A 129,959-nucleotide genomic window follows, 5' to 3' on the forward strand; every position below is an offset into this window, starting at 1 on the left:
AAATTTGAATTTAATTTGAAACAAAAATCTGGAATTAAGAATCTACTGATGACCATGAAACCATTGTCGATTGTGGGAAAAATCCAACTGGTTCACTAATGTCCTTTAGCGAAGGAAATCTGCTGTCCTTACCCAGTCTGGCCTACACGTGACAGCAATGTGGTTGAGTCTCAACTGCCCTCGGGCAACTAGGGATGGACAACAATTGCTGGCCAGCCAGCGATGCCCATGTCCCACAAATGAACATTTAAAAAAAGCTGCAGAAAACATCTCCTGGAACACTTGCAGATAACACATCAGTTCCTAGCTAAGTTGCTTCTGTCTATTTACAGATATTTATGACAAGAACAGAGAAAATTACAGCACAGGAACAGGCCCTTCGGCCCTCCAAGCCTGCACCAACCATATTGCCCATCTGAATTAAAACTCCCGACCGTTCCGGGAACCATATCCCTCCATTCCCATCCCATTCATGTATTTGTCAAGGCCACAATGCAGCAATATATGACAATACCCTCGGTCCTATCAGTTGAATTAATGTTACAGCTGAGCTCAGCATTTCAGAGCATTGGAAGTATATTTGGTCAAAAAATGGCCTTTTGTAGATGTGCTACACTGTGGCTTACTCAGCACACTGTGTGATGTGTTACTCACAAGGCCATGTGCAGTCTGATGCAATAAACCGTAAGTGACTAACTTGAGCTGTAAAATAGGGAACTGAACACCAGTAAATTAGGAAATTCTTAGAGTTACTCGCAAGTCGTGTTCAGGTGCAGTTTTGAGGTTACCGTGACCGAAAGCATGACTTCCTCAAAAAGCTGCATCTGTCGTCTATTACGAGTCAGCTTTTGTCTGTCTGGGAATGTTTTGATTAATCAAGTTAAAGATCACTGAGTTGGTGACAGGATCTGCTGCATGTAGATGCACGTAAGGCAAATGGAGGGCTGGGGTGTGCCCTGCATGTGCAGCAACCAATACCAAGTAGCAAAGTCATCCTGGCTGAAGAGATTGTTTACATTAGGGATGGGATAGGATTTCAGAGAGCAATGGGGTGACATGAGAGTGATGGGATGGGATGGGATGGGGGAACAGCTTGGGATAAGATTGGTGTAGAATCCTACAGTGCAGAAAGAGGCCACTCAGCCCATCGAGTTTGCACTGACTCTCTGACAGAGCATCTTACTCTGGCCTTATCCCTGTAACCCCAAGTATTTACCATGCTAAATCTTCTAACCTACACATCTTGGGACACTAAGGGGCAATTTAGTATGGCCAATCTTTGTAACTTGCGCATCTTTTGGACTGTGGGAGGAAACTGGAGCACTCAGAGGAAACCCATGCAGACATGGGGAGAATGGGCAAACTCCACACAAATCCAAGGCTGGAATTGAAACGGGTCCCTGTGAGGCAGTAGTGTCAGTTCGTGAAAGTGGATTACTTGGGATTGGAATTCCCTGGGGTGGGGGGTGATTTGATTTATTGTCACATGTATTAGTATACAGTGAAAAGTATTGTTTCTTGCATGCTATACAGACAAAGCACACCTTATATAGAGGAGAATGCAGTGTTACAGTCATAGCTAGGGTGTAGAGAAAGATCAACTCAATGCAAGGTAGGACCATTCAAAAGTCTGACAGCAGCAGGGAAGAAGCTGTTCTTGAGTTGGTTGGTACGTGATCTCAGACTTCTGACGGAAGAAGGTTGAAGAGAGAATGTCCGGGGTGTGTGGGGACATTGATTATGCTGGCTGCTTTTCTGAGGTAGTGGGAAGTGTAAACAGTGTCAATGGATGGGAGGCTGGTTTGAGTGATGAACTGGGCTTCATTCGCGATCCTTTGTAGTTTCTTGTGGTCTTGGACAGACTAGGAGTCATATAAAGCTCTGATACAACCAGAAAGAATGGCATGGTAGCACAGTGGTTAGCACTGCTGCTTCACAACACCAGGATCCTGGGTTCAATTCCTGTCTTGGGTCGCTGTCTGGGTGGACTTTGCAAGTTCTACATGGGTTTCCTCTGGATACTCTGGTTTCTTCCCACATTCTGAAAGATGTGCTGGTTAGATACGTTGACCTGCATAGGTGGCAAACAGGGAAATTTCACAGTAACCTCAGTGTTAATATAAACCATACTTGTGACTAATAAACTTTAAAAAGTTTATGGTGCATCTGTAAAAGTTGGTGAGAGTCATAGCAGACATGCCAGATTACCTTAGACTTCTGAGAAAGTGAAGATAAGGCAGATATTATGACAGAATTGGTGAAGCTGTTCTTCATGCTAGAAATGAGGATCCACTGGATTTGAAAATTTTAGTAAACCTGTCAGGTGAATTTAGAAAAGACATCAGCGTTGATTCCATATATGAAAGTGATAATAGTCTATACACTCCAGAGTTCCTACTCAATCCAAATACAACTGGCATGCCACCATACAGTTCAGAGTCAAGGGCAGAACAATTAGAAAGTTCTAACAAGACTAGGCAGGGTAGATGCAGGGAGGATGTTCCCAATGGTGGGGGAGCCCAGAACTAGGGGTCACAATCTGAGGATTCAGGGTAGACCATTTAGGACGGAGATGAGGAGGCATTTCTTCAAACAGCGGTGAGCCTGTGGAATTCATTATCACAGGAAGTAGTTGATGCCAAAACATTGAATGTATTCAAGAGGTGGCTGGATATAGCACTTGGGGCAAATGGGATCAAAGGTTATGGGGAGAAAGCAGGATTAGACTGTTGAGTTGGATGATCAGCTGTGATTGTAACGAATTGTGGAACAGGCTTGAAGGGCCAAATGGCCTCCTCCTTTTCCTATCTTCTTTGTTTCTATGTTTAATTAAAATGCTGTGAAACAACTTGAAACTTAAACATGGACTTGGTCATGGAACAAGATTTTCCTTTGATGATCGATACAGAAATTAAAATAGCACTTTTCAAAGAGAACGGGTGTTTAATCCTCTCATAATATTGAGTCCATCAGCTGCAAACCTTTCCTTCTAACTCAAAAGTAAAGCATTTGCAATCAGATTTTCATGTGTTGTAATTGTAAATAAGTCACAAGGCCAGATTCTTGACAAAATTTGTACTAAATTCCTTGGTCTGTTTTCAAGATGAACAGCTTCATGTTGCTTTCTCGGGTGAGAAATTTTGATTCTGTTAAGTTTTCAATGAAATATTTGCTAGAAATCTGTATGTAAAGTGGTTCTGTTCAAATAAAGATTGCAATTTGACCACAAGTGTTTTGTGGGTCTCTGCTGGTAAAAATATATTTATTAAACTGTGATCCTTACAATGGTTTAGTTTCTGTCACACCAACGTACAGATTTAATAAAGCAACCTTTTTTCGTAATGAAATTTCCCCTTCTATTAAAAAACACGCAACACACAAATATGTACACATACATACATTCACAAACACACACACACAGACATACATAGATTTTTCAGAATTCTGAACTGAACTGAGAGTTGTGTGGCTTAGTTTGCAGTCTACTCCAGTGATAATAAATATTTATACCTATATAGTTCTTTACCATGTCTCTTGAGAAATAATTCCAATAACTCAAGAACAGATTCTTTCCTGCTGTCATCAGACTTTTGAATAGTCCTATCATATAGTAAGCTAATCTTTCTCTTCATCTTATTGGTAACTAACGTTATATTCTGCATCCCCTCCTTTCTTTCTTCCCTATGTACTCCATGAATAGTATGTTTTGTCTGTATAGCACACAAGAAACAATACTTTTCACTTTATCCCAATACATGCGACAATAAATCAATTCAATTTACTTCATTGGAGTTCATGTGAACAACTTTCTTGTTTAAAATGCAGTGACTTTAGAAGGAGTAATCTGACAGGGAAGTACTCAATGAATGGTAGGACACTAGGAAGTTCTGTGGAATGAAGGGACCTTGGCATGTTTGTCCACAGATCTCTGAAGGTGGAAGGGCATGTGAGTAGGGTGGTGATAAAGGCATATTGGACACTGGCCTTTATCAATCGAGGCATAGATTACAAAGGCAGGGAAGTCATGTTGAAGTTGTATAGAACTTTGGTGAGGCCACAGCTGGTGTACTGTGTGCAGTTCTGGTCGCCACTTGCACTGGAGCGTGTGTAGAGGAGATTTATCAGGATGCTGCCTGGATGGAACATTTAAGCTCTTAAGAGTGGCTGGGTAGGCTTGGGTTGTTTTTATTGGAACAGAGGAGAGTGAGGGGTGATCTGATCGAGGTGTACAAGATTATGAGGGCAGAGTGGATAAGGAATAGCTATTGCTTTTAACTGAAGAGTCAGTCACAAGGGGTCATCGGTTCAAAATGAGGGGCAGGAAGTTTAGCGGGGGATATGAAGAAAAACTTTTTTGTCTAGAGCGTGGTGAGGGTCTAGAATGTGCTGCCTGGGAGGGTGATGGAGGCAGGTTGCCTCACATCCTTTAAAAAGTATGTGGACGAGCACTCGGCACATCATAACATTCAGGGCTATGGGCCAAGTGCTGGCAGATGGGATTAGGTGGGAGTTTAGGTGTTTCTAATGTCAGTGCAGACTCAATGGGCCAAAGGGCCTCTTCTGCACTATGTGATTCTATGACTTGCTACTTAGGCAAATGAAGCAGCTAATTCACACACGAGCAGCAGTGAAGCTTATACTGGAGGGACTTTTTGTTCATCTTGAAAAAGGTTGCAAGAACATAGGCCATATGACCACTCGAGCCTCCTCTGCCTTCAGGGTCTTATGCCTCAAGTCATATTGTTGGGTATCACAGGATCTTTAATGGCCTTCCGAAATTGAGAAAATCTCAAGTTGCTTCTGAAGGGCAGTGTCTGCGACCGTAGATATTTGTTCGGATCCTGGAAGGTATATTAAACTCCAGCCTTTTGATGAAACAAGATACTTCTATCTGAGAGAAATTGAGAGAAACTGGCATCTGACAAGGAACAGCACCAGTGTCCTAGAGTACCTCTCTGATTACAGTGGGACTGATTAGAACAGGTAGTGCAAGCTCAGGCTGCGTGGCTGGCATTTTAGTTTACAAGATTTTTGAAAAAACAAAATTAAACTTTCCTTTCCAGTAATAGCAATCAGCTATTACTGAAAAGAAATTAGCAAGGGAGGATCATTATTATGTGCAATTGCAGTGCATGGCGTGCCATTCTGGACACGATACACTTCAGGAAACATGTCAAGACTTTGAAGGGATACAGAGGGGTTTATAGAAATGAGAGCAGAGGTAAGGGGCTTCAGTAATGTGGAGAGGATATTATAGGATTTTTCTCCCTTACAGCAGAAAAGTTTCAAGGGAAAAAATTAAATGTAACAAAAATTACAAAAGATTTCATAAGGCAAGTAGGGAGAAACTGTTTCCTTTGGCAAGGGGGTTGAAAACCAATTGATGGAAGAACTAGAAAGGAAATGAAGAGAAATAATTTCATACAGCGACTGTTATATTCTGGAATGGACAATCGGAAAAGCCAGTGGGTGCGGGTGGGGGTGGGGGGGCGTTATCAGATTCTATGGAAACTTTCAAAAGCCAATTGGACACCTTAGGGTGACAGAGGGGCACAGTGGTTAGCACTGCAGCCTCACAGTGCCAGGGACCCGGGTTTGATTCCCACCTTGGGTCACTGTCTGTGCGGGGTCTGCATGTTCTCCCTGTGTCTGCGTGGGTTTCCTCCAAACCCTCTGGTTTCCTCCCGCAGTCCGAAAGGTGTGCTGGTTAGGTGCACTGGTGGTGCTAAATTCTCCCTCAGTGTACCCGAACAAGCGCCAGAGTGTGGCGGCTAGGGGATTTTCACAGTAACTTCATTGCAGTGTTAAGGTGAGCCTACTTGTGACACTAATAAATAAACTTTAAGAAATCTGCTTGAAGATGACAAATTTACAGGATTATGGGGAGAAGGCAGTGAGTGGTACACAACTGGATTGCTCTTTACGGAGTTAGCACAAACACAATGCCTTCCCTTCTCTGCTGTACAAGTCAATGATTCTATGAATGGAAAATAAAGCTGCTAAGGAACAGTCAGAAACACCGAGTCAAAATCGTCTCCATAACAGCACTGTGGGAGTACCTACACCACACGGACTGCAGTGGTTCAAGAAGGCTACTCACCTCCAACTTCTTGAGGGCAATTAGGAACGGGCATTAAATGTTGGTCCAGCTGTGATGACTTCAGCCAGGGTAATGAGGTTGGTTTGCTAGAGTATGAACTACCTGATGAGTCTTAATTTTATTCAAAAGAGATACCTGATGAGTCTTAATTGATGGTTAAATCAGGGAGCCTCATGCTCCCTATTTAAAGCAGGTCTGTCAGGCTCCCAGCCTGCATTCAGCAGGGAGCAACTGGAGAGCTGGCTGTGTATGGTGCAAATAAAGTAACTTGGTGACGGGACTTTCGCCTCCATGGAGTTATTACACCAGTGACATCTACATCCCATGAATGAATGAAAATACCTTCTAGAGGGATCATTCAACTGGCTGCCACCACTTTTGGCGTGAATCCTGGATAGATGCATAAACAGGCTTCCTGCCATTTTCCGCCAAAGTCACAGCAGCTGGTTGTTGAATACACGCCGTGCAGAAATTACGATATTTGCGGCAGTGGACATCAGAGATATCAGAGTGAGGTTGCTCATAGCAACAGATTCAATGCAGATCTCGAACCTTCTGAGCTGCAAACATTGTGTGCTGCTCACATACAACATCCCTGGAGCTGTGCAGAGATAATCTTAACAGTTTCTATTAAATATTGGTAAGAAGGGTGAGGGGTTGGTCCTTCAATTGTTCAACTTCTCTGGAGTACGCAGAAACGTGGCCTGTAATGGGAACAAATTTAGGCATTTAAAATCAGATCTATTAACATGCCCTGAACATGGTTAATTCCAGCTACTGCTCATTTTTCAGTGTTCTGATATTTTTAGGACAGGGGTGTGAGACATAGTTCCAAATAACCCCTACTTCAGATTCTCTGCTATCACTCTAAATGAACTAACACACCACAACAGGTGCACCACAGAAAGCATTCTTTCTGGTTGTTTCACAACTTGATATGGCTCCTGCTTTGCCCAAGATTGCAAGAAACTACAAAGGGTCATGAATGAAGGCCAGTCCATCATGCAAACCAGCCTCTCATCTATTGACTGTCTACACTTCTTGCTGCCTTGGAAAAGCAGCTACCATAATTAAGGGCCCCATGCACCCCAGACATTCTCTCTTCCATCTTTTTCCGTCAGGAAAAAGATACAAAATTTCAGGTCACGTACCAACTGACTCAAGAGCAGATTCTTCCCTGCTGCTGTCAGACCTTCAAATGGACTTACCTTGCACTAAGTTGATCTTTCTCTACTCCTTAGCTATGACTGTAACTCTACATGTTGCACTCTCTCCTTTCCTTCTCTATGAATGGTTTGCTTTGTCTGTATAGCGCGCAAGAAACAATACTTTTGACTGTATGATAATACATGTGACAATAATAAATCAAAATCAGCTTGCACTATATAGTTCCTCTAATATAAGGAAACCTTCCATGACATTTCACAGGTGTGCAATCCAATGAAAATTGACCCTGAGCAATGTAAAAGCAGGGGACTTAAAGCTGAGTGAAGGAGATAAGAGATTTGGAGAGGTGTAGGAAGGGATTGGGATTGAAATCACGGCCCATCTCTCAATTCAAGGATGACGTCTACTCGGTATCATGTGTGTTCTACCATGGGCGTTCGTGTGACTGAACAGACTGATTCTCGACCCTGCAAATCTTTGGGTACATGGAGCAGGATGTCCCATGAACTGGTGAGATCTGGAACACAGAATTTACTTTCTTTTCTGCTGCCGTTCTGCCTCATCATTAAGACCTCAAGACTCAAAGCGTGATACAGATTGATGGACAAGTTGTTGCCATTCTGAATAATTGAGCAAGCTCTCCCTGGTCATCAGTGTCAGTACTACCGCACTTCAAGGAGAGCTTTAGAGCATCCTTGAAATGTTTTCTTTGACCCCACCCTGGAATATAGGTAACTTGAGAGTTTAAAAAAAAAAGGACCTGGTCAGAGAGACCTTTTGGCTGCCCAATCCATCAATGTTGACTTTGAAGTTTTGCCCATCAGCGATGAGATGAAGGAAATGGAAAATGCATAAGAAAGGAGCAGGCACACGGTTTCAGTCATAATAACTAGAAGCAGGAGTCGACCATCTGGCCCCTCGAGCCTGCTCTGCCATTCAATAAGATCGTGGCTGATCTTTTCGTGGACTCAGCTTCACTTACCTGCCCGCACACCATAACCCTTAATTCCTTTTCTGTTCAAAAATGTATCTATCCTTGCCTTAAAAACATTCAATGAGGTAGCCTCAACTGCTTCACTGGGCAGGGAATTCCACAGATTCACAACCCTTTGAATGAAGAAGTTCCTCAATTCAGTCCTAAATCTGCTTCCCCTTATTTGAGGCCAAGCCCCCAGCTCTAATTTCACCTGCCAGTGGAAACAAATTCCCTGCTTCGATCTTATTTATTCCCTTCATAACCTTATATGTTTCTATAAGATTTCCTCTCATTCTTCTGAATTCCGATGAGTATAGCCCCAGTCTACTCAGTCTCTCCTCATAAGCCGACCCTCTCAACTCCAGATCAACCTAGTGAATCTGCTCTGCACCCCCTCCAGGGCCAGTATATCCCAGCCTATTCTGAGTTTGCGCTAGCTGATAACATGTTCCATCTCTCCCTCACGCATTATTGAATTCATTCCCTACAGATCCTTCATGCTCCTTCTTTGTTTGAGGTAAAGTTGACAAACCTCCAGAATTGGCCTGGAGTCTTCAAGAACTCAATTTTTGGCCACTGCAGTGAGCAACACTCAGGATTGAAATCCTAAGCTCACCATAAGGATTAGACATCGTTTTCATTTTCTTTGAAGGCTTTGTTGTCATAAATACAAGCTGGTGTTGTCATACAAGTGCTTGGGAGTTGGGAAGAAATGGCAGGTGGGGCGTGGGGAGGTGTAAAACTATGCGATGAAACTTACAGGAATACATCCAAACAGAAGATGGCAACATAAGGCTGAGACTGAAGCCGTACCTAGGACCCACATCATTGCATTTTATTAAATAAGGGCTTTTGGGAAGCGAAGTTATGTATTTGTTCTCAGCTTGGTTCTTGAGTAGGCGACAACAAAACTTTGACAGAAGGCGAACAATCCTCCTTTACAGGGACCACGGACTCTGAGCTCAGCTGTTGGCTGGCCAAAGTGACCCAAAGTCACGGGCTTCCTTTGTACTTTCCATTCCCGGTGGAGAAATTGCTAGTCTCTGATGAGGAAAATCATGGGCTGGCACAGAGGGATTTTTCCTCATGATATCCCAGAACAGATCTCATTTCATAGTGAGGTAGCTCAAGACGTAAAAAAAAAACAAGGTTTTTCATGAGGCCAGCAACGTGACACAAATAATTAAGCAGTTTTACCCATTAACGGAGAATTTGATGCATTTTTGAAGGAGCTGACAAATGGAGATTTTCGTTTCTGCAATCAGCAGATGCCTTGTTCCCGTATCTCTTCATCCTCCTTTTCCTTCAATCATCCATCTAACCCATTCTTAAATGTTGATGTGCGCTCTGCTCCAATCCCGAACAAGTGAATCCCACAGCCTCACAACCCTCTGCGTAAGAACATTTTTCTTGCTATCACTCCATTTAACCTTATAGCTGTTCCCCTTTGCTCCATTCACTGAAAACAGCTCGTTCCTATCCACCCCATCCTATAACTTTATTATTTTAAGTATCATTTTAAAAATCCCTTCTAATTTCCTCTAACAAAGTCAGTCCAAATTTTATAAGTCGTTCTTCGCCGTTGTATTCCCTCTGACCTGACAGCTTCCTCGTGAATTGTTGATACACTCTCTTATTGATTCAAAAATCTTTCCTACTGTGATGTGGAGATGACGGCGTTGGACTGGGGTGAGCACAGTAAGAAGTCTCACAACACCAAGTTAAAGTCCAACAGGTTTATTTGGAATCACGAGCTTTCGGAGTGCTGCTCCTTCATCGAGTGAGGACCCACCTGATGAAAGAGCAGCATTCCGAAAGCTCGTGATTCCAAATAAGCCTGTTGGATTTTAACCTGGTGTTGTGAGACTTCTGTTTCCTTACTATAGAAAACAAAATTGTGCACAGTACGCCAACTGCAGTCCAACTGTAATCTATAATTTTATTCATTATTACATCTCTATGGTAAGTTCTACAGCTCCCAGCACAAAGGCCAGTGTTCCAGTATCTTTCATTATGGCTTCAATCATTTGAATTACTGCTTTCTGTATCTTGTAAATTGGAAACCACACAAAATCTCCATATGTCTACTCCTTCAAAAACATATCTCATTCTCCTTTAATGAATAATGCTGCTTAATTATTTGTGCCATGTTACTGGCCTCTTGAAAAACCTGTCTTTTCAAAAGTCTTACATACATTGATAATAGAGTGAGATCTGATCTGGGATATCATGGGGAGAATCCCTCTATGTCTGTCTCTCTGCTCTTTCAGTTTTGCCGAACTTAAATCTCCATTCCGTATTTAATTTCTTCTTTGCTATGTATTATCCTATGTCCTTTATGGAGTTTGGGGAGTGGGTGGGGGGTTGACCTATATTTTACAATGATGTCATGGTCCCTTCAAGAGCTAGTTTCTCTGAAAGGAAATTTCTTGTAAAAATATAGCAGCTTGCTTCCAACAACTGATCATGTGACCAGGCTGCCTAGGAGATAACAGTAGGGGGAAAAAGAGCCAATCAGAAGTTAATTGTAGGGATGGGGAGGTCCCTAGATGCCATTTAGTGTTCAAGCAGTTTGGCTTTGGTTTAGAACTAAGTGACTGGAGGAAAATTTTCTTTCATGCAGGATTCAGTTGAAATTCTGTGTGTTGGCTAACAGGGCTTTAAAAAAGAGTTAACTTAAGGACTTTCTAGAAAAGCCAAGCTGAGAAGAAAGAGAGAGGGTAAGGTCATAAATAAAGACTTCAGAGTTAAACAATATTGCAGCCAGGACATTTCTGACTGAAGTGAGTACGCTTAAGATGTTAGCAACGCCTGTGCTGAATGGGGAGGATATAACTACGGAGAGGTTTGAAAAGATATCTTGCCGGAGGTAAGTGGAAAGCCTGGGAAATCTCAATTCATATATGAAGGTTCGAAACAGTATTCAGGCCAAGTAGTTAATCTTCCAATTTTTGACTTGGGTTTTGGGGGACCAAAAAGGCATAGGAGGAAATTTGAGTTAAGACATTTGAAGTGTACGTAACTGTGTTCACTGTAATTTTAATATCTTGTAATATAAATACAATAAACTGAGTAATATGAAGTGCAGCTGTTAGTATTCATGTTGATTTTTGTGTAATAAAATGATTATTTTTTAAACTGTGAACCATGAGGTGGCATGGTGGCACAATGGTGAGCAGTGGATAACACTGCTGCCTCATAGCTGGGTTCGATTCCCAGCTTGGGTCATTGTCTGTGTGGAGTCTGCACATTCTCCCCATGTCTGCGTGGGTTTCCTGCAGGTGCTCCAATTTCCTCCCACAGTCCAAAAGAAGTGCTGGTTAGGTGTACTGGCTGTGCTAAATTCTCCCTCAGTGTACCCAAACAGGCACTGGAGTTTGAAGACTCAGGGATTTTCACAGTAACTTCATTGCAGTGTTAATGTAAGCCTACTTGTGACATTAATAAATGAATGTTTAAACTTTTTGTGTAACATTCATCTTTTCTAAGTACCTAGGTTTTGGATTCTGAAAAAAAGTGCCACTGGTCTCACTAAAATTATAACCATTCGCATTCTCCTTCGAACCAAATGCTTTTAAAACTTGCATTTTGCGACATCTGCTGAAAGGTTCTTGATTACATCTTCATCTCTCTGACTGCACTCTTGGTAATGTACTGGATTAAGGCTTTGAACTTTCAGGTATGTTAAACATACTTACTTTCCACAGAAGTCCCAGTGGGTGGCCCTATAGGTGAGACGTAGGTTCGAATGTTCCTGAAGCCAATTTTGTATCATCTCTGGATGCCTGGGGTCCACCTCGAGGAAAACCTTGCTGGAGCAAAGAAGAATCTTGCTGAGATATAGGAACAGAAGCAGCCCATTTAGCTCCTCAAATCTGTTGCGCCATCCAATCAGAACATGACTGATTTGCAACCTATCTCCATGGCCAGAATTTTGAGCATGGTCAGAAAGGACAATGCAGATACCCGTCTAAATGCTGGGAACCAGAGGAGAGGTAAATGGCGGGGTCAGGAGGTGTGGAGGGTAGAATAGGGTGGGGAAGGCCTGATTGCAAAGGGGGAGATCTGGAGATCACTGGGTCTGAGGGGGAGGGCGCTGTCAGTCAGAATGGGACTTCTGATAGAGGTACTTCCTCCTCCCACTTGTCGCATAAGATCAAACATTGTTCAATTTTGAGTTTCGCCCACCCCCTCTATCATTTGTCCTCTACAATAGAAATTGAGGCTGGGTGGGAAAAGGCCCATAAGGGCCTTAATTGGGACATGAGTAGCGTCCGGTCTGAGACCCTGCCTGCTCGGCCTAACACAGTAAGAAGTCTCACAACATCAGGTTAAAGTCCAATGGGTTTATTTAGTAGTAATCACCACTAGCTTTCAGAGCGCTGCTCCTTCGTCAGGTGAGTGGGGAGTGGAGATGAAGCATATTAATACAAACACTTTCAGCCTCCAGTTTGGTATTAGGAACAGTGACTCCCCACTCACCCGACGAAGGAGCAGCGCTCCGAAAGCTAGTGGCATTTATTACCAAATAAACCTGTTGGACTTTAACCTGCTGTTGTGAGACTTCTTACTGTGTTTACCCCAGTCCAACACCGGCAACTCCACATCATGCTCGGCCTAAAACAGTGATGAGGTCAAGTTAGGCGGGATTTTGAAAGGAATTCCATCCACGCAAACTTACGCTCCCCCCTGCACCTCCCAACGCGCTCAAATCCACTGGCTGCACATGGATAGGGAGGAATCAATAAAATATATGGACAATGGGTAGAGAACGAGTGGAGAAGGAGGGTATTATGGTCAACAATCCTGAACACCATGGAAAAGCCCAGGAAAATGAAGAGGAATAATTCATCATTATCACAGAGGACACAAACAACATTTTTTTCCTCTGAGATTGCTCTTCCCTTGTAACAGTTTATTTTTCATGAACTTTACAATGCTGAAAGACCAGCACGAACTGCACTGGATTCACACAGTCCTAATCAGCCGTGCAATTCTTATCATCTGAATTAACTCATTCTCCATCTGCTTTGATTTAATTTATTATTAGCTTACAGTGAGAAGTATTGTTTCTTGTGCACTATACAGTCAAAGCATACCATTCATAGAGAAGGAAAGGAGTGACCGCAAATGTAGTGTTACAGTCGTAGCTAGGTGTGGAGAAAGATCAACTTAATGCAAGGTAGGTCCACTCAAAAGACTGATGGCAGCAGAGATGAAGCTGTTTGAGTCGGTTAGTTCGTGACCTCAGATTTTTGTATCTTTTTCCTGACGTAAGAAGGTAGAAGAGAGAATGTCCGGGGTGCATGTGGTCCTTAATTATGCTGGCTGCTTTCCAGGGCAAAGGGCAGTGTAGACAGAGTAAATGAATGGGAGGCTGGTTCGTCTCAAAGACCTGTTGGCTAGATGCATTGGCCACGCTAAATTCTCCCTCAGTGCACCCGAATAGGCGCCTGAGTGTGGCGGCTAGGGCATTTTCACAGTAACTTCATTGCAATAAAGAACAGTACAGCACAGGAAACAGGCCCTTCGGCCCTCCAAGCCTGCACCGCTCAATTGGTCCAACTAGACCATTCGTTTGTATCCCTCCCAATGTTAATGTAAGCCAACTTGTGACACTCATAAAGAAACTTTAAACTTTAAAAACTAATTTGCATGATGGATTGGGCTACATTCACGATCTTTTGTACGTTAATACTTTGAAGTAATAACCTCAATCTAAGAATAACGATCTCCCCTGTGATTTACGCTGTGCATTTAGAATACTGGCAGTTAATTTCTGGGCTCCAGTGATCATGAGTCACAGTGGATTGACAGTTTGTGGCGCTAGTCTACACTGACAGGATAGAGAGACGGTTGCACAGCAGTAAGAAGTTTCATGTTGCTTTCACACACGCTGCAGAAAGAATGGGCCTTCACGGTTGTGAAGGAGCTGCTTTTGCACTCAACAGAAATCCCTCATCAAAGCATAACATTACCAGGCAGTCAGCGTTATACACTAATAAATCTTGGAGAGCTATAGATTTAGGAAGCACGATTTATTTGTTTTAAGTGGAAATTTCTGTAACATGACAGTTCGTGGACCTGAATGTCCATAAATTTTCTGCTTGGCTTGCTTTCATAAAAGAAACATTTGGCACAGTAGAAACAAAAACTAAAGAAACATGTCCAAAATCAAGCAAAACGCCCATGAATTTTAGCAAGTAAATTCATGTATCTTAAAGTGTAGGGTGAGATTCTCCAGTCTCCAGGCTGCATGTTTCCTGCTGGCAGGAGGTGGCGCGTTGTTTGCTCGCAGCGGAAATCTTTGGTCCTGCCTCTATCAATGGGAATTCCCATTGACACTACCCCATGCCGGCGGGAAACTTGCGGGCAGGGATGTCCTGCCAGCGGGAAAATCCATTGAATCTGCATCGACTGTCTGACAGGCTATCGAACTCAGGCCTTTTCCCCCACCCTATCCATGTAACCCCATACATTTTCCATGGCTAATCCAACTAACCTACACATCTTGGGACAATAGCGGATAAATTAGCATGACTAACTAATCCACCATATCTGCACATCTTTGGACTGTGGAAGGAAACCGGAGCACCTGGAGGAAACCCACACAGATAACGGGGAGAATGTGCAAACTCCACACAGACAGCGACCCAAGGCCGGAATTGAACCAGGTCCCTGGTGCTGTGAGGCAGCAATGCTAAGCACTCTGTCACCATGCAGCTCTAATAGAATGAGATGCCTATGGTAACTGGCGGACTGTGGCTAATTAACTACCTATGTACCTTTGTATATCACAGGGTCCTGACATATGTTAACATGGCAGTGAGCTGAATCAGTGAGCTCTGGTCTCTAGTGTCAAGACCCCCAGCTAAATGACAGGCTGTGGGCTGAGAAAATGGCAGCATGTTCAGCTTGGCAAGTTTTCACAATGCCTTTCCTCTGATGCTTCTCCTCCCCTCAGTGGGGATGGGGGGTGGGTGGGGAGGCAGTTAAAATTTCAAACCATACCTCATTTTTTAACAGGCTTCATTATTGCACAGTGGTTAGCACTGCTGCCTCATAACCCCAGAGACCCGGGTTGGATTTCCGGCTTGGGTCACTGTCTGTGTGGAGTTTGCACATTCTCCCCATGTCTGCACGCATTTCCTTTGGGTGCTTAGGTTCCTCCCACAGTCCGAAAGACGTGCGGGTTAGGTGGATTGGCCATGCTAAATTGCCCCTTAGTGTCAGGGGGACTAGCTAGGATAAATGCATGCAATAGAGCCTGGGTGGGATTGTGGTCAGCACAGTTTTGATGGGCCGAATGAGCTTCTTCTGCACTCTGGAGATTCTATGATGCATAAGCCTTTTTCTAGAAAATCTTGAGCAATTATGTTAGCTTTACATTTGTCTGATTTCCAACTCCACCACAAATTTCTGCTGAAAGAACTTATGGTTTACCATTTGAAAAATGTTATTGACTTCCTGTTTGTCCATGTTCCCAGGCATACTATTTAAAATTCTGCTCTCCAATTTCCAAACAACTAGACAGTCCTCAGACCCGCATGCAGCCAGTGCAACAATTCAGTTTAACTTTATTTTTTCTTGAGTTTACTACCAGTAGATTGTTTCAAAGAGAAATAAAGCCTGCTGCTGGGAACGTCTCTGGGTAAACAATCCAGCAGTCTTTTTTTCTGAAGGGCTCAGCGAGGCCAAACCTGTAGTTAAATGGAAAGTTTGTGAAAACCGTGTGGCGGTGGTATGTGGAGGGATCGGTCATCCAAATGTCAGCAATTTGACTGACACCAAGCTTAGGAAATTTGGGGAATTACCTGGGACTTTCCATGAACACACTCAGAGCTAATCAAGCTGTTACTGAAACACTTTCTTGTCCTTAAAATGAGCTAATGATCAAGAAGTTGGGAGGGAAACTGGCTAGGAACTCTCTGAGATTTAGCATCAGGTGTCCTACCAATGGGACTGGGAGGGAGGGGGAGAAAAGGAGCCGAGTGTTGTTGCTCACCAGTGATGTACCCCCTGAATCTAGGTGTAGCATGAGGTGGCACGGTGGGACAGTGGTTAGCACTGCTGCCTCACAGCTCCAGCGACCTGAGTTTGATTCCCGGTTTGGGTCACTGTCCGTGCAGAGTTTGCACCTTTTCCCCGTGACTGTGTGGGTTCCTCCGGTTTCCTCCCACTGTCCAAAGATGTGCAGATTAGGTTGATTAGCCATGCTAAAATGCCCCATAGTGTCCCGGGACACGTAGGTTAGAGGGATTAGTGGAGCAAATGTGTGGGGTTACGGGGTTAGGGCTTGGGTGGAATTGTTGTGGGTGCAGACTCAATGGGCCAAATGGCCTCCTTCTGCATTGTAGGGATTCTATGATTGCAATGTTTATTTATTAGTCACAAGTCGGCTTATATTCACACCGCAATGAAGTTATTGTGAAAATCCCCTAGACACCACACTCTGGAATTTAGCATGGCCAATTCACCTAACCTACACATCTTTGGACTGCGGGAGGAAACTGGGGCACTCAGGAGAAACCCACGCTGACACGGGGAGAACATACAGCCTCCACACAGACAATGACCTAAGCTGGGAATTGAACTGGGTCCCTGGTGCTGTGAGGCAGCAGTTGCTAACCACTGTGCCGTTGTGCAGCCCCCAAAATAATGACTTTATGTCATGGGTAAATGCTATTTTAATTAAGTTTATTTATTTGTGTCACAAGTGGTTAACACATTCACACTGCAATGAAGTTACTGTGAAAATCCCCTAGTCACCACACTCCGGCACCTGTTCGGATAAACTGAGGGAGAATTCAGCATGGCCAATGCACCTAATCAGCACATCTTTTGGACTGCGAGAGGAAACCCACAGCAAACCCACACAGACACAGAGAGAATGTGCTGACTGCACAGACAGTGACCCAAGCTGCGAATCAAACTCAGATCCCTGGCACTGTGAGGCAGTAGTGCTAACCGCTGTGCCACCGTGCCACTCTGTGCAAATCATATATGACAGAGGAGGAGGTAATTCAGCCGTTCGTGTCAATGCTGGTTTGTTCAAAGCTAATCCCACCTCCCTTCCCTTTTTCTTAATCCTGTACATTTTCCCTAGCAAGTATAAATCCAATTCCATTTTGAAAATCATTATTGAATCAACTGCCATCATGCTTTCAGATAGTGTATTCCATAATCACAACACCGTGCTGTGTCAAAAAAAACTTTCATCTTCAGCTAATGTTTTGAGTCCTCTCTGACGAAGGGCCATCCAGACTTGAAACATTGGCTCCATTCTCTCTCCACATATGCTGTCAGACCTGCTGAGATTTTCCAGCATTTTCTGTTTTCGTTTCAGATTCCAACATCTGCGGTAATTTGCTTTTATCTTTTCATCTTGCCTCTGGTTTGCCAGCTATCTTGTATCTGTGTTCTCTGGGTTACTGTCTCCCGTCAATGGAAATGGTTTCTCTGTATTTACCCTACTGAAACCCCTCATAATTTTGAACATTTCTATAAATTTGTCCTTTACCTTCTCATGGTAGAACAGAATGATGCACCGCTGCGGGACCATTTAACCAGTCAAGGCTGTTCTCGTTCTTTGAAAGAAGTGAGCAAGCTAGTCCCACTCACCAGCTCTTCCTCCAAAATCCTGCAAATGTTTCCGTTCCAAGCATTCAACTAATTTTCTCTTTTGAAAGTTACTATTGATTCAGATTCCAACTCTTATCTCACTTCTGATTCACTTGGCGCTGACATTAAATGTGTGTTTTGGTTACTGATCCCTCCCGTCCATGACCACAAGAAACCACAAAGAGTTGCAAATGTAGCCCAGTCCATCACGCAAACCAGCCTCCCATGCATTGACTCTGTCTACACTTCCCATTGCCTCGACAAAGCAGCCAGCATAATCAAGGCCCCACGCACACCGGACATACTCTCTTCCACCTTCTTCCCTCAGAAAAAAGATACAAAAGCCTGAGGTCACGTAACAACCAACTCAAGAACAGCTTCTTCCCTGCTGCCATCAAGCTTTTGAATGGATCTACCCTGCATTACAGTAATACTACGTTCTGCACACTCTCCTTCTCCCCGATGTACTCCACAAACAGTATACTTTGTCTGTATAGAGCACAAAAAACAGTACTTTTCACTGTATCCTAATACACGTGACAATAATAAATCAAATCATCTTCTGGTGGACCAGAAGGTCCCGCCAATGGGGTGGGCTGGAAAATTCTGATCATCGTTGCAGCCACCTCTGCTAAACTCTAGTATCAAATGGCAGAATCACAACGCACTTCAAAACACTGGGAGATGGGTAGCACAGTGGTTAGCACTGCTGTTTCACAGCTCCAGGGACCTGGGTCGATTCCCGGCTCGGGTCACTGTCTGTGTGGAGTTTGCACATTCTCTTCATGTCTGCATGGGTTTCCTCCGGGTGCTCCAGTTTCCTCCCAAAGTCCAAAGATTAGGTTGACTGGCCATGCTAACATTGCCCCTAAGTGTCCTGAGATGCGTAGGTTAGAGGGATTAGCAGGTAAAATATTTAGGGATGTGGGGATAGGGCCTGGGTGGGATTGTGGTGAGTGCAGACTCGATGGGCCAAAGGGCCTCTTTCTGCACTGTAGGGTTCTATGATTCTATGATTTTCCTTGGGGTCATGACATGGTTAGCATTGCATTTGGAAATTGTGGAAGATCGAAATACAGTAAAATGGTGTCTCGTTGCAACACTGTTGTCTTAACACTTGTTCATTTCACAAGCATATTGACGTCACCTTTAGAAATACTACCGTTTTCCACCTCCATCCCCGCGACCTCCAATTTATGGAATGTGGGAAAGTTAGATTCTGTTTTGGTCAGAATTCTGTCTTCTGTAGAATTGGACAAATCTGCTGGTTTGGATGAGAAAAAAGGATGGAATGCAAGTAAAAGAACAAACTTGCTTTTACATAGTGTGAGGAAGACCAGTTTACAAACCAGAGTAACATCAGCTTATTCTGTAGAAAACATTACTTCTACTTTAACTTTACATGGCTTTATGCATGACTGTAAACAGAATAAGCAAATTATCTCACATCATCATTGCAAAGGCAGGTGGATTGACCTGAAAAGGTGCCGAACTCTGGGAACTAGGGGAATTTCATTGCAGTGTTCATGTAAGCCTTACTTGTGGATGAAACGTTACCTGCCTCCTCTTGTAATATGCTCCAAAACTCTACCCCTTTGGACAAACTATTGTTCATCTATCTCATATCTCCCCTTGTGCCTCAGTGTCAAAATTTTTTTAGATCTTCATAGAAGCCCTACAGTGCAGAAAGAGGCCATTTGGCCCATCGAGTCTGCACCAACCACAATCCCACCCAGGCCCTATTCCTGTAACCCCATATATTTACCCTGCTAATTCCTTGACACTAGGGGCAATTTAGCATGGCCAATCAACCTAATCTGCACAGCTTTGAACTGTGGGAGGAAACCGGAGCACCTGGAGGAAACCCAAGCAGACACGGGGGGAACATGCTGAGGGAGGCTGAGGAAAAGACTTCATACAGACAATGACATGAAAGCCTTGTGACATTCCTTGAAGGCTGCCTTTTGACAAAGCTTTAGTCCTCTGTTCTAAGTTCTCCTTATGTGGTCTTGATGTCAAATTTTGTTTGCTGGCACTTCTGTAAAATGTCTTATGACGTTTACCACATTAAAAGGGCTCTGTATAAATGCAGGTTAGTGCTGTTCACTTTCCTCTCTGCTGCACTCATGAAACATGGTCTCCTTTGTTGGAGGCGAAGTATTCTGCAATCAAACTCACTAGCCAACATGGTCAGTACCATTCAACTGTAAGGTTCACAACAAAAAGCTTTTGAGAAATTTTGTCTGGCAAGCGATGGTGCATGTACCAGAGGCAACTGGAACAGGATTGGCAGTGTTTGATCCAAAAATAATGTAATTGCAGCTATCTCAGGATGATATTCTTAATTCCCTGCATATTCAGCATGATAAAAATCAGCACATCCTGTACCTTATCAAATGTTTATTTAAATAAATGTTTAACAACCATTGAGTATTCAGAAGTGGAAGCTGATGTGAAACATCAATGTAGATTTCCTGGTAAGAAACTGGACTATTAAAAATGACTGTTCTTGAAAATTAAAAAGCTAATTCCCATTTGGCAAGGGCTGGCGGTGTTATTTATTTATTTATTTAACTGGCGTGCTAAATGTTACCTTCCTCTTTTACGTATCTGTCTTCCCCCAATCTTGGTGTCATCAGTAAATTTCGACACTCTACACTCGGTTCCCTCCTCCAGATCATCTATATAAATGGTAAAAAGCTGAGGCCCCAGCACCGACCCCTGGGGCACTCCACTAGTCACCATCCGCCAATCCGAATAGCACCCGTTGACCCCCACTCTCTGCCTCCTATTTGACAACCAATCCTCTATCCACGCTAACACCCTACCTCCAACTCCATGTCCCTCGACCTTCTGCAATAACCTCTTGTGAGGCACTTTGTCAAACGCCTTCTGAAAATCTAGAAACACCACATCCACCGGCTCTCCTCTATCCACCGCCCTAGACACATCCTCATAGAACTCCAGTAAATTTGTCAAACACGACTTCCCTTTAATGAAACCATGCTGCGTCTGCTCTATCAAGCAATTCCCTTCAAGATGCCTCGCAATTTCCTCCTTAATGACAGATTCTAACATTTTACCTACCACAGACGTTAAACTAACCGGCCTATAATTCCCCGCCTTTTTCCTGGCACCCTTCTTAAACAACGGCGTAACATTAGCCGTTTTCCAATCATCCGGCACTTCCCCGGAATCCAGCGACGTCTGGAAAATAACCACCAAGGCATCCACTATCACCTCCGCCATTTCTTTCAGAACCCTCGGATGCATTCCATCCAGTCCTGGGGACTTGTCCACAATCAGCCCCTCCAGTCTATCGAGCACCGCCTCTCTAGTAACAGTAATGTCATTAAGACCCTCCAGTCCTACCACCTTTCCATCGCTAACACCCGGCAAATTATTCATGTCCTCCTCCGTGAAGACAGAAACAAAAAAGTTATTCAATACCTTAGCCATATCCCCATCCCCAACCACTAGGTCCCCTTTCTCATCCTCTAAAGGACCAACATTCACCCTAGCCAGCCTCTTCCTTCTTATATATTTATAAAAACTCTTGCTATCCTTCTGGCAAGTGTGAGGTGGTCCACTTTGGTAGGAAGAATGGTAGGAAGGACTATTACTTACTGGGCGAAAAACTGCAGCAGGCGACGGTGCAGAGGGACCTCGGGGTCCTTGTGCATGAGTCGCAAAAACCCAGCTTGCAGGTGCAGCAGGTGGTCAGGAAGGCGAATGGGATGCTGGCCTTCATAGTGAGGGGGATTGAATATAAAAGTAGGGAGGTCTTGCTGCAGCTGTATAGGGCATTGGTGAGGCTGCAGCTGGAGTACTGTGTGCAGTTTTGGGCGCCGCACCTGCGCAAAGATATTTTGGCCTTGGAGGGAGTGCAGAGGAGGTTTACTAGGCTGATACCGGAGTTGAGGGGGTTGAGCTATGAGGAGAGGCTGAATAAACTGGGCTTGTACTCGTTAGAGTTTAGAAGAATGAGGGGAGATCTCATTGAGACGTATAAGATGATGAATGGGATGGATAGGATAGAGGTGGAAAGACTCTTCCCGCTCAAAAAAGACAGTAGGACTAGGGGGCACAGCCTCAAGATAAAAGGGGGGCGGTTTAGAACGGAGTTGAGGAGGAACTTCTTCACTCAAAGGGTGGTGAATCTCTGGAATTCTCTGCCCGTTGAAGTGGTGGAGGCTGCCTCGCTAAATATTTTTAAGACGCGGGTTGATGGGTTTTTGATAGGAGAGGGGATTAAGGGTTATGAGGAGAGGGCGGGAAAGTGGAACTGAGCAGCGACAGATCAGCCATGATCTTATTGAATGGCGGGGCAGGCTCGAAGGGCTGGATGGCCTACTCCTGCTCCTATTTCTTATGTTCTTATGTATCTGTCTTCCAAAGTTTACTGGGTATACATCCATACGCAATTATAAATTTAGAAATATTTGTCTCAGGAAAAACAAATGACAATATGGGGGAAACGATGGCTCAGTGGTATTATCACTAGATTATTAATCCAGAAACTCAGCCAATCTTTTGGAGGACGTGGGTTTGAATCCTGCCATGGCAAATGGTGTAATTTGAATTCAATAAAAAAAGTTTAGAATTAAGGATCTACTTATAACCATGTCAGTTGTTGGAAAAAACCCAGCTGGTTCACTACAGGGTTGGCACAGTGGCACAGTGGTTAGCACTACTCATGGACCCAGGTTCGATTCCTGCTTGGGTCACTGTCTGTGTGAACTTTGCACATTCTCCCCGTATCTACGTGGGTTTCCTCCGGGTGCTCCAATATCCTCCCATAGTCTGAGAGACGCTGCTTCACAGCACCAGGGACCTAGGTTCAATTCCCGCTTGAGTCATTGCCTGTGTGGAGTTTGCAAGATCTCTCCGTGTCTGTGTGGGTTTCCTCCGGGTGCTCTGCTGTCCTCCCATAGTCCGAAAGACATGCTGGTTAGGTGCCTTGACCTGAACAGGCACTGGACTGTGGCAACTAGGGGAATTTCACAGTAATTTCATTGCAGTGTTACTTGTGACTAGTAAATTAACTTTACTGTCGTTTAGGGTAAGAAAGTTGCTGTCCTTACCCACTCTGGCCTACATGTGATCCCAGAGCCACCGCAATGTGGTTGACTCTCAACTGCCCTCCGGCAACCAGGGATGGGCAATAATGTTGGCCAGCTAGTGATGCCCATTCCCATGAATGCATAAAAAAAATTCTAGCAATGCTGTACTCATGGGAGAGATCCTGAATGAATACTTTGCGTCGGTATTCACAAAGGAGAGGGGTTCGGTGTCGTGCAGTGTCTTGGAGGGAGCTGTAGATCAGTGGCAGGAAATATCCATTACGAGGGAGGAAGTGCTAAGGCTTTTAGGTAGCGTAAAGACGGATAAAGCTCCAGGGCCTGATGGTATTTATCCCAGGCTGCTTAGGGAGGTGAAAGATGAAATTGCTGGGCCTCTGGCGCAAATCTTTGTCTCTTCTTTGGACACAGGTGAGGTCCCAGAAGACTGGAGGGTAGCTAATGTTGTACCGCTGTTTAAAAAAGGTAGTAGGGATAACCCTGGAAATTATAGACCAGTGAGTTTGACATCAGTGGTAGGAAAATTATTGGAAAAAATTCTTAGGGGTAGGATGTATGAGCATTTGGAGAATTGCGATCTGATTAGAGATACGCAACATGGCTTTGTTAGGGGGAGTTCTTGCCTTACGAATCTGGTAGAATTCTTTGAGGAGGTGACAAAAACGGTTGACGATGGGTGAGCCGTTGATGTCATCTATATGGATTTCAGTAAGGCGTTTGACAAAGTCCCTCATGGTAGGCTGGTAGAAAAGGTTAAGGCGCATGGAATACAAGGGCAGGTAGCGAGGTGGATTGAGAACTGGCTGGGCAATAGGAGTCATGATGTGGGTATGCCGGCATTGGACTGGCGTAAACACAGTAACAAGTCTGACAACACCAGGTTTTAGTCCAACCTATTTATTTGATAATATACTCACATGTGAGTATATTATCAAATAAATAGGTTGGACTAAAACCTGGTGTTGTCAGACTTTTTACTGGGCAATAGGAGACAGAGGGTAGTTGTCGAGGGGACCTTTTCGGGCTGGAGGCCAGTGACCAGTGGTGTGCCGCAGGGCTCAGTACTGGGACCTCTCCTCTTTGTAGTATACATAAACGACTTGGAAGAGAGCGTACGTGGTGTGATCAGCAAGTTTGCGGATGACACCAAGATGGCAGGATTGGCGGATACTGAGGTGGAATGTCAGGTGATACAGCAGGATATAGATAGGTTGGTACATTGGGCAGATAGGTGGCAGATGGAATTTAATCCTGACAAATGCGAGGTGATGCATTTTGGAAGGAATAATGCAGAGAGGAGCTACGTGATAAAAGGTAGACCGATTAGGAGTATAGAAATACAGAGGGACCTGGGAGTGCAGGTTCACAAGTCTATGAAGGTTGCGACACAAGTGGAGAAGGTTGTGAGGAAAGCTTATGGAATGCTAGCCTTTATAGGAAGGGGTATAGAGTATAGGAGCTGCCGTTTAATGCTTCAGTTGTACAGAACGTTGGTTAGACCGCATTTGGAGTACTGCGTCCAGTTCTGGTCACCTTACTACTGGAAGGACGTGGATACTCTGGAGAGGGTGCAGAGGAGGTTTACCAGGATGTTGCCTGGCATGGAAGGACTGAGATACGAGGAAAGGTTGGAGAAACTGGGACTTTTCTCCTTGGAAAGACGGAGATTAAGGGGAGACATGATACAGGTATATAAAATACTGAAGGGAATAGATAGAGTCAATAGTGAAAGGCTGCTCCCTAGATTGGGTACAATTATGAGAGGTCATGATCTAAGGGTGAGGGGGGAGAAGTCTAATTTGGATATGAGAGGAAGGTTCTTCATGCAGAGGGTCATGGGGGTATGGAACGCGCTACCGAGTAGGGTGGTGGAGGCAGGCATGTTGGACTTGTTTAAGGTTTACTTAGATAGACACGTGAGCGAAACAAGGATGGAGGGTTATAGTAGGGGGTATTAAATAGGGTCAGAGCCTCGGGAGACACCGGAAATGCAGACTTACATGTTAACGTTTTTGTCTTTTTATTCCGCAGGTGGCGGTCCACCTTGTTGTCAAACAAGGGGCATGCACATGGTGGGTCGTGCGTGGGCTGCTCTTGGAGGTTCCGGGAGTGGCCTAGTACTTGGTGTCGGTGTGTGTGCTTGATCCTGGACCAGTAGACTAGCACTGCTGGCTGTGCAGATACATGGATTTGGGCCTGTGTCTGTGGGAGTTTGCGCATTCTCCCTGTGGTCGCGTGGGTTTCCTCCGGGCGCTCCGGTTTCCTCCCACACCCCAAAGATGTGCTCTTAGGCTGATTGGTATACCAAATTGACACTATTCTCCCCTGAATCTGGCTAAGTTAGGGGTTCCACTCGCATACACGCAGGGCAGGGTAGGTGTAGGAGGATGCGGCGGCGCGGGCTCGTTGGGCCGAAGGGCCTGTTTCCCGTGCTGGGTTGTTCTTTGTTCTTTGTATGTCACTAGTTGTGTTCTTACTGGTTTTTTACAGAGGAGAATCGAATCTTGGAGCTATGTACAAAATCACCAAGCTGGTTTCTTACTTTTTGTCCTGCCTAAGCCCAAATTCCAAATGCCAGAATTCCTGCTTCACTTCAATGCTGGAGAAAGGGTAGATTGCTGCAAAGAGCCTGCCTTCACTTTTCACTCACTTTACACTTTCCTCTTAAATTAGCCAAGGAAGAAATAAAAACTATCCTGATTCTTACTGCTCTTTACAATTGCTGCAAATCATAGAGCAACAAAGGAAATTCAAGAGGAAATCTGTAGTCACATTGGAGCGTTAAGTAGTAAAAATAGTTACAATCCGAGGAGAAAGAAAAATCCGAGTAACATTCAGCAGACATGGAGGAAGATAATACTTGACGTTATTCTGAGCTGATGTAGAGCTGTGCAATAAATTTCAGTATTTCTCCTTTTTAAGAATGACGCCTGACTCGCTGAGTGTTTCCAGCATTTCCCTGTGTTTCTTTTGATTGACTGCAACAAAATTATTTTTAGTGGAATCTAGTCCTTTTCCCCCCCTGTAATTGCAAGGAGATCTTTCATTATATGAAAGAGGCTTGGGGTCGGGAAATGTCTGAAGTGTGATGCAAGTAGTGAAACATTTTGCCAGCCAAAATTGCCGCTGCTGCTCCAGCGTGGGAGCAAGCACTGTCTGACCTGATTCTGGGTAGTACAACAGAGCAAATACGATGACACAAATACAGGAGATGATTTAGCAAAAACAGTGACCACACGATGATTAGGTTCAACGTTAAAAAAGATGAAAAAGTACAGGTCAAGGGTAGCTCATCAAAGGAAAGAGGCCAAATTATAGAGAGATAAGAAAGGACCTCAAACCAGGTTAAGTGAAGGGGCAAAGGAATTGTAAATAGGATTGTAACTAAGCTCAAAATACCACAGGGTGGAGGTTGGGAGTTTGTGGACAGGAGGGGACAGGGAATGGGCAGTGTAATAACTCCACAGAGATAAAAGTCCCATTACCAAGTTACTTTATTTACACTATACATCTGAACTAGCCAGCTCTCCTGTTGCTCCCTGCTGAATGCAGGCTGGAAGCCTGACACATCTGCTTTAAATAGGGAGCATGAGGCTCTCTGATTTAACCATCAATTAGGACTCATTAGGTATCTCTTTTGTGTAAGTAAGGCTTACATTAACACTGCAATGAAGTTATTGTGAAATTCCCCTAGTTGCCACAGTCCAAGCGCCTGTTTGTGTCAATGCATCTAGCCAGCACGCTAGCTGGCTAGGTGCATTGATACAAACAGGTGGGAGGAAACCGGAGCACCCGGAGGAAACCCACGCAGACATGGGGAGAACGTGCAAACTCCACACAGACAGTGACCCAAGCATCAGTCGAACCCAGGTCTCCGGTGCTGTGAAGCAGCAGTGCTAGCCACTGTGCTACCATGCTGCCAAGACTCATCGGGTAGTCCATACCCACGCAAGCCAACCTCATTAGCCTAGCTGAAGTCATCACAAGTGGGAATGGTAATAGCTATGGGCCAGTACAGGGTAGACACAGTACTCTGGATCCTGATTGTCAAAGCCTTAGGAAGAAAGGTAAATAAAATGCTTCTTTTTGGTGGTGGCTGCATCAATCCCAACAAAATTTGACACCTGTTCTGCTTAGCGCTAACCCATGTTGCTAAGGGACTCTGTGACAAGTAGGAGGCCCCTTTTTAACATGTGCAAAAGTCCAATATCTCTCTCGGAGGCCATCTAGGTGGCCTGAAAAACATTCAAAATCAGAAAGAGAGAGAGAGTGAGAAGGAGTGTGGCTCGCAATAGAGGGGCCCTCTGAAAAATGAAGGCAAATAAACTGATTTTAAAAAGGCCACAACTTCCTGCCTGTGATCATGGAGAGGCAATCCCTCCACTTAGTTTAAAGTTTAAGTTTATTTATTGGTGTCGTAAGTAGGCTAACATTAGCACCGCAATGAAGTTATTGTGCAAATCCCCCAGTCTTCACATTTCGGCCCCTGTTAGGGTACACTGAGGGAGAATTTAGCATGGCCAATCCACCTAACCAGCATTCTTTCGGACTGTGGGAAGAAACCGGAGCACCCGGAGGAAACCCAGGGAGACACGGGGAGAATGTGCAAACTCCACACAGTGACCCAAGCTGGGAATCGAACCCAGGTCCCTGGTGCTGTGAGGCAACAGTGCTAACCACTGTGCTACCGTGCAGACCTGACTGTTGGGAATGAAAAAAAAACTAAGGGACATCTGGAACAAACATGAGAATGGGGTTGGTGGGAGCAAAGATGTGATTGGCTGCTGCTCTGGAAACAAGGCACAAAAGGCATTCTGGGAAGAGAATGTAAGGGGCGTGGAACAAAGGGTAAAACTATGGGGTAATCTTGTCAAATATGGAACAGTTGGTCAGGCCTCATTCACTGCATAGCTATCAGAAGCAGCAGTGGCCTCAATGGTAATGCCTGGATGTGGGTAAGGGCTTGGTCCCTAGTGGGATGGAAACACAGGTCATCAACGTTCCCCTTCACTGTCCCCCAGCAGCAGTCATACCCACCCCCCCTTCATTTTGTTCCCAATTATCTTGCTGGATCAATTTCTACCCTTCAGTGTTATAATGAAGTTATCCTTCTCCATGTTGGATAAGCTATGGCCTATTCACAGCAACTGCATTGCAGAGGGGCAGTATGGTGGCACAGTGGTTAGCATTGCTGCTGCACAGCGCCAGGGACCCAGGTTCAATTCCTGTTTGAGTCACTGTCTGTGTGGAGTTTGCATATTCTCCCCGTGCCTGTGTGGGTTTCCTTCAGGTGCTCTGGTTTCCTCCCACAGTAGTCATGATGTGGATGTGCCGGCGTTGGACTGGGGTAAACACAGTAAAAAGTCTGACAACACCAGGTTTTAGTCCAACCGATTTATTTGATAGTAAACTCACAAGCTTTCGAGGGGACTCTCTCTTCGTCAGGTGAATGGAGAGTTCTGGCCTCGGACAGAGCATGTAAAGCACAGACAGTTTAGAGATTACTGATTAGAATGCGAATCTTTACACCTAACCTGCTGTTCAAGTCCTAAAGTGGCTGACAATGTGTGTGGAAGGAGCACTGATCACAGGTTAAAGAGATGTGTATTGTCTCCAGGTAGCACAGTGAGTGAGGTTTTGCAAACCCAGGCAAGCCATGGGGGTTACAGATAGTGTGACATGAACCCAAGATCCCTGTTGAGACCGTCCTCATGTGTGTGGAACTTGGCTATCAGTCTCTGCTCAGCGACTCTGCGCTGTAGTGTGTCGTGAAGGCCGCCTTGGAGAACGCTTACCCGAAGGTCAGGGTTCATGTCGCACTATCTGTAACCCCCGTGACTTGCCTGGGTTTGCAAAACCTCACTCACTGTGCTGTCTGGAGACAATACACATCTCTTTAACCTGTGATCAGTGCTCCTTCCACACACATTGTCAGCCACTTTAGGACTTGAACAGCAGGTTAGGTGTAAAGATTCGCATTCTAATCAGTAATCTCTAAACTGTCTGTGCTTTACATGCTCTGTCCGAGGCCAGAACTCTCCATTCACCTGACGAAGAGGGAGTCCCCTCGAAAGCTTGTGAGTTTACTATCAAATAAATCGGTTGGACTAAAACCTGGTGTTGTCAGACTTTTTACTGTGTTCCTCCCACAGTCCAGAAAACATGCTGGTCAGGTGTACTGGCCATGCTAAATTCTCCCTGTGTACCCGAACAGGTGCCGGAGTGTGGTGACTAGGGGATTTTCACAGTATCTTCGTTGCAGTGTTAATGTAAGCCTGCTTGTGACTAATAAATAAACTTTAAAAACTTTAATGTAAGCCTACTTGTGACACTAGTAAATAAATTTAGACTTAAAACTTAATTCTAGCTTCCTTTTTTCAGGATTCACAGTTTTCCCATTCATTTCATTCCTGAGCAAAAAAGAAAACTACCATTAAAAATAATCCGTAGCTGCCCTTTACTCTTTTCCTTTAGTCCACAATTGTGTCCAGCGCCACCCAATGGAAGGATAGATTGATGGCCACTAACCATCTCTGTTCACATAACTTCAGTCAACATCCTTAATCCCCTGTCGTCATGTTAATGTTTTAAAAAATAGATGGCATAAATCCTCTTAAAAATCATGAACAGATTATGCATCGCTGTGAGGTGATGGACCTTGACTTTGTCAATATAATGTAAAAGGGGAGTAACAAATTGGCAGACTGCTTTACCTGGGACTGTGCAGAACAGGAGGTGGTTATTGGTCATAATGTAAAGAGATGCAGCAGCCAAATTTTCACTTAGCAAGTTCCCAGCAAAAGCAGTGAGAAACCCTGTTGGCTCCAAGATAAATATAGCTCTTCCTTCTCCATTTGCAAGAAGTGCTGAGGAAGGTGTTGAAAGCATTAAAAAAAAGCCTCAAAAAGCCAGACAGACTCTGCTGAATTCAGTCAAGAGGTTTGCATCCAGCTTCAGAATCACAGAAGTGTTACGGTGCAGAAGGAGGTCATTCAGCCCATCCCATCTGTACTGGTTCTCCAAATAAGAAATTTACCTAGTGCCTTTCTCCTGCCTTCTCCCCGTAACCCTGCATATTCTTCCTTTTCAGGTAACAGTCCAATTCCCTCTTGAATGCCTTGATCGAACCTGTCTTCATCATTCTCAGGTAGTGCATTCCAGACCTTAAAAAGATTTTTCTCATTATGTTTTTCTTCTTTTGCTAATTACTTTAAATTTGCGCACTCTTGTCTAATTCTTTTACAGGTGGGAACAGTTTCTGTCTACACCTCCCAGTTGTCCACCTAGCTTTCCAAAGGAAATCATGTTAAACAAACCTCTGAAGGTGGAAAGGCAGGTTAATAGAGTGGTGAAAAAAGCATATGGCACACACTTTATCAATAGGGGTAAAGATTACAAAAATAGAGAGGTCACGATGGAGATGTATAGAACTTTGGTGAACCGAGCTGGAATACTGTGTGCAGTTCTGGTCGCCACATCATAGGAAGCATGTGAATACACTGCAAGAGGTGCAGAGGAGATTTACCAGGGTGCTGCCTGGAATGGAACATTTAAGTTATAAAGAGAGGCTGGATAGACTAAGGTTGTTTTCGTTGGAGCAGAGAAAACAGAGGGGCGTCCGGATTGAGGTGTTCGAGGTTATGAGGGGCATGGACAGAGTGGATAAGGAGCAGCTGTTTCCCTTAGTTGGAGGGTCAGTTACGAGGGGACACAAGTTAAAAATGAAGAGTGGGAGGTTTTGGGGGGATTAGAGGAAAAAGCTTTTTACTCAGAGGGTGGTGATGGTCTGGAATGCACTGCCTGGGAGGGTGGTGAAGGCAGGATGTCTCACATCCTTTAAAAAGTACCTGGATGAATGTTTGGCACATCGTAACATTCAAGGCTACGGGCCAAGTGCTGGCAAGTGGGATTTAGGTGGGCAGGTCAGGGCATTTTATGCGTTAGTGCAGACTCGATGGGCTGAAGAGCCTCTTCGGCACTGTAGCATTCTGTGATTCTGTGAAACCTGTTGGGAATTTTTCTGAGGATACATCCATCAGAGTAGATACAGGGGAACCAGCAGATATGGTATATTCAGATGTTCAGAAAACTTCCGATAAGGTCCCACACAAGAGGTTAGCAAACAAAATTAGAGCACATGCTATTGGGGTTTCCTTCCCTAAAGGACATGAGTAAACCAGATTCTTTTCCCCGAACAATCAACAATAGTTTATGATCACATTACCGAGGCGAGCTTTTCAATTCCAGATACTTGAATTTAGGTTCCACCAGCCATGGTGAGATTTGAACCCTTCTTCCCAGAAGGTTAGCCTGGGTCAATGCATTACTAGTCCAGTGACATTATCACTTCGTTGCTATCCCCTCTCAGTGTTAAAGGTTTATGGATACAACTCTATGGCTAACACTTTACTGCATTGCTAAGATTTAAAACACCTACCATTTCAGATAGATAAAAGACAATTTGAAGAACAAGGAAGTGTCCTATGTAGCAAACTGGCTGCTGTACTTTCATGTGTAACAAGACAGTAGGGCCTGTAATTCACTGGCTATGTCGCACTTCTTATGTTCTGCAGGTATAAGACATCAGAGGAACATAGGAGTAGGAGTAGGTCATTCAGCCCAATAAGCCTGCTATGACATTCAAATAGATCATGGGCATCTACCTCCATTCTGCACTTTTCAAATGTCCCTTGATGTTATTAGTTTTGAGAAATCTATTGATTTTTGTCTTGAACACATTCAATGACAGAGGTACCACAGTGCTCGATGGAATTCCAAAGGTTTGCAATTCTCTCCATGAAGAAATTCTGCCTCATCTTAGTCCAAAATGGCTTGCCCTTTATTTAGAAACTATGTTCTTTTGATTCAACAGAAAGAAATCTCAGAACACCAGCTTAAAGTCTGAGAACTCCCAGCCACCTGACGAAGGAACAAGGTGTTCTGAAAGCTTGGGGCGTTTGCTACAAATAAACTTGTTGGACTTTAAGCTGGTGTTCTGACATGTCTTTCTGTTTTACCCCAGTCCAACGCTGGCATCTCCACATCTTTGATTCAACACAAAGCTAAGGGAGCATTCTCTCTGCAACTACCCTGTCTACCTCCTGAAGAATTTTCTAAGTTTCAAAGAGATCACTTTTCATTCTTCTAAAATATATAAAATACAGGTTTAGTTTCCTCAATAGCTCCTCATAGGACAGTCCTGCCATCCCAGGGATTAATCTGGTGGACCTCAGCTGCACTATATCCTTTCTTGGGGAGGGGACTAAAACTGTATACAATATTCCAGGTTTGGTCACCATAATGCTATACAACTCAAATAAGATATTTTTACTTCTATATTCAATTCCTCTTGGAATAAAGGAGAAAGAATAAAGGCTGACATACTATCTACTTTCCTAATTGCTTGCTGCATCTGGATGATAGCATTCAGTAACTCATTAACAAAGACACCCAGGTCCCTTGGACTTTCCAACTTATTACCATTTAAGAAATACTCTGCACCTCCATTCCTCCTACCAAAGTAGACACCCCTCCACATTATATTCCATCTGCCACCTTCTTGCCCAATCACTTAGCCTGCTCAAATCTCCTTGAAGCTTCTTTGCATCATCCGCAAAACATCCATTCCCACCTACTGTTATGTCATCTACAACCTAGGAAGTATTACATTTGGACCCCCATCCAAATCATTGATCTGGACTGTGAACAGCTGGTACCTAGGTAATGTTCCTTGTGGTATCCCTACTAGTAACTGCCTACCAGCTTAAGAATAACCCATTTATTTCTACTCTCTTGTTTTCTGTCCATTAACCAATCCTCAATCCATGTCAGTATATTAACTCCTATCTCTTGTGCTCTAATTTATTTATTAATCTCCTGTCTGGGACCATATTGAAAATCTGGTGAAAATCCATATAAATGTCCATTGGTTCTTCCTTATCTATTCCATGAGTGGCATCCTCAAGAAACTCCAACAGATTTGTCAAACATGATTTCCCTCTCAGAAATCCATGTCGACTGTGCTCAATCAGACAATTACTTTCTAATTGTCTAGTTATCTTATCTTTCCTAATAGATTTTAGTATTTTGCTGATGTCAGGGCCAACAGGTCTGCAGCTTCCCATTTTCTCTCTGCCTCCTTTCTTATACAGTGGGGTTACATTGCAGGAACCATTCCAAAGTCTGTAGAATTTTGAAAGATGATCACCAGTGAGTCCACAATCTCTGTAGCCACCTTTTTTACGCACTCTGGAGAAGTAAAAGGTTATTCCTCAAAAATATTCCCCACAACTGTGATGCTTCTTGGAATGACTAATCAGCATGGTCGCACAGTGGTTAGCACTACTGCTTCATAGCACCAGGGACTGGGTTTGAGTCCCAGCTTGGGTCACTGTCTGTGTGGGGTTTGCAGGTTCTCCCCGTGTCTGCATGCATTTCCTCCGGGTGCTCCAGTTTCCTCAGACTGCCTGAAAGACGTGCTGGTTAGGTGCCTGTGGTGACCAGGGTACCTTCACAGTAACTTCAATGCAGTGTTAATGTAAGCCTTACTTGTGACTAATAAATAAACTTTTAATTGTTCTGCCTTGCTCACATGTAATATGGGAATGAGCAGAAGTATCTGTTCCAAAAAGGGACAGCAGAATAAAAGATATCTTTGCGATATTGTTGGCACTGTGGCTTCACAAATGATTAATAAGATCTGAGTGAATTAGTTTCTAGAAAGGCCTTGTACGTTCTACACATGTACATCAATTCTGTTGACTTTGGACTCAGCAATGCTGACAGGAACGTGTTGTACAGACCCAGCTTATCTGGACTGTTATCCACGCTTCCCAGTAAAAGGAGAAAAAAACATCTGCTTAGTCACAGCTCTCTGGCACTGATCAAATGAAAGTGAAACCTATCTAATTTCTGATCTGATCTATCGCCAAAACCATGAAACAATCCATTCATGTCATTTTATTTTCCAGTGAAATCTGTCATTTCAACGTTAAAGAAACTCATGCACAATCGGCAATCTTGAGAAAGTCCTAATCGCATTCCTGCTCCTGTTGGGGAAAGGCTGAGTAGAAGCTGTGCGGAAGGAAGAGCAGACGGAAAGGCAGCTTGTAGGTAAAAAGGTAAAGCTGGAACTGGAAATAAAAGTGGAAAGGAAGAGACCTTCTGATTAACGGTTATCAATCTGAAACAGTGTTAATGCTATCTCCCCAGATGCTGCCTGACCTGCGAACTGTTTCCAGGACTTACAGGATGGAATTCTCTATTTTGAGTGTATTTCTCCCAAATTATTTCTCAATGTTGTCCCCAGTGGGAAAACCGGTGAGATTCCTGTTGGGTCGTTCAATGCGTTTCAATTAACAATTCAGCCACACTTAGTAATTCTTTTGGAGCCTGGGTAGATCCTCACTGAATTAAGCACTATCCAGCCATTTCCCTGCCCAACCGCCTCTGAGCCCCCTGGCATGGCCTTCATGACTGGTTTCTATTTTTGGAAACCAGCGGTGATTGGCAGCAAGTTCCCACTGCCTCCCCAAGGGTTGGGGAATCCATGGAGCAGGAAGAATCTGGTTTAAAGCCGTCACAGCGTATTGATGATGATTTAAATACGCTAATTTGGTTCCCGCTCTTGCTGGGTTATGTCATGCTTGGGAGTGGGGAGAATCCTAAAAGAGCTTCTCCTTGGGGCTAAGCACACAATGGCCCCTTCCTGCAAATCTTTGGCCCCATGTGACCCCAGCTGTTATCTGTGCATGAGTGCATGTGGCCAGTGAATCAGCCCCTAAGTGTAGAGCAGATGGCTCCGGCAGCATCTTTCCCAAACGGCAGAATCCCATGCCAAATTCTGCATTTGAATTCTCATTAATTATGCAAAGGTGAGTTCCTCTCTAACTGGTCTGGGCTGGCAGCTGATTTATCCATCTACAGATTCAAAGGTCAAGGTGTCATATTTAAATATCAGTCCAGCACACTCATCTCACTCTCTCCAATCCACCTGTCTTCACCATACAGGGCAGGATGTCAGCAACCCAGATGGAAAAGGCTAGCAGCCTCCAGAAGAAATCTGTTCCTCAATTCAGCCATCTTTCCCTCTGGGCCCACCACTTGCAAGGTGCCCATGTCCCACTTGGACCCCTACCCACTGCATCAGGAGTCTTCTTGTAAACAATGTGGGTCCCTTTGACACCCTTGTTTGTGAACTCTTCATGCAGCCATGTCAATGTCCAGCTCTCCTCCCCTTGGTCTTCCCTCTGCCTTCCTCTGTTCACCTCTTTTATCCACCTCCTTGCCCCTCTGCCTGCCACCATGAGCCCTCGCTCTCGTACCCCCCCAATGCCCTCCATCCTTCCACAGGTCTCCTTCCACATTGCTCCCCACCTCGCATTCCACCGCTGCTCAAACTTCACACTTGGTTGTTGTGGCTGTGTGCATCCTGCAGCACAGTGCTGTCCAGACACTAAGCTGTGGAACCGTGGAAAGGAAACCACTGTACTTCCCAATTCCAAGCACAGTGCTGATTGGAACTGGTGACACAGGAAGGTCCACGGGTCCGGCAGCATGGTGCTGTCCAGCTTGGCATGGAGATGGAGGCAGGAACCGGTCTGCCCTGGCAGAGCGATGAACAGTGTATTAGGAGCAGCGCAGCACTGTGGCAGAAAGTTGTTGCACCCACCTCAAAGTCTCTTTGGAAATGAGGATCATCTTGTGCACCCCATTTCTTAGCAATTGGGTTTTCGATCGAAGCAATCTTACTCTGGCATGATGTAAGATCAGAAGGCCTGGTGGGATTCCAGCAGGTAACTATTTTAATGAGCATTCATGAAATGCAAATAAATGCAAATCTCCACCAGCCAGCAGGTAATCTAACCTGCCCTTAAATCGCCATTGGGAAAATTGTAATGTTATCTTATGTTGGCAGGTTTCCGACTTCTTGGCTCTCACCACATCCTCTGCTCCCACTGGCCACCAAACCTGCTGCAGACGGGATTGGAGAATTCCGCCCTGTGTGTTCATTTTATAATAGTAAAGAAAAATGCAATTGAAGAGTAGTGAGAATGTGGAACGCACTAGCACATGGAGTGGCTGAGCTAAATCGTACTGATTTGTTTAAAGGGAAACTCAGATGGTGTATAAACACCATATCATGATGAATTTCTCTGTTATGAGTTCTAGGTCAGATTCTATGAAGATAGATAAAGATTTGGGGTTTAGATCCTAACATAAGAACCATTCTGAAGAAGGGCCAGCCCCTATCTATTATCCTTGCCTTTAATCTCTACAGATTGCGAATGAATAAGAGCTGCATATTTCTATCATTTCCTTTTTGTGTTTTTATTTCATAAGATAGCTGGAACATCTCACAAGTACATCTTTTTAACACATCCTTCCTTGTCCCATAAGGAGATGGAAGGGGTTGTTGTTTATTGAGCCTGGGCCCCTGAACAAGGGATGGTAAACTGAGTTCTTTTCACTGGAGTGACACTCACTTTGGTTTGAACATTTGATTTATATTGAAGTATTTTACTCTTGAAATACTATTCACTACATTAGATTGCAACCAGACTTTGCGACATTACTTATTATTTCCTGAAGCTAACAGCTATCACAGGGAAAGCCCTAATGTGAAGAAGGGGTTTTGTCCTCTGAGATTTTATTAGCCCTGACTTCTGCCTCAGGCTCTGTGTTCTGATGAAGATGCTGGGAGGTGGAGCAACAGCTAGTGTGCCAACCCTATCCTATTACTGGGGTCAGCTTCATTTTTACCTTGTGGATGGCATGGTGGCATAATGGTTAGCACTGCTGCCTCACAGCGCTAGGGACTTGGGTTCAATTCCAGCCTCGGGTCATTGTCTGTGTGGAGTTTGCACGTTCTCCTCCTGTTTGCGTGGGTTTCTTCTGGGTGCTCTGGTTTCCTCCCACAGTCCAAAAATGTGCAGGTTAGGTTGATTGGCCATGCTAAATTGACCCTAGTGTCAGGGGATTAGCTGGGTAAATATGTGGGGTCACAAGAATGGGGCCTGGGTGGGATTGTGGTTGGTGCAGACTTGATGGGCTGAATGGCCTCCTTCTGCACTGTAGGGATTCTATGATTCTAAATGCTAGTGGTTGTCAATATTTCTCAGGATCGTAAAGTTGAGGAGCATGCAGCAAGGCATGATGATTTTGAAGGTGTTGGCTGGGTGATATTGAAGAAGTTCATTTTGATCCATCAAGACCACTTAAACGCTGCTGAAAATGCTTATGATTGCATTGAACAATGAGTCTGGTAGCTGAGCACATCTTATATCTACATTCAAGGAAGTTCATGAGCGCCAGATAGCTCTCCTCAGTCAGGATGTTTTATGATCCTTATAATTACACTTTCTTAGTCTCTACAAAGAATCATAGAATCCATACAGTGTAGGAAGCCAATTGGCCCATCAAGTTTGCACCAAGTCTTACCCAGGCTTACTCTGTAACCCTACATATTTACCCTGCTAATCCCCCTAACCTATATATCTTGGGACATTAAGGGACAATTTAGTATGGCCAATCCACCAACCTGCACATCTTTGGGATTGTGGGAAGAAACAAATGCAGACACGGGGAGAATGTGCAAACTCCACACAGGCAGTCACGCAAGGCTGGAATTGGAGCAGGGTCCCTGGTGCTATGAGGCAGCAGTGCTATCCAGTGTGCCACCGCGCCATAGAATTAGATTAGGATGTGAAAATAATAATACTTTTCCAATATCATGTGTCAAGTTCATAGTAACGTCATCATGTCCAAGAGCTGACACCACCCTGAGTTGGACATGTATCACCATGCCTTCATTGTTGCTTGATTAATATCCAGGATATATGTACAAGGCACAATTGTGTGGAAGGGAACTTGGAAGTGACGATGTTCCCAATGACATTGTGGCTCATCTCCTGCTCAGTGAGAGAGGTTGCAGGTTGTTACTCCTGATAGCTAGTGGGTGAAGAATGGAACTGGAACCAATCCTTACTCAATTTAGATTTATTCACTGGGTGAAACATATGTACATACCTTCTAACTCAACCATACAATTGTCAATAAGCGTCCCTTTATACGTGCTCATGTAACAACCTAATCAATGTCCATAACCTGCATATGGTTAGCTACAACTTATACAGAATTAAAACAGGGCAGGCTGCTGCTGTAATCACAGTGGGTGCTTCTGTACATATTGTGCGAAAGGTTGTGAATTACAATAAATAATAAACAAAAGGAAGTCTTCCATCACTACATTAATGTTGAAATGTAAAATGATAACAATCCACACTTACCCATGATCCTTAAGAACAGCAGGAGCGAGCTGCAGTATCGCTTTGATGACATCCAATCCATCTGCTCCACCATCCAGTGCATCATGGTCTTCATATCTGGTGAAGGAAAAGGTCGCATAAAATTCTGGATTTTCTCCTCTTGAGATTCCCTCACTTCTCCTTTCTTTCTCTGAATGATGCCGTGCTATTTTCTCCCTGACTTTCCCAGGTGGCTAGTGCTATCAGGGTTCCTCGGTTCTGTTTGATGGACCCTACAGTAACTTCATTGCAGTGTTAATGTAAGCATACTTGTGATACAAATAAATAAACTTGAAAACTTAGAAGTTCAGCAACCACAAATGACTGGCAGGAGTTTTTTGGGGGATCAGAAGCAGCTCTGAGGGAGTAATGGTGATTTTCCTCCCTCCCTTTTTGAGCTGTCATATTTCTCTTTAATAGTTTAAATTTCCTGAGGCTATCTTGAAACAGCATTGATGTGTGGACAGCATTCTATCTGTAAGTTTCGTGGTGCAGTGGGTTACGTTACTCCAGAATCTCTGAGTTCGAGTCTCATGAGACTTGACAGCCGAGAAGGATTCATAAAACACCCAAACAGGTTGAGCATCAACCTGCAAATCTTTCCAACATGACAGGCAGGAAGAGGGGGTCCTGGTCAGTTATTTGACAGAAAGATCATTGGAGCCACTATCATCACTATTCATAGCTCCAGACGACATGCATGTGAAAGTGCGTGTTGCCACAACAACTCAGTGTCAGGCTCTGAGTAAACTGTAACACACCAACTCGGATATGAATTCAAAATGTTCACTCTGTTTCTTTCTCCACAGGTGCTGCCAGACCTGCTGCGTTTATTCAGCGTTTTCAGCTTCTATTTCAGGTTTCCAGCATCTGCAGTATTTTGCCACTGTCACAGCAGCACTTTTGTCTTTGAAAGTATGTAAGCAAACCACCTGAATTGTTTTAAGATCTTTTTCATTGAAACTGCTGCAGGGTTGATTTGTCGATCCCGTTTTTTCCCCCCAAGCATTCTAAGTTTGTGTTGAGAACGTGTTCCTGACCTCCAAGTTGGAATCATCTTTTACACACACAGTCCATTTAAAAACAAAGCCAACACTGACTCCTAATGTGCACCACCATCAACTTTCCCAGTCCAAAAATTATTGACCACGGATCTATCCTTCCTCTGCTATATTTCTTCATATAATAGAAAATTCTGCCCTTCTGCAGTTCAACACGTTTATGGCTGATCTTCTCAACACCATCTGCAGAAACCAACATTTTTGTAACAGGCTTCTCTAAAGTCCACACACACTATGGCCAGGGTTTTACTGGCACGCCCGTCCCCAAGGTTCGGAGAACAACATTCTCCACTGGCCTCGAGCGGAATCGTACGAACCTTTTAACAATCAAACTCATCACTTTCTCGGGTAACTTCTGAAAATTTTCAAAAATGACTTTACCATTAACAAATCTGCACTGATTATCCTTGATTAATCCAGGCCATTTCAAATGCTGGTTATTTTTACTTGCTAAAGGCAAGATACACACTTCCTGCCCCTACTACTCCCAGGGGACATTACTATTAAGATACTAAACACAAACCTCTATTTCTATGGGAGTTCAATTAAGCAACTATCTTGAGCAGGTTCAGAATTTACAACAGACCTGGACTGCCAATTGGAAGGGAGCTTTTACTCCACTAATTTGGGCTGAATTTGGACCCAGACAGAGCACAGGTATGTAAATCAGCTCACTCCCATGCTCCATACTATGGTGGGCATGTAGGATTCACTGGACAGGATCCCTACAATGCAGAAGGAGGTAATTCAGCCCATCAAGTCTGCACCGACTCTCTGACAGAGTACCTTACCTAGGCCCATACCCAGCCCTATCTATGTAATCCTATGCATTTACCTTGCTAACCCACCTAACTACACATCTTTGGACACTAAGGGGCAATTTACCATGGTCAAACCACCAAGCCTGCTCATCTTTGGACTGTGGGAGGAAACAGGCGTAGACATGGGGAGAATGTGCAAACTCTGCACAGACGGTGACCCAAGGCTGGAATTGAACACAGGTCACTGGAGCTGTGAGGCAGCAGTGTCCATCACTGTGTCCACATGAACACAGTGGAAGCATGGAGAAAATGTTCTGACTGACTTACTTGAGGATCTCCGGCATTAGCCCAGGCATATCTTCATGAAACACGTACGGAGGGTTACTGACAATCACATCCACTGATCCACAGATCCGAGTCAGCTCCTGGGAATCTGTGTGATAGAAATCCAGGGTCAGGACAGGCTTGGTACTGCAAATTGCTGTAGATACTATACCACATTGTAAACAGTAAACAGAATACACTGTATGCCACAGAATACTTGGATTAGAACAAGGAATTTTACTATTGGATCCTTTATTTTTCCTGAATTGCCTCTACCGTTACATTATATTCCTGAATTCCCTTCTCTCTAGAGTATAAGCCGACTTTATTCGCTCACTTCTCGGGAATGGGGCTCACATTTATGCAAAACGAAAAGTTTAATTCTCCCTTGAAAATACTTCATGGCTTTTATTTTAGTGGAGGATGGCAGGAAAGCACAGAAACCTGTTATTCTGTTCTTGTGTAAAGATTTGAAGAAACTGTGTCCTAATCGGTGATTAATCCTCCAATCGAACTGTTTCTCTTTTGTTAGAATGGTCATTTTATTCACGAGATTGCTAAAAAAGGGGAAAGTGGGATGACACACAACATTTTGATTATGTCTTGCCTGAGGGAAGTACATTCAAGCTAAAAATGGAAGGTCTGTCTGTTAGCTAGAACTGTTTTTGTTTCTTTCATTGAATCAATCATAGAATCTCCACAGTGCAGAAGGTGGCCATTTGGCCCATTGAGCCTGCACCGACTCTCTGACAGAGTATCTTACTCAGGCCCTGTCCCCTGCTCTATCCCTATGCCCTGACACATTTATCATGGCTAACCCATCTAACCTACACATCTTGGGTCACTAAGGGACTATTTAGCATGGCCAATCCACCGAACATGCACACTTTTGGACTGTGGGAGCACCTGAAGGAAACCCATGTAGACACAGGGAGAATTCCACACAGTCATCCAAGGCTGGAATCGAACCCGGATCCCTGGCACTGTGAGGCAGCAGTGCTAACCACTGTGCCACCTTGCAGAAAGCAGAATACATTGATTGAGATTCTCGACTTTATCCCTGATTACTGTTTAGTTTATTAATTAGTGTCACAAGTAGGCTTACATTAACTCTGCAATGAAGTTACTGTGAAAATCCCCTAGTCGCCACACTCCGGAACTTGTTTGGGTACACTGAGGGAGAATTTAGCATGGCAAATGCACCTAACCAGTATGTCTTTTGGACTGTGGGAGGAAACCAGAGCACCCGGAGGAAACCCATGCAGTCATGGGGAGAACACGCAGACTCTGCACAGACAGTGACTCAAGCCAGGAACTGAACCCAGGTCCCTGGCGCTGTGAGGCAGCAGTGCTAACCACTGTGCCACTACCATTGTTATATTTACCTGGATACTGAGCAGATAAGGACACAAACTTGTTTAAATGGGACATGAGGCCTACTCTGGGCTTGACCAGTGGTGTGACCAGGTGAAGGTCAAGAGTGAAAACCGCAAAACACAACATCAGTGATAAGCCCACTCACAGGTGTGGAAGGCATGTTGTCATTCCAAAGGCTTTTTTCCACTTACACAATGGGGATTATTTCAATCTAACCTGTCTGACAGGAAATCAAATGCATACGTTTTGGTTCTATCATCATATTTACAGGCTGGAACATGACTGTGTTTATGTTAACTGTTTTAAGTTGCTTGTTGGTGGAAATTTTGTTGGGAATAAAACACAGGTGGCTACAAAATTGTGCAATGGAAGCATTATATAATCTATTTTACATAAGGTTCCAGTGTCCTTTAAGAGGAAACAAATATAATTTATAATACAGGTTGACTCTGTCCACACTTACTGCTGCATTGGAAAAGCAGCCAGCATAATTAAGGACCCCCTGCACCCCGGACATTCTCTCATATGTTCATCCATCGGGAAAATGATACAAACGTCTGAGGTCACTTACCAACCGACTCAAGAACAGCTTCTTCCCTGCTGCTGTCAGACTTTTTGATTTGATTTGATTTATTATTGTCACATGTATTAACATACAATGAAAAGTACTGTTTCTTGCGCGATACAGACAAAGCATACCGTTCATAGAGAAGGAAACAAGGGGGTGCAGGATGTAGTGTTACAGTCATAGCTAGGGTGTAGAGAAAGAGCAACTTAATGTAAGGTAAGTCCATTAAAAAGTCTGACAGCAGCAGGGAAGAAGCTGTTCTTGAGTTGGTTGGTATGTGACCTCAGACTTTTGTATCTTTTTCCCGACAGAAGAAGGTAGAAGAGAGAATGTCCGGGGTGCATGTGGTCCTTAATTATGCTGGCTGCTTTGTAGACAGAGTCAATGGATGGGAGGCTGGTTTGAGTGATGGATTGGGCTACATTCACGACCTTCTGTAGTTCCTTGCGGTCTTGTACCCAACAGGAGCCATACCAAGCTGTGATACAACCAGAAATAATGCTTTCTATGGTGCATCTGTAAATGTTGGTGAGAGTCATAGCGGACATGCCAAATTTCCTTAGTCTTCTGAAAAGTAGAGGCGTTGGTAGGCTTTCTTAACTATCGTGTTGGCATGGGGCGTGGAGGGGTCCAGGACAGATTGTTGGTGATCTGGACACCTAAAAACTTGAAGCTGTCAACCCTTTCTACTTTGTCCCTGTTGACGTAGACAGGGGCATGTTCTTCCTGAAGTTGATTTGAATTGTGAATGGACTTTTGAACTTTTGAATGGACCTACCTCGCATTAAGTTGATTTTTGTCTACACCCTAGCTATGACTGTAGCACTACATTCTGCACTCTCTCCTTTCCTTCTCTATGAATGGTATGCTTTGTCTGTATAGTGTGCAAGAAACAATACTTTTCACTGTACACTAATACATGTGACAATAATAAATCAAATCAAACCAAATCAGCTTTATGATTAATGAGCCGGGGCAGGTGGGTGAGGTTGAGGTAGGCGAACATGTGGCTAACAGTGACCACAAGTCCGTCTACGTTATGATAAAAATGGAAAGGGACGAGTGCCGTCCGAAGGGGAGGGTGCTGAACTGGGGGAAGGCGCGCTATAGCCGGATTAGGAGGGAGCTGAAGGACACTGATTGGGAGGGACTGTTAGCTGGCAAGTCCACAGTTGGCAAGTGGGAGGCTTTTAAGAGCAAACTGAAAATCTTGCAGGAAAGGCATGTTCCGGTTAAGCGGAAGGATGGGAAAGGTAGGATTAGAGAGCCGTAGATTACAGGGGGTATCGAAGACTTGGTTAGGAAGAAGAGGGAGGTGTATGTTAGGTCAAAACAACTGGGTACGGAGAGTGCGCTGGAGGAATATAGAGAGGGTAGGAGGGAGCTAAAAATGGGAGTTAGAAGGGCGAAGAGAGGGCATGAAATGGCTTTGGCTGATAGGGTTAAGGAAAATCCAAAGGCATTTTACTCCTATATTAGGATCAAGAGAGTGGTTAGAGGGAAAATTGGTCCTCTTAGGGACAAAGGAGGGGAGTTGTGTACTGAGTCGGAGGGAATGGGGGAGATCCTGAATGAATACTTTGCGTCGGTATTCACGAAGGAGAAGGGTTCGGTGTTGTGCAGTGTCTTGGAGGGAGCTGTAGATCAGTGGCAGGAAATATCCATTACGAGGGAGGAAGTGCTAAGGCTTTTAGGTCGTGTAAAGACGGATAAAACTCCGGGGCCTGATGGTATTTATCCCAGGCTGCTTAGGGAGGTGAAAGATGAAATTGCTGGGCCTCTGGCGCAAATCTTTGTCTCTTCTTTGGACATAGGTGAGGTCCCAGAAGACTGGAGGGTAGCTAATGTCGTACCGCTGTTTAAAAAAGGTAGTAGGGATAACCCTGGAAATTATAGACCAGTGAGTTTGACATCGGTGGTAGGAAAATTAATGGAAAAAATACTTAGGGGTAGGATGTATGAGCATTTGGAGCATTGCGATCTGATTAGGGATACGCAACATGGCTTTGTTAGGGGGAGGTCTTGCCTTACGAATCTGGTAGAATTCTTTGAGGAGGTGACAAAAACGGTTGACGATGGGCGAGCCGTTGATGTCATCTATATGGATTTCAGTAAGGCGTTTGACAAAGTCCCTCATGGTAGGCTGGTAGAAAAGGTTAAGGCGCATGGAATACAAGGGCAGGTAGCTAGGTGGATTGAGAACTGGCTGGGCAATAGGAGACAGAGGGTAGTTGTTGAGGGGACCTTTTCGGGCTGGAGGCCAGTGGTGTGCCGCAGGGCTCAGTACTGGGACCTCTCCTCTTTGTAGTATACATAAACGACTTGGAAGAGAGCGTACGTGGTGTGATCAGCAAGTTTGCTGACGACACCAAGATGGCAGGATTGGCGGATACTGAGGTGGAATGTCAGGTGATACAGCAGGATATAGATAGGTTGGTACATTGGGCAGATAGGTGGCAGATGGAATTTAATCCTGACAAATGCGAGGTGATGCATTTTGGAAGGAATAATGCAGAGAGGAGCTACGTGATAAAAGGTAGACCGATTAGGAGTATAGAAATACAGAGGGATTTGGGAGTGCAGGTTCACAAGTCTATGAAGGTGGCGACACAAGTAGAGAAGGCTGTGAGGAAAGCTTACGGAATGCTAGCCTTTATAGGAAGGGGTATAGAGTATAGGAGCTGCCGTCTAATGCTTCAGTTGTACAGAACGTTGGTTAGACCGCATTTGGAGTACTGCGTCCAGTTCTGGTCACCTTACTACCGGAAGGACGTGGAGACTCTGGAGAGGGTGCAGAGGAGGTTTACCAGGATGTTGCCTGGCATGGAAGGGCTGAATTACAAGGAAAGGTTGGAGAAACTGGGACTTTTCTCCTTGGAAAGACGGAGATTAAGGGGAGACATGATAGAGGTATATAAGATACTGAAGGGAATAGATAGAGTCAATAGTGATAGGCTGCTCCCTAGACTGGGTACAATTACGAGAGGTCATGATCTAAGGGTGAGGGGGGAGAAGTATAATTTGGATATGAGAGGAAGGTTCTTCACGCATAGAGTCGTGGGGGTATGGAACGCGCTACCGAGTAGGGTGGTGGAAGCAAGCACGTTGGACTTGTTTAAGGTTTACTTAGATAGATACATGAGCGAAACAAGGATGGAGGGTTACAGTAGGGGGTATTAAATAGGGTCAGAGCCTCGGGAGACACCGGAAATGCAGACTTACATGTTAACGTTTTTGTCTTTTTATTCCGCAGGTGGCAGTCCACCTTGTTGTCAAACAAGGGGCATGCACACGGTGGGTCGTGCGTGGGCTGCTCTTGGGGTTCCGGGAGTGGCCTAGTACTTCGTGTCGGTGTGTGTGCTTGATCCTGGACCGGTAGACGGGCACCGCAACAGCTCAGTGACTAGCACTGCTGGCTGTGCAGATACATGGATTTGGGCCTGTTTCTGTGAGAGTTTGCGCATTCACCCTGTGGTTGCGTGGGTTTCCTCCGGGCGCTCCGGTTTCCTCCCACACCCCAAAGATGTGCTCTTAGGCTGATTGGTTTACCAAATTGACACTATTCTCCCCTGAATCTGGCTAAGTTAGGGGTTCCACTCGCATACACGCAGGGCAGGGTAGGTGTAGGAGGATGCGGCGGCGCGGGCTCGTTGGGCCGAAGGGCCTGTTTCCCGTGCTGGGTTGTTCTTTGTTCACTCCCTGAGATCTTTAGTTCTGTTTATTTCCAAATACAGTGGGAATATATTTCCTAAAAATGTCTGATATATTTACCAGCAACTTGTGATCCTGAAAAAGCTCAGAAAACAACACTAACTGCTCCTATTGCTAGTCTGTTAATTATTAATAATCACTACTTTTCATTTTCTGAATATTAAATTGCACCATTTTCGATGGCCAGTTGCTGATAAATACATCAGACGTCTTTAGGAAATACATTCCCACTGTATTTAGAAATAAAGAGAACTAAGAGTCTCAGGGGGTGCATAAACCTGTATTATAAATTATATTTGTTTCCTCTTAGAAGGATGCTAGAACCTTATTTAAAACAGATTGTATAATACTTCCACTGCACAATTTTGTAGCCACCTGTGTGTTATAGCGAACAAGCAACTAAAAACAATTAGCACAAACACAGTCATGTCCCAGCCTGTAAATATGATGAAAAAAACCAAAACATATGCATTTGCCTCTTATCTTGAAATCCTATTGTTGTGTATCAGTTGTGGTACAGTTCTCACCTGTTAATCCAACCCCATCCCAATTGGTGAAATTCGAAACTAGACAATGACTTTCCTTGGTAACAGGTTTAGTTACAGAATGCAGCATTACATATGCCGATACGGGCGTAAAAGATTTGATGGCATTATTTGAATAAGAGGAGGGGAGTTCACCCTGGTGTGCTGGACAATATTAATCCACCAACCATATTACTAAAGAAATGCAACTGATCACCACTTGGTTGGTGCTATGTGCAAATTGGCTGCCATACTTCCTATACTTCAAAGGGTGAGAAGTACAAGCTGTATAGGGCATTGGTGAGGCTGCAGCTGGAGTACTGTGTGCAGTTTTGGTCGCCGCACTTACGCAAGGATATTTTGGCCTTGGAGGGAGTGCAGAGGAGGTTTACTAGGCTGATACCGGAGTTGAGGGGGTTGAGCTATGAGGAGAGGCTGAATAAACTAGGCTTGTACTCGTTAGAGTTTAGAAGAATGAGGGGAGATCTCATTGAGACATATAAGATGATGAATGGGATGGATAGGATAGAGGTGGAGAGACTCTTCCCGCTCAAAAAAGACAGTAGGACTAGGGGGCACAGCCTCAAGATAAAGGGGGGGCGGTTTAGAACGGAGTTGAGGAGGAACTTCTTCGCTCAAAGGGTGGTGAATCTCTGGAATTCTCTGCCCGTTGAAGTGGCAGAGGCTGCCTCGCTAAATATTTTTAAGACGCAGGTTGATGGGTTTTTGATAAGCGAGGGGATTAAGGGTTATGGGGAGAGGGCGGGAATGTGGAACTGAGCCACGACAGATCAGCCATGATCTTGTTGAATGGCGGGGCAGGCTCGAAGGGCTGGATGGCCTACTCCTGCTCCTATTTCTTATGTTCTTATGTTCCTGAGGACATGAAAGGTGCCTTATAAATGTATGACCTTTCTTTTGTTTGCTTCAGGTTAAGATACCAGTGGTGACCAAGGGCTGAATTTACAAGAAAGTGGGTCCCTCCCGCCTGGTGTAAAACCTGGGGTTAGCTTCCCTCCACTTCGCAATCTTACCCTGCAGCTGTTTAATGGCCGCCCTAATCTGGCGAGGAAGACCTACCTCCGAGAGAGCTCTCTGACCCAGTAGCATCAGCAGAAGCTATGATCACTGCCATGGATTGGCGATTACAGGCTTCAATTAGCCTATGGGGCTAGGAAGAACACGGAGGGCGATGTCTAATTTTATAACCAGCCCGTCTGCCTACCAAACTGCCTCCAGGATGGTGGCCCTAAAATCCATTTTTGCCATTTTTTAGGAAAATTCTACCCCTCTATGTTTATACTTCAACTTCACTGCAATTAAGGGCAGCATTCCATCTACCTTCCTAATTACTTGTTGTGTTAACATTTTGTGATTCATGTACAAGGACACACAGGTTCCTTCCTATGCAGCAGTCTGCAATCTCTCTCCACTTAGAACGACATTCTGCTTTTCAGCTTTTTCCTGCCAAAATGGACAAACTCAGATTTTCCCACATTATAGTCCTTCTGCCAATTTTTTGCCCATTCTCTTAACTCATCTATACCCCTCCGTGGACTCCTTCTGGCCTCCTCACAAATTGCTTTTCGATCTATTTTTGTGTCGTCAGTTCTCAGAACAAGGTAATCTCAAACTTTACTGATCTCTATGAACGCTTGGTAAAAAATATTTTTTCTGTGTTAACACCAATGTCACCCTGAAACATGCTTAAATCTCACCTGGCTATGCTAACATTACAAAGCTTTTACAGTACAGAAACAGGCCATTCAGCCCAACAGATTCATGCCATTCTTTTTGCTCCACTAAAGTCTCTCCATACTTTTCTGCATCTGATCCCATCAACATGCCCATCTCTTCTAGAGAACATGCTCTTCTCTATTATGTATGTGTCTTGCTTCCCCTTAAAGGTATCGATACTATTCACCTCAACTACTCTTTGTTGTAGTGAGTTCCTCATTTTAACTGCTCTCTGAGTAAAGAAATTTCTCCTGAATTCTCTGTTGGTAAGCCACTGATTAACTTCCTATTCTTGGTGGCCTCATAGATTGACTTACAAAAACAACCCACAACCCAACAACTTCTGCTTGTCAAACAAAGTGAATTAAGCCCCATGGTCTTTGTTTATCTCATAACCTGAATCAATTCTAATAAAGCTGATGTACAAACCTGCAGCTCAAAATAGCAACAGGTTGCCAAAGACATTTGCTTGTCAGCCTTTCCTAACTCAAATGAGATTGCAGGAAGTGAACATTGTCCAAACAATTATCAGGACCCTTTGGGGGAAAAGATTTTTTGCACAGACATGAGGAACAACCTCCAGGCAGATATTAATGCTAATCAGTGTCCTGGTTTACGAGTCACTAGAAGCTAGCAGACACGTGCAGCAAACAATCAGGAGGGCAAACTGTTTGTTGGCCTTTGTTTTAGGAGGACATCAGTGCAGGAGTAAAGATGTCTTGCTGCAATTGTATAGAGACAGGATAAAACTTCTTCTTCTTGTCCTGCCTCTTTTCGTTCGGCTCACCTTGTTGCCTCTTGTGATGTTTTGCCTTTATATTGTGGCTTGTTGTCTTCTTGTCTCCTGGGACTTTTGCTTTCTATTATTACTCATGTCAGCTTTGTCTTGTGCAGAGTGGCAGACTGCGGGGACAGCGGTGTACATTTGTGTGGGGGGAAAAGAGTTGGGGGGATAGGTGTTGGTTGGGACTCCTGGAGGAAGAGGGTAGCAGCACGATCAACAAAATACAAGGCAATCATCATCACTAAAGACAGATATCTGATATCATTGATGTTTGTGGGAGCTAACAGTGCAAAAGGGCTGTCACATTTCCTTCATCACAACCAGGATGTTTCAAAAGGCTGTAAAATGCTTTGAAACACCCTGAAGTTTGCTGTATAATTGCAAGTTCTTTCTCGTTTATTCAGCAGTTCGAAAAAAATAAGCACCTCAATTTCGCTTCCATAAAGCCACAATAAACAAATGCTGTCAGACCTGGCTGACATACATAATTTAACGAAACTGCAAAGGAAGAGAAACACTGCACACAAGTGAAAGTGGCCCACTGAGATGATGCTGCTGATAGTCGCTTCTAAGAATCTGTAACCCAATCTGTTACCACGAAGCAAAATAACCTGATACTGGCCAAGACGATAGAGGCATGTGTCTGATTAATTTGCAGCATCTGTCATTTGCACCCAATGGCTCTAAAGGTGCAAAAATGTGGGGAAGGCCTGAGCTGGGAATTTCCGAAATGAACAAATATGAAACTGAACTGCACATTCAGCATGCCCACGCAGCAGTTGTGGCTCTGGGAACTCAACACCACAGCCTCGGTTTCTGAGGCTATGCTGATGCTGCAGTGCTCTGCAAGGAGCAGGCAAGCTGCAAGTCAGGACCGTGTGTATCTAATTGTGGGAACAAAGGTGTGGCTGTACCACAGGCGTTCTGCTGGTCCTCATTTTAATGGTTTACATGATTTTAAATCAGCCTCAGTGACCAATGTTGTCCAACACTACCAATATAACCTTATATTCTGTTCCCCATCACGTTGTTATCTAGCTTCCCCCGTAAATGCATTGATGGTTTTTGGTGGTTGCAAGTTCCACATTGTAACCATTCTCAGGAAGTTTATCTTGAATTCTTGCTCGTGACTACCTTGAATTTACTATCCTGATCTGCCCCACAAATTGTATTACCTTCTCTATAGTTACCTTGACAAATCCTTCATAATTTTAAAAGACTTCTATTAGGCCAATCTGCAGCCTTCTCTTTCCTTGAGAAAAGAAGCCCAGTTTATTCAATCTTGCCTTACAGATGTGGTGATCCTTAGGATCCTGGAGACACCCGACCTGACTGATCTGAGACTGACATCCTAGCTTTGACAGTAACATGACATTCTGCACTCTGGTTTCCTTCTCTATGAACGGTATAGTTTGTCTGTATAGCGCACAAGAGATAATATTTTTCACTGTATGTTACTACATATGACAATAATAAATCAAATTAAATAATTTTCTGTTTTTATTTTAGAGGTTCACCATTCACAGTATTTTACATTCCCTTCCTGCTGCCCACCTGGGTTTTACAGTACCCTCGGCTTCAGACCAAGCTCTGGGGACAATCTTTCTCACGCCCCAAGAGTCAATTCAAGTTAAGAGAGGGAATCCTGCTGCAAAACGCAGGGTGGTACCTTCTAAACTCCAATGATGGCACCAACTCAATCCCACTTTTGCCATGCTAATAAGGGGGCGAGAGTTGTTCCCTGAAGGACAGAAAGTTAAAATGCACAAACACCAAGTTAAAATGACAACTTCCCACCCCTTTAGTTTGACTCACCTGATAGTACATCAAGCTGCAATTCTTGAAGCCTGTGCTGAACACACAACCTGCAGATGCAAGCAGCAAAAAATGATTATGGCAATGCATGATCTGTATCCATGTTATCTATGAAAATAGAAAGAAGTGGCCTCTCCTAAAATATATGTACTTCAGTAATCAGATGTCCTAGCTTGAGACAAATCAGTGAGTCAAATTTGATTTTCCATTGAAGGAAGTACTAATTCAGCCTGTGTACTTTCCCAATGTACAGGACATTTCCCTATAGGAACATGGATCAAGAAATCAGTGTACTCCAATTTGCCACACTCTTGATTTTTCTCATATTAAGACCATAAGACCTAGGAGTAGAATTAGGCCACTCGGCCCATCGAGTCTGCTCCTGCATCCTTTCCAGCATCCCTTCTCATTTTTCATTTACATGCTGCACCTCGGAAAATGAAACACTGAGTCTGTTTCCACATGTTTGTCTTCTCCACTCTTTACAGATCCACAGCCTTGCACAGGAGACCCTATCTCGTCTGCTCACTGCAGAGCAGAAGCAGATGATCTGGAATTTGTGTTCTAAGTGCCTATGCTACTTAAAAGATATGTTTCACAGTTCCTTTATCATTGTCTTTTTTAAAGCAATTTGCTCTCCTTAAGCTCAGGCACGCTACTCTGTATTCTGATGTTACTGACGAGATAGCCAGCCCCAAGCTTTCTCACAAAGAAATTAGTTATAGTTCTTGAGACTAGAGGAATTAGGTGATATGGGGGGAAGGCAGGATCAGGATATTGAATTTGATGATCAGCCATGATCATGATGAATGGTGGTCAGGCTCAAAGGGCCAAGTGGCCTCCTTGTGCTTCTACTTTCTATACTTCTTTGTACACTGACAATACCAGCTCTGTATCATCACCACCGCTTTCAACTGGGGCTGCATGGTGGCACAGCGGGTTCGCACTGCAGCCTCGTAGCTCCAGGGACCTGGGTTTAGTTCTGGCTTTGGATCATTGGCAGTGTGGAGTTTGCACGTTCTCCCCAGTCAAAGTGGGGTTCCTCCCACACTCCAAAAATGTGCAGATTAGGTGGATTGGCCATGCTAAATTGCTCCTTAGTGTCAGGGGGATTTGCTGGGTAAATACATGGGGATAAGGGAATAGGGCGTGGGACTGTGGTCAGTGCAACTGATTGGCCAATAGGCCCCCTATGGTGGTTCTATAATTCTATGAACTCTTCCAATGTGAAAATCATCAGTCTGTTTGTCCAACATCTGGACTGGATTAAAGATTTCCTCCAATACTGTCCCCACTCCAAAATCTGTTCTGGAACTAATGACTCCAAACCCTCTCCAAAGCAACTGTTTGAGGCTCAGCCAGTCTGTTCACAAAGTCAGTGTTGTATTTAACCCCTGAGATTCCAATGTCACCTTTGTGCCATTACTAAGTATGCCTATTTTCATTTCCATAACGCCATCCTCCTGCATCCCACCTCAGCTCAGCTGCTGCTGAAATCCTCATTCTTTGTTATCTCTACATGTGATTATTCCAGTGTACTCCAGGCTGATCTCTAATCATAGAATCCCTACAGTGCAGGAGGCCATTTGGCCCATCATGTCAGCACTGACTCTCTGATAGGCTGTCCCACCCTCACCCTACCCCATGCATATATCCTGCTAATTCCCCCTAACCTCTACTTCTTGGGAAACTAAGGGGCAATTTAGCATGGCCAATCCACCTAAGCTGCACAGCTTTGGACTGTGGGAGGTAACCGGGCCCAGACAGAGAATGTGCAAACACTGCACAGACTGTCACCCAAGGCTGGAATTGAACCCAATTTTAATCCAAGGGTTTTCCTTGAGTTCAACATCCCTGATCATTTACATATATGAAAATGGGGCAAGACCTAGAGGTTGGACAATTGAGTACATGCTGGAATGTATCATGTGCCATTACAAGGTCATCTGGGATTAAAGAATATATGCTCCGTCTAACTCAGGTCATATATGAAATGACAAATTTATCTATTTAATATTAAAAAGGTAAATTACAATACTGGAATAATAGCTTGCACTTATATAGCCACTTTAACATAGGAAAATGCCCCAAGGTACTTCATTGAAGTGTAACCAGACAAAAACTCTCACTATACTTACTCCCCTCTCACTCTCACTTGTGAGAGGGGAGAGATACAAAAGTGTCCAGAGGGACAATTTTTTCACACAGAGGGTGGGGAATGTCTGGAACAAGCTGCCAGAGGCAGTAGGACAGGCAGGTACAATTTTGTCTTTTAAAAAGCATTTAGATAGTTACATGGATTAGACAGGTATAGAGGGATATGGGCCAAATGTGGGTAATTGGGATTAGCTTAGGGGTTTTAAAAAAAGGGCGGCATGGGCAAGTTGGGCCAAAGGGCCTGTTTCCATGCTGTAAACCTCTACGACTCTATGCTAAAGAAACAGCTATTAGGAGAGGTGAGCAGATCATGCATGATCTAATTGCATGGCAGAACAGATTTATATCACATAATTGTTATGACGTAGATGGAGGCCAGCTCTCCAAGCGAACATTATGACTTAATGCCACTCTCCTGCCTTTTCCCCACACCCCTCCACATTGTTTTTATTCAAGTAATCATCTAATGTCCTCTTGAATGTCTCAACTGAACCTGCCTCCACTACATTTCCAGGTAGCACATTCTAGACCTGAACCACTCGCTGTGTGAAAAAGTTTTTTTTAATCACATCACAATTGCTTCTTTTGCAAATCACTTTAAATCTGTGCCCTCTCATCCTGACCCTTTCATGAGTGGAAACAGTTTCTCCCTATCTACTCTGTCCAGTTCCTCTCATGATTTCGATCATCTCCATCAAACCTCCTCATAGCCTTATGATCTCCAAGGAGAAAGGCCCAATCTCTTCAATCTATCCTCACAACTGAAGTTTCTCATGCCTGGAACCATTCTTTTAAACCTCTCTGCACTCTCTCCAATATGTTCATACCCTTCCTATTTTGTGGCACCCAGAACTGTCCACAATATTCCAGCTGAGGTCTAACTAATGTCTTGTCAGAACTGGGATGAAGGGTCACCTACTCTCGAAATGTTGGCTCTATTCTCTCCCCACAGATGCTGTCAGATCCGCTGAGATTTTCCAGCATTTTCTGTTTTTGTTCATTGCTCTCTATGCCCAGATTAATAAAGCCTAGGATACTATATGCTTTATGCTTCACTCAGAGGGTGGTGGGTGAGTGGAATCGGCTGCCGTCGGTGCTGGTGGAGGCGAACTTGTTGGGCTCTTTGAAGAGACTTCTGGATGAGTACATGGGATTTAGGTAGGGATATGATCAGCACAACTTGTGGGCCAAAGGACCTGTTTGTGCTGTAGTTTTTCTATGTTCTATGTTTATTAACTGCTCTCTCCACCTGAACTGCCATCTTCAATGATCTATGCACATATACACCCAGGTCCCTCTACTCCTGTATTTTATCCCTTGTTTTATATTGTCTCCCCATGTACTTCCTGCCAAAATGCATCACCTCACGCTTCTCCACATTAAACTTTGTCTGTCACCGATCTACCCACTCCACCAACTTGTCGATGTCCCTTTGAAGCTCGCTGTCTTTTGTTTTAAAATTCATTTGTGGGGCATGGACATTGCTGGCTGGCCAGGTTTACTGCCCATCCCTTGTCTCCTTTGTTCAAGAGTCAACCACATTGCTGTGGCTCCAGAGTCACATGTAGGCCAGACCAGGTAAGGACAGATTTCCTTCCCCAAAGGACGTTAGAGAACCAGATGGATTTTTACAATTGACAATGGTTTCATGGTCATCAGTAGATTTTTAATTCCAGATTTTTTTATTGAATTCAAATTCCTCCATCTGCCCAGGGCTAGCTGAGTTTCTGGATTAATAGTCTAGTGATAATACCACGAGGCCAGTGCCCAGCACCTTCTTCAATACTCCTAAATTTTGTGTCAACTGCAAACTTTGAAATTGTTGCCTGCACACTAGGATCTAGAACATTAACATAGATCAGGAAAAGCAAGGGTTCCAATACTGACCCCTGGGAACACCACTACAAATCTCCCTCTAGCCCAAAAATATCCACTGATCGTTCCTCTCCGCTTCCTATTATTTAGTCTATTCTGTATCCAAGTTGTACTATTCCTTTTATTCCATGAGCTGTACCTTTTCTCACATGTCTGTTGTGTGGCACTGTATTCAACGCCTTCTGAAAGTCCATGTACATCACATCAACGGTAATACCCTCATCAACCTCTTCTGTTGTGTCCTCATTAAACTCAAGCAAATTAGGTAAAAATTATTTCCCTTTTGGAGATTCCCCTTTATGCTGGCTGCCAGTCTTTTGTCAAAAACCCCTTTGCTTCTCTAATGCACTTTCCCACCTCCCCTCTGAACCTCCTGTATTTCTCTTGGAGCTCAACTGTATTTACCTGATGCTGGTCATAAGCTCACTTTTTCTTCCTAATCTTAATTTCTACATCTTTTTTCATCCAGAGAGCTCTGGAATTATTTGCCTTTCCTTTCAAGGGAATATCCTTGACTGTGTCTGGAACATTTATGTTTTGAAGGTGGCCCATTACTCAGTTAGTGTTTACGGCGAACCTTTCGCTCCAGTCTAAGCAGCCCAGCTCACAGTGCTCGCCCACACCTTCCACCAGCACAGACACACACATTGGTGGGATCTAATTTTAGAGCAACCTTGGGGGTCACAGTTGAGTGAGCACATCACACTGTCAGATCCACAGCAGGTGGAGAATCACGGAATGCTACAGTGCAGAAGAGGCTCTTTGGTTCATTGAGCCTGCACTGATGCATGAAAGGCCTTGACTTGCCCACTCCGTACCACTTGCCAGCATTTGGCCCATAGCCTTGAATATCAAGTACTCACCCAGGTGCTTTTTAAAGGATGTGAGGCATTCTGCCTCTACCATCCTCCCAGGCAGCGCATTCCGGACTGTCACCACTCTCTGGGTAAAAAAGTTTTTCCTCAAATTCCCCCCTAAACCTCCTGCGCCTCACTTTTAAATTGTGTCCCTTCATAACTGATCCTTCAAATAAGGGGAACAGCTTCTCCCTATCCACACTCCTCATAACCTTGAGCATCTCAATCAGGTCACCTCTCAGTCTTCTCTGCTCCAATGAAAACAACCCAAGCCTACCCAAACTCTCTTCATAACTTAAATGCTCCATCCCAGGCAGCATCCTGGTGAATCTCCATTGCATCCCTTTCCAGTGCATTCACGTCCTTCCTATAATGTGGCAACCAGAACTGCAGTACTTTAGCTGTGGCCTCATCAGTACAACTCCATCATGACCTCTCTGCTTTTGTAATTTATACCCCGATTGATAAAGGCGAGTGTGCCATATGCCTGTATTAACACCACCTTATTAACCTGTCTTTCCACCTTCAGAGATCTAGGAGGCAGACTCATGTCAGGTTGCCAGCACTCAGGGGATTGCTGGAGACCAGGAATGTGCTGAGTCTCAGTCAGATGACAAGCCTCTGGATTCAGTCTTGTCTCAGTTGTTGGAACTCCAAAGGCAAAGGAGTGAAAATGAGGAAGGTATGTCTGCATACTGCTCGGATTTGAAGGTTGCACGAAGCAGTCCATTTGCCTTATGTCTGAGATGATTGTGCCACCTCTCCAACACACTGAGGTTATTCAGAGTAATTACCCTTAGTACTCTCTATTTTCTGTTTTGTACCCTTTTGAGGGGTACTGGACCTGCCTGCTTATCCCCATCTGCTCCATAAATACCTTCAAAATGCTGTGTCTAGAACTGGAAATACACTTACATTCCAGAATCATCTGAATAGCAACAGCAGCAGGGCTGAATGCTGTATGACACCCAAGGCTAGATTTTGCAGTCCCAAAAGCAGGTCTCAACAGGAACAGAACAAAAACACAATTGTGCAATCTGATATTTTCACAACAATCAGTTCCTTGTATGGTGAAAATATTTCTCTTTTCTGCCAGAGTGGAAACAAATTAAATAAAAATACTTGGAATCTTAACTAGCATGCAAATTTGTTATCTGGGTTCACATGCGCATGGGTAAAATGACAGTATGGTTGAAAATAAAGAAGATACCATCAAAATGTTTAAATTCATTGTAACTTACAAATCACATACTGCCTATTGATACGGAATAAGAACTTGTTTATGAATAGTCGTTTGGAAGGACAGAATTTGAAGATTGCTGGTAAAAGAGACATGTTGTTTAAGCCTTTTGCTTTACACTCATCAGATAGATCACAAGACTACATACAAGACAGGGCATAATAACATATACTGCATAAGTAGAGAGTGCTAACTGGTCGGCCGTTGGTCCCTGATTGGTAGAGGCGTTGCCATGGAAAATGCATCAGGAAACAGTTAATTGCAAAGCTACTGTTCAAGTTCAAAAGTTTGAAAAATAAAAGTTTGGTGGACAGCCATGTCTTGGTTCACTCCCCACGGCAATGTCTTGACCAAAATCCACCTGCCTGGGTTGAACTTGGAGCTATTCAAGGGGGCTATTGTTGGAGTTGATTCTTATCCCTCAATCAGTGTTACTAAAAACAGATGATCATGGTCATTATCACACTGTTGCTTGTGGGATTTTGCTGTGTGCAAAATATGTTTCCCACATTACAACGGCGGTTACACTTCAAAAACACTTCATTAGCTGTAAAGTGTTTTGTGAGACCCTGAGGTCAGAAAATGTGCTATATAAACTCATGCCTTCCTTTTCCTCTTTAGTGTGGGCTTCTGATCATCTGTTTTTGAGAGGGAAGGAAAAGTCAGAGCTGCTCAGGGAAATCTGCTGCAAGCATTAGAAAGGGAACAGTCTGAATTACTGGAACCAGGGGAACTCCAAAGATCAAACTTAACTTTTTTGTTTAGGCCTTAAATTAGGCCAAGGATTAAAATAGCTTACAGGCAGTGACTGTTACCCCTCCACCCTTCCTCTTTAAAAGGACCTCATTAGTCCGCCTCTCAGACCACTGCCAACCCGCTCCAGGTGATCTCTAGGGTTCGGGGCAATAGCAGCAGAAGGTGGGGAAAATAGGTGGGTAACTGGTCCATGCCTTCCTGTTGTTTTATGGGGTAGCTGAGGTGATTAGTACAGATGTCCTTAAGAAGCAGATAGATAAGTAAATGAGGCAGAAATGAATGGATATGCAATGGTGTTCAATGAAATAAGGTCAGTGAAGACTCATATGGAGCAAAAAACATTGGCATACAGCAGTTGAATTGAATGGCCAATTTTTGTGGGCCAGTGAGGCAAGGGGGTAGGTCATGTGCAGTGTGTGCAGTGAGGTGTGGTGGGAGAACGTGGGATTGGGGAGGGTGAGATCAGGGGGTGGGTGTTTGTAATGGTGGGTGGGGGGGGGAGGAGTTGAGATCAGGGGTTGAGAATGTGGGGTTTGAGCTGAGGAAGTGGGAGTATGTAGGTTGTGAAGTATGGAGGCAGGGATAGTGTTGGCGTTGGGGGGGAGGGGTGAGCATTGATCATTTTTAAGGTTCAGTACCACAAAGTTAAATACTGAACCTGTCTCAAAATTCGCTTTTGAAATTAAAGTAGCACATTTATAGCAGCCTAAATTCTTATTGTGCCCTAAAGTAAAGACAATTCTGATGAAATGTTGATATACCAGACAATCCAGGGAGTCTTCAATATAAATGTAAGAAACTAAAAACCGGGATTGATGAAGACAAAGTATTGACTCACTATCGCCCACTTTATTACTCTTGCAAAGTCTGGGAACTAAATTCCTATTTGTCACTTGGAGATTGCTTAAAGAAAGGTTTTACAAATCTCTACATTATCCTGCGCTCACCCCCAGATCGGCTGGGATTTCACAAAGTGCAACTTGCACAGTTTGTGTGCCAGCCTCTGTGGGAAGGGGAAACAATCCAGCTCTTAAATTAAGGCTGTACTGAGCTTGTCTGGCACAACAATTCAATGTACATTTTTCCTGAGTTGCTGGTGCATGTCTGTGGGCAAATCTTGAGGACAGTATAATTAGTGTAAAAGGCGCAGATGCCATATTGTGGGTTGGTACCAGAGAAGTCAGAATGGTACAGTTGTATTAGCTACAGAGTTGAATTGTTTGGTAACTGTAGTGGTTTCTCTGTAGCCACTTTCGCAACATGAATTGACTTCTTGGTACTGAGCAGACTCAAGGGGCCAAATGGCCTACCCTTCCTCCTAATACATATGTTTATATGTCATCAGAATGGATGAGATCAGCTGGAACAGTTGGCCTTTGTCATTGATAATTATCTGGCCAACAGAGGACAGAATCATGGCTGGAGTTCAGTTTATTTTGTTGCTTATATAAGTTTACTAACAGATGTTGCTAGGACACAAATGTGTAATGGAATCACAATAAATCAGTAACCAGTTTTACACTGCATATCATTCTCCAGAGTTTCTTTATATTTACCAATCATTTGTCTCTGAAAAATTCAGATCAACAATTAAATGTACATTTTTCCCAGGCTGCTGGTACATGCCTGTTGACAAATCCCGAGGATAGCATCATTAATGTAAAAAGAGCGATTGTCATTTGGAGTATATTGTGGGTTGGAACCAGGGAAGTCAGAGTGGTACAGTTGTATTAGCTTTACAAGACTTTATCATGTCCTTTTATAACCTATTATCCCACTCTATGCTGGTGCTTTTGAGCTTGTTATATTGCATAGTAGATACTGAAATATATTGCAGTGAGAAGCAGAAACTTGCAGAGTTTTCAAACTTCCTAATCAAGAAAGCAGATACAATAGTGAACAATTCAGTCTTTGTGCTCTGGTCTCTTAAATGTTGTGGCACACAGAGACACTGAAGGGCTCACAGAATCATAGAATCCCTACAGTGCAGAAGGTGGCCATTTGGCTCATCAAGCCTGCACGGACAACAATCCCACACTATCCCCGTAACCCCACATATTTACCCTGCTAATCTTCCCAAAACAAGGGTCAATGTAGTAATTTAGTAAATTTACAGTGAGTAAACTTAAGGAGGAGTTAGATTTTTAATTGGTAATGACTTGAAAGGTTATAGGGAGAAGGCAGGAAAATGAGGATGAGGAGCATATCAGCCATGATCGAATGGCACAGTGGACTTGATGGGCCAAATGGCCTAATTCTGCTCCTATATCTTATGGCCAATCAACCTAACCCGCACATCTTTGGTCTGTGGGAGGAAACTGGAGCACCCGGAGGAAGACCACGTAGACATGAGAATGTGCAAACTCCACATGAGCAGTGACCCAAGCGGGAATCGAACCCAGGTCGCTGGTGCTGTGAGGCTCCAGTGCTTCTCACTGACAGTGAAGGTCTACGCTGTTCAATCATTCCACTTTGTTACTCAGGGGTCATTTGATCTTTCTGTCCTGTGAGCTTACTGATAATAAAGAATCCAATTATACCCCTGGTATGAAATAATTATATTGAATAATATCATGCATCCAGGCAGGAGAAAGTCTTCTACTTTTTCTACAGAACAGGAAAATCTTCTGCAGTTTATCTGGTTTGCTAGTATTACTACTACCACACCATACTTTGCAACATATTAGCTGTTGCTGTGTCCATATGGCGCAATGTGCAGAAAGTGCTGAAGCGGTCAGCAAAACCAATATTATTGTCCGCAGTGTTATAAATAACCAGTGGGATAGCTTCCTGCCAAATTAATAATATTACATGATGCTGTTGAAGTGAAATTTGTACTCTCCGATTTGTCTAATAGTCGTGGTGAGATCACCTGCAGGATTAACACTGCATTATATCTTGGCTGCTGTTGACACTAATGACGCACACTGCCAAAATATCAGACAATGTTTGTAAGCAGATGCCAACAATGGGCATTAGACCATTGTGTGATTGTTCTGAACTGATTGATGAAGCTAGAAAGGGAAAACCATATCATGCATGATTGAAGAGGTGGTTAAAGGGAAGGATGAATAAGGGGCCCAGAAACAGAAGCATCATAATCCATTTCTCCCTCACACTCTGGCAGCTAACAATAGTCATGATGTGGAGATGCCAGCATTGAACATAAGAACATAAGAAATAGGAGCAGGAGTAGGCTATCTAGCCCTTCGAGCCTGCCCTGCCATTTAATAAGATCATGGCTGATCTGAAGTGGATCAGATCCACTTTCCCGCTTTCTCCCCATAACCCTTAATTCCTTTGACTATCAGAAACCTATCTACCCGTGACTTAAATATATTCAGTGAGGTAGCCTCCGCCCCTTCAAAAGGCAGAGAATTCCAGAGATTCACCACCCTTTGAGTGAAGAAGTTTCTCCTCAACTCCAATCTAAACTGCCCCCCCCACCCCCCCCACTTATCTTGAGGCTGTCCTCCTATCCTTTCTAAGCGGGAAGAATCTCTCTACCTCTACCCTATCCATCCCCTTCATTATCTTATACGTCTTTATAAGATCCCCCCCTCATCCTTCTAAACTCCAACGAGTGCAGACCCAGTCTATTTAGCCTCTCTTCATAGTCCAACCCCCTCATCTCCAGTATCAGCCTAGTGAACCTCCTCTGCACTCCCTCCAAGGCCAAAATATCCTTCCGCAAGTGCGGTGACCAAAACTGCACACAGTACTCCAGCTGCGGCCTCACCAGTACCCTGTACAGTTGCAGCAAGACCTCCCTACTTTTATATTCTACTTTTATATTTTAAATTTGATGTTTTCAAGTTTCCCTTTGTACTTCGGTTTTGTTTGGGCTGTTCCCCCTCCTTTTGGGGAGCTGCCCCTTTTACTTTGCCCGGATTTAACTTGAGTTTGTTTATTTGGTTTGACCTAAAAGGGGCCAGAGAAACCATGTAGGTGCATTAGTCAAAACCTAAATGAAAGAACTGCTCCTTCAAGTAAAGACAGGCTTCTGGTCGGAAGGGTGAGAACAACAGCAATAGATTCTGGCAATGACATTTCAATTCAATCAATATAATCAAGCACTGCCGTTCAGAATTTATTAATAGGGAGGCAACAGCTTAGTGATATTATCGCTAGACTATTTAATCCAGAAATTCAGCTAATGTTCTGGAGTCCAGGTTCGAATCCCACCATGGCAGATGGTGGAATTTGAATTCAATAAAAAAAATCACAAAATCTGTACAGTGTAGAAGGAGGCCATATGGCCCATCGAGTCTGCACTGGTCCTGTCCCCGAAACCCTACATATTTACCCTGCTAACCCCTCTAACATATACATCCTGGGACACTAAGGGGTAATTCCGCATGTCCAATCAACCCAACCTGCACATCCCCGGACTATGGGAGGAAACCGGAACACCCAGAGGAAACCCACATAGACACAGGGAGAATGTGCAGACTCCACACAGACAGCGACCCAAGCCAGGAATTGAACACGGGTTCCTGGAGCTGTGAGTCAGCAGTGCTAACCATTGTGCCACCATGTCCTCCCAAATCTGGAATTAAGAATGTACTGATGACCATGAAACCATTGTCAACTGTCGCAAACAAATTCTGTTTCATTAATATCCTTTAGGGAGGGAAATCTGCCGTCCTTACCTGCTCTGAACGACATGTGGACTGCGGACTTCTTACTGAGCTAACAACAGCGACATTAAAGACCACGTAATCTGTTTTAATGATGTTGATAGTGGACACTGTTCTCTTTAACTTTTAATATATGAACAAAGAACATGAGTTGGGGTAGGAAGGGTAGGGAGAATAAGGGGCAGCACGATGCACAGTAGTTAGCACTGCTGCCTCACAGCACTGGGGACCCAGGTTTGATTCCCGGTTTGGATCACTTTCTGTGTAGAGTTTGCATGTTCTTCCTGTGTCTGCATGGGTTTCCTCCAGGTGCTCTGGTTTCCTCACACAGTCCAAAGATGTGTGAGTTAGGTGGATTGGCCATGCTAAATTGACCCTTAGTGTCAGGGGACGAGCTAGGGTAAATGCATGGGTTTATGGGGATATGGCCTGGGTGGAACTGTGGTCAGTGCAGACTCAATGGGCCAAATGGCCTCCTTCTGCACTGTGTGATTCTATGATTCTATAAGGAGGCCATCTGGCCCCTCCAGCCTGCTCCGCTATTCAATAAGATCATGGCTGATCTTTTCGTGGACTCAGCCCTACTTACCCGCCTGCTCACCATAACTCTTAATTCCTTTACTGTTCAAAAATCTATCTATCCTTGTCTTAAAAACATTCAATGAGGTAGCCTCAACTGCTTCACTGGGCAGGGAATTCCACAGATTCAAACCCTTTGTGTGAAGAAGTTCCTCCTCAACTCAGTCCTAAATCTGCTCCCCCTTATCTTGAGGCCATGTCCCTAGTTCTAGTTTCACCTGCCAGTGGAAAACAACCTCCCTGCTTCTATCTTCTTTATTCCCTTTATAATTTTATTTGTTTCTATAAGATCTCCTGTCATTCCAATGGCCTCTTCCAAGGACAGTCTACTCAGCCTCTCCTCATCAGCCAACCCTCTCAACTTCGGGATCAACCCACTGAACCTCCTCTGCATCTCCCCCTTTATTTGGAGCGTGTGGGTGATATGGCCCCTTTAAATCTACTATGTGGCCATGGTCACAACTTAATGGGGTTGACTTGTATGTGGCCTGCATTGGGACCTTGTGGTTGCTGAGAATATTATCGTTTACATAGAACATTGGTTCAGGAATTAAAAGTTGGCCAGGACATCAAGGGAATTTCCCTGCTTTTCTTCAATGTGCCCATCTCAGAGAGCGTATGGAGCTTGGTTTAACCTCTCATCTTGCGGTCACTGAACTTTGTCAAATGACATTCAACAATCGATCGCCAGAAACTATTGCTCAGTTCATAATCAGCAATACATCCATGTTACGTTAATATGTATAATTTAATGACATATTGGTCGTGCACTTTAGAGATAAATTATGAACAATGTTTCAATATTATATGGACCAAAGAGCCCATTCATTACCTCTCAGCATTTTGTCTAGTAAGGTCCACAGCTTCTGGACTTTTATCCACTGCCACAGCACAACTCTGCAAAATAAAACAATTCAACCAGGAAAAGTAGTGAAGCAACACGACACTTCAGGGGACTGGGACAGGGCAGCAGACTTATGTTGAAATTAAATGGCAGAATTTGGAAAACCAAATGAAATTGAGGTGGCATAGTGGTTGGGGAGGTACGGTGGCACAGTGGTTAGCACTGTTGACTCACAGTGCCAGGGACCTGGGTTTGATTGTGGCTTGGGTCACTGTCTGTGAGGAGTCTGCATGTTCTCCTTGCATCTACATGGACTTCCTCCGAGTGCCCCAGTTTCCTCCCACAGTCCAAAGATGTGCAGGTTAGGTGCATTGGCCATGCTTCAGTATACCCGAACAGGTGCTGGAATGTGGCAACTAGGGTATTTTCACAGTAACTTATAGAATCACAGAATCCCTACAGTGTAGAAGGAGGCCATTTGGTCCATCGAGTCTGCACCAACCACAATCCAACTCGTAACCCCATGCATTTATCCTAGCTAACCTTTGACAAAGTACTGCATGGTAAGTTGTTGCATAAAGTTAAATCTCACAGGATCCAGGGTGAGGTATCTAAACGGATACAAAATTGACTTCTTGACAGAAGCCAGAGGGCGGTTGTAAAGAGTTGTTTTTCAAACTGGAGGCCTGTGGCCAGCAGAGTGCCTCAGGGATCAGTGCTGGGCCCATTGTTATTTGTCATTTATATTAATGATTTGGATGAGAATATAGGAGGCATGCTTAGTAAGTTTGCAGATGACACCAAGATTGGTGGCATAGTGGACAGTGAGGAAGGTTATCTCCAATTGCAGTGGGATCTTGATCAATTGGGTCAGTAGGCTGACAAATGGCAGCTGGAGTGTAATTTAGACAAATGTGAGGTGATGCATTTTGGTAGATTGAACCAGGGCAGGACTTACTCAATTAATAGCAAGACGTTGGGGAGAGTTACAGAACAAAGAGATCTAGGGGTACATGTTCATAGCTCCTTCAAAGTGGAGTCACAGGTGGACAGAGTGGTGAAGAAGGCATTGGGCATGCTTGGTTTCAGCAGTCAGAACATTGAATACAGGAGTTGCAACGTCTTGTTGAAGTTATAAGACATTGATAAGGCTACATTTGGAATATTGTGTGCAATTCTGGTCACCCTATTATAGAAAGGATATTATTAGAAAGAATGCAAAAAAGATTTATTAGGATGTTACTGGGACTTGATGGATTGAGTTATAAGGAGAAGCTAAATAGACTGGGACTTTTTCCTCTGCAGCGTAGGAGGCTGAAGGGTGACATTATAGAGGTCCGTAAAATAATGAGAGGCATAGATAAGGTAGATAGTCAAAATCTTTTCCCAAAGTAGGGGAGTCTAAAACTAGAGGGCAAAGGTTTAAGGTGAGAGGGGAGAGATACAAAAGTGTCCAGATGGGCATTGTTCACACAGAGGGTGGTGAGTGTCTGAAACAAGCTGCCAGAGGAGGTAGTAGAGGTGGGTACGATTTTATCTTTTAAGAAGCATTTAGGTAGTTACATGAGTACAGTGGGTATACAGGGATATAGGCCAAATGCCCGCAACTGGGATTAGCTTAGGGGTTTTAAAAAAAAGGGCCTCATGGACAAGTTGGGCCGAAGGGCCTCTTTCCATGCTGTAAACTTCTATGGCTCTATGACTCTAGTCCCCCTAAGGGGCAATTTAGGATGGCCAATCCACCTAACCCACACATCTTTGGACCGTGCGAGGAAATGGAAGCACCGGAAGAAACCTATGCAGACACGGGGAGAATGTGCAAACTCCACACAGACAGTGACCCAAGCCAGGAATCGAACCTGGGTCCCTGGTGCTGTGAGGCAGCAGTACTAACCACTGTGCCATCATGCTACCACACTTCATTGCAGTGTTAATGTAAGCCCATTTGTGACTAATAAATAAACTTTAACTTTTAACTTTAAATTGTTACATGAGAACATAATTACACTGGAAAGGTCAGGTTTGCATGTTATTTAACAGATGGAACAAAGAATCGGAAGAGAAACAACATGGAGATGAGAGATAAAAGCAGAAAATGGTGGAAGCACTCTGCAGGTCTGGCTGAAACAATACACTCATTCTCTCTACACAGACGCTGCCAGATCTGCTGAATGTTTCTAGAATTTTCTGTTTTTATTTCAGACACCGTGAGGAGTGATAGGGAAAGAATGAGTGCAAGAGAGAAGGTGAGGAAAGTGAAATGAGAAGGGAGGGCAGTGAAAAAGGGAGAAAGGAAGAGCGCAGAGAAGGAAAGTATGGCAAGAGATAACGAGGATGCAAAGGAAATGTAGAGAGACAGAATGAAAGATCAGCAGAGAAGCAGGGAGACAGGAATGGTGAGAAGGGGTAAGACAGACACAGAAGGAACAAAAACAAGAAAATCGAAATTTAACGAGGAAGCAGTGGTCAGAAAACCAGACGTGAAAATATCATTCCGCTTTCCCTGGAAGCCATGACCGGATCTTACGGTTGCCAAGTCATTGGTTGCTTAAGATCGTGGTTTTCTCCTTCTTTGAGAAGGATATCCTGTCTCTGAGAGCTGCCTGCTAAACAGATGGCCAAAAGCACCATTATGAACAATGGCTACTTTTCATAGAGTCCCTCCAGAGCAAAAGAGGCCATTCGGCCCATCGAGTCTGCATCGACCACAATCAGGCCCTATTGACCAGGCTCTATTCCCGTAATCCCACATATTTACTCTCCTAATCCTCCAGACACTAGGGTCAACTTAGCATGGCCAATCAACCTAACCCGCACATCTTTGGACTGTGGCAGGTAACTGGAGCACCCAGCAGTAACCCACGCAGACATGGGGAGAATGTGCAAACTCCACACAAACAGTGATCTGAGGCAGGAATTGAACCTGGGTTCCTGGTGCTGTGAGGCAGCAGTGTTAACCACTGTGCCGCCTATTGGTACTGCACCAGTCCCTGACCAGGACCAATGATGGAGGCAGAGAAATAGGTAAATGAGGTGGGCTAGTTAAGCCAGTCAGGCAGGTCCTGGCAAAGGGCAGGGCAGGAGGTGCGAGGACAGCAATGGGGAGGGCGATCAAGTTGGGGGCTGCCCTTTCAGCTGGGGGGATGGGATGTCTCTCCATAGGCGACGGATGTCTGAAATAAGAGATCCATAAACCTCCCAAACCAAACCTATGGTTGGATCATAAGAATATACCCAACAAATTCTCCACATGGCATGGGTAGTGAAATACCAGAGGGGGCAGGAAGAGGCTCTGTAGTAGTCATTCATTGAACACGTAAAGGTCACAATTGGATCATGGATGGGCGAGTCACCCAGCACCTCCCCACTACTGGTAAAATTCAAGCAGAGACAGATAGACAACAGGTATGGTACCCTCTGCCATTCTGCCCAACTTACGTCTCCCTATCAGAGTATGGAGCATAAAATTCCGGCCATTGAAAAGAAAGTGACAACAGAAAAGTATATGAAGGAGAAAATGTTTTTCAGGCTTACCAAAATATTTCTAGTTAGGTGTTATGAGTTCGTAAATTAGACATAAAGTTTTCATAATGACCGAGCTTGCTTGTTTTGGCTGAAATTGATCATTAAGGATGACATACCACGTAAGACATAGAAGCAGAATTAGGCCACTCGGCCCATTGAGTCTGCTCCGTCATTCAATCTTGGCTGATATTTTTCTCACCCCCTTTCTCTTGCCTCTTCCCCATAACCCTGATCCCCTTTTAAATCAAGAACCTATCTATCTCTGTCTTAAAGACATTCAATGACCTGGCCTCCACAGCCTTTTGCAGCAAAGTATTCCACAGATTCACCACTCTCTGGCTGAAGAAATTCCTCCTCATCTCTGTTTTAAAGGATCGTCCCTTTAACCTTTAGTCTCTGCCCTCTGGTTCTAGTTTTCCCTATTAGTGGGAACATTCTCTCCACGTCCACTCTATCCAGGCCTCGCTGTATCCTATGAGTTTCAATAAGATCCCCCCCTCAGCCTTCTAAACTCCAATGAGTATAGACCCAGAGTCCTCAACCGTTCCTCATACGACAAGCTCTTTATTGCAGGGATCATTCTTGTGAACCTCCTCTGGACCCTTTCCAAGGCCAGCATATCCAAACCATGAAGGAATTAACGCACAAACATAAAAATAAACATTGAATATCATTTTTCAAAGAACTGTTCTAAAATAAATATAGAATAAAGGAAGTATGACAAATTAATTGCAATGACTTTAACATTGTGGCGGTAAAGTTCAAACTTGTTATCATTTGAATAAAGAGCTTTAATGGAAAAAAAATGCCAATACCTACTTGTTTGAAGGCATGCAGCAAACTCAGAACTATAGCACCAGATCCACACCCAATTTCCAGGAACAGAGGGAGAGCAGCCTGTTGGGAGTTCTGCCAATGAGTCTTCTCAACAGAAAACAAAACATCCTCTTCTTTGGTGAGTTCTGACAACACCAGATTGATTAACTCCTAATTAAAATAAAAAAACCCACAGAAAATCAACATAAAATAACTATCATTTATTTCACACTGACTGCTACACACAGAGATTTTCTGCACTTGTCTGATTATAGATTTCATAAAAATTAAGATTTTTCATTTCCCTCCTAGTCATCATTCAGTAAATGAGTTGGTTCAATGGGATCACTGACTTAATTTCAGCCTTGGTTCAAATATGAACAGAAATGCTGAATTCAAGAGGTGAGAGACCGCATTTGGTATGATGAAAATATTTGATCCAGTGTGGCATCAAGGAACCTGAGTAACACTGGTGAGAAAAAGGTGGGGGGGAGCTCTCCACTGATTGCAGTCATACCATGCACAAACAAGGATGGTTTTGGTTGTTGGAGGTTCATCATCGCAGCCCAGGACATTGTTGGAGGGGTTTCTCAGTGTAGTGACTGATGCCCACGCATCTTCAGCTGTTCTATCAATGACCTTCCCCCCCATCTTCAGGTCAGAAGTTGGAATTTATGCTGATGATTGCACAGTTCCACTTGCAATAAATAGCAAAGCAAATTTGAAGCCCAATGCAAGCTGGAAGAACAGCATCTTAACTTTCAATTAGGCACTTCACAGCCTTCTAGTCTTGACCTTGAGTTCAACAATCACAGACCATGAACTCTCTCCTCCATCTTGACTCACTTTTTAAATCCAATTTTTGTCATCCCATTGCCCTTGTAATGATTTTAATCAGGCCAGTGAGGTTGGCCTGCTTGAATATGAATTCCCTGAGTAAAGGCCAAATTGCTGATCCAATCAGGGAGCCCCATGCTCTGTACTTAAACAGGCATGCCAGTTCCTCTGGCACTCCGGGTGTAAATGCACACTGAGAGCGCTCTGTATAGCGTAGCTGGATCTTGTAAATAAAGCAATTTAGGTGAAGGGACTGCCACCTCTGAGGACTTATTACAGCCCCCTTCCCCAAAAGAGCCATTTGTCATTTGTTCTTAAGTTTTGCTTTCACAGAGTGTTGACTCTTGTCCTGCTATTAAACACATTCTGCTGTCTTATGCCATTATTGGCACTTCTTCAGTCTTTAACACAACCATGAACACTCTCTTTGTCTTACGCCCATAACATCTTTGTCAAATCTCTCCTGGCTCTAACCTACCAATGACCTTCCATTTTGCTCCACCCCATCTTAAACTGTATAAAATCCATCATATCCCTCCCTCTCTTTAGCTCTCAAGAAGAGTCATGCAGTGCAAAATTTTAACTGTTCCTCTCTCCACACGTGCTGCCAGACCTGCTGGGTTTTCCCAGCATTTTCTGTTTTTATTTCAGATTTCCAACATTGCAGTATTTTGCTTTTATTAAAGAAGGAAGGATAGCATGCCTGCATGTAGTGAGAGTTAGGCAACATTTAGATTTTGCTGATAAACAGACTAACAATATACAAATCACACACGTGACAGACAATGATCATTTTTAACGAAAGTAACTACTTCCCATAATAGTCAATGTCATCACCATCATTGAATCTCCCTCCATCAACTTCCTAGTGACCAGTCACATACTGGAACAGTTCCATAAATACTCCTGCTACATGATCAGGGGCTAGGAATTTTGCAACAAATGACTCATCTTTTCATTCCCCAAGGTTTGTCCCCCATCTACAAGGCACAACTTAGGAGTGTTGTTTTGACATCTCATAATTTGATTTTTGATTTGATTAGTTTTATTATTGTCACATGTATTAGCATACAGTGAAAAATAATACTTCTTGCGATCGACACATACCATTCATAGAGAAGGCGGCATGGTGTCACAGTGGTTAACACTGCTGCCTCACAGCACCAGGGACCCCAGGTTCGACTCCCGGCTTGGGTCACTGTCTATTTGCACATTCTCCCCATGTCTGCATGGGTTTCCTCCGGGTGCTCTGGTTTCTTCCCACAGTCCAAAGATATGTGGGTTAGGTTGATTGACCATGTTAAATTGACCCTAGTGTCAGGGGGATTTATTAGGGTAAATGCTGTGGGATTATGGGAATAGGGCATGGGTGGGTGCAAACTTGATGGGCTGAATGGTCTCCTTCCGTAGGGCGGCATGGTAGCATAGTGGTTAGCACTGCTGCTTCACAGCTCCAGGGTCCTGGGTTTGATTCCCGGCTCAGGTCACTGTCTGTATGGAGTTTGCACATTCTTTTCACGTCTGCGTGGGTTTCCTCCGGGTGCTCCAGTTTCCTCCCACAGCAGGTTAGGTTGATTGGCTGTGCTAAGAAATTGTCCCTTAGCATCCAGGGCTGCGTAGGTTAGAGGGATTAGGCTAGGGCCTGGGTGGAATTGTGTTCGGTGCAGACTTGATGGGCTGAAGGGTCTCTTTCTGCACTGTAGGGTTTTATGATTCGTATTGTAGGGATTCTATGATGATTCTATGATGAAGCAAAGGAGGGAGTGCAGAATGTACTGTGACAGTCATAGCTAGAGAAAGATTAACTTAGTGCAATTTAATGAATTATTGGTCAATAGTCTTTTATCACTAGAAGCATGGGTGGCAATCGCTGCACAGAAATAAGAAACAAATGTGGTAGGTGCCAGCATTATCCTGGACAGACTGCTCCTGACACTGAGGTGAGCAGCTAATTTCACAAAACATCTCATTGCTGCTGGTTGTGGAAGAGCTACCTCATGCAGTGTTAGCATTCACAGGCAAGAGTTTAAAATAGCAACACAGGTTGTGTGAGACACAAATGCAGTATTTAGCTGCAGGTGGTACTTTTGCCTCTGAGTCAATTAAATAAGTAAGAGCTTAATAGGGGTAGGCCTCACGGTCCATTGAGCCTGCTCCGTTATCCTTAAGGAGCATGGTTGTTTTCTACCTTAACACCACTTCCTCGCCCAGTCCATTATGCAAACCAGCCTCCCATCCATTGACTCCGTCTACACTTCCCGCTGCCTCGAAAAAGCAGCCAGCATAATTAAGGACCCCACGCACCCTGGATATTCTCTTTTCCACCTTCTTCCGTCGGGAAAAAGATACAAAAGGTACCAACCCACTCAAGAACAGCTTCTTCCCTGTTGCTGTCAGACTTTTGATTGGACCTACCTCGCATTAAGTTGTTCCTTCTCTACAGCCTAGCTATGACTGTAACACTACATTCTGCATTTCTCCTTTCCTTCTCTATGAATGGTATGCTTTGTCTGCATTGCGCACAAGGAGCACCAAAGACAGCTGATCCAAGAAAACGCAGGAGCAAAGCGACTTCTTGCAAGCTGTGCCCAGCGTGCCTTCTAATTCTATCTTTTACTCTCCTTTTGTGCTTCTAAAACTTCATTCAACTCTTTTCTACACCCTAGCTATGACTGTAACACTACATTCTGCACTCTCTCATTTCCTTCTCTATGAATGGTATGTTTTGTCTGTATAGTGCGCAAGAAACAATACTTGTCACTTACGCTAATATATGTGACAATAATAAATCAAATCAAATCACTTTTCCAAATATCCCTTCATTCCCTTAGTGACCAAAAGAGAGTTTGAACCCCAAGTCCAGGATCTAGAGCATAAAATCCAGGTTGACACTTCATTGCAGTACTGAGGAAGTGCTGCACTCTCAGAGGTACCACCTTTTGGTTGAAATTAAGCCAAGGCCCAATTCCTTAAAGATATAAAAGATTCTATGGTACTTTTTGGAACAATGGTTCTTAGAGTCCTGAACACTATTAGTTCCTTATCCAACATCTAAAGACAGGTGTGTTAAAGCAAAATACTGTGGATGCTGGAAATCTGAAATAAAACAGAAAATGCTGGAAATTTTGAGTCCATATAACTCTTCTCTCCACACACCTACTAAGTTTTTTCAGCATTTTCTGTTACAGGTGATCATTTTTCTTATTGCTATGTGCAAACATAGCAACATTTCATGTATTACCAAAATGACTACACTTCAAAAGTAACTGATTACCCATAACACATCTGGAGATGCCCCGAGGTTGTGAAAGGCACTATATAAATGCAAGTTATTTCTTTAATACCCTTTTAAATATCACTGTTCCAATCTTTTTTCATCTGCTTCGTCCAGGAGTTATACACACTGTGCTGCTGAGATTCAAAATGGTGGGGCTGGCTTCTAAGACAAATCCGAACTCTTCTTCCCCCCCTCCCCACCCCCGCCATTTGTTTGCTCCCGCATCCCATTGGAGCCCGGAGGAGAAAATATACTGACTTGGTTAAAGTAACTCCTCAGAGTCTGGTGTTCCTTCACCATTCCTCTTACTTACAAACTTATTTCTCCTCCTAAGACTGCTTCAGGTACGTAGTCAGAATCTGGAGTGTCAATAGACCTGACACTCCTCAATATATACAGAGGTGAGACTCTCTGATTAAGCAGGCAATCATTATTTCAATTAGGGACATCTTTTGGCGTCCAACCAAATAAACAAAATCAAATTAATTTAGGGATAACTCGAAAGGGGCAGCTCCTTAAAAGGAGGGGAAAGGAAACTTAAAACATCAAATTAAAATGTGATTAAAGGGATCAATATTATACCCAGTCCCTACCTCAATCAGGGAGCTCATAGTCCAAGAAGCCCACGTCAAGGGCCTTGTTGAGGTCATTACACTGGTATTTTCCAATCCTCTGGTGGCAGAATGGGATTAACTTCAAGGAAATCCAATTCAATATCTCAAAATGAAATATATTTTGGCTCACAATCAGAACACACACTACGCAAAATCCAGGCAAATACTTCAAAGGTTTGATGACATTTAGAAAAGTAGACTTTAAAGAATTCCACGAAGGACGCTCTTTGATGTAGCTTTGGCTGCTATATAAGAGACTAGGGCCAGTCGTCCACACATGTTTTACAAATGGCTCCAACTCAAAGAAAAGCTGGTTTTGAAGAGGAGAGGGAAAAATGCAAAAAAAATGCAACCATCAGGTAGAGTACCAGCCAGGCTGACCCACGTTTTTTTGGTTACAATTGCAGTGTTTATAAGAACAAATGCTTAATATACCAGATAATTTAGGATCCTGTCTCCAGCAGAACTAGAAAAGGAAGCTCCAATATAAACCTCTTCACATATACAGTGCTTCGTGGTGTGGAATTCTTAATGGCAAATCATCATTCATAGAATCATATAATCTCTGCAGTGCAGAAGGAGGCCATTTGGCCCATCGAATTTGCGCCCGATTTTCCAGTGGAGCATCCCACCCAGATTCTAACCCCTTAATCCCATGTACTCCGCTAATCCCCCAAACCTACACATCTTGGAACACTAAGGGGCAATTTAGCATGGCTAATCCACCTAACCAACACATTTTTGGACTGGCAGGCAGAGTTCTGTTAGCAGGTTAAAAATTAACTTAGCAATAATGACAGCATATATGACGTAAAAAGGATGGGAGACTGAACATGTTAGGTTCTGAGGTGGCACGTTTGGCGTTGGGAACAGCTCCTGATGTATTCCTGCCACTGGGGAACATTCCCCACCCACTGACTCTGTCTACATACTTGTTGCTGCCTCGGAAAAGCAACCAGCATAATTAAACACCCCACGCACCTGGACATTCTCTCTTCCACGTTCTTCCACTGGGAAAAAGAAAAGTCTAAGGTCATAAAACAACTGATTCACGAACAGCTTCTTCCCTGCTGCCATCAGACTTCTGAATGAGTTAAGCACCAAGTTGATCTTTCTCTACACCCTAGCTATGAATATAACACTACATCCTGCACTCTTCCCTTTCCTTCTCCATGAACGGTGTGCTTTGTCTGTACAGCACGCAAGAAACAATACTTTTTATTGTACAATAATACATGTGACAATAATAAATCAAATCAACAACTCGAGGTCCACTTTTGCAGACACCTGGTATTGGGGGTAAGTCTCCATAAGTTTCTTATTATTCATGAGACCAGTAAAAGTGAATTTGGGTAAAGGTTGGATCCGGGCTCTGCTGGGATTCAGCCAGCTGTAACCACATAGCAGTGAGTTCACGGAGGTTTCTTGCTGCTTGTCCAGACGCAAACAGCCAAGCCATTGAAGATTCCAATGATTAGGATATCATAAGCAGCCAGCATAAATAAGGACCCCATGACCCCGGACATTCTCTCTTCCACCTTCTTCTGTCGGGAAAAGATACAAAAGTCTGAAGTCACGTACCAACCAACTCAAGAACAGCTTCTTCTCTGCTGCCATTAGTCTTTTAAATGGACCTTCCTTGCATTAAGTTAACCTTTCTCTATACCCTAACTATGACTCTAACACTACATTTTGCACTGTCTCCTTCCCTTTCCTATGAACGGTATGCTTTAAGTGTATAGTGTGCAAGAAACAATACTTCTCACAGTATTCTAACACATGTAATATTAGGATGGGATAGGAAACAGATCAGCACCATAGAGACAGGCATTCTGTTAGAATAGTTAAAGTTCCAATGAAGGGCAAATCTGCCGCCTTTCTGCCATTTTGCACATACAGAGGCTACCAACTCAATGGAGGCAGTCTCCCTGCAACAGCCCAGGGCTCCGTTCCACAAAGAGGGACAGAATTAAGGCTGTATTTGAAGATCCCAGGAAAAATTCATGCAACAGAGTTTCCAATACAGGCCAGTTCACCTACTGGAGTAGGACTCGATCACTTGATGTTTGACGTGGAGCCTAGTGGGGGCGCCTCCAATTTTTGGCGCCCTCGGGTTTCCTGAACTGCCTCAGCCGCACCCACCTCTTCTCATGAGGTGGTGAGGGTCTGCAGTCACCAGCCTTCTATGGGGCCATGAGCAATGGCAGCCCACCCACCGTCCCTAATAGTGAGCTTGGGTGTGAACAATGAGGTGGCTGCTTCTGGGTAGACCGTTTCACCGCTGGCACATTGAGGCTCAGGACACCAATTTGGTCCTGACATCTCATACCTCACTGGAAAATTCTGTCCATTGAGGCTGAAAGTACTGGAAGTGTGGAATGTACTGTGTGGAGTCTGCACATTCTCCCCATGCCAATGTGGGTTTTCTCCAGGTGCTCTGGGCTCCTCTCACACTGCAAAGATGTGCGGATTAGGTGGATTGCCTATGCTGAATTGACCCTTACTGTAGAGAGATTAGCAGGGTAAATACATCTGGTTATGGGGATAGGGCCTGGGTGGGATTGGTGTCAGTGCAGAAGCGATGAGCCGAATGGCCTCCTCCTGCACTGTAGGGATTCTATGATCTATGGAGCGCAAAGAATCACAGAATCCCTACATACAGAAAGAAGCCACTTGGCTGATCAAGTCTGCAGTTACCACAAACCCACCCAGGCTCTATTCCTGTGACCACATATTTACTCCGCAAATCCCCCTGACACTAGGGACAACTTATCATGGCCAATCAACCTAACCCACACATCGCTGGAGTGTGGGAGGAAACCGGAGACCTGGAGGAAACCCACGCAGATACAGGGAGTGTGTGCATCTCCACAAAGACAGTGACCCGAAGCCAGAATTGAACCTGGTCTTTGGCGCTGTAAGGCAGCAGCGCTAACCACTGAGCCATCGTGCCACCCCAAAGACCATGCGCAGGCTGTCTCCCCATTAACTGTGCTTCCTGCATGCTGAATAAAAATTAAATGGGAATTGGTTATTTGTAGATGCCTGAAACTGAATGAGATCCTCAACTCCTTATTAATAAAGTTGGCTTACTTTATTTTGGCTACAGGAGAGAGGAGCTGGGAGGGAAGTTGGGAGATGATAGCCTGCTGGTATTATCACTAGACTATTAATCCAGAAACTCAGCTAGTGTTCTGGGGACACTGGTTCAAATCCTGCCATGGCAGATGATGGAATTTGAATTCAATAAAAATATTTAGAATTAAGAATCTACCGATGATCATGAAACCATTGTCGATTGTCAGAAAAACCCATCTGGTTCACTAATGCCCCTTAGGGAAGGAAATCTGCCATCTTCACCTGTCTGGCCTACAGGTGACTCCAGAGCTGCCACAGCAACGTGGTTGACTCTCCACTGCCCTCCAAGGCCGAGTAGGGATGGGCAATAAATACTGGCCAGCCAGTGATGTCCATGCCCCATGAGTGAATAAAAAAACTATAATAAAAGCAAACTAGTGCAGATGCTGGAAATCTGAAATTAAAACAAAAAATGCTGGAAAAACTCAGCAGGTCTGGCATTGTCTGCGGAGAGAGAAACAGAGGAATTTTGGGTTACGCTTGCCCCCAAGACCAGGAAATCCTGTTCAAGGTCAACAGGCTTTTGCATGGTCCTATCCTGCTCACTGCGATTTCCATGGCGGGCAGGTGGAACGGGAACATTCCGCCTACGGACTCTTATTATGCTGCAGTGAATGGAGATTTGACTGAGTGCCAAATTCTCCGTCCTCACTTGCAGGGGCAGCAGGGTGTGCACAGCCGGAGAACTGCAGCCAATGTTTATAGTCCATATGGCTCTTCTTTTATGGCATGCTACCCGCCTTGGTTCATTGAGTGGTGTCATGGTGGATGTGAGACAAACATTCCTTAGGCCGGGTGGAGTTTCCAAGTTTTAAGAGCAGCAGAAGCTCTACCAACCCAGGTTGCACTTCTACTCTCCATCTGACAGCAACAGGTGAGGTTACCTTCTCCAACGTTGTGGAGATGCTGGCATTGGGCTGGGATAGGCACAGTAAGTAGTCTTACAATACCAGGTTAAAGTCCAACAGATTTATTTGGTAGCATGAGCTTTCAGAGCATTGCCCCTTCATCAGGTGAGAGACTACTTACTGCGCCTTCTCCAACATGGACTAGAGTGGTTGAGAAAGCAATTAGGGGTGAATAATAAATGCCAGCCTTGCTAATAATGCCCATAATCCCAAGAGTAATTGAAAAAACTTTTGTCTTTGATAGAGACTCGTTGATATGAAACTGGCATCTTTCTTTTGCTTCAGTGACATGTCTGGTTTTCTACGCTTAGATGTTTCATAATTGAGATCTGTGTTTATTAATTGAGCTTACAGCAGTAATTTAGCTGCAGGTTACCACCCACAGTGAGATTTTGCTTTTAGCCTTTCTCACGAGTAAGGTGCTGAATAGAGGCCAGATGAAGTAAAATACGAAACAAGTTTCAGCAGCTCCTGTACATCTGCGACAGGGCCAATATTAGTTGTTTCTAGCTCTCTTGACTCAGAGTGAAGTATGCTTCATGGTTTGGAAAGCTTGGTTGCAAATAAGGGAAGCAAATATCAAAAGCTTCTGTGAAAGACAGTCTAGTTATGTGCCTAAGTTTACACTACAGCAGACACTGGCATGATTAATGAGGCCTAGTCATCAAGTACCTGGTGACATGAAGGCAATAGATGATTGCGTTGCTGCAAAGTTCACAATGCTATGGGTGCAGTTACTGATACACTGGTTGGGGTTGAAGGGAGGGAGGGGCAGAGGAAAACTTAGTGAACCTTAGTCCTTCTGCTTTTACATGTTGCTGAAGATAGCAATGAAGACATGAATCATTTATTTCTGGTAGCGTTACTGGACTACCATTAACTGGTCTCCGCCTGTCACCCTCCAGCCCCACTAAATGCCCTCCCCTCCCCCAAAATTTCCTCAGCTGAAGGCACTAAATTCAGCCTTTGGACGTGGCAGCAACCAATACCTGGGAGAAAAACAATGTAGGTTCTGAAAAGAATGAGGATTTTTTTTTCCATATCTTTGAACACTTTTAATTTATCAGTTATAAAAACATTTGTGATGGGGGAAAGAATTGGCTTACTAGGTGAGGCACTTGTTACTGGGGGTTCTTATGTTGAAACCTTCAGGAATATGTCTAAGCAGTGTTGGTAATGTCACTTCTACCTCACCATAAGACATAGCAGCGGAATTAAGCCACTCGGCCCATCGAGTCTGCTCCGCCATTCAATCATGGTTAATATTTTTCTCACCTCTATTCTCCTGCCTTTTCCCCATAATCCCTGATCCCCTTATTAATCGAGAACCTATCTAACTCTGTCTAAAGACACTCAATGACTTCTCCTTCACGGCCTTCTGCGGCAAAGAGTTCCACAGATTCACCACTCTCTAGCTGAAGAAATTCCTCCTCATCTCTGTTTTAAAGGATTGTCCCTTTAGCCTGAGATTGTGCCCTCTGGTTCTAGTTTTTCCTATTAGCAGAAACATCCTCTCCATGTCCTCTCAATCTAGGCCTCGCAGTATCCTGTAAGTTTCAATAAGAATCTCCTCACTCTTCTAAATTCCAACAAGTACAGACCCAGAGTCCTCAACTATTCCTCATATGACAAGCTCTTCATTCCAGGTATTATTCTTGTGAACGTCCTCTGGACCCTTTCTAAGGCCAGCACACCCTTCCTTAGGTACAGGGCCCAAAACTGCTCACAATACTCCAAATGGGGTCTGATTAGAGCATTATACAGCCTCAGAAGTACATCCCTACTGTTGTATTCTGGCCCTCTCGACATAAGTTGTTTGTTGGGCCTGCACCTATTGCAAAGGCAGATATCTCTGCCACTTTCTTCCTGAGTTATGCAACCAAGAAGAGGACTCTTCTCCGGGATAATGCTCAGGAAAGATGGTCTTCAAATGCTAGACACAGTGGCCGGAACTCCAGCAACTTGCCCGCCACAGAATCGGAGCGGGTGAAGGTCCGACAATGGAAATCTCCATTGACCTCAAGCAGGAATTCCAGCTTCACCCAAGTGATGCAGTAAAATCCCGTCCAGTAATTCACAGGGCTAAAGTTGTACTCCAGGAAAGGCTCTCCATTGGCCTTCACATGTAGCATCTTGCTGGTTGCAACAGTGGCCCATTCTTGGATTTATTTCCCATGTTTGCTGGTGAGAAAGCCACATTATTCACTGGCATGGAAGGCAGAAGGATTATTTCCGAGGGCCCCAATTTTAAGTTTCTAGATCTCTGTAAAAATTAAGTGCTTTGTGATTGGTTTCCGCAAAATAAATAAAAACCTTATTTCATTACATAAATAAATATCTACCACAGCTGCACAGTAAATCATTAGAAATCTGACATGTTCAGTGTTTCAAGAACAATAAATAAACATGCAGCTGCTTCAATAAAATTTATTTTTATTTCAGTTCTTCTGTGTTCTTGCAAAGTGGGTGGCATGCAACGTTTTGCAAGCAATACCCACACAGAGTTTGCACATAGCAATAAATTGCATTTATGCAGCACCATTAAGTTAGTAAAACATCCCAAGACATTTCACGGGAATGTTATCATACAAAATTTGATACCTGAGCCATTTAAAGACATATTAGGCGTGATCACCAAAAGCTTGGTCGAAAAGCAGGTGCTTTGAAAGTAAAAGTTTAAAGCTCATTTATTAGTGTCACAATTAAGGCTTACATTAACACTGCAATGAAGTTATTGTGAAAATCCCCCAGTCGCCACACTCCGGTGCCTGGTCGTGTCATTGCACCCTAACCAGCACATCTTTCAGAGTGTGGGAGGAAACCGGAGCACCCGGAGGAAATCCACGCAGACACAGGGAGAACGTGCAAACTCCACACAGACAGTGACTCAAGCTGGGAATCGAACCCAAGTCCCTGCGCTGTGAAGCCACCAAAGAGGAAAGCTAAGTAGGGAGGCAGAGATGCTGAGGGATGGAATTCCAGAGCTTAGGACCTCAGCAAGATGAGACAATGCTCAAGAAATTAAAAGCGTGGACGCTGAGGAGGCCAGAAATTAAGGTGCAGAGAGACATAGAAACATAGAAAATAAGAGCAGGAGAAGGCTATTCAGATCCTGGAACCCTCTCTGCCATGAGGTATGATCCTCTAACTCAATGACTTACTTCCCCGCTCTCCCCATACTTCTTGACATGTTTAGAGGCTAGAAATCTATTTCCTTCTTAAAGGCATTCAGTGACATGGCCTCCACAGACCTGTGGTAAAGAATTCTACAGGATCATCACCCTCTGAGTGAAGATGTTTTTCCTTATCTCAGTCCTAAATTGCCTATTCATATCCTTAGACTGTGACCCCTTGTCCCAGATCCCCAGCCAGATGAAACAACATCCATTCTGTCCAGCCCTGCCAGAATTTTATGTGTTTCAATTAGATCCTCTCTCATTATATTAAATTCTACTGAATGAAGGCCCAGATGATCCAATCTCTCCTCATGCGACAATCCGGCCATCCCAGGAATCAGTGTGGTAACCAGTAAATACAGTAAACAGTAATACTCACAATAGTCCAGATATGGTCTCACTAAGGCTCTGTGCAGCTGTGGTAAGATATCCTTACTCCTGTACTCAAGTCCTCTTATAATGAAGGCCAACATACCATTCACCTGCCTAACTTCTTGCTGTAGCTGCATGCTTGCTTTCAGTGACTGGTGTACGAAGACACCTTTTCATGTGCACATTTCCCAATCTATTGGTACTTAAATAATTACCTGTCATTTTGCTTCTCTGTCTAAAGTGGATAACTTCACATTTATCTACATTAGACTGCATCTGCCTTGTACTTGCCCACTCACTCAATTTGCCTAAATCACCTTGAAACCTCTTAACATCCTCCTCACCATACATAATCTCACGAAGTTGTGAGTCATCAATAAATTTAGAAATGTTACTTTTGGTTTCCTCATCTAAATCATTGATGCATATTGTGAATAGCTGGGGCCCAAGCACAGATCCCTACAGGACCCCTCTAGTCACTTCCTGTCACTATGAAAAAGACCCATTTACTCCTACTCTCTGTTTCCTGTCTGTTAACCAATTCTCAATCCTTGCCAATACGTTACTCCTAATCCTATACACTTCAATTTTGCACACTTAGCTCTTTTGTGGGGTTTATCAAAAGCTTTCTGAAAATCCAATCACATCCACTGGTTCACGCTTATCCATTATACTTTCTTCCTCAAAAAACTCCAGTAGGATTGCCAAACAAAATTTCCCTTTTGTAAATCTCTGCTGACATTGTCCAACTCTTTTGATATTTACTAAGTATCCTGTTATCATATCCTTTATAATAGGATCTAAAATTTTCCAATAGATTCCAATGTTTTCTCCCACAGTCTGAAAGACGTGCTGGTTAGGTGTATTGACCTGAACAGGCGCCGGAATGTGGTGACTAGGGGAATTTCACAGTAACTTCATTGCAGTGCTAATGTAAGCCTTGTGACTAATAAATAAACTTTACTTTTACTTTTTATTTCCCCTAGCACTGATGTTAGGCTCCCCAATTCTCTGTTTTCTCCTTCTCTTTGGTAAATAGGGAGTTATATTTGTCATCCTCCCTTCTGCCGGGACTGTTCCAGAATCTACAGAATTTTGGAAGATGACAGCCAATGCATCCATTATTTCTCTGGCCACCTCCTCTGGTCCCCTGGGATGCAGATTATCAGGTTCTGGGGATTTATCAGCTTTCAGGTCTATTAATTTCTTCAGCACAATTTTTCAAGTAATACTAATTTCCCTCAATTCATAGAATCATGGAACCCCTATAGTGCAGGAGGCCTTTCAGCCCATTGAGTCTGCACCAACTCTTTGAAAGAGCATTCCACTCAGGCCTACTGTTCCACCTTTTCTGCGTAACCCGATACATTTACCATGGCTAACACACTTTCCCTACACAGCTTTGGACACAAAGGGGAAATTTACCTAACCTGCACATCCTTGGACTGTGGGAGAAAACCAGAGCACCTGGAGGAAACCCATGCAGACATGGGGAGAATGTACCGATTTCACACAGGCTGAGATTGAGGCTGGGTCCCTGGCACTCTGAGGCAACAATGCTAACCACTGTACCACCGTGCCGCCCTGATTCCTCCTTCTCTTTAGACCCTTAATTCCTTAGCATTTCTGGGAAGTTATTTGTAACTTGCTCTGTGAAGACAGAACTAAACTGGTCTATCATTTTGTTGTTCTCTATTATACATTTTCCTATTTTGGAATGTAAGGGACCTTTTTTTTCTTTTCATTAATCTTTTCTCTTTTTATACAATTGTGGAAGTACAGTCTGCTTTTATATCAGTTGTAAGTTTATTCTCATGCTCTGTTTCTCCCCTCTTAATCCATCTCTTAGCCCTCCTTTGCTGACGTTTGAACTGCTCCAAATTGTTAGGCTAGCTACTTTTTCTAGCCATTGAAATGACTCCTCTTTGGATCTAATCCGATCCTTAATTTCTTTTGTTGGTCTTAGTTGGGCTGCTTTTGTTGTTGTGTTTTTGTGCCAGTAAGCAATGTATAACTGCTGCAATGCATACATTTTTTCCTTAAATATTAGCCATTGCCTATCCATCATCATGATGTTTAATGAAGTTCCCCAATTTACCTTAGCCAGCTTACACCTCATACCTTCATAGCCTTCCTCGATTAGATTCAGGACCTTTGATTAGATTTAGGATCTTAGTTGCAGATCAGACTTCTTCTGTTTTCAGTCTAATGAAGAATTCTATCATGTTATGGTTACCTAAAGAACCCCGCATAACAAGATTAGTAATTAACCCCTTCTCACTGAATAATACTAAATCTAGGGTAGCACATTCATTAGTCGGTTTCTCAACATACTGGTCTAAAAGGAAATCTCGTACGCACTCCAGAAATTCATCTGCCACAATACTGTTATTAATTTGGCTTGCCCGGTCTATATGCAGATTAAAGTCAGCCACGATTACTACAGCATTCTTTTCACGCACTTTCTTTAGCTCAATTTTCCATACACATGCTATAACATGAATGTAAAGTGATGCAGCAGAGGAGGCCATTTAAACCTCTGCCAACTCTTTGAAAGAGTAATCCAATTAATCCCATGCCAGGCTCTTTCCCCATAGACAAGCAAATGCTTTCTTTTCACAATATTTCCAGACCCATGTATGGATGGTATGCTAAATTGAGCCTCTTCTGCCCCCACAGAGTAGACATAAAGGAGTATGGTAGGATGAGAGAGGAATTGGCGAATGTTGATTGGGGGAGTGCGTTGGAAGGTGGGCCTGCCGAGGAACAGTGGAGGATCTTTAAGGAGATCTTTCTTGGTGCTCAGCAGAAATTTATTCCGATGGTTAAAAAGGATCGTAGGAGGAGAGGTAATCAGCCGTGGATAACGAAGGAGGTGAAGGAAAGTGTTAAATTGAAAGCGGATGCGTTTAGAGTAGCTAAGAATAGTGGGCGAGAAGAGGATTGGGAGAGGATTAAATGTCAACAAAGAATGATAAAGAAATTGATAAAGAAGGGTAGGATAAACTATGAAGCTGGGCTAGCGCTTAATGTAAAAAAAGATAGCAAGAGTTTTTATAAATACATAAAAAGGAAGAGGCTGGCTAGGGTGAACGTTGGACCCTTAGAGGATGAGAGGGGGGACTTAGTGGTAGGGGATGGGGAAATGGCTGAGGCCCTGAATAACTTTTTTGTTTCGGTCTTCACAGAGGAGGATGTGAGTAATTTGCCGGGTGTTAGCGATGGAAAGATGGTAGGGGTGGAGGGCCTGAATGACATTATTGTTACTAGAGAGGCGGTGCTCGACAGACTGGAGGGACTGATTGTGGACAAGTTCCCAGGACCGGATGGAATGCATCCAAGGGTTCTGAAGGAAATGGCGGAGGTGATAGTAGATGCCTTGGTGATTATTTTCCAAACGTCGCTGGATTCCGGGGAAGTGCCAGAAGATTGGAAAACGGCTAATGTTACGCCGTTGTTTAAGAAGGGTGGCAGGCAAAAGGCGGGGAATTATAGGCCGGTTAGTTTAACGTCTGTTGTAGGAAAAATGTTAGAATCTGTGACCAAGGAGAAAATAGCGAGGCATCTTGAGGAGAATTGTTTGGTAGAACAGACGCAGCATGGTTTTGTTAAGGGGAAGTCATGTCTGATGAATTTATTGGAGTTCTATGAGGATGTGTCTAGGGCGGTGGATAGAGGAGAGCCAGTGGATGTGGTCTTTCTTGATTTTCAGAAGGCGTTTGACAAGGTGCCTCACAAGAGGTTATTGCAGAAGGTCAGGGGGCATGGAGTTGGGGGTAGGATGTTAGTGTGGGTAGAGGATTGGCTGTCAAATAGGAGGCAGAGAGTGGGGGTCAATGGGTGCTATTCGGATTGGCGGTTGATGATTAGTGGAGTGCCCCAGGGGTCGGTGCTGGGGCCTCAGCTAGTCACCATTTATACAGATGATCTGGAGGAGGGAACCAAGGGTATGGTGTCCAAATTTGTGGATGACACCAAGATTGGTGGAATGGCAAATTGTGCGGAGGGTGTGGAGAGTCTGCAGAAGGATCAAGGTAGGCTGGGCAAATGGGCCAGAAACTGGCAAATGGAATTTAATGTTGGCAAATGTGAGGTTGTCCACTTTGGTAGGAATAATGGTACGAAGGACTATTACTTACATGGCGAAAAACTGCAGCAGGCGACGGTGCAGAGGGACCTCAGGGTCCTTGTGCATGAGTCGCAAAAACCCAGCCTGCAGGTGCAGCAGGTGGTCAGGAAGGCTAATGGGATGCTGGCCTTCATAGCGAGGGGGATTGAATATAAAAGTAGGGAGGTCTTGCTGCAGCTGTATAGGGCACTGGTGAGGCCGCAGCTGGAGTACTGTGTGCAGTTTTGGGCGCCGCACTTACGCAAGGATATTCTGGCCTTGGAGGGAGTGCAGAGGAGGTTTACTAGGCTGATGCCGGAGTTGAGGGGATTGAACTATGAGGAGAGGCTGAATAAACTAGGCTTGTACTCGTTAGAGTTTAGAAGAATGAGGGGAGATCTCATTGAGACGTATAAGATGTTGAATGGAACGAATAGGATAGAGGTGGAGAGACTCCTCCCGCTCAGAAAGGACAGTAGGACTAGAGGGCACAGCCTCAGGATAAAGGGGGGGCGGTTTAGAACGGAGTTGAGGAAGAACTTCTTCACTCAAAGGGTGGTGAATCTCTGGAATTCTCTGTCCGTTGAAGTGGTGGAGGCTGCCTCGCTCAATGTTTTTAAGACGCGGGTTGATAGGTTTTTGATAGGCAAGGGGATTAAGTGTTATGGGGAGAGGGCGGGAACGTGGAACTGAACCACGACAGATCAGCCATGATCTTATTGAATGGCGGGGCAGGCTCGAGGGGCTAGATGGCCTACTCCTGCTCCTATTTCTTACGTTCTTATTCCATGGTACCATTCTAAAGAAGAGCAGTGGCGTTTTTCCCAGTGCCATAGCCATGTTTATCATTCAACATGAAAAAGAATCTACCCGGTCATTATCACATTGCTTTTTGTGTACAGATTGGCTCTGTGGCTTTGCTACATTACTTCAAATAAAAAATACCTAATTAGTCTTAGTGGTTTTGGGGCATTCTAAGGTCACAAAAGAGTTATAGAAATACAGATCATTTCTTCCATATCAAAAGCTTTAATAATTTTGAAGATCACAGTTAAATTTATTATTAAAATTAAAGCTATGAAGTTACCATATTTAATTTCTAGCACGTTGGTTGCAGGTTTTGTTTGATAAATGAAATGTCCTAATTCTGAAGGACAAGGGTTATGGGGAAATAAAAGTTTCATGCATTTTCTTGCTCACTGATCATAAAAATGATAAAGCACAATTGTTGTGTTTATCACAGATGCAAGTTCCTGGTAACACACTATGCAAACAAAGTCCCCCTGAGAAATTAAGCCTGCATTGTCTTCCCAGTACAAGTGCTGAATGCACAAGTTCCTAGAATTTAAGGCAGCATGAAGTACACGGAAGAAACACATACACCACAGACCTGACCAGTATCTATTACACAAACTCTCACGTTTCAAGTTGGCGACTACTCAAATCCGGTACCCTGGGCTTACATTAGCTCAGCGTTACATTTCAAATTGCAATCGTTGTTAGAAACTTGAATCCTGTTAATGTCTACGATAAATTTGACAGAAGGATGCCACTAGGCTCATTGAAGATCTTTGCTAATATCAGCTCCAATAGAATCATGCTATACAGACAGAGGCCAGTCAGCCCATCATGTCTGTTCTAGGTCTTCAGTGCAATTAATTTTGCTCTTCATCAGTATTGGGCATTAGTATTGCTCATGCTTTACCTCCAAAGCACCTGTTGGTTATAAAACAAGAGCGTTCAGAAGCATGTTCAGGCTTTTTGCTGATGATTGCACTGTACTACATTCCAACTATTCCTCAGATGCAATCCATAAGCCTTTGCTTACAAGTGGAAAATAACATTGGTGCTACACAAGCGCCAAGTAATGAGCATTTCTAACAAGAACACCTTGTCATAACATTTAATAGCATTAACATCACCATATCTCTCAATCTCAACAGAGGGTCGGCATGATGGCACAGTGGTTAGCACTGCTGCCTCACAGCACCAGGGATCTGGGTTCGATTGCTGGCTTGGGTCACCGTCTGTGTGGAGTTTGCACGTTTTCTCTGTGTCTGCATCGGTTTCCTCCAGGTGCTCCACTTTCCTCCCACAGTCTGAAAGACGTACTGGTTCGGTGCATTGACCTGAACAGGCACTAAAGTGCGGCAACTAAGGGAATTGCACAGTAACTTCATTGCAGTGTTAATGTAAGTCTTACCTGTGACTAATAAATAAATAAACTTTACCTGGGGTTGGGCATCACCATTGAGCAGAACCTTAACTGTCAGAGTAGGCAGTCTCACACAAGGTTAAAATCCAACAGGCTTATTTGGAATCACGAGCTTTCGGAGCATTGCTCCTTCATCAGGTGAGTGAAGGAGCGCTGCTCTGAAAGCCCGTGATTCCAAATAAACCTGTTGGACTTTAACCTGGGGTTGTGAGACTTCTTACTGTGCCCATCCCAGTCCAATGCCAGCATTTCCACATATATGTAGATTAAGGTCAGCCATATTAACTATAGCATCCTTTTTACACATTTCCTTTTGCTCAATTTTCCATACATGTGCTATGACAGGAGTGCAAAGTAATACAGCACAGGAGCCCGGCATTTCAATCACCTTCTGATTCTGCCAAGTCTCTTCCACATACAAGCCACAAGTCAGGAATGTGGAGGAATACTCTCAAACTTCATGGCAAGGTACAACTGCAAGCTCAACACAATTCAGAACACAGCATTCTGCTTGATCAGTAGGCCCACTCACACCTTTAACATTCACTCCCTCCAACACTGTCAATGCTACCTACAGAATGAACTGCTGCAATTCACAAGCCTTTTCCAACATATAAACTTGATTCAACGCAGTTTTTACAGCAGATAAGAATCCTTCCCAAGTTGATTCCACTTTGGTGATCTGAAACCATTTCACCCTATACAACTTGTTCATATAGAATCACAGAATCCCTACAATATAGGAGGCCATTCAGCCCATCAAGTCTGTATCGACCATAATCCCTATTCCTCATACATTTACCCTGCTAATCCCCCTGACATTAAGGGGCAATTTAGCATGGCCAATCATCCTAACCTGCACCTGGAGGAAACCCATGCAGACATAGGGAGGAAACGCAAGCTCCACACAGACAGTGACCAAGGTCAGAATCGAACCTGGGTCCCTGGAGCTGTGAGGCAGCAGTGCTAATCACTGTGCCATTATTGGAGTTATATTGGAGTTCTTATGTAAACAGTCTACCTGCCATTTGGAAGGGGTTTTCTCTTTCATGTTTCCATCTCTACTACCTGCCCTTAACTTTGATCCATGTGCAACCCATAATCATGGTGGCACAGTGTTGGCACTACTACCTCACAGCGCCAGGGACCCGGGTTCAATTTCTGGCTTGGTTCACTATCTGTGCAGAGTCTGCACATTCTCCCCTAGTTTGAGTGGATTTCCTCCGGTTTCCTCCCACAGTCCAAAAGGCGTGCTGGTTAGGTGCACTGGCCATGTTGAATTCTCCCTCAGTGTACCTGAACAAGTATTGGAATGTGGCGACTAGAGGGTTTTCACAGTAACTCCATTGCAGTGTTAATGTAAGCCTACCTGTGACACTAATAAACCCTAGACTTAATCTGCACCAGCCAGAACTCTGGGATCAATACATTCTTCCCTGTCACATATTTTCATAAAAATCTAATCAATCATGTTTCTGATTTGTCCACTGGTTAATATCCAAGTGTTTTCTCTTGTGATTCCACAAGTATATTTTCACAGAAACAAGTTTGCTGTCAGTCAGATAATCCATCCTGTAATCCTCCTATGGTTTAGCTCACCCAAGCCGCATTTTCCACAGCACGCATGTCATACTTTACTTCCTATTTTCACACTAAAGTCTCTCTTTGTGATCAATCTTTCACGTTTGAAGTTGCCATTGATGATTCTTTACAAGGCCACACACCCTCCACCCCCTGGCTCCCCGACATCTTGGTTAGGGCATTCTGCAGTTGGCATACGAACTTGGAAAAGATTCACCATAGAATCCCTACAGTGCAGGAGAAAGCCATTCAGCTCATCGAGTCTGCACCGACCACAATCCCTATCCCCACACATTTACCTTAGCTAGTCCCCCTAACACTAAGGGGCAATTTAGCATGGCCAATCTACCTAACCTGCACATCTTTGGACTGTGAGGGGAAACCAGGGCACCCAGAGGAAACCCACACAGACATGGGGAGAACGTGCAAACTCCACACAGACAGTGACCTAAACCGGGAATTGAACCCAGGACACTGGCACTGAGGCAGCAGTGCCAACCACTGTGCCATCACGCTGCCCAATAAGGGTTTGACTTCAGTTCGTAACCATGGTCACTCTGGTTATGTTACAAAAGGGACTAGGTGTGCTGCATGCACTTGGAGTTGAGACAGAGCAATTTAGTTTTGGCAAATGCATCAGATAAATGTATAGTGGCTACTTTTCATTGCAGCCATAAACAGGACCAAGATCAAGCTTGAATAAATCTACACATTTACAGACAGCAGGATCATAATGAGGTTGATACAGAAATGTTAGAATATGTTCCCATGATAGGTCTCATTCATCAAATATTCCCTTACCAAAAAAACTAGTGCACACTAATAACTACACATATATTAAATTTTCTCTTACACTAATCAGTAAAATTACAGTATTCATAAATTAATCATAAATGTGCAAGTCATAAAATTCTCTCACACCAAATCTGAAACTAAATGACGTTTACTGCAACATTCATAAAATATGCAAGACAGATCTTGTGATAATTAACAATTGGTGATAAACACTTTAATGTCTGAGGTAAATCGTACGTCGGAAGACAATTCCAGTAAGCTACAAGTCAAGTTTCAAAACCAATCAAACATATGAAGACAGACTAAATCGGTTAAGATTATATTCCCTGGAATTTAGAAGAGTGAGAGGGGATCGCATGGAAACTTATAAAATTCTAACAGAGTTAGACAGAATGGATTCAGAAAGAATGTTCCCAATGGTGGGGAGTCCAGAACTAGGGGTCACAGTTTGAGGATATGGGGTAAACCTTTTAGAACAGAGGTGAGGAGAAATTTCTTCACCCAGGGAGTGGTGAATATGTGGAATTCAATCAAAAAAAGTAGTTGAAGCCAAAACGTTGTCTGGTGTGTACTGGAGAACTTCCCAAAGTGTTCCAAGCCTTGGAAGTGTTGTTTCAGCCAGTTGATGCCCTACTTCATGTCTCTGGACGCCCCATGATTTTCATTATGGGCCAACTGTCTTTATAAGATCAGATGGCGGAGGTTGGTCATCAGCTCTGAGTGTGGGGCTACACTTTGTGCCCGGGCAGCTCCTCTCGATTCTTCTTGGAGGTGCATAGATGGTGGGAATGGCTCAGAGTGAAAGTGTCAGTCTGCTACCAGAATTGTGAACATTCACCATAATCGTTACACATCATCTGCACACTGATGGGATGTTTGAGCTTGCGGTTCTTATACCTCCTCCCATGGACATAGGTGACCCACAGAGCCACGTGCATGCTGTCATTGTCACTCTGCTCCATCAATAATCTTACTATCCTTGCAAATCCATGTGCCTAATCAGTCAGTCTCTTCATCCTTAGAGATAATGCAATGCAATTGCCTCCCTTGGTGCATAAGGCTTCCTTCACTTCCTGGATACATTGATGAATGGCATAGTGGGAGGATATTGGATGTACTGCATGCCCCTACCTCAGAAGTCTGGTCGTATAGAACTTTAAAGCTACAGTGATTTGCACTGTCACTGCATGTCCTTACCCTGGTGTGATGCCAAAAGTCATAATGAAGGAAGTGGCAAAGTTCTGCAATCACTTCCTTGGTGAGCTCAGTCATCTTAAGCATTGTTCCTAGTTCAGATGAAAATTAGAGGAATGTTCTCAGAAAGACTGCATTTGGTAAGCCTGTCTGTGGAGCACCCTCTGCTGCTTCTGTTTTATTTGTGCAGATCTATACCTCTTGCAAACTACAGGTGGTTAGATCCTCTGAGTTCTCTGAACAGATGAGCACGTGCTCACCAACAGAGCTTGAAGAACTAGCCACTCTGTTTTGATTAATCTTCAAATAGTAGGAATAAGTCAAAAGCTCTCAACTTCAAGTTGGATGGTTGGCCCTCTAAATATTGTGAGTAGGATTTTTCCATGCAGCTGAACACATGTTCAATGATGGCTGGTTAGGACAGGCATTCAGTGGACTTGCACAGATGAGGTTTCAGCAACATGCATCAGTGGGTCACTGACATCACAATCCAAACTCGCTTGATGATTCTGGTTCATGCACCCACAGGGCTACGAAGCCAAATTATGCAGCCAATATTTCTGTTTGAGCATTGTCTCTCCTGCTCCTCAGAATAATAGCAATCAGGCACTTTCTGGTGGAAAATATCCAAGCATTAACCCACAGCTTACCATGTCTTGGGTTGATGAAGTTCCGTTGATATTGAAGAGTTTTGGGAAGACAGGAAAAACTGTTGTGACACATTAAGGAAGGGCATCACAATCTTACAGCAAGATCATAAACCAACTAGCTAGTTTTAAATCTATTGATGACACATGCTGCTCTTGAACAAACTGATATTTTCTCCATGGATTACTGTACCCTAATGACACAGAAGCTACGTCTTTTTTTTCTTTTTATACATTCATGGGACATGGGTGTTGCTGGCCAGCCAGCATTTATTGCCCTTAGAGGGCAATTGAGTCAGCCACATTGCTGTGGGTCTGGAGTCACATGTAGGCCAAACTAGGAAAGACAGCAGATTTCCTTCCCAAGGACACTAATGTGAACCAGATGGGTTTTTCTGACGATCGACAATGGTTTCATGGTCATCAGTAGAGTTTGAATTCCAGATTTTTTTATTGAATTCAAATTCCACCATCTGCCCGCGGCGGATTTGAACCTGGGTCCCCAGAACATTAGTTGAGATTCTGGATTAACAGCCTAGCGATAATACCATTATGCCATCGCCTTCACGTACATTGAAAAGAAAATAAAGGCACTGGTTATTTTGATATTTACTTTCCCTCTTCTTTTCCTGCTGTGTTGGAGGTCCTCAGGCACTGGCGACTCTGGAGTCCTTTGCTAAAAAGCCATTCTGCATGCATGATCTTAGACTGCGCATAAGTAAATTATGATGAACAACATACCTGAACCCAACCTGCCATCACCCTACATCAACATCTTTACACACCAAGCAAGCTTCACTGTGCAGCAGCTAGCAGTAGGAACACTAATTGTTAACACTAGTTAAGAAAGCCCACCAGGGTCTCTACTACCTCAGAAGACTAAGGAAATTTGGCATGTCAGCAATGATTCTCACCAACTTTTACAGATGCACCATAGAAAGCATTCTTTCTCGGTGTATCACAGCTTGGTAAAACCGTAAGAATGTTGGGCTCTGCTCAAGACCGTAAGAAACTACAAAAGGTTGTGAATATAGCCCAATCCATCACGCAAATCAGCCTCTCATCCTTTGACTCTGTCTACACTTCCCGCTGCCTTGGCAAAGCAGCCAGCATAATCAAGGACCCCACACACCCCGGACACGCTCTCTTCCGCCTTCTTCCATCGGGAAAAAGATACAAAAGTCTGAGGTCACGTACCAATCGACTCAACAACAGCTTCTTCCCTGCTGCTGTCAGACTTTTGAATGGACTTTCTTTGCATTAAGTTGATCTTTCTCTACACCCTAGCTACGACTGTAACACTACATTCTGCACTCTCATTTCCTTCTCTATAAATGGTATGCTTTGTCTGTATTGTGAGCAAGAAACAATACTTTTCACTGTATACTAGTACATGTGACAATCATAAATCAAATCAAATAATTGCTTCCTCCAGCATGAGTCACATAGGCGAATGCTAAGAGCGTTTAGCCTTCAGGCTTTCATTTGTTACTGTTATAGTCCCCAGTCCTGCATTTGCTAGCTACTTAAGCAGCCCATTTCAGCTGTTTCATCTAAAAGATGTGATAGAATCATAGAATTCCTACAATGCAGAAGCCACTTGGCCAAACAAGACTGCACTGACAACAATCCCATCCAGACACTATCCCCTTAAGTTCACGTAATTATCCTAGCTAGTCCCCCTGACATAAGGGGCAATTTAGCATGGTCAATCAACCTAACTTGCACATCTTTGGACTGTGGGAGGAAAACAGAGCACCTGTACAAAACCCACACAGACACGGGGAGAAGGTGCAAACTCCACACAGACAGTGACCCGTCTCCTGCCTTTATATTCCTTTTACTAAATATATTTATCTAACCCAGTGGTGTATAATTCATTTTAATAAGAAAAATAATGCTTTCCAAGAAAGCTTCAGGAATTAATTTCCCTGCCCTGGTTCCTGGATTGCTGAAGCCAGCTGAGGCCTGGAACAAGGCAGTCCAAGTTCAGATCAAATATCAAGCTCAAAACTGAACCTAGTATTATCTGGGTTCAATGAATTCTTTATGTATCATCTTTGCCAATGGAACCAGTTTGTATGTGTGAGGAGCAGCTTGTTTGTTTAATTTTAATTTTCTCTCCTCTTCCCTGTTTGCTCTAGTTTATATACATCTTCATGAACATAAAGAAAGAAACACACAGGAAATCACATTGCATTATTTTCAGTACAGTAAATGCTGTGCTGGCTAGGATTAACATCCTTGCTATAATTGAGCATTGACGATACTTAATCATGAGTTTCACCATGGGGTGCACATGGTATAAATAGAACACACATCATTCCCTTTGCAATCAGATGTTAGCTCGTGACGGAGTAAAAACCCACAATTTAAGGACCAATGGTATTTTGTGTAGAAGCAGAATTTCATATCCCATTTCTATGGAATCAAGAGCATTTTAAAAACAACTTCTTTCCCCCTTTAGCCTTGACTTTCTTCTAACAAGTCTTCAGCCTTACGGCTCCACGATCTTACAAAATGGCGGGCAGAACCCGGAATTGGAATTCCTGCCCCCAATTCCAGAAGATCCCATTTTCACCAGTGGTTCATGCGTAAGGAAAAGCTGACCTCAGCAGGGTCGTTGGAACTGTGCTCAGTTCACGCAGACACATTTTGTTCTGTAGGAAGGGCATCAATCTGTGGCATGGGAATTGTGAATTTTTAGAAGACGTAAATGCTCTCAGAAGGCTGATGCAGTCTGTAGAACCATCAAGATGTGAAGTTATTTAAATCCACAGACCGTTAAACATTAAAAAAAACAGGCTGCATGTGTCTTACAATAATTGTTTGTTGACATTTCCCCAAGGACTATTGTCATGGCATTATTATGCTCAGCTGTTTTCCATAACGTATAACTACCTCAGCAGCCAGGCTTAAATTCACTTTCTGATTGACAGTGCAAAGAATTTATTGAAGGATCAGCTGTCTTTGATTTGGGGTATGAAAACAAGTTTGTTTCATAAGGGGTTAAATGCTTGAAATATTTTACTACAGACAGAACAGACAAACATTTCTGCTTCCACATTCAAATTTTGAAGATATCAGATTCTAATGAATCGATGACTCGGTCAGATCCTGACATGATGTCTGAGTTTCATATCTGCAAATTCTTCCTTTCTGACCCCTTTTTCACATTCAGATGCTGCTGATGCAGAACTTGAAAAAAAGTTCTGATGTATCGAGTGACTCTTGTCAGCTTGTGATGTGACCTTTAGTTTAAGCTTTCTGTCTGTTAATTCTCCAATTGGGGCTGTGAACAGGAGGGGCCTCAAAGCTAATACTCCGTTCTTTGATAAGGCGGGTCCTGTAGATATTTATTCAGGGTCTGATGCCTCCACAGACTATTGATAACCCCTTCCCGCCCAATTCCCTGGATCTCTTCTTCCCCAGTCCTCGCTGACTCCATTACTCAAGTGCGTTCCTTTGTTACTTTTCTGCTCCTTGCAACTCCGGTCATGGGTTGCATTGGGATTTCAAAAGATTTGGATAGGTTTTCATGAAAAGACATGCATATTTTAGTATAATGCAGGTTGCAATAGATGTCTAGACACTTATATTATTTCATTTCAACATGGTTCCTGAGATCTGGTCATGGGGAGGTGATGGCCTAGTGGCATTATTGCTAGACTATTAATCTAGAAACTCAGCTAATGCTCTGGGGTCCAGGGTTCGAATCCCACCTGGGCAGATCGTGGAATCTGAATTGTATAAAAAGTTTCTGGAACTAAGAATCTACTGATGACCATGAAACCATTGTTGGAAAAACTCATCGGGTTCACAGATGTCCTTTAGGGAAGGAAATCTGTTGTCCTTATCTGGTCTGGTCTACATATGACTCAAGAGCCACAGCACTGTGATTGACTATCCAAGAGCAATTAGGGATGGGCACTAAATGCTGCTCAGCCAGCGATGCCCATGTCCCATTGAAGGAATAAAACAAAGCTAGATACTAGATGAATTGGCATTGAAGGTGTAAAGCAAAGGATGGTGGGTGGGTTGGCATGTAGATTCTAGGGGGTGGGAGGGTGAGCAATATGGGGACTACAGGAATTAAAATGTAATATAAACAATTAGGATAAAGTCCCAGAGAGCTGAGTCTATGGTCACACCTGATCTGACATTTGGCCTGACTTTATTCCGCGCCTTCTCCCTGCAGTAAATTTCCCACCATTCAGGGGAGTTTCTTAGGATTGGTGTGACGAGTTGGAAAATCTCCCAACTTGTACTACTTCTCTCATAAATGAATGTCTCGGCCTTTGTCTTTCATTCTTCCCATTATTGGCCAAGGGGCCTGTTCCTGTGCTGTGACTTTCTTTGTTCTTTTAGGGGGTTTTAGTTCAGTCGGGCAGCATGGTCAGTAATAACTTGGAAACTATGAGGTTGCCTTAAAAAACCCACCTTGTTCAGAAATTATAGGAAACCAGTGAAATCCCTACACATCTGTATTGTACATGTGCCTTTAGTAAAATGTGCGAAATGCTTGTGTTATAGCCACTTGAACTGTGAAAAACACCTGTCAGTACAGTGGTAGCTTGTGTCTGCTCAAAATTGGGTTAAGTCCAGAAACAGCATTTTGATGTAACCCTTCAGTGAAATAGTGTTAATCTCACAGTGGAGTTGGGAGCAGTGGGAGCAATTTGAGGTATGGAATTAAAGATTGTTTTATATTCCCACAGCAGAGTTCACCTAGTGCTGACTGCAATCCTTAATATAATTGAGTTAACCATCAGGGGACCTATTTCCTTGTAGTGAAACGTACAACAGCAAATCTGTTCTTGGGTTAAGGCTATCTACTCCTGCAAGCCAAACTTGGGGAGCTGGTCCCTGTCATTTGCACTCTGCCAAGGGGATTTTCACAGTAACTTTTTTTTAAAGTTTATTTATTGGTCACATTTATTCCACGCATGATCTGGTACACTGAGGGAGAATTTATCATGCAGACTGTGGGAGGAAACAGAAGTGCCCGGAGGAAACCCACATAGACATGGGAAGAATGCACAAACTTCACACCGACAGTGGCCCAAGCCAGGAATCGAACCTGGGTCCCTGGCGCTGTGAGGCAGCAGTGCCAACCACTGTGCCACCATGCCATCCACTGCAGTGTTAATGTAAGTAATGTAACTTCATTGCAGTATTAATGTAAGCCTACTTGTGACTAATAAATAAACTTTAAATTTGGCTTCTGCATTACATAGCAAAACACAGCAGCACTGCAGACACTAGCCTGTCATGGAAACGTAAGAGAGAGGCAGGCATCATGCTTCTTGGATGGGACAGATTTGAATATGTACTGTAACAGAATTTTAAGCACATTGTGAAACTTTTAAAGAGAATTGGATAAACACTTGAAGGGGTAACTTTTGCAGGTTGTGGAAAAAGGACAGATGAGTAGGATTAATTGGATAGCTTTTTCAAAGTAAAGACATGGTAAAGGCATAGGCATGAGGAGCCAAATGACTGCTTTCTGTGCTGTATCATTCCATTATTCTAAGTGGTAATATTTAATACAAGGGAGCTGAATACAGGCAGGTAAATATCTGAACTTGAACATCCACAAGACTGGAATCATAGAATCCCTACTGTGCAAAAGGAGGCAATTTGGCCCTCGAGCTTGTACCAACAACAATCCCATTCAGGCCCTATCCCTGTAACCCTACACACTTGTTAGTCCCTCTGACACTAAGGGCCAACTTAACATGGCTAATGCACCTAACCTGCACATCTTTGGACTGTGCAACGAAACCAGAGCACCTGGAGCAAACCCACGCAGGCATGGGGAGAACATGCAGTCTCCACACAGATAGTGACCCGAGGCTGGAATTGAACCCAGGTCCCTGGCACTGTGAGGCTGCCCTGTGCTGCTCATATATAGAATAAGCATTGTGTGCAGGTACCAATGTAAAATTGTAAAGTGGGTACATCTCATAGAACTATAAGGCAGAAATTCTGCTGAGCTTTGAAATAAAGACAAGCTGCTGAAGTTTGCTATGAAAAGCTATCTTTACCTTGCTGGGTTTGGCGGTTGGCAACTCCAAGACCCAAAGCTTTCCACACACACATAAACCAGGAATGGGCTGCATATGCGCAGTTTGGCATGTTTTACATTCTTTGGGCTAAGGACAGGCCCGGTGCGCTTATGCCAATAAGAGAAAGGGTGCGGAATCCCTGGTTAGATGGCTGTAGGTGTGCCATTGTGGCCAGCAAGTGTCCCAGGTCGGGGATCAGGGAGGACAGGGAGAGTTCCCAAGCAAGTGTCTCAGGTCAGAACAACAGGAGAGGGGATAGGAAGTGGGCCCAAGAAAAGTCACGGTGAAGGGGCAAAGGCAGGGGACATTAGTTAGAAGGAAGTGGAGGACAGGCTCCAAGTAGAAAGAAGTGGGCTCGGGAGTAGATCTGGTAATTAAAGAAAGCTCAGATGATGTAAGAAGGCAACCAAAGGTGCTGTGGGCAGTTGGGGCAAAGACACCCCTGTGGAGCAGTAGTGTTCTGCTTAGTGCAGCCAATGACTTGAAATTGTGCTTTAAGTTGACATTTGAGTGCACTCAGGGATCCAGGGGAACGGAATCTTGGAAGATGAGATTGAAACCATGAGATGGCTATCATTTAAGCTAGCTGAGTTGGAGCAACTTTTGGCGAGAATTCCAAGGCAAGATCTTCGAATGTGAAGATTGGAAACTCTCATGAGAGGTGAAGTTTCAGTCAGATTGAGTGACTGACATTTGGATGGGTTATTGTGAAATCCATGGATTCTGCTTTGGTTCTATTCGGCATAATTGTGTGTTGTGTGTTCGACCACAATCAAGTTGTTAACTGCAACTGTTTAATCTTTCTAACCTTTTTGTTTTGTTCAAAATCTGTGCAATTTTGAAGATTTCTTCACATAGTCTTGGATCTCCAACTTTGTCTACCTTATTGGTCCCTAAATGGATCTCACCAGAAGTTGCTGTTCGGCCAAGGATCATGAGTTGCATGAAAATTATTGACGATGATGAAAATGGGTTTCTGATCTGAAAATCAGTATTTGAGAAAATACAATAACTTTCCGTGGATTTCAATATACAGATTACTGTTTTTAATTCAATTTTCTTCTTTTGACTGGTGCCTTCCCTTACTTGGGTCAGTTCCTGGAGACTGGTAACCCAAAGTTGACTTGCCCAAATGGCCATTCTTCACATGAGACTGGACAATGAGTTGCTCAGCTACATGGGGCATCACAGCTTTTAACCATCATGGACCCAGGCTGACTTAACAGCAGGGCTCAATGCACAACTTGTATATTACTGCATGCTGCATTCAGAAGAGTTAGTCATACTGGACTTAAAATGTTAACTGTTCCTCTCTTCATTGATGCTGCTAGATCTGACGAGTTGTTCTAGCACATTCTGTTTTGATCTCGCTGCACAACTGTCAGGAACGGGAACCCTGGACGAATTCTTCCCCACCCCTCGGCTCTAAGCCAGAATGCCAAAGCCAATTGTAAACAACCAATGAAGCTGCCCTAGCTGAGGTCAGCATATATCAGAGATCAAATGACTGCAGTGCTAGGCTGTAGATCTCTTCTGAAAACATGATCTATCAAAAACACTGCAGCAAGAATTAATCTCGGCAGGAGGTTCTGTGAGGTTTTAGATCAGATAGTGAAAGGAAACTGCACGGGAATTACCCAGCAAGGCACAAGAAGGCGTAAGTGACTGGGAAAAAGTTACCAGGTTTCCAGTTGCAAGAAAATCTATGCAAATAGGGGCAGAATTTTCTCCAACGAGGGAACTTTGGGGAAGGTGATGGCGTTAAAGTGGCTAGGATTTGGGGCTGGGGAGAGGTTTCCCCCAGTCGACCACTATAACCTCAGCAGGAACCCCAAAGACATTACGTGAACAAGTCTGCAGTACAGCAGATGATTGGCGTGGGGGGTGGGGTGGGGAATCCCCATGAAAATTTCAAGCAGTGATGCACAAGGAGTCAAAGCATTACTATATAGTGGGCAAAGGACATCCTGATTTGGACTGACTGTCAGACCAAAATATTTCATTTTAGACCTCAAATTAGGCCTCTCATGGTTTTGCTCATAGTTTTATAATAATGGAACAGTTAAATGATGCAACACATAACAAATCAATGTAAGTAACTGACAGTGACTGATTAAAGTGAAATTACATGTTTTAAATTATTAAAAATGATTAAGTTAATCATAGAATCTATGGCACGGAGACAGGCCTTCAGCCCAAACTGGTCCATGTCAACCAAAACGCCCATCTAAGCAAACCCCATTTGCCTGCATTTGGCCCATATCTCTCTAAAGCTTTCCTATCCATGTATCTGTCTAAATGCTGTTTAAATGTTGTCAATGTCCCAGCCTCAACCACTTCCTCCAGCAGCTCATTCCACACACGTACCACCCTCTGTGCAAAATAGTTGCTCCTCAGGTTCCCATTAATCCTTCCCCCCCTCTAGTTCTTGATTCCCCAACCTTGAGATAAAAGACTGAGTGCATTCACCTTATCCATGCCTCTTGTGATCTTATACATTCTAAACGATCACCCCTCAGTCTTTTATGCGCCAAAGAAAAAAGTCCTAGCCTGTCCAATCTCTCCCTGTAACTCAGTCCCTTGAACCCTGGCAACATACTTGTAAAGCTCTCCTGTAAGTTAATAGCCTTGCCTCCAGTATGTTCTAACTATTGCAATACTGGTAAAGGTTGCACTGGGATTTTTGCAGGGGGAGGAATGAGGCACACTATGACACAGAAGTTCAGCACACAGCACAATGACTGTATAAAGTCTGTTCCATATAAGCAAGTGACTTCATGCTCATACAGAGGTCAAACAAGTAAAATCCGAGCTATTTGTTGAGTGCTATCTTTACATTAATTATCTTCCCTATATCTTTAACCGAATAGCTACACTATTTACTGGTGCAATCAAACTCAAAACAGAAAGGAGTATCTTGTCTGTGACGATACTGCACTCCTGAAATATTTTATGTTCCTGCAGATATGTTTTTTTTCCATCAGAACAGTTGTTATGACTGGAGAGAATGCAGCAGATGCTGGAAAGCAGGATAATTACTCATTTTAACCATGTAACCACTCAGAATGAAGTTAATTGCATTTTAGCCAGAGAGTACCCCTTTTTTTTGATTAAAGTAATGGAAAGTTACTTAAGTATACAGGGTCATATAATCATTTGATACTAGAAGTGGGAGAAGCTAGGCTTGTGGCAGAAAAAGTTTTTTTCTGTGTGTAGTTGCTGGAAGGGGCTGTTAAAAGATAGAAGCCGATATAGAAACTCGAAGCAGGAGTAGACCATTCAGCCCTTTGAGCCCCTTAGTGTTAGTGAGTTAACAGGGTTAATAGGTAGGGTTATGGGGTAGCAGCTGGGTGGGATTCTGGTCAGTGCAGACTCGATGGGCCGAATGACCTCCTTCTGCACTGTAAAGATTCTATGACTCTAGCGGTGCAGTTAAACCTAAAATAAAAAGAATGTCTCTTGCCCGTGCTTGGAAAATTAAGGCTCTACCAGGCCTGCGTTCTCAACTAGTCTCTGTTTATATTCCAATACAAGGTCACATGCCAAACACAGTTCAAAGCCGGATGGTCAAACACATTTTCTTTCAGGTTGCTCACTCAATCAACAAACAGATTTTCTCTCAGGTTGTTCATCGGGGACTTACAGCACATCCTTTTACCTCTGCAGGCACCCAGAGGGAGGAACCCTTTGTTTCTATATCTAGAAGCAATCACGACAGCTGACCTCTCTGTTCAAGCACCCTCTTCTTTTTATACCAAACTCTGTTTCCTGTATCAGTGGGATAGTTTCTGGGAAACACTGTGTATATGACCTGTTGTGATGTTCTGGCCGTGAGGAAATAAAACACATGCGCAGGGAGGAGCTGCCCCCTTCTCAACTCTGCCCCCTGCTGTGTTACACAACACGCGATCAATTTTATTTCTCCTTTCCAAGGTACACAAGAGGATACTAGGCAAGATCATAGAATCTACAGTGCAGAAGGGGGCCGTTTGGCCCATCGAGCCTGCACTGACAACAATCTCACACAGGTTCTATCCCCACAACCCCACATATTTACTCTCCTAATCCCCCGACACTAAGGGGCAATTTAGCATGGCCAATCCATCTAACCTGCAGATCTTTGGACAGTGGGAGGAAACCAAAGCACCCGGAGGAAACCCACGCAGGCACGGGGAGAATTCCACACAGTCACCCAAGGCTGGAATTGAACCCAGGTCCCTGGTGCTGTGAGGCAGCAGTGTACTAGGTCAGAGATAGATAACTGGTATTAAGCAGCAGTGAGATAGGTGAATATCAGCAGGGAGCGGGGGCAGGGAAGCACTTGGGAAGTCCTGGGTCTTTAGTCAAAACAACTTGATGGTCCAGGTGTATGGAAGCACCACAGCAAAGACAGCTTATTATAGAACTTAAGCTTGGCACAACTGGGGGCAACATTCTGAGATCGGATGGTTCCTGAACGAGGAACTGGGTTTGGAGAACTCAGATGGTGCAACCTGAACATTTACAGCACTGTGGTAAGAGTATTCAAACACAGAGATTGGCATTAAGCTTTCAATAGCGTTGAAGCATATGCTCGGGGCAACAGAATGGCGTCCAGTAGTTTAGAATTGTAAAACTGTCCCAAACCAAATGGCCTGAAAGCAGAAAGGTGAGCACAAGGTGTCCATGAAGGTAGCTGGTAAACTTTGGTGTAGTTTTGTGGCTACACAGTTGTAAATTGTTGAATTGACTCATTGAATATGAAATTTGAACAAATCAAAAAGGAGGATTTGTTGAGGCAATGAAATAACTCCTCAGAGGTCAGTGTCTCTTCACCAGATTCTCTTTATTGCAAAATCAATCCCACTCCTAAGAGTTCTTCAGGTGTAAAGTTAGAATCCGGAGTGTCAGCAGCCTTGACACTCCTCAACAGCTATATACACAGGCGAGACTCCCTGATTGGGTAAGCAATCGTTACCTCAGTCAGGGATATCTTTTCCAATTGAACCGAATAAACAAAATCAAACTAACTCAGGACAACTCAAAAGGGGCAGCTTCCTAAAAAGAGGCGAACCACCCAAAACCAAAGACAAAGCGGAAAGTAAACTTGAAACATCAGATTAAAATGTGATTAAAGGGGTCAATAATACACCCCAGCGGACACGGAAGGCATCAACTGTGCCCTCAGACACCACATGCTCCCCTTCCAGGGACACCCGGCCGCGAATATAGCTGCAGTAGAGGAGTAGACAGATGGATTGCCCACTGCCTGGACCTGTAGATGGAATACCAGGAGTACCTCAATCAGGGAACTCATACTCCAAAAGGCCCATCTTATGGACCTTGTTGAGGCCATTACAGGCTTGTCAGTGCATTCACAGAAATTTGCTATTGCAGTTTCTCTTGCAATTGTCTTTGGACAAAGCATCTTCAACAGCTTCATCAATGGCCTTCCTTTTGTTATAAAGTCAGACTGTGAACGCTTGCTGGCTATTCCAGAGTATTGAACTCCATTCATGACAAGTCTCTAAGACTTGTGGGTCCATTGTAGGTCCAGGCTTCAATCCAGAGAAAGGAGTTAGACTGGAATTTTAGTGCAGTCCAAAGGGAGTGCTGCACTGGCGTCTTTTGGATGAGATGTTAAACTGAGAACACATCTACCCTCTCGGATGCACAAGATCTTACGATGCTCTCCATTTCAGAAGAACTACCCCCAGTGTCCTGGTCAATATCCCTAGAACCAAAGTAGATTATCTCACATTGCTGCTTGTGGAAGCATGCAGTGTGCAAATTAGATGCTAATCAACTTGGGAAGTCCTGGGTCTTTCCACATTATACCAGTCCCCACACTTCTAAAGAACATCATTAGCTGTAAAACACTTTTGATGTCTTAATATCATGAAAAGCACTAGTATAAATGCAAGTCTTTCTTTTTCTCCTAGACACCAATAATTACTGTGCTTCAAAGTAAATCACTGCATGTGGAGCACTTTTGAAACCTTTTAGAGGACTAGCACTTTATAAATTGTCAGTTCTGTAGAAGAGTCGTAGAATCATTGTATCATAGAATCCCTACAGTGCAAGAGGAAGCCTTTCGGCTCACCGAATGACCATAATCCCTCCCAGACCCTGTTCCCGTAACCCCACATACTTACCCTGCTAATCCATGCTAATTTGACACTAGGGGCAATTTAGCATGGCCAACCAAAAACGCACATCTTTGGATTGCGGGAGGAAACCGGAGCACCCAGAGGGAGCCCACCCAGACACAGGGACAATGTGCAAACACCATACAGTCAGTGACCTGAGGCCGAATTGAACTTGGGTTCCTGGCGCTGTGAGGCAGCAGTGCTAAGCGCTGTGCCACTGTGCTGCCTGCATATAGACCCTAACGTTAACTCTGTTTCTCTCTCCACAGATGCTGCCAGATCTGCTGAGTTATTTCAGCATTTTCTGCTTTTATTTCAGATTTCCAACATTCGTATATTTTGCTTTCTAAATTCTGCTTTTGCCAATAACAATGTTCCCATCGATTGGACAAACGAACAACTTTGGAGTTGTGCGTACGAAAGACCGTCTGCCCCCTCACCAACCCTCAGTTTATTGCAACAAAACTCAGCACTTCTTGCAACAAGAATGCCACGCGTGCCTCTCATCAGCATTCTGCTGAATCACCAAACGGGGAAGTCCCTTCACTGCCCCTTCATTTTCCCTTGGAAATAAAGCATCTTCGTTTGACAGAAAAAGAAACAGCCATGACTATCTCGTGACAGCTGTACCTCCTGCCAAACTGGTGCTCTATAGAAATAAGAGTGCACCGAAGGGGAAAGGTAGTGACCCCCACCCCCCAATGCACCATCATTGATGGAAGTGACAGTTTACAATGGGGGACAAAATGAGACGAAAGGCGCCTTTGTACAAACCAACATCACTTAATGCAGCTGAGTTAGTTAAACTTGTTCATCTCAAAACCAGGACCCGTGTAAAAGACTACAGCACAATCATCAATGATCAACCTGCAGTGATCTACTTCTGCTTCAACTGTTTCTCATTTTATCAGCATTTTAATGACTAAATTATCATAGAATCACGTGGTGCAGAAAAGGCCCTTCGGCCCACTGAGTCTGCACCGACACAGAAATAGCTGAACTCCCACCTAAACCCATCTGCCAGCACTTGGCCCATAGCCCTGACTGTTATGATTGGCCGTGCTAAGTTGCCACTCAGTGTCTGGGGTACAGCAAGATAAATACGTGGGGTTACAGGGATGGGGTTTGAGTGGGATTGTTGTCAGTGCAGATTCAATGGGCCGAATGGCCTCCTTCTTGAGCAGAGAAGACTGAGTGGGCAGCCTGATCGAAGTGTACAAGATTAAAAGGGACAAGACTGGATAAGGAGCAGCTGTTCCTCTTAGTTGAAGGGTCAGTCACAAGGCAAGTGCTTTTTAAAGGATGTGAGGTAACCCGTCTCTACCACTCTCTCAGACAGTGCATTCCAGATCTTCACTACCCTCTCGATAAAAAAGTTTTTCCTTACATTCCCTCTAAACCTCCTGCTCCTCACCTTGAACCTATGTCCCCTCGTGACTGACCCTTCAACTAAGGGGAACATTTGTTACTTATCCACTCTGACAATGTCCCTTATAATCTTGTACATCTTGATCAGGTCACCCCTCAGTCTTCCCTGCTCAGCCAGCTATTCGGCTCCTTGAACCTGCACAGACAACAATCCCACTCAAGCCCCACCCCTGTAACCCCATTTATTTACCTGCTTTACCCCAGACACTAAGTGGCAACTTAGCCTGGCCAATCAATCTAACCCACACATCTTTGGAGAATGGGATGAAATTAGAGGAAACCCACGCAGACGTGGAAGAACATGCAAATTCCACACAGTGACCCAAGGCCAGAATTGACCCCGGATCTCTGGTGCTGTGAGGCAGCCATGCTAATCACTGTGCCATTGTGCTGGCCAGCATCAATATTAACCAAACAAGCTGCAAGTTGCCATAAACAGACAAACTGAAATGAAGTTTACGATCTGTCAGAAGTGAGTAATATATCTCCAAATTTAAAATAATTACTCGAAATGAAACAAAAACAGAAAACGCTGGAGAAACAGCTGGAGGTCGGCACAGTGTTTAGCATTCGTATGCCACACATGCCAGGGACCTGGGTTCGATTCCTGACTTGGGTCACTGTCTGCGTGTAGCCTGCACATTCTCCCTGTCTCTGCATAGGTTTCCTCTGGGTGCTTTGGTTTCTTCCCACAGTCCAAAGATGTGCGGGTTAGGTGGATTGGCCATGCTAAATTCTCCCTTAGTGTCGGGGGACAGCAAGGTAAATGCATGGGGTTATGGGGATTGGGCCTGGGTGGGATGGTGGTCAGGTGCAGACTCGATGGGCTAAATGGCCTCCTTCTGCACTGTAGGGATTCTATGAAACTCTGCAGGTTGAAACACTGGCTCTATTCTCTCTCCACAGATGCTGTCAGACCCTTTGAGTTTCTCCAATACTTTCTGTTTTTGTTTCAGATTTCAGCATCCATGAGAACAAATTATCTAATTTTTCAAAATGTTTTGTTTTCCAAAACTGTTTCTTGCCCAGATTCTGAGAAAAATGTTCTGAAGAGCTCTGCCTCCCATAGGATTTGAAATCTGTCTTTTACCCTTTCTGAACTTGCAACCATGATATCTGTTTCAAGACTTTGGTTACAGGATACTGCACACACTGGAATTGTGCGTAGGATTATTATTATACTTCCAGTTTAACCAATGTGGAAACATTGTGTACTAAGCCCAATATTACAGCTGAAACCATTCATTGAATGTATTGACAGAAATGAAAATACAAAAGCAAAATTATTCCACGTATACTATAAAGCTCAAGGTAGTATCCTCAAAATACACATTGAATAATGTTCACTGGCACTGTAGATAATAAGTAAAAGAATATGGTCTCTCTTATATGTTTGCTGTATCTTTTCTGGTCTGTTTCTGACTCTCATTCTCTTCCTGCTCTCTTTCTAAACCCCCTTCCTGCCTAACTCTGTCTTCTTCTGCTTATTTTTTGCCTTTTCATTCTTTCTTTATTTTTATTGAAGGCGGTGGTGTCATGGTGGGCTGCGCCAGGGACAGGAGCAACATCTGGGATATGGGGTAAATCCTGCCGCACTCCAGCCTCCATCCCATCCCTTCTCCCAGAAGTTCACAGTTTCTCCCATATCCTCTCTTCCCTCACAACATCTCCCATGTCATTCTCACTACCTCCATCCTCTCCTACCACCCTAATACATCCACCCTAGCTCTTCCTTTCGACTGCACTCTTCCTTATAAAATGTGATCCAATGCTAACTCAATGAATATGTTTAAACCTGAGATTGATAGCCAAGGATATTAAGAGACACGGAGGCAAGGCAGTTGGAAGGAGATAGGAAGCAGATCAGCCACATTCATACTGAACAGTGCCTAACAGGATTGGGCTGCTTTATGGCCTACTGCTGTTCCCAACAGCAGGGGAGGAAGATGGGGGTGTGGCCCAACATGGAAAAGGGGCTTTAACAAAGGGTCATCTACGCTGGAAATTTCAGCTCTTTTCTCTCCTTACAGATACTGCTAGACCTCCTGAGATTTTCCAACATTTTATCTTTTAATTTCAGACTCCAGCATCCACAGTAATTTGCTTTTATGAAAAAGGGGCCACTGAGGAAGGTGCCCCTCTTCCCATCCGAGGCCTGATGGCTCCTCACCTGCCCCTGAAATCCTCCTACCAACATCAAAAGGGATATGACCCTTGAGTGATCAGTTAATTGGTGGCAAGGGTAGTCAGGCTGCCCTAGACCTTGCCCACCCAATATAAAATTGGCAGCAGGTAGGATAGCGGTACTAAGGTCACCCAAGAATTTTATGGGCATTTGATAAGGTGACACATCAAAGGTTACTGCATAATAGAGAAGCTCATGTTGTAGTGGGTAACACATTAGCATGGAAAGGGGATCGGTTAGCTAACAGGACGCAGGGAACAGGGATAATTTTTGGGTTGCCAAGCAGTAACAAGTAGAGTACCTCATGGCTCAGTGCTGGGACCTCAACTATTTACAATCTGTATTAGAAATCTTTATTCAATGACTTGAATAAAGTGTCTGCACAGGGTCATATTGATAGGTTAAGGGAGTGGGAAAAAAATTGGCAGGTGGAGCATGATGTGGAAAAATGTGAACTTGTCCACTTTGGCAGGAAGAATAGAAAAGCAGTTTAAATGAAGTGAAATTGCAAAATTTGGAGGTGGAGAACGAACAGGATGTCCTGGTACATGAAATCACAAGAAGTTAGTATGCAGTTACAGCAAATGGTTACAAAATCAAATGGCATTATGGTGTAAATGGCAAGGGAAATGGAATATAAAAGTAGGGAGATTTTAATGCAGCTGTTCAGGGCCTTTGGGATATCACATCTGGAGAGCCGTGTACAGTTTCGATCTCCTTATTTGATAAAGGAAATAATTGCATTAGAAGCAATTCAAAGAAGGCTCACTCGACTTATTCCTGGGATGAAGGGATTATCTTATGAAGCAAGATGGTGGGTAGGTCATTTAATCTATTCCAGTATGAGTTAGATAGGTTTCTGATAGATAAGGATTCAGGGAACAGGCAGAGAAGTGGAGTTGTAACCACAATCAGATCAGCCATGATCTTATTGAATGGCAGAGTATGTTCAAAGGGCCAAACGGCCTTCTCCTATTCTGAATACTACATTCCCGCATGTTCACCTGCCTGCAAAGTAGTCAGCAGAGCATTGTAAAATTCTGCCCCAAGAATCTGGAATGAATTTGATTTGAATTATTACTGTCACATGCATTAACATACAGTGAAAAATATTGTTTCTTGCGTGCTACACAAAGCATACCATTCATAGAGAAGCAAACGAGAGAGTGCAGAATGTAATGTTACAGTCGTAGCTAGGATGTGGAGAAAGATCAACTTAAACACAGAACATAGAACATTACAGTGCAGAACAGGCCCTTCGGCCCACGATGTTGCGCCGACCAGTTACAAAACAATGACCCACTAACCTAAACCAAACCCTTTTCGTCCATAAACCTATCCACGGATCTCTTAAACGCCCCCAAACTAGGCGCATTTACAACTGCAGCAGGCAGGGCATTCCAATCCCTCACCACCCTCTGGGTAAAGAACCTACCCCTGACATCCATCCTATAACTACCCCCCCTCAATTTAAAGCCATGCCCCCTCGTGCTAGATTTCTCCATCAGAGGAAAAAGGTAATGCAAGGTAAGTCTATTCAAAAGTCTGACAACAGCAGGGAAGTCAGTTGGTAAGTCTCAACAGACTTTTGTATCTTTTTCCTGAAGAAAGAAGGTGGAAGACAGAATGTCCGGGGTACATGGGGTCCTTAATTATGCTGGCTGCTTTGCCGAGGCAGTGGGAAGTGTAGACAGAGTCGATGGATGGGAGGCTGGTTTGCTTGATGGACTGGACTACATTCACAACCTTTTGTAGTTCTTTGGGGAACCGGTACCCATAAGCTTCTGACCCAGAGGAGAGCATGCAATCAACTGAGCCACAGCCAACACCATTGTAAGGGTTGAGAGTTATTCAGATAGACAGATTATTAGCTGCTGCTTAAAACTTGATTCCAGGGCCATCGAACAATTCATTTGTCAAGATTCTGGAAGCTGAATTAAGAGCTCCCTTAACAACAAATGAGTCATATATCTGACAATGTTGGACAAACAGCATGCAGATGTGAAATTGTACGGTGACAGCCAGGTGGGAGAAGCAGCATATAAATTGTAAAATAGCATTCAGAATGTTCAAAACACCATTGAGAAATGATCATGCAGTTGCAACGAGTAAATAAAAATAGATCAATAATACTGTGAGACAGTGTGACCGCTTAGAGACAGGGATAAAAACAATTTAATTTGAATAATGGGCGTTCATGCACAAAACTGTAAGTATCTATTTTGTACGTTAATTCTGAGATTCAAAGCTATAATGTGCCAACTCAGCCATCTGGTGGACACTCAGGGTATACTAAAATATTAATAAAGCAGGGGAAAAAATGCTTTCCTAACTTTTTCCCATTGTGACTCCACTTTAATATTTGAATCTTGATCCCAGAGTAAGGTCAGGAGGTGGGGGAGATTGATGAGTCAGGCATGGTGATGTGAATGTTGAGAGGAAGGATGAGACTTGTCCTGTTTAGTCCACACCTGTTTTGAAGAGTCCAATGGGACCTCGGGGCTAAAAGACATGCACGTGTGGGTAATGGAAGCCTTGGCACAGATGATCCCAGGGATAGCTCGCTGATTGCCCAAGCGTGAATTCTAAGTACCCCCTCCACTGTGACTGGATCAATGGAAGTTAACAATTAGCCAATCGAAGCACTAAAATTAATGGTCAATCAGGGCAGTGAAGAGACAACCAATCAGGACAGGGAAAGGGATGTCCCACTGATGAACCATTTTGGGGGGTGGATAAATATCTTGTCCAGAGTCAACACTCGACAGTCGCTTTTACTGCCTCAGAGCTTGCATCTCCAAATGATTGTCCTGCAACCTCAACAGGTGCTGCAATCCATAGTTTTTGGAAACCCCTGGAATAAACAACACCTAGCTGTGCAAAATTGATTTTATTATAAATGAAAACAGAAAATGCTGGAAAAACTCAGCAGGTCTGGCAGCACCTCAGTGCAGAGAAGAAAGAGAGTTAGCCCCTCAAGTCCAATATAACTCTCCTTTGATTTTGTTTGGGTAGGGATTTTATGACGCTGTATTCAAAAAAACAGAATAGCAATATAGTATAGGAAATGTGGGAAATTCCAAGAGTAACATGGAATGCAACTCTCAAAGAGACTTGAGCGTAAAATCCCAGCTTGTCAGGCTTGTACCGAGAGAGCGCTGCACTGTTGGAGGTGCCACCTTTCAGATAAAATGTTAAACCACGTCTTCCCTTTCAGGTGGACATAAAAGGTTGCAGGGTGTTATTCAAAGAGCAGGGCTATTTATCACCAGTCCCCCAGCTAATACTGACCCCAATCAAACTTTTGGCTGAATTTCCTACATTACAATAATAACAATACATCAAAAAACTGCTTCACAGCTTGGAATGTCCTAGGATTTTAAATGACAATATAAATCCAGAACACCAATAACCTGCCCTGGTCCACCCATGCCGACAGGATAATTAAGGAAGCCTACCGACGCCTCTACTTCTCAGAAGACTAAGAAAATTTGGCATGTCAGCTGTGGCTCCTACCAACATTTACAGATGCACCATAGAAAGCATTCTTTCTGGTTGTATCACAGCTTGCTTTGGCTTCTGCTCTGTCCACGTGCGCAAGAAACAACAAAAGGTTGTGAATGTAGCCTAATCCATCATGCAAAGCAGCCTCCCATCCATTGACTCTGTCTACACTTTCCTTGGCAAAGCAGCCAGCGTAATCAAGGACCCCACACAGACTGGACACACTCATAATCAAGGACCCATGCACCCTGGGCATTCTCTCTTCTGTCAGGAAAAAGATACAAAAGTCTGAGGTCACATACCAACCGACTCAAGAACTGCATCTTCCCTGCTGCTGTCAGACTTTTGAATGGACTTATCTTGCATTAAGTTGATCTTTCTCTACACCCTAGCTATGATTGTAACACGACATTCTGCACTCTCTGCTTTCCTTCTCTATAAATGGTATGCTTTATCTGTATAGTGCGCAAGAAACAATACTTTTCACAGTATATTAATACATGTAACATCAATAAACCAAATCAAATCAAAAATGCAAGTACACGAATCATTTGATAGATGAGTTCAGATACATAGTACACTTTCATGTTGTTTATTTATTCCCTTGCTTTGCTACTGGTTGGTATTTGCTTCAACATTGCCCGGAAAAGACATACCCATCAACAGGAAACAGAATAAAACAGTTTCCCTGAACTCGACATGTACAGATTATAAATAGGAAAGGTTGGTGTGTATTTCAAGGGTGAACCTTCTCTCACAGTTCAGATAACACTGATAAATGGCTCAAGCTTCACTGGCCCAGTTTGTAATGTCACTTGAACCGCCTTGTCACACCCTTCAGTCTGAAGTAATCCAATATAAACTGTGACATTTCTGACATAGCCAAATGTCTGACCAGCACTAGCAGATCTCCCATGGTGCTGCTCACTTCAAGGAAGCGCACATTACATGGGAGACTCTTTCATATATTTTGAGTCAAGCCCGTGTGGCACTGCAGTAAAACTGTACCAACGGTCATCTCCAAGTGGAGCCACAGTTTAATACCAGATTGTTTGGAGAGTGGGGGGGGGGGGGAAAGGAATACGACAGACAAGGCAAGAGTGTAAGGAAGCTCAGAAGAAGCTGGGTTACAGTTATAGGACTAGTCACAGAGGCCAGGGAAACATTGTTCATATTTATGAAAGATTAATAGCACTCCATGGTGTGGGAAAAAAGAGTCAAGGCTCTTTCTGGGTCTGGAAGCTGCCTTTGAGGGGGTGGTAACATTGGGACTTTCACAGAGGCACTCCATGAATGGGAACAGAGACAGATTTTCTGTCCAATTTAGGACGGCAGCCTGTTGAAGGAAGAAGGCAGAGGCTCTCACCAACATCTTTAAAACTTGATAAATGGTTCTTGTGGCTAGTTCAGTTCTGCGTAGGGAGGGGAGAAGCCAAGTCCCTCTACAGGAAAGGTGCAGCTGCTCTTACACTCCGCATGGAGCTTCTAAGCCTGTCTGGAACGCTGCCCCGCACCTGTTCCCCACCCACCCTGACCTTCTGCTGACTGCCCGCCTTCAGCCATCTAAACTACCTCCCGATATTGTGGGAAACTGCAGGCCAATTATAAATTTGCAGTCAGACTCCTTTCGTTGGATTTAATAAGGTTTTTAAAGAGCTAAACAAGTACCAGCATCAAGATTTTCAAGCCCTGTCTCTTGCCGCACACCTGGCAAGGCCAGAAAAACCTGTCCACAGTATCAGGGCCAGGGGCAGAGGGCCAAGAGAGCAGAGCAAGAACAGCGGGAGGATAAGAGTGGCGGCAGAGCAGTGAGAATGAGATCAGAGCAAGAGCAATTGCGTCCTGTGTGGTGTCGTACTTTACTCAATTTGTTTATCGCTATCAGGATGCATCGATGAACTGGAATACAAACACATCATCATGTTATCCCGCAAAGTGATTTTGTGACTGTACCTATTTGGTTACCTCTGTTTCTGGTCTAGGAATAAAAACCGGTGGCTTCATTTTCAGGGTCAGGTCACGGAAGTCCCACTCCTCGATCACATACTGCACAGGCATGCTAGAGGAGAAAAGAGAATAGGCTGCAAGATAAACCATTTCAAAAGTTTCTAAAATATTGTTTCGCTATAAAGGCAAGGAATCTACAGAAGTAACACTGCACTTCTGGAGCATCAATGGCCTGCACTGAAGGAGAGTTCAGCTCTCTCCATTTCACAGATGCACACATCCTGATTTCACCAGAACTGTCCTTTGGAGACGTGATGAAGAGCCTAGAAGCTTCCACACAGTAAAGCAGTAAAATCCTGCTGGGTGAATCCTGGCAGGTTACCTTGGTACAGGGTCAGTTAGAAACCCTGCAATGCAGAAGGAGGCCATTTAGCCCATCAAGTCTGTACCAACCGTAATTCCACCCAGGCCCTACTCCCGTAACCCCACACAGTTACCCTGCTAATGCCCCTGATACTAGGGTCAACTTAGTACGGCCAAACAATCTAACCCGCAAATCTTTGGATTGTGGGAGAAAATGCACGTAGACACAGGAAGAATGTGCAAACTCTGCACAGACAGTGACCCAAGGCTGGAATTGAACCTGGGATCCCAGCGCTGTGAGGCAGCAGTGCTAATCACTGTGCCACCGTGATGCCCGTTACTGGATATAAAGTGAAATTAACGTAAGCGTAGGAAATAGAAGCAGGAGTAGGCCATTCAGCCCTTTCAGCCTGCTCCATCATTCATTTTGATCATGGCTAATAATCAAATTCAATATCCAGATCCTGCCTTCCCTCCATGTCCCTTTAACCCACAGAGCTATATCTAATTTCTTCGTGAGAAAGCTTGGTGCTGGCTATCTGATCAGTAACATCAGAATGCAGAGTAGCATGCTTGGTCCTGAGAGTGAATTACTTTAAAAAAGGCAATGACAAAGGAACTGTGAAATATATTTTTTAAGTATCATACTGTTGAAGGCGCTTAGAACACAAATTCCAGATCGTCTGCTTCTGCTCTGCAGTGAGTGGATGAGATAGGGCCTCCCGTGCAAGACTGTGAATCTGTAGTGGAAAAGAAGACAAACATTTAAAAATTAACATGTTTGTTGAATAAAGATAAACCCCATTGTCCTCGCCACGCTCATTCACCACATTGATATATGATGGAAACAAATTGCTGCTAAATTAATTCACTTCAATATTACAGCAATATAATTATAGCATCAAAGAATACCCAGGTTCGATTCTGGCCTCGAGTGACTTGCAGAGTTTGCAGTTTCTCCCTGTGTCGGCACGAGTTTCCTCCGGGTGTCTGGTTCCTTCCCACACTCCAAAGATGAGCAGGTTAGATGGATTGGCCATGTTAAATTGCCCCTTAGTGTCCAAACATGTGTAGGTTACAGGGATTAGCCATGCTAGATGTGTGGGCTTACAGGGATAGGTCAGTGGTGTCGGCCTGGGTAAGATACTCTTTTGAAAAGTTAATGCAGACCCGATGGGCCTCCTTCTGCAATGCAGGGATTCTCTGATTCCAACACAGAACAGGAGGAGGACATTCAACTTGTTATCTTTATGTTAGTACTTTGAATAAGTCATCACAGATGTAATAGGTAACAAACAATTGTTAAATGGAACACTCCATTAACTGGCACCGTAAAAGGAGACTGCTGGGACATGGGTGGGAGTTGGATGCAGACAAATGCAATGCTAATGTTTGAGCAGCCTAGGGTCTCCTCCATAAATTATGCCTGGAGAGGACACCCCAGTATCAGTGCAGAGCGTTAACACAACACAGAAGACAGCAGTTAGCAGTGACAAACACAACTTGATTCATGTAAAGAATGGCAGCTAAGGGCCTGGGATCCAAGACAATGGTGACCCATGTTCTCATCAGAGAACTGCTCTACATTGACAAGGCTGAACTGACATTCCACACTGAGAAACACCTACAGCAGCAAACAGATTCTCACGCTTATAAAGGGTTTGGTTTGACCATTAGGAAGACAGATGTCATGCTCCAGGACGTCACTACACTGACATTTATCAGCATTGACAATCTGACACTGGAGAGGTTGTTGGCAGCTTCACAATCACCAGCACAAAATGTTAGCACGCAAGTAGAATAAATAACCAGGGTGGCAATCTGAATGTTGGCCTTTACTGAAAGGGGGTTGAAGTATAAATGTAGGAAAGTCTTGCTATAACTAGACAGGGTATTGGCGAGATGGCATGTGGAGTAGTGTGTACAGTTTTAGTCTCCTGACTTAAGGAGGGGTATACTGGCAATGGAAATAGTTCAGAGAAGGTTCACTAGGATGATATATGGAATGAAGGGCTTATGAAGAACAGCGGAACAGGATGGGCCTTAGAAGAATGAGAGGTCATTTTATTGATTCTGAGGGGGCCTTACAGGGTGTACACTGAGAGAATGTTGCTCCATATTGGAGAGGGGGGGGGGTCACAGTTTAAAAATTATGGAATTCTCATTTAAAACTGAGGGGAGAAATTTCTTTTCAGGCATCGCTGGTCTTTGGAATTCTCTCCCAACAGTAGTTGAGGAGGTCTTTGAATAATTCAAGGTTGAGAGAGGCAGATTTTTGATCAACAAGAGAGTCAACGGTTATGCGGGGGGAGAGAGAGAGAGAGAAATAGTCAAGAAAGTGGAGTTGAGGCCACAACGAGATCAGCATCATCTTATTGAGTAGTGGAGTAGGTTCAATGGACCAAATGGTCTACTTCTGCTACTATTTCTTACAATATAATTGAATGGTGGAACAGGGCTGAATGGCCTACTCCTGTTCCAAAACTCTCTCACAATTATGGGTCACCTGTATGTTATTTTTATAACCTTAAATCCACTCAACATTTGTAATATTCTTATTCCTTTTAAGATAATCAGCTAATTATTTTATACTTAAAAGCATTTCAAAAGACCCAAGTCGCAACGAGTTTGAATTTCATGATACTTAACAGTTTTTCCTCCAAGCACATGGGATATTATATGTTCACTTGAATGCTGTGGCTCTGATATTCCTTTCTTTTCAAATATCCTTTGCCAGTGAGTCACACAGGTAGCTCCCGTCATCATCTCATGCACAAATTGGCAAAGATTCCTGGAGGGAGCAGTTGAAGAGGTAGCCCCATGAAATGTAGCGCGTTGGCTTCTGCTGTGACAATGTGACTGTGCTTGAAAACATGACGCCAAGCACACATGGCGTCCTGAGAAAACCTTCCACCGCATCTTATCTGTTCGCTGTTCCTTCCTACTTCAATCACTGCCCTGCTGCACTTGAACAGGAGTCTTCAGGATAATAATTTCTCTTGAGTTGTTAAATGTGCTCTTGCACCTTGTGTGAGGAGCTTGTGTCAATTCCTTGTATTATGGGTTCGATCTGCTGTGTTCCTGTCATCACTAATTTCAGTCCAAGGTTGCTGTAGATGGAGCTCTATTAAAAATGTCCCATTTAATCGTTGCAGTCAGCCAGATAAATTCAAGTACAGGATATCTGTGAAAACAAATATAGTATCAGACAATTTAAACAAGCTTTACATTTTAAAAAAAACAAAGCAGTTCAAATTTTATTGTACATCATAAGTACCCAAAATAAAGAACCTAGTATGTTACAACTCTGTATTGGATGTAATGTGACCAACGGTCACAAGCTGTAAGGGACAGCTGACCGAGTAAACCATGGAACTAATTACAAAATGATATCATGGTCAGCTGACTCACTATAAATAAGAACCTGTTGGGAATTGTGGGGAACTTGGAATGGCTCAGGGTGAGGCCTCAAGTTTTTTTATTAAACCCTTTCCTTGACTTTTAGAACATAGAACCCGACAGTGCAGAAAGAGGCCCTTCGGCCCATCGAGTCTGCACCTACCACAATCCCACCGAGGCCCCATCCCTATACATTTACCCGCTAATCCCTCTAACCCACACATCCTGGGACACTAAGGGGCAATTTTAGCACGGCCAATCAGCTTAACCTGCACATCTTTGGACTGTGGGAGGAAACCGGAGCACCCGGAGGAAACCCACGCAGACACGAGGAGAATGTGCAAACTTCACACAGACAGTGGCCCGAGCCAGGAATCAAACCCAGGTCCCTGGAGCTGTGAAGCAGCAGTGCCACCGTGCCGCCCATCGGTTTAAGTTGTAATAAGTTTTGTTGTATTTTTATTGTCTGCATTTGAAGAGTTCCTTCTGAAGAAACATGATATATTTGTCGCCTTGAATATACTGGAAGAAAATCAACATGACTAATGCTCAGGTATACATTATGATGGAATGATGAGACATTATGTACTACAGCATAGTTCACAATGACTTTACAGTGCAATACTCCTTGGTTTGTTAGAACTCAACATTTTGAAACTTGTTCCTTTTTAAAATTAATGTTGTTCTCTGTTCTTTTTAAGTCTCCTAATGTGACAACACCATCCCACACACCCAGGTGAGCAGGTTACTTACTCCCTGGTCCTGGCGAATACCAATTTAAGGTTGGTTGCTGGGAGGTGTACCAGAACAATCAGTCTCCATTGCACTGTCCCCACCTCTGGCCTCAGCCTCTCTGTTGCTGAAATTCTCAGTGAGAAGTCTCACAACACCAGGTTAAAGTTCAATGGGTATCATGAAATTTCACAGCGGTGCCCTAAGGTGTTCCCAATATTTAATTTGTGGAAAGTTCTACTTATCCAGTACTGGATGCCAGACAAGGAAAGTGACAAATCAGAGAGTGTGAGAACTGGGCAAGATGATGGTGAAGATGAGATGGACATCCTTGGGATATGTGTAGAAATGGACCTGATTGTGGATGGTGTGTGTGTGCGTATCTGCCGCCTGACCAAATGATTATCGGCAATCTGAGTTTCTATTTCAGGGTGCCAGCGTCCACAGCGTTCAGTAAATGCTGCAGTTTGGTGGGCAATTGGGTTCCTCCACCTGCGCCACCCAAGGTGGGCGCCAGACACAGGTCCTGGGATGGAGCACGGTGTCGCAGTGGTTAGCACTGCTGCCTCACAGTGTCAGGGACCTGGGTTCCATTCCCGGCCTTGGGTCACCGTGTGCGTGGAGTCCGCACGTTCTCCCCATGTCTGTTTGGGTTTCCTCCGGGGGCGGGGGGGGGGAGGGGTGCGCTCCAGTTTCCTCCTACAAATTGAAAGATGTGCTGCTTAGGTGCACTGGCAAAATTCTCCCTCAGTGTACCCGAACAGGCGGCGGATCATGGCGACTAGGGGGTTTTCACAGTAACTTCACTGCAACGTTGACGTAAGCCTCACTTGTGACACTGATAAATAAGAAGCTCCCGTCCTGTCATCAGCGGATGCGTGAGGAGGAATCGGAAAAGAGGTGAGGAAGGTGAACAGTGGGGAAGGGGAATGCGACAAAGCAGAGGGCGGAATGAACTCGGCAATAAAGTTCCACAATCCCACCTTCCAGCCGGAGCCGGGCCAACAAAATGGCGGCGGATCGTCCCCTTCAGCCAGAGCCAGATCGGCCCCGCCCCCTGCCACATGGCCCCACCCTCTACCACCGCGCCCTGAGCCCTACCACCGAGCCCCGCCCCCTGCCACCGGGCCCCGCCCCATCCCATAGATCCCTCCCATTCTCCCCGCCCCTTTTCAGCGTCCCCGCCCCAACACCCCGGGCCCCGCCCCTTTCCATCGTCCCCGCCCTGCTCCTCCGGGCCCCGCCCCTTTCCGCCGTTTCTCCCCCCTCCTCCCCCCCGGGCCCTTCGTCTTCACCCCGAGCCCCGCCCCTTTCCTCGCCTCCCCGGGAACCGCCCCTTTCCATCGGCCTCGTCGCAAATCCCCCGGCCCCGCCCCCCCCTCCGCCGGCCCCGCCCCTCTCCCCGGTGTGTCTCTGATCCGGGTCCGGGTGAGATTCGGGTCTGGAGCCGCGAGTTCCGCTAAATAATTCCAGCCCAGTGGATCCAGTGCTGAGATTCCAGGACGGAAATTCTACTTTCTGTTCTTTTAATTTCTCACTCACTCTGACCCAGATTACAGACAAGATAGAATCTGTATACCCAGCCTCACAGGACTGTGCTGGAGTTAATGCTTCAAAACTGCCTCTTCACACACTGTGCTACAGTTCCACAGTTAAACCTTCTCTCTGGTCAATAACCTTCTCCTGGATTCCCAATTGGAGACTTTGGATGTTTTCAGTTCCACGTTTATGTAATTATTGGTAAATGATGGGTATTTATAAAATATAAACACAGTGCTGAAAAAGCTCAGCCGCTCTGGCAGCTTCTGAGGAGAAAGAGAGTTAATGTTTCGCAGTCAATGTGACTTCTTCAGACATCCTCACCTTCTCCTCAGAAGATTTTTCTATTTTGGATTTCACTTTTCTAAAATGCAACCTGTTTGTCTTGTTGTTTAAGAAACTGCTACGCCTGGTGTGAGTCACTAAGATGGAACATCAACACCAGGACATTTTGCAGGAAGCCAGATAAATGTTCAAGAGTGAAGAGAAAGGGTGAGACAACCAGTTGTCGACAGAGACGAGTAAGAATGCTGAAGTTCAGAAAGTCCACCCACATGTCTACTTTCGCAGGAGGCTAAGGAAAGTCCGCTACGACTCTCACCAACCTTCATAGATGCACCATAGAAAGCATCCTCTGCAGATGTATCACAGTGCGGAATGGCTCCTGCTCTGCTGCAAGAAACTACAAAGGGTTGTGAACGAAGCCCAGTCCATCCCATCCATTGACTCTGTTTACATTTCACGCTGCCTCAGCAAAGTAGCCAGCATAATTAAGGACCCCACACACCCCGGACGTTCTCTCTTTCTCCTTCTTCTCTCAGGAAAAAGATGCAAAAGTCTGAGGTCATGTTACCAACCGACTCAAGAACAGCTTCTTCCCTGTTACTATCAGACTTTTGAATGGCCCTTTCTCCATTCTAGCTATGACTGTAACTCTACATTATTCTCCCTCTCCTTTCCTTCTCCCCTATGTATTGTACAAACTGCATGCTTTGTCTGTATAGCGTGCCAGAAACAATACTTTTCACTGTAGTGACAATAATAACTCAAATCGGTTCAGTTGGGCAGAATGGCCTGATACTCCACTGGAAAGCTGTATTTGCTTTCAGATTGACACGTACACAGGATGACAACACCAACAGTATTGAAATTAAAAACTCGAACTTTAATGCAGCCATCAAAACAAAAGTACAAAATAAGGAGACCAAAGTAACTGTGTCCATGACAGAACCCTAAGTTCATACGTGCCAGGTAGCGTGACCTCCTTCTTTCTCTTTCTCTTCCCTTTACATCACGTAGCCATCTTGTGCTCTCTACCAATGCCCAATGAACACAACTGGGATGAATTTAGCTAGGAGCTAAGTTATATTTTAGTTTAATTTGAAGCAATTTTTAAAAGCGGCATCTTGGCCTTTTGGCTAAGATGCAAATGAGATCAAGCCTTGGAGGAGGAGCTATGTCTACTGCAATCAGAGTAAAAAGTCTGACAACACCAGGTTTTAGTCCAACCTATTTATTTGATAATATACTCACAAGCTTTCGGGGTTAGCCCCTTCGTCAGGTGAAATGACGAAGGGGCTAACCTCAGGCAGAGCAAATCTAACCTCAGGCAGAAATCTAACCTCAGGCAGAGCAAAAAAGGTGACAAGTATGAGACGGGAGGTGGTCAATGCAGGACTGAGGATGTTGTACCTAAACGCGCACAGTAAATGGAACAAGGTAAATGAGCTTGTTGCGCACACTGAAATTGGCCGGTACGATGTTGCCGGCACCACAGAGATGTGGCTGCAAGGGGATCAGGGCTCGGATCTAAATATCCAAGGGTATGTGTCCTATCAGAAGGACAGGCAGATGGGCAAAGGGAACGGGGTTGCATTGTTAGTAAGGAATGAAGTTAAATCAATAGCAAGAAGTGATATAAGATCAGAAGGCGCAGAATCTCTGTGGGTAGAGTTGAGGAACACAAAGGTAAAAAGACCCTGATGGGAGTTGTGTACAGACCCCCTAGCAGTAATCAGGATGTGGGGCAGAATATAAATCAGGTGATAGAAAAGGCATATAAAAAAGGCAATATTACAATAAACATCGGGGACTTCAATATGCAGGTGGACTGGGAAAGTCAGGTAGGTAGTGGATCCCAAGAGAAGGAATTTGTGACATGTCTAAGAGATGGTTTTTTGGAGCAACTTGTAACAGAGCCTTCTAGGGAACAGACAATTCTGGATTTGGTGATGTGTAATGAGGCAGACTTGATTAGGGAATTTAAGGTGAAGGAACCCTTAGGGAGCAGTGACCACAATATGATAGAATTGAGAGGGAGAAGCTGGAATCAGGTGGAACGGTATCACAGTTAAATAAAGGTAACTACAAAGACATGAGGGTGGAGTTGGCCAGAATTGATTGGAAAGGGAGCCAAGCAGGGAAGACAGTGGAACAGCAATGGCAGGAGTTTTTGGGGGTTATTTAGGAGCCACAACAGAAATTCATCCCAAGGAGGAGGAAACATGCTAAGGGGAGGACGGGGCATCCATGGCTGATGAGGAGAGTCAAGGACAACATAAAAGCAAATGAAAAAGCATACAAAGTGGCAAGGATTAGTGGGAAGCCAGAGGATTGGGAAGCCTTTAAAAGCGAGCAGAGGACAACTGAAAAAGCAATAAGGGGGGAGAAGATGAAATATGAGTGTAAGCTCGCTGGTGATACAAAAGAAGATAGGAAGAGGTTTTTTCAATATATGAAAGGTACGAGAGAGGCAAAAATTAGACATTGGACCACTGGAAAATGAGACTGAAGAAGTAATAATAGGAAACAAAAGAAATGGCAGAGGAACCAAATCAGTCTTCGTGGTGGGAAGACGCCAGTGGGATACCAGAGCTCCTGGAGAGTCAGGGGGCACAGCTCAGTGTAATGGCCTTCATTAAGGAGAAGGTTCTGGGGAAACTGAAAGGTCTGAAGATGGATAAATCACTTGGACCAGATGGGCTATACCTCAGGGTTCTAAAAGAGATAGCTGGGGAAATTGTGGAGGCATTGGTGGTGATCTTTCAGGAGTCACCGGAGGTAGGGAGGGTCCCAGAGGACTGGAAAGTAGCTAATGTAACACCGCTGTTTAAGAAGGGAGGGAGGTAGCAGATGGACAATTATAGGCCGGTTAGCTTGACTTCGGTCGTTGGCAAGATTTTAAAGTCCATTATTAAAGATGAGATTGCAGAGTACTTGGAAATGCATGATAAAATAGGACTGAGTCAGTACGGTTTTGTCAAGGGGAGGTCATGTCTGACAAATCTGTTAGAGTTCTTTGAGGAGATAACAAGGAAGTTAGATAAAGGAGAACCAGTGGACTTGATTTATTTAAAATTCCAAAAGACCTTTGACAAGATGCTGTATAGGAGACTGTTAAATAAGTTAAGTGCCCATGGTGTTAAGGGTAAGATTCTGGCATGGATAGAGGATTGGATGACTGGCAGAAGGCAGGGAGTGGGGATGAAGGGGTCTTTTTCAGATGGCAGCTGGTGACTCGTGGTGTGCCTCAGGAGTCAGTGCCGGGACCACAACTTCTCACAATACACTAACAATTTGGAGGAAGGAGCTGAAGGCACTGTTGCTAAGTTTGCAGATGATACAAAGATATGTAGAGAGACAGGTAGTACTGAGGAAGCAGGGGGGGCTGCAGAAAGACTTGGACAGGTTAGCAGAGTAGGCAAAGAAGTGGCAGATGGAATACAATGTGGAAAAGTGAGAGGTTATGCACTTTGGAAGGAGGAATGGAGGCAAAGACTATTTTCCAAATAGGAAAATGCTTAGGAAATCAGAAACACAAAGGGTCTTGGGAGTCCTCGTCCAAGATTCTCTTAAGGTTAACGTGCAGATTCAGTCAGCAGTTAGGAGGACAGACACAGTGTTAGCATTCATGTCGAGGGGGCGAACATACAAAAGCAAAGATGTACTTCTGAGACTGTATAAGGGTACAGGGTCATCTAGACTTGAAACATTGGCTCTATTCTCTCTCCACAGGTGCTGTCGGACCTGCTGAGATTTTCCAGCCTTTTCTGTTTTTGTTTCAGATTCCAGCATCCGCAGCAACCTGCTTTTACCACTGTTCCAGTGCCTGATGTGTGGCTGCCACAGTTTCCACTGTTACGGTATTGTAACACTACGGACTAAAGAGAAGTCAATATCTGAGCGTAAGTGTGAAATAAGCTCAGCCGTTTACTTAGAACCAGGGTGTGAAATTGTTCTGACACTGTCAGCAGGTTGTGTACATGCACCAGATCGTGATACCCAACAGTGTTGAGGTGAAGATGTCAGACTTTAATGCAGCCATCAAAACAAGTACAAAGCTGTAAGACAAGGGGCGGCATCCTACCACCCCTTCCTCTGGCATTTTCCAGTTTCATCGAAGTCGATGGAGTTTGGAATGGCTTGCCACATTTTACACCCTCGCCCCCATCATGATAGAGCCATAAAATTCTATCCAGGGTGGCTGTGCCCACAAAGGAGTCCCAGGCATCAAAAGGCAATTACCAATCCTGGCCCTGTACCGCACATTTTTTGCAATAAATAAGCAGAATTCCCTCTGATTGGACTCAATAGACTTGCCCTGGCCAGAGTAAATAATCTGGCCAGGGCGAGATTATTCCTCATATCTTTCTCAGAGAGTTTGTGAAAAAGAACATTATTTAATCACAGTCTGAGATTGAGTCAGTCTGTACACAAACTTAGAATCATCCAATGCAGAAGAGGCCCTTTGGCCCATCAAGTCTGCAGCGACACATTAGAAACACCTGAACTCCCATCTGTCAGCACTTGGCCCATAGTCCTGACTCTTAAGATGTGCCAAGTGCTCATCCAGATACTTTTTAAAGGATGTGAGGCAACCCACCTTCTTCACCCTCACTGGCTGTGTATTCCAGACCACCACCACTCTCTGAGTAAAAAAGCATTTCCTCACATTCCCCCTAAACCTCCTGCCCCTCACCTTGAACCTCTGCCCCCTCGTGACTGACTCTTCAACTATGGAAAATTGTTGATCCTTCTCCATTCTGTCCTTGTGTCTGATAATCTTCTATACCTTGATCAGGTCAGCCCTCAGTCTTCTCTGCTCCAACGAAAACAATCCAAGCCTATCCAACCTCTCTTCATAACTTAAACGTTCCATCCCAGGCAGCATCCTGGTGAATCTCCTCTGCACCCCCTCCAGTTCAATCACATCCTTCCTATAACGTGGCGACCAGAACTGCGCACAGTTCTCTAGCTGTGGCCTCACCAACGTTCTACATAACTGGTTACCTTCTCTGGAAAGGGCGATAAGAAAAGTGATTGGCAGAGAAACGAAGGGCCAGAATCAAGCAGGGCACAGTGAAAAAGAGTGAGAATAATGTTAAATAAACAAGTCTTAAGGCTTTTTGCCCTAACAGGTGGAGCATTCGCAATAAAGAGGGTGCATAAATCACACAAATAGATGGCGTATGGTATAGTCAGGATTACGGAGACACAGCTGCAGGATGACTAGGGATGGCAACTAAACATTCAGGGATTTTCAATATTTAGGGAGGACTGACAAAAAGGAAAAGTTGCATTATTGGTTAAAGAGGAAGTTAACGCAACGGTGAGGAAGGGTACTAACTCCATCAATGTGATATCTGTATGGGTAGAGCTGAGAAACACTAAAGGGCAAAAAACATTAGCGGGGGTTTGTGCATATATATCCCCAAACTGTACTGGTGTTATTGGGAATGATATTAAACAAGAAATTGGAGACACATGCAATAACGGAACATCCATAGTTATGAGTGACGTCAATTTATGTATAGATTGGGCAAATCAAATGAGTACCAGTATTGCAGAGGAGGGATTCCTGGAGTGTACACTGGATGGTTTTCTGGACAATATGTTGTGGAACCAACTAAAGATCAGGCCATCCTAGACTGGGTGTTGTGTAATGAGAGAGGAACTGGTAATCCAGATGTGCGAGGCTCCTTAGGGATGAGCGACAGTAACATGACAGAATTCTTCAGAGATTGCTGAGATTTGCTGATGTTGTGCAATTTTAATGCGGCAACTCTGAAAGCAGGTTCACTATTAATGTACGCAGATTGTAGCGTAACATTTACCTAGAAGATCACGTTTGCAAATCTGATAAAATGTCTACACCACCCGCTTTTGAAAATCACCCCAAATCAGTCAAAGTTGTTGAGGTGATGTCAAAGCTACCATCAGTGCCACTGGGAGTGATGGGGTTGAGATCAGATTGGAATCTGTGACTATGTTTTCTAAATGGAGTCCAGAGAGTCACAGGGTGACAGCATGGCAAAGTCTAGTCAGGATGGAAAATGTAGGTTGTGAGTATAGAACATAGAACATTACAGCGCAGAACAGGCCCTTCGGCCCACGATGTTGCGCCGACCAATTAAGAAAAAAGCAATGACCCTCTAACCTAAACCAATCCCTTTCCATCCATAAACCTATCCACGGACCTCTTAAACGCCCCCAAACTAGGCGCATCTACAACTGCAGCAGGCAGGGCATTCCATTCCCCCACCACCCTCTGGGTAAAGAACCTACCTCTGACATCCGTCCTATAACTACCACCCCTTAATTTAAAGCAATGTCCCCTCGTGCTAGCTTTCTCCATCCGAGGAAAAAGGCTATCACTGTCCACCCTATCTAAACCTCTAATCATCTTGTATATTTCAATAAGGTCTCCTCTTAGCCGACTTCTTTCCAACGAAAACAACCCCAAATCCCTCAGTCTCTCCTCATAGGACCTTCCCTCCATACCAGGCAACATCCTGGTAAACCTCCTCTGCACCCTCTCCAATGCCTCCACATCCTTCCTATAATGTGGGGACCAGAACTGCACACAATACTCCAAGTACGGCCGCACCAGAGTTTTGTACAGTTGCAACATGACGTTGCGGCTCCTAAATTCAATCCCCCTACCGATAAACGGCAAGACACGTATGCCTTCCTAACAACCTTATCGACTTGATTTCCAACCTTCAGGGATCTATGCACATGTACACCTAGATCCCTCTGTTCGTCAACACTATTCAGAGTCCTACCGTTAGCCCTATACTCTACACATCTGTTATTCCTGCCAAAGTGAATTACCTCACACTTCTCCGCATTAAACTCCATCTGCCACCTCTCGGCCCAGCTCTGCAACCTGTCCAAGTCTCTCTGTAAACTATGATACCCTTCTTCGCTATCTACCACTCCTCCGACAGTATAGTGTAGGCTAGGTCATCACGTGACTAGGTGATGACATGGAGTGCCACAGAAGGTGGAGCTTGGAGAATTACCCAAGACCTTGCATTTATTCATTCATGGGACATGGGCGTCGCTAGTTGGCCAGCATTTATTGCCCATCCTTAGTTGCCTGAGGGCAATTGAGAGTCAACCACATTGCTGTGGTTCTGGAGTCACATGTAGGCCAGACCAGTTAATTACAGCAGATTTCCTTCCCCAAAGACATTAGTGAACCAGATGGGTTTTTCCAACAATCAACAATGGTGTTGTGGTCATCAGTAGATTCTGAATTCAAAATGTTTTTAATGGGATTCAAATTCCACCATTTGCCGTAGCAGGATTCTAACCCGGGTCCCCAGAACATTAGCTGAGTTCCAGGATTAATAGTCTAGTGGTAATACCACTAGGCCATTGCCTTCCCTCGGGTAGAGTGGGTGTTTTAATGAGAATTTGTATGTTTGGTTAATAAATCTCCCATTTCATACAGTCCCTATAGTGCAGAAGGAGGCCATTTGGCCCATTGAGTCTGCACCAACAACAATCCCACCCAGGACCTATCCCCATCACCCCGTATAGTTACCCTGCTAATCCCCCTAACACTAGGGTTAATTAAGCATGGCCAATCAACCTAACCCGCACACCTTTCAGATTGTGGAGCATCTGGAGGAAACCCATGCAGACATGGGGAGGATGCGCAAACTCTGTGCAGACAGTGACCGGAGGCCGGAATTGAACCTGGGTCTTTGGCGCTGTGAGGCAGCTGTGCTAACCACTGTGCCACGGTGGAAAGGCCCTTGTGAAGTTGGTGATCGAATGGAACCCGCAGAAGCACATGGTCTCAGGTCTGGCAGTGCGGAACCAGGACTTTGAAACATTCTGGCCTGCGGTCACACTGTTGCTGGACGCTATCCTCATCTGAACAAAGACGGGGATCTCAGTCTGAAACTCAGCCCCGTGTCAATATGGGGTCAATCAGGATGTGGGCCACCTGCTGGCAGAATGTGGTACAGACCTGATCCGGACCCCAGTGTTTCCGTCCACTTTTGCTCTTCCCCAGCTCACCCTGAAAGAAGGGTTGGGGGGGAGGTGGGGAAACACACACACACAACAGGCACACAACACACTGGCTGCAAGAGCCAAACTGGGTGTTTCACTGTTTGTACAGACTGTTGTACATTCTGTTTAGTTTACACACACATGTAGCTGTACATAGGTTTTGCGTACACTGTTACATCTCACACCTCCAGGCTTAATGGGGAGGATGCAGACCCGGTCATCCTGTGAGGAGAGTCACGGGGTTGGAGCTCGGAAAGATTACTTGGAATCTCGGGCAGGGTCAATGGCCGGAATTCTCCGGCTGTTCACACCAGCGGGATTCTTCTGTCCCACCAGTAGTGTACGCCTGCCCATGGGTTCCCTGCCAGTGTGGGGTGAAATCAATGGGAATTCCCACTGACAGCAGCAGGACCACAGAACCTCACCGCCAGCAAACGTCACGCCACTGGCAGGAAACACGCAGCTGAGAGGAGAGAGAATCTCGCCCCTTATGTTTAGTTAATAGATCTCCCATTTGTTGAGAGTCCCTTGTGCAGTCATTGATTTAACGGACTACGCAAGACAAAGGTTGTGAATGTTGCCCAATCCATCAGGCAAACCCGCCTCCCATCCATTGACTCTGTCTACACTTCCCGCTGCCTCGGCAAAGCAGCCAGCATAATCAAGGACCCCACGTACCCCGGACATCCTCTCTTCCACCGGGAAAAAGATACAAAAGTCTGAGGTCGCGTACCAACCAACTCAAGAACTACTTCTTCCCTGCTGCTGTCAGACTTTTGAATGGACCTACCTTGCATGAAGTTGATCTTTCTCTACATCCTAGCCATGACTGTAGCACTACATTCTGCACTCTCTCCTTTCCTTCTCTATGAATGGTATGCTTTGTACCAGAGCAAGAAACAATACTTTTCACTGTATGTTAATATGTGACAATAATAAATCAAATTAAAAAACGTTTGAGCAAACTGTATTCTAACAGTTGCATGCATTCACTCCAAATGCGAAATGAATATACATTTAATTACCACACTATGCTCTTGAAGTGCATTCGCATTCTGTTTATAAATAATATCCTAACTCTGCTCAGGAGTGTCAGTTTTTTATTCCTGCTCGCTACATGGCCGAGTCTCTGCAGATTCAACTTTGCAAAGCAGAATTAGTAACTGAACTGGAATCAGCACGAGCTGTGGGAGCAGCTTTATACTTCAGTGGTAACTAGGTGTTTTTACGGATGCCAATTCGAAATGGAAAATACGGGCAGGCGTATTGAGCATAATCAAGATGTTTCTCTCCATATTGGTCATGATTGGTCTAATAATTGGGTGGCATGGTGGCGCAGTGGTTAGCACTGCTGCCTCACAGTGCCAGGGAACCAGGTTCAATTCCTAGCTTGGGTCACTGCCTGAGCAGAGTCTGCACGTTCTCCCCTGTATCTGCGTGGGTTTCCTCAGAGTGCTCTGGTTTCCTCCCACAGAGAACGTGCTCCTGTCCATATCATAAGAAGTCTCACAACACCAGGTTAAAGTCCAGCTGTTTTATTTGGTGACACAAGCTTTCAGAGCGATGCCTCTTCATCAGGTGAGTCAAGGGGCAGTGCTCTGGAAGCTTGTGCCACCAAATAAACCTGTTGGATTTTAACCTGGTATCGTGAAACTTCTTACTGTGCTTAACCCAGTCCAATGCTGGCATCTTCACATCCTGTCTACATCAACAGGGATGGAGTAGAAATGGTCGAGAGCTTCAGGTTTTTAGGTGTTCAGATCACCAACGACTTCTTCTGATCTCCCTTGCCGACCCAAGAGTTAAGAAAACCCACTAACACTTCTACTTTCTCAGAAGATTAAGGAAATTTGGCATCTCAGCTATGGCTCTCACCAACTTTTATAGATGCACCATCGAAAACATTCTTTCTGGCTGTATCACAGCTTGGTATGTCTCCTGCTCTGCCCAAGACCACAAGAAACTACAAAAGGTCGTGAATGTAGCCCAATCCATCACGCAAACCAACCTTCCATCCATTGGCTCTGTCTACACTTGCTGCTGCCTCAGAAAAGCAACCAGCATAATTAAGGACCCCATGTGCCCCGGACATTCTCTCTTCCACTTTCTTCCGTAGGGAAAAAGATACAAAAGTCTGAGGTCACATACCAACCGACTCAAGAATTGCTTCTTCCCCACTGGCATCAGACTTTCGAATGGACCTACCTCACACTAAGTTGATCTTTCTCTACACCTTAGCTATGACTGTAACACTACATCCTGCACTCGCTCCTTTCCTTCTCTATGAACGGTATGCTTTGTATAGCGCAGAAAACACAATATTTTTCACTGTGTGCTGATACGTGTTGACAATAATAAACCAAATCAAATCCAATCAGCTGGACTGGGATGCCTTCTTCTGTTGACTAGCCTGTTATTCCCTTTCTGGTCCGGCTTGTAGAATACACAAATGAGCAAGATGCCATTAGCAAGCTGGCACCTGTGGAGTGGGCATCGGGTGGAGCCATCACTACGGAATGAAAAGGAAAGAACAGAGTTCCTCTTCTTTTAAAGCAAAATCTGCAGGTTGTAACATTTTGTCAGCACTATGGGATGGCGAGTGATGGGAAGGCATGGGGCGGCAAGGTGGCACAGTGGTTAGCACTGCTGCCTCAGAGTGCCAGGGGCCCGGGTTCAATTCCCGGTTTGGGTCACTGTCTGCACATTCTCCCTGTGTCTGCGTGGGTTTCCTCCAGGTGCTCTGGTTTCCTCCCACAATCCGAAAGATGGGCAGGTTAGGTGCATTGGCCATGTTAAATTCTCCCTCAATGTACCCGAACAGGCACTGGAGTGTGGCAACTAGGGGATTTTCACAGTAACTTCATTGCAGTGTTCATGTAAGCCTACTTAAAGTTGAAGTTTATGTATTAGTCACAAATAAGGCTTACATTAACACTGCATGAAGTTGCTGTGAAATTCCCCCACATTCCGGTGCCTGTTCAGGTTAATTATAGAATCCCTACAGTGCAGAAGGAGGCTATTCAACCCATTGAGTCTGCACCGACCACAATCCCACCCAAGCCTTATCCACATAACCCCACATATTTACTCTGACACTAAGAGGAAATTTAACATGGCCAATCCACCTAACCTGCACGTGTTTGGACTGTGGGAGGAAACCGGAGCACCCAGAGGAAACCCACGCAGACACGAGGATAATGTGCAGACTCTATACAGGCAGTAAACCAAGCCTGGAAGCGAACCCGGATCCCTGGCGCTGTGAGGCAGCAGTGCTAACCACTGTGCCATTGTGTGAC

The 129,959-nt window shown here is 44.2% G+C and overlaps 1 protein-coding gene across 1 annotated transcript; it reads right to left on the bottom strand.

The window, feature by feature from the left end:
- Window positions 1-5,490: 5,490 nt before the first annotated feature.
- On the bottom strand, window positions 5,491-117,871 carry hemk1 (HemK methyltransferase family member 1). Its single transcript, XM_080218727.1, has 11 exons — window positions 117,801-117,871; window positions 115,336-115,870; window positions 113,335-113,426; window positions 112,342-112,435; window positions 68,205-68,372; window positions 63,849-63,913; window positions 50,913-50,962; window positions 40,400-40,505; window positions 38,233-38,328; window positions 11,942-12,055; window positions 5,491-6,804 (listed from the first exon to the last, which is right to left on the bottom strand). Exons 2-11 carry the CDS (start codon window positions 115,603-115,605, stop codon window positions 6,774-6,776), a joined length of 1,086 nt encoding a protein of 361 aa, XP_080074853.1. The 5' UTR covers window positions 115,606-115,870; window positions 117,801-117,871; the 3' UTR covers window positions 5,491-6,773.
- Window positions 117,872-129,959: the final 12,088 nt, after the last annotated feature.

Source organism: Carcharhinus amblyrhynchos, chromosome 3 (genome assembly GCF_965287045.1).
Source record: "Carcharhinus amblyrhynchos chromosome 3, sCarAmb.v2.hapA, whole genome shotgun sequence".
NCBI classification, from domain to species: domain Eukaryota; kingdom Metazoa; phylum Chordata; class Chondrichthyes; order Carcharhiniformes; family Carcharhinidae; genus Carcharhinus; species Carcharhinus amblyrhynchos.

What these genes read in the sequence shown, in the direction of transcription:
- hemk1 (XM_080218727.1), bottom strand. Translation starts at nt 115,605, where the DNA reads ATGCGGTGGAAGGTTTTCTCAGGACGCCATGTGTGCTTGGCGTCATGT. An exon ending in TGTTCTAAGCGCCTTCAACA is followed by an intron (nt 112,436 to 113,334) that starts GTATGATACTTA and finishes TTTCTCCTCTAG; the next exon opens with CATGCCTGTGCAGTATGTGA. An exon ending in CACTGGGACTTCTGTGGAAA is followed by an intron (nt 6,805 to 11,941) that starts GTAAGTATGTTT and finishes TTCCCATTACAG; the next exon opens with GCCACGTTTCTGCGTACTCC.